We start from the raw sequence: 135548 nt of genomic DNA on the forward strand, positions 1-135548 counted from the left end.
CTAAACAGATGGAGAGAGAGGAACTCTGAACCAGGCACAATGAGCTCAGCGAGTCTGTTCAGGTGGAATAAATCACAGTGTCTGTGAACAGAAGCCACAGTTTGACTGTTCAGTGTCTCCGTAAAGTTTACAACCCTGCTGCTGCTGAGCCCAGCGGCACTCACTCCACATCCCTCCACATCCCTCCACATCCCTCGGTGGTTCTGTTGTTATGAGGAGGATTAGTTCAACCAGCAGGATAAAGTCTGTCCGTCTGCACTCCCTCACTGACACACACTCCTCATCTGCACCTGGAGATGAAAATAGACTCTAAATACTTTGAATGATTCCTGACAAGCAAAGGTAACATTAAATGGTATTTTCTGTAATGTGCATTAGATTGATTTCCTGCGAAAGAAGCGGCAATACTTCATCATTATTCTTTCTGTGAGGTGTTGTACCTGTCATCGCCGCTACGTGGCGTCTTGAGTCGTGAACCTAAAGTAATGCAAAGCACATACGGATCTACAGCTTGGATGAGAGAGAAACACGTATTACTAAAAACATGTTGTGAACATTTAAAGAATGAACTAGAAGAAATTGAACTTTCTGTTTCTTACAGCGATCATAAATAGTCTGTAATTTAGTTATTTAAATTCTATTTATGAGAAGAATTAAGATGTTGCTTTCCCAAAACAAGTGGAGACTGTTATTGTACCTTTACTGGTTTAACGCATTTTCCAGTGAGAGATAAAATATTTGTCAAAATGTGAAATCTTAAATCTCATTACCAATGTCTGATCTTCAGACAAGAATAAACTGGAATGAGGATCACTAAATAATACTTTACAACCGGACAATGAGTCTGAAAGTCGGATAGGATGAGAACATTACTTCTGAGGTAAAAAATAAATAAACAAAGATTTTCGTCACAGCATCTGGTTTTGCAGCACTTTTCTGACCTGATCTGGGATCTGTCTGCCGGGCCTGGGAATCTCAGATACCCCCCAAGGAGGAGGGACGTTGTTGTTGTAAGCGAAACGCCCGTCATTCAAAATCAAACGCCAATGAGACAGAGAGGAACCGTCAAGCTGTACACTGTAAAAAGTGTGCGCAGCGACAGAGCGCGCTGCAGCCAAACTGCAACATGAATGAACTTGAACCAGTGTTTTGTTGTCCATTTCCGGGCGGACTGAACTCTTTTGGGTGGACTTTGTGTTACATGTGAAAACGTGAGGCATCAGATTTAGGAGTAAAGCAATAGCCAACTGGCAAATGCACATTTCTTTATTTTATTTAAAACACAATGGCAAGGAGAATCAACCGCTTATATGCTTCAGTTGCAAAGTCGTACATTTTTTACAGCGTGCCCCGGCTGGCACAGTAGGAGGGAGAGAGAGAGAGAGAGAGAGCGAGGGGGGGTGGGGGGGGAGTGTGGGGATTGGAGGAGGGGGGTTGGTCCGGGAGAGCATGGCCGCAGGAGCCACAGCGCTGCTGACTTGGTTTGGTTCCTGAGCGGTGATAACAGAGCTCTTCGGGGGATATTTAACCCGGAGATTGTGTGCGTTCACGAGCGGAGGAGACGTTTGATTTACTGCGTGTGTTGTTCGGCGGGGGCAGAGGTGCTCGGGCAGAGCTGCGGGATCAACCCGGAGCTGAAGCTGCATGGTTTTGAGTCTTCTTTTCGGTGATTCACAGCCAACTGGACGAGAGACCCAGCGCCGCAGAAAGCGCCGGCACAAGGACTGCGTCTCCACTGGGCTTTACCATTTTGCATTGAGGAACAGTTACTCTCTTTTTCAACTGCGACGCAACGCTGCTTTCTATCTGGGAAATTCAGTCGAGTTGGAGAAACTGCTCGCCGCGCGAAGTTGAACCGAATGAAGAGAGTTTGTGACTCTGGTTGATTAAAATCTGGATTTTAATTGCTTATTTTACTTTGCCGAGAACTGGTGCTTTGAATTAAAGTGGGGAAGAGTTTGGTGCAAAGTCATTGACCTGACTGTCAGACTGATCCTAACCCTTTCTGTTTAGTGGAGAGCTCTCGTTTCCCCCCCGTTAAACCCAGTGTAGGGGGACTCCGTTTGTGCGGGACTAAAACGCGCAAAGCTGCAAGACTTCATCCCCCCAGACCCTCATCTTTAAGCCTGATACTGAGGAAGGACTGGAATCGGTTTGGCTTCATCGGAGTTCAGCAGCAAACATGCCGCAGGTGGAAATGATCCTCTTCCTCCTCCTCGTCGTTGGGATGTGTGTGTTCGGCCAGGACCCGGCTTCCAAGGTGGTGTCCGACCGCTACGCCGTCTACTGGAACCGGACCAACCCCAAGTAAGTAGCCCGACCCCGCTGGCTTGGCCGCCCCTGCGCTCTCCTGCAGGTAGCCTACACACCGGCATATACAAGAGCTCCTTCAGCCTTGACGTTGCCCGGGTGTAGCTGCACTCACACTGGGTCACAGTTGTTAAACTGCTCAGTGACTGCTTGTCTACACTCTGAGCTCATTATGAAGCAACTAATGTGCAGAAATACACTAAAAGAACCCCTCTCAAAATATGCATAGATTGAAAACTGACTTATTATTTGAGCAATGTGTCACTGTGTGAAACGCAATGCAACATTTGCTTTGAATACCTCCATGATATGCTCTTCTTCGGCACACTTCATTTTAGTGTCATCCAGGTTCCCCCTTCATAACAACCACATTTGTTGTCTCCGTTGATGGGTTGTTGTGGTGATTTCGGTTGAATAACTCTCCATCCTGTCTGAATCATCGTTTAATAACCTGTGCAGCATAAATCACTTCTGACAGACGAACAACACGCACATCTTTTCACACATCCCGATCGCTATTACGCACCATTACGCGCTATTACGCATTCATGTTCGGTGTTTGCTCCGCGTTCGGGTCGAAAATGAAATACAAGAGGAGAGCAAGTAGAGCCGGGAGAAATGCTGCTGCCTTTGAATAATGCTGAGTCGCTTCCAGTCTGCTGCTGTCGATGAGAAATGACAGGATTGATTTTGTGCCAAATGGTAACCCTCGCTTTGAGACTGTCGAGGTCACATTTCGCGTTTATGTGGAGCACTTTATTGTGTATTTAGTATCATGGAGATAAAGTGCAGATATTGTATTTTTTATTTTTTTAAGAATAGGTGAGTTAAAATTTCCAGTGAAAACGTTTTGAGCATATTAGTACATTTTCAGTACTCAAGTGACTTTCATTTCCTCACCCCCCTCCTGTTTGTGTCATTTCACCTCCTGTGCTGACTCAGTGCCTTACTCTGGCCACTGGAGCTCATGCTAGCGTGTGTCACATTGTTTGGGATGAACAGGAAAACTCTCCGGGCTAAAGTTTCAGCATGAGTGCAGTTAAAAAGTAAATTGGCATCAACGTGTTCTCTGAGACAAAAAAAAAAAAAAAAGGAACTGTTTTGTGAGGCATCAGAGGAGTGGAACTGACAGGATGTTAATGATACAAAATGCAAATGCTGTGGTGTTAAGATCAAAGGCTGATGGAGTTCCTGTCAGACAGATATCTGCGTCTGATAACAGCCGTCTGTCCTGCTCACAGGCTGCAGGTTGTGTGTGTGTTTTACTGTTGGCCTTCAAACTGTTCCCACTTCCCGGGTCTGTTTTCTTGGTTGTCATGCTCCCCAATCCCTCCACCCCACTCCACTTCTTCTGCCCCCCTCCCGGCCCACGCTGGGGCAGACAATGCAGGGGTACACAGGGGTATTTCAGCTGCAGCCAAGCCCCAGCGTGATGCCCGGTCTTGTGAGAGATACACACATGCTGAGGTCACACACTCGGTAGTAACCAGGCGAGTTTCGGGTTAAGCAGCGCGGAGGGGACCGTTGTCAGGGTCAAAACCGGGGCAGCACCGCCGGCCATGGGGCCCCGGTGACGGCCCCGGCACAGGCACCCCGCCTGGGCTTTGTCTCTGCAGAATGGAGGCTAAATAAATGAGTAACTCTAAATGACTGTCTCCTTTTCTCATTCATGACTTTAATCTAAACCTGACCCCGGCTGTAGAATGTAAGAGAGGGCCGTGTTAAAGCCCGGGGGCCCCATGACCCTCAGCAGAACCTAACAGTATTCCATACAATCTTTTCGGGCCCCGCATCCCTGCTGTTTAATGTAACCATACTCAGTATTGGAGCCCTGGGAACCTGCTGGGTACAGTCCCCACTTCCAGATGAGCCCCCCCCTCCCCCTCTGCATCCTCTGCTACATATTTGACCAAAGTGGGAGAAACGGCACCCGGAGCAGCAGTCCATACTCAGCCATTCATGAAATCCCCGACAGGAGCTGTGGAATTGAAAAGGGAAGTGAGTCGTGCAAAATGGAAATGCGATGATATTTTCATGTTTTCCCATTGTTTCAAACGGGACTGAAAAAGAACGAGAAGCTCCTTGTAATTTAGAGCAACATACGTCCATGTTTGCTTTGCTCTCGTCTCAGAGAAACATGGTCCTGCTCTGATGCTTCGTGCTGATGTGACTCACACGAGCAGGATCGTGAGCAGCGCTGGAGGAGGGATTCACAGCCCTCAGGACGCTTCAGTTCCGCCTGGAGTTTGAAAAGCCAGCTCAGTGACAGCGAGTAGCTTTACTCACTCGTATAAGCTACTTAATGAAATTAAATGAAACTCCAGAATCAGGGAGTCTTGTTAGAAAGAAACTGCTGAGATACATTTGATGTTACTCTAAAGGTTTTTTTTTTTTTGGGGTGCAAGATCCAAAATAGAAAGTAAAAAGGCTTCAGATAATTATGTCTGTAGAGGCTGGAGCAGAATCCTCTGCCTTGTTCTCCTCAGAGTCGGCCTGTGATTGTGGAGGTGTTCTCTGCAGGGGCTGCGGCAGGTTTGGAAAGTCTGGAAAAAGCTTCTCGTTTGAATAGAGAAATGAAAACCATGTTTCACAACCTGTGAAAATGATGATGCTGAACATTTTAGACGGTTTTCAGGTTCTGCTTTTTTTTTGTTTGATAAAGGAAAAGTTAAGAGTAATGTGACGTGTCTGTACTACTTTTACTTGATCATTCTAGCAAAAATAATAAATATACAGAAAGTATCTCAGAGATTGTAAGTGCTAAAGTCTTGGTTCCACTTTTATCACAAAACATACTTCTTAAACTCCGTATACGATGTTTCCAATACAGATAAAACAAATCAAATATTGTTTATTGATCCTTGTAGTTTATAAAAAAGCCCTGTGCCTTCAAGGTTTGCAATGACCAAGAATATAGAGGTGGGGCAGACCTGAGCTAATATCATTTATGCTCTTTGAGCACTATGAGCTATGAGGCTAACAGTGTTGATTCAAATATGATCATCAGGCACTTCAGACCTTCTCAGCTCGCACAGTCTCACTTTGACGTCGTTGTGATGGCGGTCGGTCAGGACGTCCAGACGTGATGGAGCAGCTCCTCCTTTGTGCCTGTTACTCTTCAGTTTCAAAGATTGATTTTGAAAACCTGCCAGTTGATGATGCTTCCTGTTTGTATGTGAAGCGAAAGCGCAAAGGTCAAATAACTTCTTTGAATCATTTTTATGCTTTTTAATTTAAATAAGAAATGCAATGCCAGGTTCACTGCGGCTTTGTGTAACCTGACACCGAATACCAACAATCATCATTATTATGATTTTTAAAACATGTGTATCGGTACATATGGATCAGAACTTTAAAAAGTGAATCAGCGGATTTCTAACGTGGACCCCTTCAGCTTCCACCTGGAGACAAACTTCACAACATGACGATGAAAACTATTTAATTAATTGAGTTTCAAATATAAACGTGGAAGAAACTCTTTATTATAAAAGAGCCCCGAACACAATCTCCCTCAAAGTGAAAGAAAGTGTGAAAAACAACACAACTGATATGAAGAGTGAAGTTTTCGATGTCATCATCAAAGATTAAAGCTGTGACTCTGTCGCTCCACTTACATTTAAAGGACACCATGTTGTAAGTATGTAATGTTACAACTTTACTTTGGGCTTAAATTCTACGACAGTAAAAAAAAAAGACTTCTGACCTGTTAGTATAAAATGTTATAAAATGTCAAATATTCAGCCCCCCAAACTTCCTAGTAGTTCCTTTAAGTTTCATTGTAACAAGTAAGAATAATGTCAGTCAGTTGGTCACTTCAATAAGTGGTTTATTCAGCATTACTAAACATCAGTTAAAGCTTGTTTACCCTTTATGAAGAGTGCCACATCATAATATTCTCACTGTCCAAAAGTTGCTCATAAATAGATTTTACTGCTGAAGTTTAATTGCTTATTGAACTTCTTTAACAACGTATGATTGAACCCCTCTATGCGGCCATTGGTTCCAACTTAACAACCTGTACACAAATGATGTCCTATTGGATGAAACGTATGCAGACATTTGTCCTTTTAGTGCGAGCAATAAGTTCCATTTCTGCGTGTATTGATGATTCACACAGCAGTCAGTTCCAGCGAATAAATCCAATCTTGCGTTGGTTTTATTGGAAAGTGGCACTCGGACAAAAACATCAGCTCATGAGCAGAAAGCAAAGCTCAGAACATAAAACCTGAAGCATTTGGTTTGTGGAAAAAGGCTCGTGTAAGAAAAATGAGCCACAGATGTTCCTTGTCAGCTTCGCCGTCTGTGTCGGTAACCAAATGATGGAATAAAGCGTACGAGTGGGGTACTTACTGCCGCTCTGACAAGGAGCTATTAGTGAATTCCCTGCTCACCAGCTCTTTAGCTGCTTCATTAAAACCCACCCGGGTCCATATGGTCTGCAGGCAGGCGCTGCCGTGGCCTAAGGTGTTTATTTGTTGCTGATAGGTGGGATCAACGGAGAATCAGGGCCGGGTTCCGTCACTAATCTCCCGAGCTGTTTGTGTCTCGGACGCCATGGAAACTGATACCCCTCGTCATCAAAGAAGCTCATTGGGTGGGACTAACGACCTGACAGCTGGGGAGAGAAGGATTCCAGCATTCAGGGAGAGCTCGGTCACCCCGGGGGTTTCCTTTAATCCCTGATAATGCCCCTCCGAAGCTTTCCCCCGGCAGATGCAACATATTTCTCCATAAGACAATCAAAGAATCTTTTCATTGGCCTGATTTCATGTTTGACAGAAGTGTGGTTGTTGACTTTGAAAGACCTCTTTGATGATCCAAAGGTTTCTTTTTTTCACTTCACTTTCTGCACATATGAGATTGTTTTTCTGTTGAAGTAAAACCCCCCGAAATCGGAGTAAGCTCCTCGACTTGACACTTACAGTGCACGCAGTTCTCCTCGCAGAAGAGTGACCTCCACTGTTTGCTTTTTTCTTCCACTGCTCTCTTTTTAATCTCCACTTAAAGAAACAATACTCTATTTTTCACTCGGTGGCGAGCTGATGTTGTGATAGTTTCCCAGCGGTATTGTGAGTTGCCCCGTTTGCATTGTTCCCAGTGTTTACCCTCGCTTTCCCCTCTCAGCCTTTTCCCGACTCCCCGCCGCTTGGTTCCGCTTGGATTCAAAAACGGACACAAAAAAGGCAACCACGTCCAAATATTGACTGGGTCTCAGGAGCGCAGCTCTTCTCCCAGCGCCGGCACAGAACGCCTGAAAGGCCGCTATTGTTTCTCTCGTACTCAGCGGCCCATAGCCGGGTCTTAGCTGTGTGGAGAGAAAGACTAAGAGGGGGGAGGAGGAGGACAAGGCAGAGGGAGACGATGTGGAGAGTATGCATGTGTTGTCTGAGGTGGGGCAGGGGGATTATAACAGGCGGGACAGCACAGTTGCAGGGGTGATAGAAACTTCCGCAGTAGAGGCCAGAGGCTACGACAGGAGGACAGTGTCCATGCAGAGGAGACCTGGGGTGGGGTCAGAACTGGTGTTTCCACCCCTGAGGAAGTGTCAATCTGAAAAGACATCAAAGAGAGCTGAGTGAATGTGATTTCCTGCAGGGAGGCTTCAGAAACTATCAATAAAGTGAGGATGAGAGGCTTCTTATCTGAGGTTTACCTTTCATTTTATTACAAAGTGCAGGAGCATTAAGCCTCCTTACAGCACTCCGGACTCTCCGAGCATGAAATGAAAGAGCAGCACTTCACAGATAGGATATCTGTCTTATTCAGTTTCTCATATCATGTTCAGTGTCTGCTTTAATCACCTGTACCTTCCAGAAGGTTCCTAATCAGACTGAACCTTCAGGTCGCTTCACTCTGACTTTCACATAATCAGATTTCTGTTGGAGTTGGGAAACAGTCGTCCCGCGGAGACGCCCGTCATTCCCCCGTGCTCTCTACGACCCTGCGTGCTGAGAGAGGCGGCCCCCGCCCTCCTTTACGCTCTCTGACTAATAAATCCAGGCCCTCAGGCTGATTTGTTCTGATTGACAGGAAGTAGTGACGAGGGGTTACTAATAAGTGAAGCAGGTTTATTGGTTTACGGCGAGATTCCTTGAATTCTGACACAGCAAAAGCACAGGTAGTACAAGTATTTTTTTTATCTTGTTCGTTTAAGGCCTTAAATTCTCCTTTTCTAAAATAAATACATAAAAAGTAAGCCAGTGATGCATGATTACCAAAGTCAGTAAAAATCAACTTCTTCAAGAGTATTCTGGAAGTAAAATGACTTTAAAGCGTTAAAGTTAAAATACCTGATACCTTCTCTAAATAAACTTATTTCAAGATATTTATAGACGTGATGCAGATTCACTGCGCTACAACAAATGTGTCCCATAGAAGTCCACTTCTAAAAAGATGTAAAACATGAAGAAGAAGAAGAAGAAGAAAGAGTTTGTCTTCAATCCTCAATTTCAAATACAAAAGAAAACTTAACTGACCTGATTTTTTTTTTAGTTTCATTGAAGATGATGGAACAAAAAAAATGGTTGAATTAGAAATAAGAATAAACTTTGACTTGAATCTAGAAAATCCTGCTCAGATGTGAAAACGCAGACGAGGACTCACGATCTCACCCAGTCACTTTTCTTCAATCTCCTGAAAAACTCCAGAGATTATCCGGAGGGGGCTGCACATATTGAACACAACAGCCACATTTTTAACTTGGATTTTACCCAGAGTTTCTCCGGCCACACCCCTCGAGGGGCTGATGTGTGAAGGCAGCAGCAAATACAGAGAATTCACCTCGAGCCGATCGGAGTGACGTTTTGAAATTGTGATTTCGACCACTTCGGTGTCCCTGCACGTAATGAAACGGTAGCATTAAGTTTATGTTTGTCAGTTTGTTGTTCTTCGCTCTTCTGTAAATGTTGTCATTCTGTTGGACGACACACAGCATTGATATAAAGGCAAATATGGGCATTATATCGTCGTGTAGCGGCCTCTGTTCGTCTGCTATACCGTTGTTTTTTACATCACGTCTTACCTGAGGAAATCCCTCGCCGCCCCTCCCGTCTAACAGGGATATCATCCAGCTGTGAGGTGCATGTGTGAAAACGGCTTTAAACTATTAACCGGTTTAAAGGAACACCTGATGCTGACTGTTTGATAGTATAAATACTAATAGTTTGACCCAGTTTTTTTTTCCATCTTCAGAAGTTGTTCATAATTGAGTGTTGGCATCTTTAAAGAAGACAGAATAAGGTCAAACAGTGCTAGAATGATAGTGTGATCTGGAAAATGTGTCTCCGATGTGATTCTTTCTGCCAGTTTTGAATTCAAATCAACTTTTCTCATTGTTCTGATCTCAATTTTCTGGACCTTTGTGCCCTTTTGATCCAGTCAAATAAAATAAGCGTAGGTTTAAAAGCTCTTTATCTTCAGCACAGTCTGAAAATGTAATCTAGATTCTTCAGTGGAATCACTTTTTTTCAAGAGTTTTCAAGAACTCTGTGTTTGTGTCTTAAATATCCCAGATTGTGGTCAACGGTTTGATGAGATTCCCGTCTTGATCTGGAGATGTTAAAGAACGTCCAACAGTCGTGGGATTATTTTTACGTTTAAGTTTAAAAAAGAAAAAGAAAAGGGAAAAAAAAGCCTTTTCAATAACTTTCTGGGACCCTGTGTTTTCCTAATGTATTACATTTTATATTATTAAAAATAAGTTTAAAACATATGTTTTCTTTTATTTTGATTTCAGCCAGTTTCCAATAACAGAATTTATCTGGACCTCGACTCCTGGTGAGCTGCATGTGTGAATGCAAATGGATGAATTTTGGCCAGGGCTTTACCCAGAGTTTCTCCTACCAGTCCTGTAGTAAACTTCCTGCAAATTGGGTTGAACAGATGTGAAAACACAGTAGGTGAAAGTTAAGAAAATTCACCGGGGGTAGGGTGACTTTCACATCAGTGACTCATGAGCTCGATCAGGATGCACGGAGTGAAGCAGCCCTGCTTGTCAGTATGTTCTTAACCAATTATTGCTGATACGGTTTATTCCAGCAGTGATTTAAAAAGAAAAAAAACATGAAAAAATGCACAACCTGTCATCACCAGACCTTTTCTGACTCTTTTTCTTCACCTGCCGTTTCTGCATCTTCCTGTGTATGTCATGTCCTGCCTCCGGAAGCCCCCCGTCCCTTCGGCTTGGCAGGGAACGTCTCAGGCTCTAGGGTGCAAGTGTGAAGAAGGCAAGTCAAGAAAAATTTCAGGAGGCAGGTTGTCCAAAAAAAAATGTCCAGAAAATTTCAGGCGTGCAATGTGTGGAAAAAGCTGCAGTGCCGTGGAAGACATCAGAGTAGGGTCAGCTGTTGACTTCTTGATCTAAGAAAAAACCCAGAGAAAATGAAAGTCTGAAAGTTGATGCAACAGAAGAAGAAAATGTCTTTTGAATCGAGAAAGTAAGTACACCAAACACACACAGACTTTTTTTTTATAGAAACAAGGGCGGATGTTTTTACACATTTAAGACTGGAAAAACATCTCTGTAAAATTCACGGAATCCAGATCAGATAGTGTGCTGCTTTGGCATCCTCCGTTTGATATGTGCGACAGTCAATGGATTAGCGGGGGGACTCTTCAGGCCTAATCTCGCAGTCTCACTCTGCTGCACAGAGGTTCACTTTTCTGCCGTTTTATTCTTAACTGGGCTTTTTTTTGTGTCCGTCTATGTGTGCTGTTTAAATGAGAGTGGTGAAATGGCATCCCCTGTGTCTTTGTAGGCACCGGTGAGGGTATTAGCAAAGAGGCTCTAAGGGGCTTAAGAGGTCAGCCCTCCCTTTGTGTGGAGACACAAAACACTTCCTGTGGGACCCTTCACCCCTCTCTGTTCTTCCCTCAGAAAGCCAGGGCCTGCCTGACCATTCACATTAATCAGCCTTAGCTGCTAATGACTGCAGTAAAGCTCCTAAAAAGTGCCACAAAAAGGACCTAAGGAGCGGCTAAGCTGCTAACAGAGCGGGAGAGGCTGCTGCTGTTTGTAGGGCATCAGAGTATCAAAGATAGTAAAGTGGATGAATGTTTGGCCCTCTGAAGTCGACTCATCTCCCCCCACAAAAAGGAATGAAACTTGAGTTCAAGTTTGTTGAGACTTTTACCAAGAGTCCAAGAAAGAGGAAAAAAGTAACTCTGAGAATTCGGCAACTTGAAACTGTGCTTGAAGTGCAGCATGTCCTGAAACGATCGCACTGTAAAAAAACAACCTGTCGTAGTCTTGAATCCAGGAGTCTTTTTTTCAACCCGTTTCCAATTCAAACCAACTGTTTTCCAAGAATTTTCAACAATAATCTGCCATTGTTCTTCAATTGGGTTTCACTAATGTTTATTTTTTTCATTTGATAAAATTCAGAATCTGCTTTGTTGCTCTGTTACGTGCACAAATACGATATTTGACTACATTACATTGCTCTCAGTATAAATACTTATACACAACTGAAACATCATAAATAGGAACTATGTCATGAAAAAAGTTGCAGTTTGAGTCTGAAAGACGTTGAAATGTTTTATGACTGTCATTGTTTGTACTATTTCTAGGACTCCTGGAATTTGTCTGGTGTAACTATCAGCCTGGTTCAGTGCTGTAAGCACAAAATTCAGACACATAACTGACTTGATCGTTCAAGTGTCACAAAAAACGAAATATGACTGCTTTTCTCTGCCCTCGGTTTACATCCACAGAAATAGATATGCAACAAACAACGAGGAAACAAGACAACGTTTTCCTCACTCTCTTTCCCTTCTCAGTTTGTGGAGAGTCGAGAGGAACAAAAAGAATGTGACACTGGTGTGTTTTTGCAAAGAAGTTAAACGTATAAAAATGAGTACTTCTGGACTCATCAAAATAAAGAGGACCACTCGACAGAAGGGAGAATAAATGCAGGGTCCAGGACGAGAGTGAGAGCAGAGTGAACACAATAAGCAGGATCTGCACCGTTTAATCTTCCTCGTCTGGATTTTGACAAAGTGAATAACTGTCTTTCTCTGATGTTCTTCAGCCTTATTGAGGATTTGAAGTTGTATTTCAGTGTGGTTTCTATAGCTGTGATGTCAGTAGCTTTGCTGTCTTCGCTGGTTTGAGACAATTGGAAGTAGTAACAACATTGGCGCACGAGTAGATAGATATCACATGTGATTAGAGCTGAAATGTAAATTGGCTTGAGAAATATTCTTGATAAAAAGCAAATCTGATCATTTTGACAGCGGGAGCCAAACAAAGTGAATGTTTGCGGAGGTGTATTTGGGTCAGTGCGGCTTTGGAGGGAGGCCTGAAACAAGACGTATGTGCACCTCCTCGTCAGGCCCGTGTTTCCTGATTCTTAATGGCTGCTGACTTTTCACTTTCTGTGTTTCTTGGAAGAAATTAGGCAAAAGTGACGTGTGGGCGGGATTTTTTTATTTTATTATTTTTTTTTCTGTTTCCAGTCCAGGTTTGTGAATCATGTGTGATTCACAGAGTGATGAGGCTCTGTGAGCAGCACGTACGCACGGGCCTCAGAGACCAACCAAAACATCTCTGATGAAGAAGAATCTGCCTTCGTGAGCAGATTTGAAACACTCTGCACTGCAATTGTTTTTGTTCCTCCGGTTCAAATGTCTCTTGTAATCACTCGGGTTTATCTGATGATTGTTTGAGGCTGTTATTTCTGTTACCACAATAAAGGAGAAGTTTTAGCCCGTGTCGCTGTCCGCAAACCCCCGTGGCGATGAAAATATCGAAGTCATTTACGTGTGTGTGAAGAACAGTTGTTGTTACATGAACTTGGTGTGACTCTGCGGGACCTTTGGTGTGGCTCTCCGGCCCGTTGAGAATCAGAAGTGTTTCCTCCTGTTGGATTTCAGCACACTCGGTGCTTTGGGACCCATGAAATATTAAAAAAGCCGTTTGTGATCTCACGATAGAGCTTGAACGGACCTTCACACGCAAGCAGGAGAAATCCAGGTCAGGACCGCCATGACTCTAATATAGGGGTCGACGTTGTGTCGTCTAATTTTTTTTCTTTTTCGCTGAATTCTTTCCTGGCCTGTGTTTTCTGTGCTGATGAACGAGCGAGATTAAATTGTTTTGCGGTATTTTATCATCTCGTTAACTTCACTTTCTCGGCCTTTGATTGAATTCTCAGACGTGTGTAGACTTTCCGCAGACGTGGCTGACTTCTTCCTCCTCCTCTTCGCCTGTTCTCTGTGCTGTGTGGCGGAGCGTGGAGCTCAGGCAGCCATTTTCCAAATTCGACTCCATTTTGAATGAAGGAATAAAAAGTAGGTTACGAATCCTGGGATGTCACTTGAGTGTCTTCTGATCTTTTCAGACCTGACACTCAAATCCTGTGAAAATGTCTCTGTCTTAAGACGACATTTATTCCGCTGTGGGAAGTCACTTCTCTCAGGTACTGAACTCTTGAGGTCCGATTTTCTTAAAACATAAAGAAAATATATAAATGGAGAAATACATATTCATATTCGTTTACTGTCTCGATTCTTGTGCCTTTAACTAATTAACTTTTCTCTAGATTACTTTACAAATATCAGTGTTTATTTAAATATTTGAAATTTGCGTCGATTATTTTTTTTTAAATTCTTACAGCGTCATTTTCATGTGCGTTAAGAAAATTTAGTCCTTTTTTTACCCCTTAAATTTCATGATTCTGCTTACATTAAGAGATAAATCTAATTCTGCAGTAAAGTTTACTTAATGTGATCAAAAAGAGTCATTTCTACAAGTTGTACTTTATGGAATACATCAATTCAAGTCAGACGTTAAAAAACAGACCCCTGATGTACTTAAAAGATTTCATGAAACTGTTAAAAATCAGAACACCCGAATCTGTAAATCACATTTTTTTAATTTTTATTTTTTATTTTTCAGATTCTTGAAATAACAGTGAAACCTCCACATTTAAGTTTCACATCAAAAGATGGTCTTTTTTTCCTTATAATATATATATATTTTTTTTTTTTTCTGCGTTTCTGTTATTTTTGTCTCCTTAAACTTATTGTTTGGTCTGACTGTTGACAAAAGTGAAGCAAAGCAGTTTTTACAGTGCAAGAAAAACACAACTCCCTCTGTAGATGAGTCTAAAATCAACTAACAGCCTTGGAAGTAGTTTAATAGTTTGATGGAAAGTTTGCGCGACACAATCATTTATTTTGGATAAGACAAAGTCAAAGTTGAGGCTGTTGAAAATAAAGATTGTGACGTGTGGCAGCCTGATTGACCTACTAACACAAAGATGGTGGCACAAGCTTTGTGGCTGCGCTCGTCGCCGTGTGCCATCTCTGCCGCCTGCCTGCCTGTGCGGGCAGCTACCTTGGCGCTCATGTCAGCGGTCGCAGCAGCAGCAGCAAGCGCGATGGGAACACGCAGGCAGACGCTGCGAGCGCTCGCGCTGATGATCCCCTTTTATGTCTTGGCTCCATCAGGGCCCGGAGTTATTCTAGTGCATAATTGATGGAGGAGTTAGAATAGCAGAAGTAATGCGATGAGAGGGTGCAGCCAAGCGGAGCGAGGGATCGCGTGCGTGGGGCTGCAAACATTGCAGGGGACGAGAGGAGGGCATCTGGCGTAACAGGTCCCAGCGCTGAGTCGACACAGAATATGCCTCCGCCGCAGCCAATCGCAGGGCTCCATTTCCCGCCCAATCCGATTGCTCCACTTTAGCAGAGTACTACGCTTTCATGAATTGAGACTCTTGGTTATCAGAGCTTCAAAGAGCTTCTCTCGCCTTCTTTTCCTTCTTATATCAGGTTTTAAAGTTCAAGTTGATTCTGGTGTAAAAAAGGAGATGATTACACTTCAGGAATGTTGTAAATCACGTCTTTGTCTCATTCTTTCTTTGTCCTTTCCTGTGGAGGATCCCGAGGCCGACTCAGAGGTATCAGCAGTGACAGGGAGGATATCACACCTAGGCGAGCACCTACAAAGAGAAACTAATGGCCCAACAAGCCTGTTATTGTCTGTTTCACAAAGGAGACAAGGTCACAGAGAACCTGTCCCGTCCTGCTTCAAAGACACTGACGAACTCTGAGAGACAAACAAAGCAGAGGAGAAGAGACGGGCGTCAGGCGCCTCACCTAGCCAAAAGTTTTCTCATGAATTAATGCTTTTTTATAAGGCAAAAAAACCCCGAGAAATCTCTAATGAATATGAAAAAAAGTCTCCATATGTGAAAGATTGTGATTGAGATTAAGACGATGAATAGAGGGAAATCGAAGATGAACAAAAGCAACATTAGCCTGTACATGATGTAAAGATTTAAAATAACATTTTCAGGAATACATTAAAAACACTGTAATGTAACTTTAAAACACTTGAATTAGTTGATTAACTTTGTTCTAAAACTTACAAACACTCCAGACACAGAAAGTCTTCCAGTTGTAGGAAGATCGAATGAATTATTTTTAGAAAAAGTTCCCTTCGTCCAAGGTTTTTTTTTTTTTTTTAATTGGTTTATTTACTTTATATAAGCAGTTCACCTTTTATCAAAGAAATTACGTCAAACATTTTAATTTGCAGGAAATTAAAATTGTATGTCTCCATGAGCTCATTATTTTCACTTTTCATTAGTAAAATCTATTGCTTAGAAATAACTGCTTTGGAAATAGTGATATGCTGTTGCACAGTTATCGCCCCACCTTCAACCCAAAGAGCCCAGACCAGACGACTCCAGCTCCGACTGTTTGTTGTGTATCAATTAGTTTAATTTCCAGGGCCTTTAATATGCAAAATGTGTATCAGAGCCTGCTAATGGAAATGTATTGTAATTTGTGGAAGTGTTCTTTTAATTACCCGGCAGCCGGCGTAATGCAGACAGCGAGTAGTGCAGTGGATTTGTGCGTGGCGGAGCAGACAGTAGCGGCTGCCTGAAACACAGACCTGTCCAGCAGAGCACTTAGAGGCCACCGGACCGGGACTGTGCCTATTAGCATCATAAAATCCAACTCATAAAGATGTTTTATTTGTTTCCTGAGTGTGCCGGCTGCTTAGGTTTCCATCACAAGTCTTTATGGCTCCCTGCTCATATTTCTGTCTCTGCATGGAGGTGACTATTAAGTTTTAGTGGACTTTAGTAAGTAGCGAAAACTCGGTCACCAAAAGTTCACTAATCACTTTTTTTTTTCTCTTCGTAAGTGTTCTTTAGTCTTTTAGCTTTTAGCTGAGACTTTGGAGGGATGTTTGAACATAAACATGTTTGGACATTAAAGGCAACAATAAGTCAATAAAAAATTTAAATATTTAATTATATACTTCTGAAACACACTTTGTTAGCGTCAACATCTTTATTTTAGCATTTTAGTATCATTGAGTAAACATAATTATTAAACATTTTAATTCAAAGTAATTTATAACATTGAATACTTAAAAATATTTTCTGGATGCAAAAACGTTCAGCTCATTTTATTTTGAGCATAATTAGATTTTACAAAGAACTTTTTCAGAACAAGTAAAAATGGTGGAACCTAAATCTTTGTTCTGTAAATATTCCTTCGTATTTTGACCATATCCTGTTAATGTGAGTTTATTTATTTAATTTTCTGATTTCTAAATGTATATTTTTATTTAAATGTTACCTCAATCTGTAGTATTTCTTTTGCTTCAGGCCCTGATAATGTCTTACAGGATGTCACACTTACTCTTAGTTCAACCATAAATGTTCATATTTTGAATATTGGATTAAATTGTAAAGATGACTATTTTTCATTTAAACAGTTTTTACATTTTACAGAAAAATCTTTCTGATTTAAGAGTATATGGTGAACCTTTTTGCCGTTGTTTCAATCTTTATTTAATTTAATCATTTTTTTAACTTGTACTTTTACTTTGTGTGATCAAAGTCATACTTATATTAATATTAATCTCAAATCAAGTCTTATGACTGGTTATTGTAACTTTCAAAACTGGGGGAAAAATGATTTCAAAGCCAGCTGACATTTTCAGGGTTTGAGCTCGTGAGCTTCGCTTTGATGCAGCCCGTGTGTCGCTGGCGCCGGGTTCCACCTCTGTCACTTCCCCTCAGTTTCACTTATCTGAGCGTGTGTGATTATAGGCTGGAATAAATGCCAAGAATTGATCTTGGATGAAGAAGAAGAAAAAACATGGGCCTTGAGTGTGGATGTTCGAGTCCTGTGACCGCTCCTCTGCGTCACATGGTCCCTTCCAGAAGTAGTGCTGGTGAGGTCTAGACACGCGATACACAGGGGGGTTAGAGAAACACGCCGGCTAAGACGTCACACACATTTACCATCCACCAAGCCACTCCTGTATGGAGGCAGGCCCGTTCTAAATTTTGCCCAGCAACCCAGCAGTGGAGTGGGAGATGTGTTGCTGAGGTGCTGCACCACTGTTTGACACACGTCTTCACATTTTTCTCATCAATAATCACTTTATTTCCTGATTATTTGAAGGCCCGGCAAAGACTCTGCAGGGTGCAAAATATCTGAAGCAGTGATTACATTTATTCAATAATTAATCCCTTGATGAAATAAGTTTCAAGTTCAACTCTGGAGGCTGACTCACAGACTCAAATGGTCTTTTTTAAATTTGGTGATATCACCTCTTTATCATTTGCAGCCAAAAATGTAAAAAAAAAAAAAAATGAGGTTACAAATCCTCCTCACTGCAGTCAAAATGTAAAATATGCTAATTAGTCCAAACCCCCCCCTTTCCAAAAAAAGAACCCCAAGAAAATGGGGGTGTGTCTTCTCAAAGAGCCACCAATCAGGCTTAACCCATTACCCCGCGGCAGCCAATGAGGCGTGGAGCAGCTGTGCTTCCATTGGCCCACCGAGTGCAGATCACCAAAACTGTGCCAGATACACCAAGGCAGAAATAACCCAGAAAATTGCTGTTGCCTGAAGGGAGCAAAGCTCTTAATGCAGCATGTTGAATCCAAGCTGCAGCAGCCGGCTGCTTTCTGGGGGATGTAAACTAAAACGCCAACAACTTTCTGAATAAATCACTGTGTATGGTGACTTTTCTTTATGTGTGCCACAGAATAAATGTTAGAGGTGAGTGCTCACTGCAGAGTGCGCTTCTCCCTTTCATGCTTCCTTGCCTCCTAATTATGTCTTCCAGTACTTCTCAGTCTCTTTTTTTTCCAGCGAAGCTAAAACTTCTTTGTCCCACCAAAAAACTGACATTTAAGGCTGTTACCATGGAGAAAAAATTACATGTAGCCAAACCTATTCATTAAAGTTTACGATGAATATCTAAATCCACTAAAAACAGATTTTTTTTATCCTTCTTAAATTGGCGACTGCACCATGATGTAAGAAACTTTTATATATTTTCAGCTTTGTGCATCCAGACAGCTTTAAAAGATTTTTATCTGCAATGTTCTGTGTGACTGTACTAGTTACATGTCACCAAATCAAGTGATGTTTTTTCTTCTTCTGTGAAACTTCTGTTACATGGTTCAGTGACTCCGAATGAATTACACGGGCTCACGACGTCGTCTTTTTGCTTTTTGTGTTTTTTTGTGTTTTTGCACTGCAGCAAATCAGCCAAATGTGCTGCATGCAGTTTGTGTGAATATTTATAAAACCTATGTTTTACCTTTCAGTGATTTTTTTCTTGACTGGATATTTTTTTAAATTATATTAAAATATCACCTATAGTTCTGTAAAACGAGCTTAAAAGGAAGCACTTGGAGGCACTATTATCCTAAAATCTGATATCAAGCTTCTTTTTAAACCGATTTTTTAAATTTATATTTTCATCTTATTTTTTACAGTGTGAGATTTTTTCAATTTTACTTTTGAAAGAAAAACATTTTTGTACTGCACAAGAATTCTCCTCCACACCCAAGCCGAATATTTTTAAATTATTGCTACTTAAATTAAGTTTTATATAAAAGCAATGAAACAAAAATTCTTCTATTCGTGTTTATACTTTTGAAATTAATGAACACAATTTTATTTTCCTGTAACCCAAAAAATCAGCTATTCATACAAGATTAAAGTTAATTTTGCAGATAATCCTCATAGGTTAATAAAGGATCCTTAAAATAAATTGTTGCGGTTCCAATTTACAAATGCGTGCAACGCTAATGTGCTTTAGCGCTATCAAGTCTTACGTATTATTATTTTCCAATATTAGATTTACAGTGCAGTGGACATCCAGATGTTTTTAATCCCGCTGCTCTCTCCAGCTGTTCCCATAAGAAACAGATGATTGAAAGATTTCAACACTTCCTTCTTCACTGTAAAAAAAAAAGAGTCTACTTTCAGTCGTCCTGACCACTCAGCTGGCTCCTTCACACCTCCACACGTCCATGGTACAGCCTCGGGGAATTAATTGAAGGTTTACATTGACATGAAGACTTTTTCATTTCCATATGAATGTGAGTGTTTGATCAGAGTTTGTTGAAGACGCTGGCCCTGTTCTGTGAGTGTGGACCAAATTCTTCTAAAATTCTCATGCTGGTGATCCAGCTCAGACGAAAGTCAGCACATTGGTGACTTTAATTTGGCGGTGTGCTCTGTGGGCGCAGACACACATTTAATCTACTGTGGAAAATAAGTCTGCAGACTTTAAGGAGACGTACACACTCGCACACATACACGCACACACACACAGGCCATGCATGCTTTCACACACACACACACAGATGCAGACACAGACTTGTGAGCCGGGTGTCATATGTTTATCCTGTAAGTCAGCTGTTTGATCATAATTTGTGATTAATCAACCATGAGAGCTTTGAATTAAGAGCAGCTTTTCATGTCAGAGTAACTGCAGCCTAATCCGTCTGGCCTCTCCCAAAAGCTTCATAGTTCAGCCGAGCAGATGACACAGAGCGGGCGGCCGGGTGCTGGTTTCAGAGTGTCTGAGAACTGGAAAAGTCGCAGGTTTTTAGTCCCAGTAGAGCAATAAATTCCTGCACCAGCGATGAAATATAGTTCTATGAGGATATTTTACGTTTTCACATTCTGTATGTCATCGAGACAATTTCTGCGTAGGCGAGGAATCTACACTTTCCCTTTTACTAAGAAAATGTCTCAGGCGTGTCAGTTCAAAGAATTACACCAGATAAAAGTCCAAAAAGGAAAACAAACACAAAAGGAAATGACTCCGTAAAGATGCTAAAACATGGTTTCACATACTGAAAGCGACAAGACAGCACAACAAAGACAAAGTGTGGAAAGATCTGTTTATATTTAGAGTCAATAACAGCAGAGATAGAAACGTTCCTCATTAAGAACAACCATTTTACTGTCTACATATATTATCAGTGGGAGTCACTCCCTGCTAAGTGCTAAGGCTAGCTCTTTAAGGTCTTCTCGGTAGAAGACCAAATACAGCAGCAACAAATTCAGTCAGTCTCACAGGTGACAAGAGTAGATCCTGAAGTGTAGATTTATTTGAAATCAAGACCATGAATCATTAATCCAGAATTGTTTTCAATCAGAAATAGATTCTCATTCGAACGCTGACCCCAAGAATCAACATTAAGTCAAATCGTCAGACAAGCAAAGATTCCCAGCCCTTATATTTAACGTTACTCAAGTCATGTTGGTGTCTCTTAGATGGAAAAGTAACGTCTATGTTTCTTACAAACGATGAAAAAAATCCCAAATGCATTGTCAACATATTGTTACCGAAACATTACTAATGTATTTGGTTATCTTAGACAGTAACCAGGTTTAAGATTATTTACAAGAAATTAACCAATCCTCGGTCCCTAGAACTTTTCTATTTTTTGTTTTGGGACAAAAATCATTAGCATTATATTTTTACTCGTTTTGTATTTAAGTTGGAGCTAATGTAGCTCTTTGGTTTCCATAGGCCTACTTATTGCTTCGCTTTGTTCACTCTCAGTATATCAAACTCTTAACATTCATTGTGTCGTCATTGACTTTTTGAAATATTTGTTTTACTGAAAGAATTTATTGCTAAATTCAAAACTACAGAATGAACCCGAACACTGCACTCATGCATCTTGAATCCTATTTAAAACAAGAGAACCCTGTTTTTTTTTGTTGGGTTAGATGAATCTTATTGAAGCAGAAGTCGAAATGTTTGACTGCGTGGACTCGTAACGGAAGGTCTGAGGTTAAATCCATTAGACATAATCCGGTCAAATTAAATTCCTGGATATGTTTGAATAAAATCCAGACAAAGCCACAAACGTTTAACTTTGCCTTTCGGCCTTGACGTTTCTTTTGGCCTCGTTTTCTTATTTTCTTAGTTGAATCATTTGGAGGCTGGACCGGCTCACATTAGAGACTCTGTCCATCCATTGATTAGAAAGCTCCCTCGTCTGGCAGGGCACAAAGTCACAGTTAGGAAACATAAATCTGCTCAAATGAGTTGCTGGTTTCATGGATTAAGCTTGAATAAAATACTGCAATTACAATGTAATTCCAGGATAAGTGTGAGCTAAAACAATACATCTGTTTGCACATCTGCCTGCTAGCCTTCATGGTTCATGTCTCTTTGCTAATCTCATGAGCATCGTTGCCAATAAAATACCTTAAAATGCTTCTGACTCACCGTGCATGCCATGCCCTGGGCACACTGTTCCCTCCCCACAAATGTTTCTCCTACTGCCCCCTTTGTTCCGCTCCAGAAAGGAGTTGACGCGTGTGAAACCGAACGTGATACCAGGGGCCCGAGGGTTCATTATTCGCCGCTGTTCTCACGGGGCGAGTGAAAAATCACTCCTTTGTGCCTCAGAAGAAAGAGCCTTCCTCTGACCTCATGGTTACGCAGTGTAATGTCAAAAGGCCCCGAGGTTTGTGCGGTGTAGCCACACCCACTCTGTTGTGGATCCGCCATGGAACCCGACCAGGGTTCCCCCGTCCTTGAGAGAGAGAGAGAGAAAGAGAGAGAGAGAGAGAGAGAAAGTAAGGAAAAAAACAGCTTCTTGTAAACAAATGTTTGGATTCCACATTGTGTATGGCACTAATTGGACCTTGGCTGCTCAGAGACATTTTTTCCCCCCTAAATCCACATAATGCATTTTCTGCATTCTCTGTATACTGTCTACATCAGACCACTCTCACTCTCCAATTAGGCTCCTTCTTTTAACGGACATGCTAAAGATGTCTTGGTCTCTCTAATGCAGCTTTGCGCTTTATCAGACGAGTTTGAATTACAGGTTTCTTAATGGCAGCTCAGTTTGGGGATCTCCTCTGCATGTTTCAGGGAGATGACCGACATCAAACACCTCTCTAAGTCATTTCTAAAGTGCTCATCCTTCCCTGTGGCAGATCTGAGGAGGCGTCCTTAAAGAGTCCCTCTGAACACGCACAGATGACATCATATATCCCAAAAGAGGTGTTAACTGAAGCTGTGTTGTGCACTTACATGCATATATTTGCCTTCTTTACCATCTTTAATCCCACACAGAAGGAAAAGATGATCTGAGGATTTTACATTACTGGAAATAATTGTAGAAGTTTGAATATTTTAACATGATTTGTTTTTACGCAGGAGTCTGTCTAAAAGTCTCCGGCTTTGAGAAGTTGATGTTCGACTTATTTTGTTTTGCATTATTTACTTGATTATTATGATGGAACAAATACATCGAGGTTCTGTGGGACTGAGCCGACGCAGGATATCACAAAGTTACACTTGGATCGCTCTTTATCAGACGATTTTTTTTTTTAAAAAGGCCAGGAGAGCAGTTACGGTTTTTATTCACTTTTTATGCAGTAGTTGTAAATCCCGTGAGACTAAATGTCCTAACTTTCTTAAACTGTATTCTTGAACGAGCGTGAACATTTTTTTTTAAAGTCCTTTAAACTACATTTAGACTTTTTAGAGCGATACTTTAAGACCTCAGTATTAGACACAGATCTGAAAAACTCTCTTTGTCATGACCTCCTCATCTTTAATCCTTTGTTTTCAGATGCTGATACTCTATCCTTACCAAACCACTCTTTCTTGTTTGTTAGAAAAAAAAAACTTGGTTTAATGTAAAGAAAGAGATTCTTTGCAGCAGCTGCTCAAACCCTCGGTACTTTTCTCTACTGCTGACAAATCCAGAACCTGACCTCAGGCAGTAATGGAGTTTTCATAGCAAATCCTGGTAACTGTGTGTCATATGATAGCCAGCTTTAATCACTCATTATTATGACACGACCCGACCAAAGCGCTGCTCTCATGAGGTTGATTTTGGATGCAGCTCTAATGTTCCATCCATCTCCTCCATCTTTCTGTCGTCCCCCGCCTCCCCGATAGCGCTGCCTTGTTAGCCAGGAATGTGGAAACGGCACATTTCAGCTAAACTGAAGCTTCATGGGAAAACGTTGCTTCTTCTGTGTCGGCGGAGGAAGAACTATTAATGGATTAAGTGGCTGCTGTTTCCCACCCGAGGACCAGGCCTCGCTCGTACCCCGGTTTATTCAAGCTCCCCCCCCCTCCATCTGCGTGCAGGGCTAATAGGCATGGCTAGCGTAGCTCAGCTTTAGACCCCGGTCCTCCGCCGTGAACTTGGCTTTCCTGCCCCTCTTCACCCCATTCATGTCAGCAGGTTCTGGCAGTCTTGTTGGGCTTTTTTGAGTGTGTTCACTTTGGACGGCGATGAAAGGAGTCGGAGGAACACGGGATCTTAAATCACTTAATGAGGGGAGACAGGCAACGCTTTTGTCCAGCTTGTTCTGGAGCTGCGTCCAGCCAAAGGCCTCTAACGGGCTCTGACACCTCGCTCTGCTGCAGACCTGAGGGTGTGTGTCCGAGAGTGTGTGTGTGTGTTGGTGCGTTGCCAGCATTGCCTCAGCCGCCCTTGGCTTCAGCGTTCCATCCATTTTTGTTCTACTTCTCAGCATTTATTCGCATTTCCTCACAAGCCCGGCATGTTTGTTTGGTCTTGGTGTATTTTGTGTGTTGGGCGGCAGGAAGCATATTTGTGTGTGTGGTGAGGGTTAAGTGGGCGGTGGAAAAGAAGCTGCGTGATGTGTTAGGCGGCGGTGCAGAGGACGGGGTCGCTCCCTGTGGGTGTTTGGCCTTGGCCTGCAGTTAGCATGTGCTGACTGAGCCGGAGCGCTGAGGGGAAACCCAGAAAGGAAATAAATAAACAAGTGGCAGCAGACTTTCACTCTTGTGTTTGGTTCTTTCACCGGCCTTGCCGCTTCAACAACACACTTACACTTCTGTAAAGCACATTGGATTTACATTTGTATGAAATGTGCTATAAAAGTAAAACTGAACAGAATTATGCTGATCAAATAAACTAAACACACAAATATGTTAAAGAGGGCTGGAAAACATCATTCAACCGTCTGTTTAGACCCAAACATGTTCTGAGGTTTATGCCACTGGAACCTGCTGGTTTTTCCGTCCTCCTCTTCAGCTTTCCTAACATAATGTAATGATAGCAAAATAATAACCATGCCTGCATTTACACTTCATGAGTTGACGCGCAGGAGCAGCGTTTAGAAGGAGCACGCAGGCTAAAATAGACGTTTTTAGGTCGTGAGGTATTTGATGTTGGGTTCTTACCAGTAGCCTCCGTTAGCCTCTCGTACATGTTCACCACGTCTTCACCACACAAGTGGTTGTGTTTGCGGACGCAAGTGTGAAAAGCAAGAATATATCCAGTTCTCTGTTTTTTTTTGGTAATTATTCGTCTGCGTTTTCAGTCCCAGTCATCATATTGGTTAGCTTTCTCCCGTTATGGCTGCAGCATCTGTCTCAAGGTACCCTGGCCTCTCGTGCTCGTTGTGTTTGTTCTTCCTGTGTAGCCCATTGTTAAAAGTATTTTTTTTTTTTCAAAGGGACATCAAACTCATGTCTTTTGGGTAAAAATCCTGACTCATTTCATTTAACTGTCAAATAGCCTTATAAGTGTCTCACATTGTATCGGTGCATCAAACTGACGTTCTTATAAGATTATAGTGTGAGCATGTATTCCTTTCAGCACCGGTTTCCATTCATAATAACCAAAAGATGGAGAATATTGTTATTCTTCTTTACATACTGGAGCTAGCAGGCACATAGCAGCTGAAGCCGAGCCGAGTGTAGCACCATGACAAGTATCAGGGAAGCCTGGGCACACAGGGGTCAGCTTTGTAGTGGAGGTCTCTCCACCCTGTGACATCACAACGCAGGAAGCACCCCCCCCCGGACACACACACACACACACACACACACACACACATCATCACTCTCTCTCTCTGTCTCTCGACTCGCTCTGCTCCCCTCTCCTGCAGCCAGGTTAGCTCTATGTACCTCGCTCAGTCCATTTTCACTCATGCGATGCCATTAACACTCCCACACAGTCTTCCTGAGTTCTCCCTCCTCCTGTTATTTCTCTGACATTTCTGCCCATGGTGTGTATTAGCGCAGGGATGCCTTTTTGCCTTTGACAGTATTTCTCCTTCTTTCGCTGCCTCTCTCTCTCTCATTTATTGTCTCTGGCTGTCTACCAACACCTCCCTCTCCTCTCTCTTTCACGCATGCTGCACACACACACACACACACATTTCACACATGCTCACACACACACCAAGTAGCTGGCAGGCCCTTGTTCAAATCCAGTCCTCGATGGATAAATGAGTTTTGTGAACTTGTCTTCATTAGAACCAGAGATTTTCGCAGGACAGTGTGTGCATCGCGGCACTAAACCCACACAATTGGAACCACTTGTGTATCGGCTTCAAACAGCTGCTGTACATGTGTGTATCTGTGTGTGTGATTGAGGGTTAAAGTTGCCCTCTTAAAAGCCAAGATTTATATGGCATTTTCAATGTAGCTTCACTGCAGCCGCTTCTTGGCTGTTAGACCTCACTGTTCTTTTCAGCTGGCTCAAGTCCGGTTTCCTTTCACAGTCCTCCAAAACAAGAAGAATGCCACGAAGTTCCCATGGTAAATCACAATCACATTTACATTTTAGGCCTCATCCACACTGCCACGAATACTGTGGGAGAGGCGGTGTTCAGGCCCACAATGGCACTGCATTAAAAAACCATCAAGGCCTGTAGTGGTGTAAAAACAAACCATGACAAACTATTTGATTCTATCGCATGCCAACACATTTTTACAGCTGTTTACACTCCTCTGAGGCCAGATTTTACAACTCTGGAAAGTTATGGAAACAGTCATTTTCTCATTCCCGTCTTTGTTTGGGAGATAAACAGTAGAACTATAGAGCCTTATCGCCATTGTCTGCAGCAGTGGATTTACACTTTCAAACTCAAGCCACTCAGGGAGACGTCAACAAATATGAGAAAAATCAAGTCAAATGGAAAAAGGTACAAGTAAATATTTAATGTCACAAGTTTAAATCAACAACCTAACCCTGTTTTTAAATGTTCTGTTCTATTTTTGATTGCTTAAAGAGTATTATTCAAATATGAAATGTTTTACACCAAGGATTACAGGTGTTAGGGTGCATAGAGTTTAAATTCACAAATCTATGATGTTCAGACATCAACTTTTAAAGATGATTTTTAATTACAACAATTGAGAGTGTAGGGCCAAAAATGTTAATGTTAAGTATGAGAGATGTTTTCTCCCACTTATTTCAAAGTAATTTAAAATAAGATTTAAATTTAGGCTAGTCTGCAGTTCAGAAAACACTCTAAAGCCTGTTTGTTTAACACAGCAGAACAGATTCTGTAGCTGAATGATGTCATAATGTTAAAGTCTAATGTTAGCAGCTAGCCTTCTGTCCGTGCACGTTACTGCTCTGCTCCTCTGGAGAACAAACTGAAACAGCCGACATCCAACTTTATGGGACAGTCTCCATCAAAATACTGCCAAACTGTGCTGCTCCTACAGGATGCTAAGCATTAGCTGCGCTTGTTTACATCTTTACAGAGAGATGGTAAAAAAAAAAAAAATCAGTTTGTAAATCTGTTACCAGAGTTTACTGATCCGTGTGCACAGTTTTGATTTCTCAGCTGCATAGATTGTTGTCTATTTGCACGATTTGCAAACTGCTTTTTATTTAGCACGTTGTATTTTTCACTCTTACCTGAGCCTTCAGGGGATCCAGGTGGTCGATCATTAGTCGCCGTTAACCGGAGATACAGGCAGTTACAGATTAGATAATGCATTTGACAGGCATTGTCTGAATCAAGCCTTGGAGACTGAATCAATAAACCTATAAACAAATAGTGTAAAGAACTAGTTATTTTGATGCTGACTTGAGAGCATGCACGCTTTTAATCATTTAGTCAGCTGATCACGCTGATCCAAACACTGTGGATAATACAAGGATGTTTAGTAATACACTCGTGTTAGTAAAATGCTCGCTCCTTTGCCAGATTTGACATTTTGATTTTCGCTCTTTCTCTTACGAAAACCTGGTTAGTCTTGATGGATAATGCTTTTCAACACACTCTTTTTTTTTTCCCTCTCAGGTCTATTATAACACATAAATACACCTGAAAAGACTACACAGGTGAATGAGTAACTTTGAAAGAAGAGCAGCGAGTGCAGGTGGAGCACAAGCGACACTGAGCTCAGTCTCTGGAGCTCTGCGGTGCCATTGTTCTTTTCAGGATGTTTACTCCACTAAATGGCAAGTTTGTGTAAAACGGAAAGTACATACCAACCACACCGCAGTCAACCCAAGTGGTGGCTGAGGAACAAATCCCATTTCCAGAGACTCTTTGTCATTGCCAAACAGCAGGCTGCCAGTTCTGTCACATCTGTCCCTACTCAAGGTTTTTGGGCTCGGTCCTTTTTTTTTTTTTTTTAAATACGGAGAGGAGCTCAGAGACAATACAACCAGGATTTTATGATTGTAATGTCCCAATACATTCAAGATGAGGTTTTTAAAAGCTTTTTATTTCAAGTCTTTCAATTAATTTGGCTGCTGTGTGTGGAAAAGACAGCTTTCACGTTTGACTTTTCAGACCCCTCGTGGTCTGCACTTTATAGCACTTTAGTTTGTGGCAGAAAAACAAAGGACGACGGCTTTTTTCCGCAATGTCAAGCAATGCCAGAAAAGTACTGAACGTAATTGTGCTCCGATAACTATGGATTCATGTCTGTGCGACCAGACTACAAACAGACACTGTGTACTATGCTTTGCAGCAGCTTAGCATGGTGTTTGAATGGGCGGCTCGCTAGGCCATGAGACCATGAGAAACCCAGGACATGAAAGCCGTCGTCTGCCCACCAAGGAAATTCTGCTGACACCTAATCACAAAAAGAGAGGAGTGAAAAAAAAAGTGCCGGAGCACTCGGCGATCTCTGCGGGTTATCTTGAGGGAGCGTAACCTTTGTGACATTGATAGGATTGTACACAAAAGAAGGCGCTTTGCATGTGCGCGCACCAAAGCACACATCATCACCAGCTCTTACATTAGCCTTCTTTAGGCTGTGTGTTGCTTGGCTCTAAAGCAGCAGAGGTGATGGATGTCAGCCTGCCCTCTGCTGTTGTCCTGCTAGACTCGCCTTAATGGACCTTTAAGAGACTCCAGTTAAATTAATGGGTAAACTAACCCCGAAATAATACCGGCCTCTTTTCTTCTCCGCTCCTTTTCTCGGGTTCGCAACCGCAGGGCGCCTTATCAGCACCCCATATTTTACACACAGTAAAACCTGTCATAAAGATCTGTTTCTCTTTACCTCACGTTGCTGGTCAGAGCTTACACTTAAGGAAGTTGAAGTCGAGCTGGAAGGCAACCAGTCACTACTCCACTCTCCCACTTATTTCGTCACGTCTTTCTTTCTCCCCATCTGACAGAGCTTTCTCATGTCAGGCCAAACATGTGATTCTCTTTTAACCGCAGCCCCGCAGCAGCTGATAGCTCAGGAGTCTTCAGCAGCAGAGACAGACAGAGACACAACTGTTTATTTTATTTACTATCTATAGAAGGCATCTATTTCAAGGCGAGGTGTAAGGCCAGCTTGATGAGGTGTTTAAATCGGGGGTGGATGAAGGCCAAGCTTTGTGCTCGGTGTTGGCTGCTCTTTACCCTTGATGGACAGGGTTTAACTTTTAGCCCTTTGGGGAGAGTGAAAGAATTAAAAGGGAGGTCAGAGTAAGTGCACGCAGTCACAGTTGTACTGTAGAGGAGAGGTTTGTGCATGTTCAAAGCAAATGCTCCAGACACAGGCAGAATGAAAGAATAATGGAGCACTGTGGTGGTGTATTCTTCTAGCAGGGCTTCAAACCAGAGATGATGAAAAACATGGACGTAGTGACATTACACGTTAACTTCGGATGCTGCTTTTTGAAGCCGGACAATGACAGTCACCATTTTGGAAAACAACAAGCAAAGGGTTTTAATAAAGGCAGATCTTATTATTGTTTGCTGAGCATCTTATAAAGGCTAAAATGTTCTCTAACCAACAGTTCAAACCTCGATTTGCATCAAGTTTATTACAATTTTTTTTTTCTTCAACTTGTTGTAAAGCACTTTGGTTCGCCGAAAGGATTGTTGTAAAGGGCTGTATAAATAAAGTACATTTACAATTCAATAAAATATATTTTAGAACAAGGAATCATCACATCTGACAAAACATGTTGAGCTTCTTTAAACACGTAGCCCATTATCTCTATTGACAATAACAAGCCTTGAGGTAAGAGATCAGAATCTCAAGATTGAACATGTGCCTGGAAGTGAAATCATTTCCCAGGTGACCCACATTTGGACCAAATAAGACTTTAGCCTCTCTTGAATCCCCCTGTTGTTTGATGTTTAAATTGCTGGAAAAGAACAATTTTTGCACCAAGTGTTGTCAAGCAATGTTAGAAGGCAAAAAGTGCTCATAGATGTTGGAGGAGCCTCACTCCAGGAAGGGGAGAAAAGTCGGCCGTCGTAGTGAGGGCTGAGACGTGATAATCATTCCAATATGGGGATAATGGCACACATTTTCAGACAGACTCTCCTGGAAGGCATTCATATTTTTACACTTGGTCGCACACACGAAATGACGTACTGCATGAAGAAATGGATCGTGTACGCGGCAGAGTGCGGGTGACGGTGGCTAAGAGGAGGGAGAGGGAGACAGGTAGAGCAGCACCTGGAGAGAGAGAGAAAGAGAGAGAGAGCAGAAAGCTCATTTCGCTCTAATCGTCACCGTCATCTCCGTGTGAATGTTTTGACTGAGATGCTGAGTCGCTCTCAGAGGAATCCGAGGTCCTGCCATGTGTAGCGAATCAGGACCTAATCTGTGTCCTTCCTTCACACACACTGCTCAGCCTGTGTGTGTGTGTGTGTGTGTGTGTGTGTGTGTGTGTGTGTGTGTGTGTGTGTGTGTGCTGGTGTGTAAGATCTCTCTGAAGTGTATTTGTCTACTTGAGTCATCACCAGTGGTGACGACCTGGAACACAACCAAACTGTCTTGATTGGAATAACCTGAATGTTTGTACTTGTGTAAGTGTGTGAATGTGTGTGTGTGTGTGTGTGTGTGTGTGTGTGTGTGTGTAATGACCCCTGTGAGTTTATCACAGTGATTACCCTCTGGTTCAGAGATAAGAGGACAAACAGCCCGCAGGAATTCAATCACCACACTCCACCAGAGACTGACTCCTGTGCACAGACTGGCCGCTGTGGTAAAGAGCTCCATGTTTTTCAAACAGGTGAAAAAAAACAAAAAAGTTTTCGTTTGTATTGCACCAATTCATAAGAAATGTTATCTCCAGACATGCTATAAGAAAGTGCAGGTCTAGACTGTTCTGTTTGTAAAAATGTTTACAAAGACACAACATTAATCCACCATGAGCCCCCAGTCGGCAACATTTTACAAAGTAACAGGAAGAAACCTGGAGCAGAATCAGACTCCTCCTGAACAGGCATCTATAACTATGATGGGCTCGGAAAGTGGGTGAGTTGTTCAGAGCTTTCAAAAAATTTGCAGTCCAACAGCTGTAATAAAGAATCATCTGTGGCAATGTTTCGTCATTGTTCAGTCCCCACATAAACTCTCAGAGTTTTAAATGAGACGTTTTCTCTTCGCGTTGGGTTGTGTGCTGAATCAGTTCTTGGCAAGGTGCTCATTCATTTCTGTCATTTACAGGAGAGTGAAAATCCGTCATGTACTGTGGGACTGCAGGGCATACTTCAAGGTAGACGGCGCAGACGTTTATATGACGCATTAGCTGAGGGGAGACAACAAGCATAAACATTCAGCCTCTTTCCTAACTCGGTGCTGAGAGCTGTTTTCACACCTCCTCGGATGAATATGTCCGATGTCCAACACCATAATGTGTGTTGCCTCTATATCAGTGATTATAAATGTATTCACAGCATAGCATAGAACGTACAATGAAAAGAGTATGAGGCTGCTTTAATACTCGCACGACTATCCTGACGATATAAATTCTGTTACTCTCGCCAACTCGAATTTCCTGAATATTTCCTTCTGCAATCACACATTTGCTCACCCTTAACTTGAGGTGGGATTTTTAAGAGGGGGTGACAAGGAAAAAAAGTCTGGATACATTTGGGGTAAAACAATGTCGCCCTTTGGTTTCACCCCTAAAACCTTTGGATGGAACAGGAAGAGGAAACAAATGAAAACTTCTCTGTCTGTGGCTTTCAGGCTTCCCTTTCCATGGTGAGTTCTTTGTTTTGGGTAAGCTTCTTTTTCTGTTCCCTTAAAGGGATACTTCACCCATTTGCATGAAGCTTTGTATCATCAAACCTCATTTTGCCCTGAGACGAGAAAAATGTGTTTTCCTTTGCCTGGAAGTTTTCTTCATGTGATGTAATATGACGCTTTTTGCATCACATGAAGAAAACTTTCAAGCAAAGAAAAACACATTTTTCTCGTCTCAGGGCAAAATGAGGGCTGGATTCACGACCATTCAACACTACTACCATGTTTCTAATGATACACAGCTTCATGCAAATGGGTGAAGTATCCCTTTAATGAATCCCTCTGCCCTCCCATTTGTAGCTTAATCCGCTCACAGCAGAGAAAGAACAAAGTGTAACGTGACAGTAAACGTGGTTACATTTAGCAGCAGTGAATCTTTAGGGCCACAGCAGGAGATGCAGCTGATTGACTGTCAACAATGTTAACGTTCAATCCAAAGTCTTCAGGCTGAAACCCAACGTTGACGCTTTATTTCTTCCACCCTCCCCTCGTCATATTGAGCCTTGTTGTCAGCAAAGGTCACGCGGTCTTGACCTTGTGACCTCTTCTGTTCTTCAGCCGTCCACAAAGCTTCAGACGTGGCTCATATGATCGCCGCCGACCCCCTCCCCATCCTCTCCCTGCCCTCCCTCAGCCACCCTCCTCCCACCCGTCCTGAAGCCTTTGTCTAAATGTCATCTGGCAAACAAAACGCCTGTTCATACAGAGCCGGAACAAAACACAGCATCCTTCATTCACACAGCGACTGTCAAACTCTCCAAGAACCGCTGCCACCTTCTCAAAAACCTGGCTGTCTCGTTTCTCTTTTTATTAGCAGGGGCAGAGAACTTCTCACCCCAGATCAAAGAGAGTATCATAGCAAACATGGCAGGGATCCCGACCCTGATACTGTGTGTGTGTGTGTGTGTGTGTGTGTGTGTGTGAGAGGGAGAGAATGTGTGTGTGAGATTTGTGCATGCGGGCTATGAAAAAGCCCATTGTGGTTGTGCGAGTGTGCCTAATTAGTGTGTACACAACTATGTCAGCCGTCCTGTGATCTCCTCTTGTTCGACTGTTTGTGGGGCTCTATTGTGAGCCGAGTGTGAACGCTGAGGGAAACGCACAGATCTGCGCGTGTGTTATCAAAGACACACATCAGCATTCCTGTCTGTCTCGTTGTGGTCTCGTCTTCGTTTTCACCCGCGAGCTCAGCGTCTCGGATGCCTCTTGATTTACGGCGTCGAGGCCTGGCGGCTCCAGGATCGGGTGGCGCTGCTGCCCAGTGTGCCAGCCAGGGCTCAGAGGGGTCGAGCTCAGTGCTGTTTACTTTATGCCCTTTAAAGACTTAAGTTTACGTCCTTATCGACTAGTCCAGGACCAGTGTTTTTCACCAGGGAAGGATTTTCCAAATGCTCCCGAGGGATCTCTTAACTTTTAGAAAAGAGAGAGGATGAGCATCTTAAAAGAGGGATCACTCATCATCACCCTCAGGTGAAAGTTAATTATTATAATTCCAGCAGGATAAAAAAAAAAACATCTTAAGAAAAAAATCGTGTGGGTTGCCGGTAGCTAAGCATCAGAAGATTGGCAAATAAAATGGCTTACGCTAATGTTAACAGTGGATCTGTTTCTTTTGTGTAGCATTAATTCAATGCTATCAAACTTGTGTGTAACTGCTGAGTCAGAGAAGACATGTTTTTATTGGGAAGTCGTCTGCTGGACGTTGTCAAATATGTATGAATATGTTGAAGCAGTCTTGCGTTGTCTCTTGGAAAGATCAGCGACGTGTCGATTGTAAGACAATCGAAGAGGAGGGAACAGTTTAAATACACCACAGATCAATGTTTATTTAAACAACAGAGACCAAGAATTATGAAGAGGTAAGAAAAGAAAGATCAGAATTAGCTTTCAGCTAAACTGTTATTTTACATTGGTATCAGTATCGCCCCTGTGTGCATAAACGACTGTGCATCGTTGCTGTTCATCTATCCATCAACTATTGATAAGAAGCTCATAAAAACCTTATCTTGTTCCAATGAATGCATTTCTCATGTAAGCCCCTGAGTGTAAGATGCATCTGATGGTAAGGAGAGAGCCGACATAAAGAGAAGACAACAAGATGCATTAAACAACTCCAAGAGACCCCAGACAACAAGCAGAAAAAGTGTGACTCTCAGGAACAATACTCTGACAGGTCCCATTGTCACACAGCTCAGTGAGTTCAAACTGTTGGAAGATTAACTTTGACTTGATCAAATGTTTTCTGTCCCCCCCCCCTGCCCTGTTTGCGCAGATGAAAGAGTTCAATGAATGGGCTTTGTACTGGATGAGGGATAAGACTTTTGTCTGCATCGAGCTTTTGTCAAAAATGCTCGAGCATTTATTAGTTTACCTTTTCTGTGTTTTTGTTGCTGGGTTTCCACCATGGAGACAAACAGTCTGAATTAGTTTTCTTTCATCTCTGATTACTTTACAGGATTCATTATGAGAGCAAGCTTTCGAACAAAAATGGATTAAAAAGAAAAGCAATAATTATTTTACATACAAAACTTCACCCTGTACTAAACGAGGCGTTGCTATCAGGGTCAAGTCATTTATCTTAGAGTTTCTATATTTTTCACAATCACAGGTAAGTTTAAGGATGAAATGCCTCAAAAGGAGCATAACACATCAAATTCTGGGAATACGTCTGAAACGAGATAGAAAGAAAAACAACTAAATTATCTTGATTTCCTCGTTTTGATATCAGTAATCTGTTGGATTCCACTTGTATCAGTCAATCACAATCTTGTTTTGGAGCAAAATTTCTTATCACAGCAATGTTTTTGATCTCCAGAAAACAGTTTGAGATGGATTCACTGTGTTGATGCTACATGCTGCCCTGATCTGGTAAAAAATAAATGAAGGAGTATGGTGTTCAAGTCAGAGACAAAGCCACAGGAAGATAATGCAGAGGTGTGTTATCAGGCTTTGATGCTTTGCTATGGCAGTCTAAGTGTGTGTGTGTGTGTGTGTGTGTGTGTGTGTGTGTGTGTTTGTGTGTGTGTGTGTCTGTCTGAGTGTGTGTCCTGCTTTATCAGCACACTGAGATGTAAGAGGGGCCTGACCTTATCACAGTGTCTCTACCTCCTCCTGGATCCTATCCTCCCCCTGTGCTCTTCACTAATACAAACACACACACACACACACACACACACACACATACTCTCTCACACACACACAAACCCAAACAAAACAGATCAGAGGAAATGCTCCCAAACAGTTCAATACATCCATCAGTGACGCTCTTTGAAAGGACAGGATTCCTGCCAGTGTGTGCTGGCCTGTCCAGACAGCTGATATCGATAAAACACTGGACGTCAATACGGTGGAGGGGAGTGGGATGGTCCCGTCATTGACTTGTGGTCACACAATGGTGGTTTGTTGTCCTGTTGTCAGAGTGATGGGAGCATTACCCGATAGTTTCAATGATAACAGAACTTGGCTAAAAGTTTGAATTTAAAGCTACAATGGTATCAGATGATATAATATCCATCCATTATCGATACCCCTCGCTGTTCGGGGTCACGAGGGACTGGAGCCGATCCCAGCAGGCATTGGGCGAGCGGTGGGGAACACCCTGCACTATTTACCAGTCAATCACAGGACTGACGTATAGAAAGCGGCAACACAGTCACAGTCACACCTACGACCAATTTAGAGTCACAAATGAACCAAACGTCATCCAGTGCTCCAGTTGATCTATTTATTCATTTTACAGTTTGCCATCTTTTTGTTGTGAAAGAAATTCACATAGTTGATTACAAGGTTTAAGTTTATGCGAGATGTTTTATATCAAAATACTGTTTGGTTTAATGATTACAGTCAATTAAAGTTTTCTTCTCACTGAGCAAATTAAAAAGGCATGTGCTCTGAAGTGCACCGCTAACATCTGCAGATTTCCATCTGATTATATTAAATAGATCACATGCACAGAAGCAGAAATGCCTTTCCCCGTCTGAAACGCTTGTAAATCTACACATCTGTTAAGAAACTGATCAGATTGGCTTCTCTCATCACTCTGTATGATACGTTTTCCAGTTTATGTCTGTTCTATGAATCTCTGGGCTGTAACTTAAGGATTTTGGAGGTCTGGGTAAAGTCTGCGGGAGACTTTGATTTAAGAGCGTAATATTCGACCGACACTTCTCCTACAGCAAAGGCAGGAGGCATTCATTTACGTTCTGTTTTCTGCTCTGCGACTGTGGTCACAGCTCTCATCTGTTTCAGAGCATGGAGGGGAAGTCGCTCTGTAACCCTCACGCACGTGTGACTCGTTAGCTAACATGGCTATTAGCCACAGATAATTTCTATCTGTCTCTTCGCTGAAGGCCCACTGAGAGCCACATAAATATCCTGAGTGGAAAACTAAAAGCGTGGACACGTGACTCCAGTCGCTTCCTGCCCACCAGCTGCCCAGCTAAGCACTTTTTGGTCATGACAAAGTCCTTGACACACCTCTCGACCGCTGACACTATGCTGCAGCGGAGAAAAGGGACGTTCCCGAGTGTCACTTGTTCTTGATGAGCCTGAGATTTACGCTGACCCGACCCGGGGAAGGCCATCACTGGGGTGTCTGGAATTATCCCAGGTTGACTCCACCAGGGAATGACTGCTCGAGGTCAGGGTGAGAGATGCAGATTTATATAGCCAGAACTACATGCTGCACATGCTCTTTCTCCATTTAGCTAATGGGTCTGCTGTCATAATAACTATCCTTTCAGGGAGGATGAGTTATGGCCCCCATTGTCTCCCTGTTGAAGTGGTTTGTGAGCTCCCTTCTTGGAAAGCTGTAAACGGGCAGCAGGTTTGGTGCTTATGTAAGCAGAGGCCTGTGGCTTCAATGTCGTATCTTAGTGTTTGATTTCTAGCACATAGTGAAAGTGTCCTGGACCAATACACTTAAGACAATTGATCTGCTAACTTGGTTTAAATTATTATAACATCCCATTCTTAAAGGAATTGGTAATATATTCCAAAGTAGACTTGGACTGATTTCATTTTTCACGTTGCGTTTGCTACTACGTTCAGTTGGAAGAATGTATCTTGCCCCTCAACCTTACAGCTGCTTCTTGTCAGTCAGTTTGACTGCATGACCACAAACAAAACCCTTTTACAAGTCAAATGCAGTACGTCAGTGCTTTAACCTTCAGTCTTCATTTATTCAACTCCTTGAGCGTTCGCTTGAGGCAGGCTCCAAATCCAAGACAGCATTTCCAATTTGGCGACCACCATAGTTGGGCTTTATAACGCCTTACTACCAATGTGTGACATCCCTTACACTACTTCAATGTTTTATGTCGATATTTGCAAATGTTAAAGCAGGTGGTAAATGAATGCCTTACTTAACTTTCCTCAATTTATTCTTAGTGTTCTCATGAGATTTAAACGGAGGTCCTGTTTCATCCTACGTACTACGTACTAAGTTTTTGCGAGTTATTTTAAATAGCTTAATTTCTTTACTTTATCACAAAAGGCCATTGACCTGGTTGACTTGAACTCTTTGGTAAAAACATATTTTTGACTGATAAGCAATGAAACCCCTGATGAGTCACAACAGCTTCATTTATCCTACAATGGAGAACTGTTTTCTGAAAATGCTTTTCTTTCACCAGTCTTTTGGCTCAAGCATTACCTGTAGTGTTATTTTCATGTTCAAATGCAAATGCTATTTACTGCATATTTGCTAGAGATATGCACAACACAACCTGTTCTGTTCACCAGGAAAATAACTACTATTTCCTCAGCGTTCAACAGGTCCCATAAAGCTTCCAAAACATGCCTCTAGCTGAAGGGCAATACACACCAGCTGTGTCACCTTTAGTCATGTCACTCGACGCCCGTAGCGCACACCAGATGTGCCATTCACAGTACATGGTATTTCAGCAGCATGCCCTGTGATTTAACTGAAGCTTTTCCAGATCATCAACTTCTGTCTGGAGTGACAACCTGAAATGACAACCAAGAATAATTGGGCCTAAAAAAGGCTTTTGGTGTTCTGACTCATGTCATACAGTGAAGTGGTTGTGTGTAGCCTTTAATTCAAGGGACGATGCAGATAAAGCTTCAAAAACACATAACAGGTCAAACATATCCAACGCTTTAAATTTTATAAACCCCTGGGCAGAGAGAATATACTTGTTAGTTGACTGAAAGTGAAGCCCCCATTTAGTTTATAGGACTTATTTTGTCAGGAAAAGACATGAAGTGTATATAAAGTGGACAAAGCCAAAGTCATTTTAGTGGACTACAGTTATGAAGCGCTTGCCTTTTGCTATCATGGTTTGTTGAAGCATAGAGTGAACCTAATATATTATACCTTTTTTATAACGTATCGTACTAAAGAATACTTAAACAACATAATTTTACAGTAAATCTGATGCAACAACTATCAAGGAAAACAGCATAACAAGAGCACAAGAGTGATCAGTTCTCATTACTCTTCCACACAGTGACACTGGTTTGTACAATGACAGTCCATGTATTAGCTAAGAGCACATGTAGTCCAACATCCAGGTCCACACAGGGAACATCTGTGCCACATTCCTCTCCCATTCACACAAGTGTAAAGGCAGCAGCCCAGTAGCCTCCAGCTAACCCTGAAACACTACTGATTAGCAATGCCACGCTGGCTAACAGCACAATACAGAGTGTTGAGAGGAGCTAACAGGCCGTGCAGTGTTCAATGAGGGGCAGGTGTGCCGGAAAAACATGAAACACACACATGCATGCACACGCTCACGCATGAATTTATACATTACTTATGTGCTCCTAAAGATTCATCATAGGCTCATAAGATACACACACACACACACACACACACACACACACACACACACACACCCATACATACACAACTAGGCCAGATGGATGGTTATAGATCAACACGGGCCATGTGCCAGCAAACAGCATGGTCATTAGAGGGAAGCGGGCGAGTAGGAAAGACGAGAGAGGAAGAAGGAAGTAAAAGTGCAAGAGGAAACCTTAACCTCCTGGGAGCCCTTCGTCTCTCAGGCTCCTTGTATCACATTATGAGGAACATAAAACTTTTTATTGTCTTAGATTAGATTTTAACTTGGTTTTAGACCGGGTCTCGCCCCAGAATTAATGTTGGCCTCTGGACAAGCATTGAGCTGATGCACCGTTCAAATCCACTGAGACTGATGCTAATTAAATTCTTTAACGCAGTGTGACATCTCAGGTGCAGGAACACTGAGGGATGCTGAAGTGAATGCAGTTTTAGTGCCAGGAGCTTTTTCAGCTGGAAGAATAATGGAAAGTATTGAGCTACGGGTTTTTTTGGCACAGATAAATGTGTCTGTGACAGAGATTATCAAAGAGATTATCCCTTTTGTACAAAAAACTGCCGTCAAATATCTCGTCAGATTTGTAATCTGTGTGACTGTTTGGCTGTAGGATTGGAGTTTATCAAGGTTTTTAGCATTTATCGCCACCAGTATCACTTTACACCTATTGAAACCAAATCCTCTTATGAAATCAAATTGGATTTAGCTGTTTGCAGGGGATTCAAAATAACTTATATTTGACAGTTATCGGCTTTTGTGAGGAAGCAGTGACACTGTTTGAGTGTTTTTTCTCATTTATATTCACAACCTGTAACTTTAACCTGGATTGAGAAGAAATGGTGCTGACGTAGCTTTTTTGAAATGTTTGCATGAAAAATGGAGTCTCTTTGATTTCATAGGCACCTTCAAAGTCAACTTTCTGTTGGTCCTAAAGGACTAATAAACACCTTTAATTACTAGCTAACGCAGATAGTGTTTACCATAGCATCAATTAACATGCATTTCCTACTTAAAGCTAATGACATCAGTTGCCAGTGATATTTATCTTTTAACAGGCAAAGGAGGAAGGGTGTATTAAGTGCAAGCCAATGTTAATGGTACTGAAACCATCTAAACATTAAAGATTGAAGGATGCATCACCTGATGTCATGCTAGCTAACAAAGATAGCACTCCTGCTGCATTTTTGCCATACAGCTTGTTAGTTACTGCTGCTACAACCTGTTGCTATTATTTTGTGTTTGACAGACATACACAATAGCAGTGTTTAATGACAATCTTGCTGACATAAATGAATGTTAACAAAATAGACCAAGGGGGAAAAATGCTTGAAGAACATAACTTTAATAATTCTCGAGAAGGTAAAAACCAGAAAGCATGTAGCCATGACAAATTCAGAATGAATTAGTTTTTATCTTAAAAGTGCTTCTATTAATTTTAGCGTTATAGCTTATATTAGTTTGTTAAATTAGAAAGTCACACTGCCATCTACTGGTCTGGCATATATGCTACATATGTTTATCGAGTTTTGCGCATCCACATGCACCGAGGTTGTCAAAGTGTTTGTCTGGAACCTGGAACTTTATTAAAAACGAAAAACAATTCTGTTGAATCGTTGTCATGTAATCATGGCTTTGATTATTTTTATTTTTTTCAACCTGACTCTGAAAATGATGAGGTTTTTGTTTGCACTTATCCAGCCAATCTAGTTATCAAGACAACATTGACAACGCCAGACATTTACCGTCAATAAAAAAGGGAAAGGAAAGTTATTTTCTGGTAAATAAGTTCATAATGTGCCTCAAGGTAACAAGAAAAGTATCATCTCCCCGTGGGTAGTAGTTTTCAGGTATTGTAGAAGCACAAAATCTGAAAATGTCCAATACCCAGGCCTAGTAAAGTATGACAGCGTAAATTTATTGCTTCAATTTGTTTTTTATGCCTCTGTGTTTCTGTGTGTATGTGTGTGCAGTGTTTATTTAGGTTGTAAATCCCCAGCAGCAGGCAATGGCTGTGTGTCAGGACTTACTCATCGCTGTTTGGGGAAGGGATTATGAGGGATGAGAGACCTACATCCACACACAACAGGATGAAGGGAAGAACACTGAGGGAAAGAGTTCATTTACAAACTGCAGGCGTGCTCTCCTGTCTCTCCTTCCCTTTTGTTCTCCTGCGCCATTAAGCGAGTGCTTTTATCCAAAGGGCCCCACTGTATCATGTATGCATACATTTTCAGCAATGGTAGTTCCACTGGGAAGGCAACATCGGTACAGCTCTCACCACCGCCACCCTGGCTGAGGCGGTGCCATGCTCTGCCAGCTGAGCTATGCAGGACCACACACTTCTTTCCTTCTCATTAGCCCTTCTCCCCTGCAGTCACTTCTGTGAGGCATTAGGAAAAAAGTCCTGGTGTTCTTGACAGTTTCCTCGGTCACGGTTGCACCACATGTCTTTGTGTGTCTGGACTGCACACAATGTGCTGGGCTGCTGCTTGTGAAGTGTAATACCTTGATGTGTCCTTTCAGTTTTACTGAGTTAGAATTAGAATTAAAGCATGTTGAGTTAACTGGGGAAAAAATGTTTGTTTTGCAGTGGAAGACAGAACATCACCACCATCTGCTCAACAAAAATCTAAGTGCACCTTTTGGCAAATTTTTACTGTCTACTGTCTACTGACTACTGTCTTAGTTCCCATTTCTTTTTTTTTCTTTTTTTCTTTTGGAAAGGTCTCGTGTAGCCTACTGTGTATACATTAAATAGAAGAACTAGAATATAGAACAGCAACAGTCCTGATTTTAACAACAATGCTACAACTTCATTGTTGTATTATTGTTGACAGGCTTAAAAAAGATTTAACAATCACAAAATAGTTTCAGATCAACCTATGTTTATTTTCATTTTCTGGAGTGTCTCACTAAAGTCACTGTATGACAAGGGAGGATTAGTTTGTGAAAGTGATGACGGTTGGGGTGGGCAAAGGAATTTCCCTGGTGCTTTTTCACTGCATCTCAGAAAGTCCGCTGTGTCTGATATTGGGTGTGATAGATGTATGATGAGCCATGCCAAACAAGGTGTTGGAAATGAAAGACACGATCTCCTCTTCTCCTCCTTTATCTCCTTCATCTTGCTTCCTTGCCTCCATCTTCTCCTCCATCACTCTGTCACAGGACCTCCACAGCTCACCCCGAGCTGTCAGGCCTAAATCAGGGGAACAGATGGGAAACAAATGGGTTTTGTCTGGCACACATGAGGGAGGGAGATACGCTTATCAGGGCTGCAGTGGTGGGTCTTACCCAACGCACCTCCGCTGCCCCGAGCCACAGCTTCCCCTTCAACCTTTTCCCCTGACTCCTCTTCCTCTCTACCTGCCATTTTATCAGAGGAATGTGGGAATGTAGCACAGCCAAGGCATGGAGGGGGAAGACAAAGAGGGATAAGGGGGAGAGGAAGGAGTCCCTGTGTGCTGACAGGCCCGCTCTCCACACTGACACCTTCTCCTGAGCTCAGACGGATTAGAGCCTCAGTGAAGAATCCAGCCATCATCCCTCACCAGTCCTCCCGCCTCTTCTGACTTAAACCAGCCACCGTTCTTTACTCCTAGGGGGTACAGTAGGACGTATCCCAGCTGTCATACTAATAAAAAACCTTCTGCCAGGCATTCTGGCGATTATCAGCTGGCTGGAAACGGAAGCTGGCTCCTCATGGCTTAAATTAGAGATGGTTCAGCAAGTTTCCTGCTCCTGGGGTTGGCCAAAAATGCCCAAAGTAGACCGTCTTAAAAATGTGCCCTTGACTGTCATTTTGACATTGACCATACTGCAGTATATGGTGTATTTATGGTGGTTTATGGATGTGGTGATTGCTCTGTCCTATTTATCCCTTTTGTGACATCATAATGACACGGGTCGATTTAAATGATGAAAAGTTGTAGTTCCTTTACATCAACCAAATGTGTCTCCTTCTGTTATTAACTTCCCTGTTAGTTGTTTTGTGAACATTTTTACATCTGTAAATCCTTATTGATATCAGAATTCACTGAACCATTAGTTAATAATGCCTTTAATTCACTCCTCTTGCACACTTGTTTTCCTCTATCCACCATTTGAGAGCAACCTTGGGACAAACGCTGACTCTCTATGCTGCAGAAACCCACTCGGGGCCGTTTAAAAACTCATCGACTGTAATATCATCCTATTGTGCAGCAGTCAATGTCAACACCATCCACTTAACGTAGCCACAGATGCGAGTACGGGTCGTTGTTGGCACCAAATGTGTTGCTTGTCATTTGTGGGACGGTCCCGCTGACCGCCGGGCCACCCTGATGCTCTCATCCATTTACGGCGAGGCATTGAGTGCTTCAGTCATGACAAGGGGCTCAGGAGCAGAGCTGGCAGAGCCCGCGAGTGTTTGTGAGAGTAGCTTAGTGAGTGATTGAGCGCAGCCCTCTGTAATGTGTGTCAGAAGCAGAGAATTGTGTCACATAGCGTGTGATGTGCATGCTGTCTGTCTGAGACGGCTGAAAGAAGCCTCATTTTGCAGGCTTTTGGTGTGTGTGTGCATGCAAATGTCTCAGGATGTGTCCGTGCATGTGTGTGTGTGTGTGTGTGTGTGTGTGTGTGTGTGTGTGTGTGTGTGTGTGTGTGTGTGTGTGTGTGTGTGTGTGTGTGTGTGTGTGTGTGTGTGTGTGTGTGTGTGTGTGTGTGTGTGTGTGTGTGTGTGTGTGTGTGTGTGTGTGTGTGTGTGTGTGTGTGTGTGTGTGTGTGTGTGTGTGTGTGTGTGTGTGTGTGTGTGTGTGTGTGTGTGTGTCTTTTGTATGCATACATCTGTGAACTTTACTGCAGTGTTAATGAGAAGCAGAACAGCCTGGAGGTGTGTGTGTGTGTGAGAGTATGAGCTTTCATCTCCGGTGTCAGATCATCGCCGCACACAGAGGAAGCGAAGAGGTGAATATTTATTCTAAACAGGGGAAATTCCTCTTTATGAAGACAAATACAGGCTGAGACGGAGCCCGAAAGAATTCCTTGAATTAAAGACCGTCTCCAAGTTTCATTAGCAGTTATTAAGACGTACAGGTTTTCCAGATTTAATCATCTGTGCAATGATATTCCATCTTGTTAGATCCTCGTTACATTTGAGTACGATAAAATATATACAAAGTGCCTGCCTCGCCAGCGTTTAATGATTAAAGAATCGCTTCATCACAAGGAAACATTAAATGGGCAGGAATTTATCCTAATGACTCTGCCACAGGGACTTTCTGACAACAATTTATACTGCGACATATGGTGAAATCTAAACAGGACCCTGCATACAATATACAAAGGCATGACAAGACATACAGTGCCATGCAGTGTAGACTATACATACACTGCTACGTATAAATATTCAATATGCTGCACCACTGTAAATTTTGAGCCTTTAACATATTATTTATACATTAAAGTTAACAAGTGTTTTAACCATCAAGAAGTCAATTCTCTCTTCTCCTCCGTCTATTATCTCACCCGTAACATTTCTCCTCCCTCCCTCCTTCGCTCCGTTCTCCTCCTGTGTGATGAAGCCAGGCGAGCGCAGCTGCTTTGTGACCCTTCAGAGGAGGGGTCTCCGTCTCCTCCTGGATTCAGTTTGTACCTCGGCTCAGCTGGGGATCCAATCTGAAAGCCAGTGTAGTGCTTGGACACGAAAGTAGGCTCTCGAGTGCAGGTGCCAGAATGTGGACTTTGGTTTCAAGCAGACGTTTAAGCTCTTTAATATGTGATATGACTTTGATACCTTAGACACCAGCTCTTTCTCCATCGCTCGCTCCGGAGATACAGCCGTTTGGTCAGTGGCCCAACGTCTTGAAATATGACGACACAGGTACTCCTCAAGTTCTTATTAATGCAAGCTATCAACGTGAGTTGGTGTAACACAATAGCCCCACTTAACGGTGCTTACCAGCTGAAAGTGAACAGCAAAGTTGAAAATTCATCCCCATTCATGTATCTGTTCGATTTGCTGCTCAGAGCATTCTGGGACACCTCACGTCTCAACCGCCCCGCATTGAAGTCAAAATCCACCAGACAAAGAAAGTGCTGATTCACTGCGAGCTGTCTGCTGTTTTGAAAAGACGCCTACATTGAACACGTGACCAGCAAAGGTGGGCAACTCCGGACTAACTGGTCACTTAGCACGCGTCATACGGGATGGCATTAGAGATGTTGGGATAGGTAAAAGGGATTTATTCCAGTTGACTGTGATGTGCTACTTGTGTGATGAATAGTAAATGTCGACTTTTTTGATGAACTTTTGTAAATAAAGTTAGATATAAAACTTACATTTCATGGGAACAGTAGGCTGGCCTGCTGAGGTTCTGCAGCATCCCCTCAAATCAGACCCCAGCTTATAAAAACATTTGAACGTGAAGTTTTTACTTCTATTTTTTTCCTGGGATACAGTAGTTGTAGGAAAACTGTGTTGATGTGAACCAGAATCATCTCTTTGATGTTTCTATTTTTATTCAATCACTTGACCTCTTAATTTGAAAAGTCTAACAGAACATTGTTTTGTTAATTGAAAATGCTTTATTCTCACACGAGAAGGTATCAATACTGACGCTGACTTAGCTGTCGTATGAATATTAAGTGAGCACATTAAGCATTTCACAGACCAGGCTTTGTTTTATTGGTGGTACAATACCTGGCTTGAGGTTCTGGTGCTTTTTGCGTGAAAAGGGTGGAGAGATCCCAGACTGATAGGTAAAAAGGTCAGAGGGGTCATTTACATTCCCCTCATGGGCTGTCTGCCTCAAACCTGCTGAAAAGAGCAATGTTGTTCCTTCCAATTAAGACTGCCCAACACACACACACACACACACACACACACGTACCACCATCAGCACCGCTGACGCCACCATCACTGCTCCCACTGACTGCTGTACGTCCCTCTGTCTGCCTTTGGCTTTGTCCACAGGTGTCACTGTTTGTCTGTCTGCACAGACACTAAACGGTGTAAACAGTTAATTCTGCCAAGAGAAAAATGAGAACGTTTCGGATCCTCTTCGAACTGTCTTCTTTTATGGGTGAAAAAAATGAAACAATCGGCAAAGCATTGTTTTGTTTTTTTAATTTTAAATTCAAATCTTGAATATTTATGCGAGTTTTAAAGTATGGCCGCAGAACAAAAGTTGATGCTCTAAATGTTACCTAATAGAGAAAAAAGGTGACTTTAGGCTATCTTTGTCTAATTTAAAACAATAAGAAACCAGACCCTGATCCAACATGTCATAGTTTAAGCTTTACTGACTCAAGATGTTGGCTTAGACTTTTGGAAATAAACCCTTTGAGTCCTGAGGCAGCAGCAGCCAGCAGCCTCCATCTGTGTCCTGCAGCTCGGGCTCTTGTCACCTGACACCATCTGCATGCTAACAGGCCTGTGAGAGGCTCTTCAGGCCGGCCGGCACACACTGCAGAGCGCTGCTGCGCTGCCCGGTGACAAGTGTGGAGGGACGAGAGCCAGGAGGCACACAGGAACGCAGCAGACGAGCAGCGTGTGTGTGCGCATCAACGTGTGTGTGTGTGTCATTTTCATTCCCTGAACAGGTTTAGAATGGAAGCGTTGCACTCAGTAGGTTGTTGAAGGCTATTCTTGTTGTTTTCTTAGCTTGTTTGCCTCTGGCTAACCTGTGTCTCTTTGAGGATCTCATCCAGGCTGTTGGAAAAAAAAGACCCTTCACTTCCTTTTTATATCACACCAGCTGCCCTGTGGCTCTCTCCTCCTGAGGTGTCCAAATAATTATTTATCATGCAAGGATTTTACAAGTGACTAATGCATTAGTGCCACCTTGGTCCAAGTGCAAAACACAACATCACTTAAAGAAGGAATGTAATTAAAATGTGTGACTGCTTGCAAGATATCCAGTAATTCCTTTTAATCTTATTAAAGACAATGCACAAAACATCTCCTGTTCCTTATAAAGCTTCTTTTAAGCACATCTTCATAAAAGAAAAAGGCGGCTGTGTTCAATCATTACTGTACAGATGAATAACAACATTTATTGATTCTACCTACAAGTATTGGCTGTTCTACCACCGCTTGACACATCTTATCAACACTTCTTCTGTGTCATAGAGCTCCATTGTTCATATTTATTAATAACCATCGTGCTGTGCACAACTCCTTTGCACATCCTGGTGCATCGTCTTTCCCATTGTGATTCTATAACAGCGCTGTAGCAGGGTTCCACCATCTTTACACCTTTGTTCTGTACATTGCTTCCCCTCTGGTGTCATGTATGTGTCCCGTGTGTGATTTCACCTCGCGCTACAGCGTTGAGAAAACTCTGTCCCACATCGTCAGTTATCACTCGAGAACCAAATTTGTATTCATCCGCACTTTAAAGAAGTAGTAAAGTAAGTATAAAGTAAGCTTTTGTATGGAAGAGGTCTTCAGTAGGAAGACATTGGTTGGAGAGGTAGTTAAACGTTTTGTCCTGGACTAACACTGTGTTTAATTATTTTGTCAGCTTAACCTTTAGTTAGTTACAGGAAGAGACTTTTGAGCATGATGCATCTGACGTGCTTTTCACACACGTAAACCTGAATCACACTAACAGGACCTGTGGACATGCATTAGTGGGGAGATGTTAGAGTGGGGCTGCTACACACTGCTACACAGGGAGCGCAGCAGAGCGGTAGGGGGTTCAGTGTCCTGCCTGCGAAGTACTCGAGAAGTGCCCTGGCACCTCTCCAGCTACTAACCCAAGTCCCTACAGACTGAGCTGCTGCCGCACCACATGACCACACAAGGCTACCGATGCCCCCTCAAAACCTTTTTTTCAAACAGGTTTGAAAGTATCCTGACAGTATTTTTAAACCAAGACTTGAATGGCAGCCAATCAGAAAATCCAACTATTAAACACCAATCTTTTCTCCCCTTCACTTGTGATATGAATAAGCTGTAAGCCATCTGTAGTTCTGTGTGTGTGTGTGTGTGTGTGTGTGTGTGTGTGAGTGTGTGCGCCGTCACTCCTGACCTGAGCGTAATCATTTGAGGGATTATGGGGATTTGAGTCTTTACCTGCCGTGAGAAAAGGCGACCTAATCAGTGTGTCTGCCTGTGACGGCTGCAGACTCTGATTCCCTGTCTGACCGCCTCATGTCGTATGAAACCTGAACAGGTCCAGACATGTGGCACACTTTCATGCAGTCTGGCACTGTTTATCAAAAGTGTTTCCTGAGACTTCATCCCACCTCCAAACACAAATACACACCTAGTCAAACACAGCGAGCGGTCAGTGAAGCCACCTGTGTGTATAGTGGCCAGTCCGGGGCAGTTTGCTTTACCTGACTGATGATGGCTCAGCCTGTCAGAGCCGCAGAGATCCTTTGTGGAGGTGGATTAGTCGCCTGCGGGGCCGGGCTCGGGTTACTGTGGGGTTAGACTCAGCTAGCGCCTCCTGACAGAGGGAAGGGGCACCCTGTGACCTGTAGGTGTTAAACTGAGACCTAAACTCTACTGAGATGACCTGGCTCAGCCATCGGACAGGTTGAATGTGCGAGATGACATCTTAACTCTCAGCTCATAATCTAACAACAACTGTGGTCCGTGAGAGTGAAGTGACGGAAAGACCCAGATCACTTACTTTGTCTTGACCACGTCCCTTTTTTTTCTTTTTTTTAAAAATTAAAATACGTTTTATTCCACCTGTCTTATAAGTTAAGTGTAATATTTGTCTTTACTGTGCTCTAAAGAAGAAGTTGACTTGAATATGCTCCGTCAATACGAACACACAGCATCAATTTACACCACTAACATGCCACACTGCACACATCACAAAAAGAGGAACGGAGGGTCCGGGGCCCAAGCAGCTTAATCTGACCATTCTTCCATTCTTGTCTGGGATTGATTGCCATCAAAGTTCCTCACTCATCGTGTGAAAAGTCACACGTATTACTCACTGAGGTTAGCACGTTTGTCAGTCAAAGGTTAGTCCAATTATAAGAATGCTAAAATGATCCATTCAAGTTTTAAATGAATCCATCAAACCTCATTATTAGCGTTAGCATCAGATGAACGTAGCATGCTGATGCTGGCCTTAGCTCAACTCACTGCTGTACTTTCTTCCAGCCTCACAGATACACAGATACATCCACTCTGTTCTCGTTTTCTCTGCGGGCGAGTGTTGATCTTAAAATCCCAAAACGATGGAAGATCCATTATGATTGAATTTTACAGACTCGGCGTACACACAAGTGGTCAGTATTTCTTTTGTAATGACATTAATTCCAGAAGAGAATCATGCATCATGAGAAGCGGACACCCGGCCTGCACCCTGTTGTGATTCTGCTGAAACGTGATCGCAGCATATTGAGTTACTGCCACGCCCTGCTCAAATAACCTGGGCCTGGGTATCGCTCTAAAACACAGCTCTCTTAATTGTTGCAGAGATCGAACCTGCGGTTGTTTTGATAACTGAGCGGTCTCTGCCACCGCCCTCCCTCTGCGCCTTCAAACCCTGAAGGACAGGAAGGATGTGCATTAAGGGCCAAAGTACTCAAAGTCGTAAAAAGTAATGACAGCGTCTGCTGATGCTGGTGAGCGGCTACAGTCCAACAGTGTGCCTACGCTCCATTATATGAAGACGCTGGGAGAGTGGTCGTATCTTTTTACAACGTTCCTAATGGTTATGGATGAAAATGATGGCACACATGATGACGCCGCTCTTTCCACAAGGCGATAATGGCGGTCACATGCCATTTAGGGCGGCAGGGAGAGGTTAGTAATGGCGGTGGGAGGACAGGGAGAGCGAGAGAGACAGAAGGTTAGAGGTTGTATTAAAGCGATTACAGATGAAGGGTTAGGGTGGCAGTCCCGAGTGTGAGGGGAAGAAGATCTGGCGGAGAGATGAATAGACGAGTAACAGTGTAAAATGAGCAGAGAGGAAGGGTTAAGATGGCAGGTTCAGCCCTGCTCGCTCCCTCGGCCTCCCCAGGGGGGAGATGAGAGATGAGGATGCCTGTCATTCAGTGAAGGGGAGTATATTTATCCAACCCTCCCACCCCGCCATGTCTCCACTGACTGCCACTGAATATGTTTCTGTAACTGTTTGAGCTCTTTCCCTTCCTCTCTTTCCTCCTTTTAAGTTTTTCATTTGAAATGCTCTCGTTCCCTTCTCTGATTCTCCCTTATTTCTCCTTTCCTCCCTTTGTCTTTGAACTCCCCGAAGCACTCACATGCTCATATGTGGAGTAAAATGAAACCAGTTTTAATATGGGTCATTTTCAGACAGTCATACGTGTCACAGCATGGCGTGTGTGAAGGTGTGACTGTGTTCCTTTATGTGAATGTTTCCTGTTTTATTTTGTCATTTCTTATCTTTGTCTTTCTTGGCTTCCTGTGACACTTCCGAGTTAAGTTTTTAGTGTTTTCTGTTTTATCTTGTATTTCTTCCCCCCATGTATCACATCTGTTTCCCCCTGCCTCTGTGGGTCTTTTTCAAACCATGACACCCTCTCCCTACTCCCTAAACTACCGCTCCTTCTGCACGTGCACGCGGAGGGTCCGCCATTTTAAGTCCGTCCCAAACCAATTAGCGGTGAGTGGTAGTGGGTTATATTAAATGCATTTTATGTTTTTCCTCCTTTTTTATGTGCTCAACAGAAAATTAAGTTACAACAAATAAAGAAACATTTTGCTGCTCTGACATTCAACAGTATCATCCTTGTCTTTGCATTAATTTAGGACAAGCTGTTCTATTCAATTTCAATTAAATCACAATAAATCAACGTAACATTAAATTATTAATCACAATAATGAATTTCGTCTCCATCTTATAGTTGTGTTATTAGTCTATACTGTAATATTTACAGTCTATGGTCGAGGCTGATATCATTTACCCTTTGTGTTTCCTTCCACTTTTGATTGTCCTCACCTGTGTCTTTTTAGTCTCACCTGTGTTTGATTACCTGGTCTGTTTAGTCTCTGTGTCAGTTCATTACCTACCCGTCTCTTTGGGCCTCTCTGTTTGCTATATGACCTTATCAAATATTAAGTATCAAGTATTGAGAGCTGATATGTTGTAAGCTCATCGAAGGTAAATATAATAATTCATACTCTGTAATTTTTTGGCTGTTTCAACATTTGAAGTATGAGCAAATCCCAAATCAACAATGCTGATTGTTTAAGCCTTTAAAAAAAATCCCCTCTTTATCTGTGTGTTTGGCTGTCTTCCACACATTTCATAGGCTGTTAAGAGTTCTGTCGCCTCTGCCAAATCTTGATTTTATTTATTTTTTTGGTCTCGTGACCCTCAAACAACGGCAGGCGGTGACACTGTCGCCAGCAACTGTCAGGGTGACACGGCGGTGAGAGAAGTGTTGTTGCGTGTTGAAGTCTTGGAACAGCAGGCCAGTATCTCCACTCCAATAACAATTACATCAAGTGGTGTGTTAAATGAGGTGGCCCACGGTTCAGCGGCTGGGGCTAATCACTGCAGTCTGCTCCCTAAACCACGTCGATAATGACGGCGAGAGGGGAGGCTTCGCTTGCAGCGAAAACGCTTAATTTAACCCAGGTGAAACCTGTGAAAAAGACACACACGCTGTTGCAGACGGTGAATGGAAATCAAAAAGACGTTTCTGATTATGAGATAGCCAGAAAATAGATACACATCTGTCTCATGTCTCCTTTCCCTCGGCGAGGTGTGGAGGCGAAGAAGCCGCCCGCCGTGTCCTCAAAGAGATGGAAACCGGCCGGCGGTGAGGTGATCTATCAACAGCGGCTCTATCCCGCCTTTATGGCTCTCTCCATCATCACATCCAGGCAGTAAATCCTTCCTCAAACTGACACGCAGCTGCTGACATGTGGTTCCTATCTGGTGATTTCACTACTGGCCCACATTCAGCCGGGGTGACGCTCTACGTGGCGAGGATCGTGCTGATAGCTGATCTGGGGTCGGTCTTGAAGTTCAGAGAGGAGACGGGATATGTGTCAGGTGTTGATAAAACATTATGGATATAATGCGGATGTGACTTTATTCAAACACTTTGCAGGCATGTTTCTCCATGTGAGTGGGCTCAGTGTGCGTTAATGCTGATCAGCTGTTGGATAGCAGCTGGTGATATTTGTCTTGGCTCCGTCCACTCTGTCCGAGCGGCCTGCTTTGTCCCAGAACAGATTTCTGTCCCTCTCTGTGGCCTTTTGGTCAGAATAATGCGGGCCGTGTCTGCAAAGTCCATGTGCATGTGGGTGGATGAGTTTGTATGTGTGCTTTTTTTCTGAACTTTTATTTATCCTGGGAGGGTTTTTTTTACGCCCTCTCTGAGCCACGTTACCACCTCCCGCACCCAGAGTAAAGTTCAAAGAGGTGGGACCTTGTTCCAAATAGATGCAGCTCTTCTTTAGTTCGTTCTTCTTCTTTAGGATAAACATGGAGACGGATGGAATTTCTTTCGTTGTGATAAAAACATTTTAACAGAAATCATAAAAGCCAGAAATAACACATAACACACAGACTCTAATGTCAACTAATCACATTATGAGCAGAAATGACCAGAGCCAGTTAGAGAAAATTGGATCTATTTCTTAAGTCCAAATCCAAAAAGGGTTTTTTTTCTACCGTGTTTTTGACTGAAAATGACGAGGGGATCCTTTTTTGAATATCTTCATAAGTCCCTTAGTTTTTTATTCACCTCTGAAACGGGTGAGAAAAAAATAATGTTCATTTTCTTATGGCTAAAATCATTTAGACATTTTCTCTGTTAATTTTTGACTTTGACTTCCCTAAATAGTTTTTTTTTTTTTTTTTTTTTTCCCCACAAGGGGGAATTAAAAAACCTGGAAACATTAGCCTTCCAAACTTTTTTACATCTGCTGTAGAAAATTGGACAAAAAATCCAAGAAAATAGATCACATCTCCAGAATTTATTTTGCACAATTTAAATAAAATAAATACTCCGTATAATTAACACTCAAAGATAAGTATGTTGAATAAAATCTTTTTTTTTCACTCAGCAAGAAAACTGTTGTTATAAATTTATTAATCATTGTATATCTGCATAAATGTACTGGAATTCACTTTGTGTAACTTTGAGTTATATGAAAACAAATTCTTTTCTTTTTTTTAAAAATATTTTAAATGTTATACCCATCATTGGAAAAAAAACGTTATCAGATGATTCTGATGTTAATAACTTCCTTAAATACTGGATCCACATACACTAAAAAATATCAAATATCCATTTGAATTAAATAATGATTCATGTGTGCTCTTCTATCCTTGTCCCTTACAGAAGGGTTTTAAACTACCAACCTCAAGTCCACCCCCCTCAACTTTTACCTCCAGCTGCGTCTGTGTTTGCGTGGGTGTGTCTGCAGCTATATTTATTCACATTTGCTTGTAATTTCGGAGCGTCTCTCAGGTGCACTCGTGCTCTGCAGCAGTGGGAAACCGTTTTATATGCATTGAAATTTGCCCACTGGGAGTCTAAAAAGTCGAGCCATCATCTTGGACAGTGAACGCCTCGCACTGCGCTGAATAACTGAATGAGCAACATGGCCTCTGCCGGCGCTGACACTGGAATGCACCAGTGGGTGTGAATATGAAATACAGCCTCTTTGGTTGGAGCGCGTGAATGTGAGCCCCGGTCTTCCGAAGGCAGCGTGCTTTGAATCCGAGCCGGGCCTCTCTCAAGGCACTATGTGAGATAGTCTTGATAGTTTGCAAGCTGATGGACGAGACTTTGACAGACATTCTATGTCAGGGGGAGGGGTCAGAGGGGTGTGAGGGGGCCCTGTGGGGGCAGATTGAGCGAACCAGGTGGTACGGCTCGGCGTTGGCATGCAGGGCATTCGGAGGGCGCTGCTATGTTTAGCCCTTACATGATGTTACATGTGCTGTTTTTTCTGGGCCTGCTGCGGGATGTAAGGGGAACAGAGCTGTGCTTCCACTGCTGTAGCCTTCTATACTGGACACTTTAGACCTTCTTTCTTTTTTGCCTTTATAACATACTCGAAGTGTCACAAGCTGCACATCATTTACCTTTATTTGTCTACACACGTTTTAGTTGTTTATTTCAGCGAACACAGTCTTCTGACCTGAAATGATGAGTTCAACGCTCCACTCGGAGTCCAATGAAAACATCACTTTTTACAGCTCTCTAACAGACGTCTGAGCATGCTCTGCGATGCAATATGCTGAGTCTTTAATACGCGATGCGCTTAGTCTCGCTTATTTCCTCTGACGGTGATAAAAACAATTTGAAACACATTAAAGGTTAGAATGCACTTAAGACCCTTCCCCATAAAAACGTGTAATTAAACAAAGTTACAGAGCGGCCTGCAGCCTCATGCTCTGCCACCAGGTCTGTCGTAAAGCGGCTCCGACAGCAGAACGGGCGGCCATCATTTTTTATGTTTGAGATTAAAAATGGACTGATGAAGCGGATACTGTAGATGCAAAGCAAACACAGGGAAAGAGGTTTTATTTCACCCTCGTATCTCCTGTTTGTTTTTTGTTTTTTTTCCACGTGCTTCCGAGAGATCAGTGGACTCATGAATGAAGCCTGTTTTTCTCTGATCTCTTCTCACTGGGGCTCCAAACTACTCACACTACACAAGTTCCTGTTCAGTCAAGAGTCACCATGACATGTTGCAGTCACTGTGACTTCTGTAGTCATGGAGAAATGACAGAGGTCAAAGTAGAGAGAAGGCAACATGTTCGACCAGCCTTTCTTGTATCCTGATGTTTCTACTTATTACATTTCTATATATCGAAGTGTGCCTTCAGCTGCTTTGATTACATGACCCTCGCCCTGCATGGCATGGACGACACGTGTTCCGTCGCCCCACGGTACGAAGTCAGAGCTCTGAGTGAAAGTTACATGTGGCATTTTGTCCTTTGAAACGCAAACGAGCGTTTCTCACATCTGGAACATTTCTTCCTTCATGTCTGCGTTGTTCATACTAAGCTGGGAGCCGTTAATGTTATGAGACCTATTGAGACTAAGAATGTGATATTGTGCCATACAAATAAACTGTCTCGTAAGCGAGCACACCCACGCACACAAACAATCACACACACACATACAGACCTCCTTGCTCGTATACGGGGCCTTTGGGAGTTTTAAATCAGGGATGTGCTCGTTCCCACTCCCTTCCTCCACATCCCTCAAATTTTCTCACATCATCTTGACTTCTTCTTTCACTTTTCTTCCACTAGTCAATCCGTCTCCCTGCCCCTTCTTACCCTCCTCTCCTCCGATTTCAAACCTTGAATGTGATCCTCCCTCGCCCCTCTCTTCTCAGAACACAACAAGTTTTTTACAAACCTTGAGTTTTTAGCATTTTACCATCTCCCCACTGAACGCCTATTACTCCACCACGTCAGCTCCACCGCACTTTGATGTGTGTGAGACCTCACTGGTGGATAAGTGCTGGTGTTGGTGTGTGTGCGTTCATACGTGTGTGTGTGTGATAGCTTCGCAGGCTTGTCATGGGCGGGTGATTGAGACCAGACGTTGCGGGTGCTGTCCCCTCCCCCCCTCCTCCTCTCGAAGTGCAGAGTGTGTTGGGGTTTTAGGGGCGGGCGGGGTGTGCGCTCCCCAGGGTGCAGTAAAGTGATAGGGCAGTGCAGGGGGCTCGGGGATTGACCCTGGGGAGGGGGGGGGGGGGGGTCAGAGGTCCCAGTGTCTGCACTGTGGAGAGAGGATCAGGGCCATGTTAGTGGAGCAGTCTCAGGTGGGGCCTTCCTGCAGAACTCACTGCAGCTAAGGTCAGCTCGCGTCATTGTGTGTGCGTGCTGTTTTTAAACGTGCATTCGTGCCAGACGCTGCCATGATAATGAGCAGATAAGAGCTCAAAGCTGCTGTATTACGTTTGCAAAGATCGACCAGCTGGACGTCATCACCCACACACGCTCGGCCGATGGGAATGTTCCTCCCTTTTACCTTCCGCCTTCATGAATCCGCTCTACCTGACTTCATGCTGACGTTTTATAGGGAGCTCAGAGGACAGGATGTTCACACATGCAGCTCACCTGGAAAGAGAGTTTCACTGTTTGAGTGAACACAGCAGTCTGGCCTGTGCTCACGCATGACTTCAAAATAGATTCACATTATTTGAAAAGTTTCTACCTTTTTTTTTTTCTTCATTATAATATTCCCATTTTTTTCTCCCTGAAAATGTTCCAGGCCAGCATTGAGTGTGTAAGTAAATCAATAAATAATATGTGCACAGCATCCAGTTAGTGAAAAACCAACACTTTTTGATAAATTCATATCAGAATGTTAAATGAAATAACATTCACATTGTAGGCTGAGAAAAAAAAAAGTCTGAAGAAGTGCATTTCAATTTGTACAGTGGGAGCATAACAATAATTTGAACAGTGAGTGAAGGCATGATTGAGATGGAGCCGGAAGACTTCACAGAAATAGAATCAGGGTGAGTAGATGTGCAAAACAAGCGAACAGTGAAGGCTTATTTATGACATTTATTATGGTGGGGTTTTTTTGATCAATGAATTGATGATAACTGTATAAACAAGCGCAAGAAAGATAAGGAGCTGCCCACTGAGCAGGAAGACATAGAGAGAGAGAGAGAAAAGGATTCAGGTTTGCAAGAAGAAAATCAGGAAGTGAATGACGCATGACACATTTCGTGGGGAATTTAGTTTTTCAAAGACACTTTTTAAACTTCTCCTTCCGTCCCTCAGCTGCTCCTAAGACAGACGGCAGCGAGGTCACTCTGTCACCTGGGCTCAGACGACGACCAAACACTGGCTCTGGGGCTGAATAATGGGCTGTCACTAACCCCTGACCTCAGCTCAGAGTCTAAGGTGTCAGATCGATATCAGCCGAGCACGGTGAGCTGCTCGTCTGATGGGAGGCATCCTGGGATACATTCAGCTTCTCTCTCTCTCTCTCTCTCTCTCTCTCTCTCTCGCTCTGCCGAAGAGTCAACATAGAAGCCTCAAAAAGTTTGGGTTAAAAAAAGTAAAAATGCATTCATGATATATTTGTGAGTCGTGTTCTGCTTTAGGACAAATAATATAAAAACTAATACTAAACATGTACCTGCACAGCTATTAGCACCAATGTTTATGAAATAAGACACTTTTGTGCAGTGAGTGAATTTTGCATCGAGAGATTTTGCACCTGAACTGTAAATACTTTAAATACATGCAAAACATGGCAGGTCACAGAGACGCTGTTGGCTCTGCAGAACACATAAATGTGCACTGATTTTGGGTTGTTGTAGAGTTGATGAAGTTTAATGAATTAGACGATAAAAGCTGTGCAGTCCTTTTGTAAATCAGGCCCAGGTCGTAGCCTTGTGACTTTCGTGAAATGTGTTCACTGGATATATCACATATTTTTGCACTCATCTATCAAACCCGATGTCAGGACTGTGTACAGACACTCAAACATCGACATTTAGTATTTGAATTGATATCTTTTATTTGTTAGATGTTTCCTGTCAAATAATAGAGCAATATATTGAACTATCATCACTTGTTGTGTGCCTGAAAAGAAGAATACTCCTCTTTGTCCGTTAGTGCATGTCTCCTGCAGGTGCTGATTGGACAGATTTCAGTGTGGTTATTTTAGCAGCACGTGTTATTTGGCATTAGAGTTCCCGGTAGAGCACTAGCGTGTGTGTGTGTCTGCACGTATACACCCCAAGGTATGAACGTTTGTCGGAAGTGTCGATTCAGTGGTCACAGAACATTTTGTTGCTGTAAACTGTCGGCATGGCAACCTGAACAACCATGTTTGACACTTTGGGGGTTTACGACCGTGTGTGTTGGCCCCTTGGGGTTTTTACACTGACTGAGTGACAGAGCCCTGCTGTGTGTGTGTGTGTGTGTGTGTGTGTGTGTGTGTGTGTGTGTGTGTGTGTGTGTGTGTGTGTGTGTGTGTGTGTGTGTGTGTGTGTGTGTGTGTGTGTGTGTGTGTGTGTGTGTGTGTGTGTGTGTGTGTGTGTGTGTGTGTGTGTGTGTGTGTGTGTGTGTGTGTGTGTGTGTGTGTGTGTGTGTGTGTGTGTGTGTGTGTGTGTGTGTGTGTGTGTGTGTGTGTGTGTGTGTGTGTGTGTGTGTGTGTGTGTGTGTGTGTGTGTGTGTGTGTGTGTGTGTGTGTGTGTGTGTGTGTGTGTGTGTGTGTGTGTGTGTGTGTGTGTGTGTGTGTGTGTGTGTGTGTGTGTGTGTGTGTGTGTGTGTGTGTGTGTGTGTGTGTGTGTGTGTGTGTGTGTGTGTGTGTGTGTGTGTGTGTGTGTGTGTGTGTGTGTGTGTGTGTGTGTGTGTGTGTGTGTGTGTGTGTGTGTGTGTGTGTGTGTGTGTGTGTGTGTGTGTGTGTGTGTGTGTGTGTGTGTGTGTGTGTGTGTGTGTGTGTGTGTGTGTGTGTGTGTGTGTGTGTGTGTGTGTGTGTGTGTGTGTGTGTGTGTGTGTGTGTGTGTGTGTGTGTGTGTGTGTGTGTGTGTGTGTGTGTGTGTGTGTGTGTGTGTGTGTGTGTGTGTGTGTGTGTGTGTGTGTGTGTGTGTGTGTGTGTGTGTGTGTGTGTGTGTGTGTGTGTGTGTGTGTGTGTGTGTGTGTGTGTGTGTGTGTGTGTGTGTGTGTGTGTGTGTGTGTGTGTGTTGACTGACACTAACCCCATGCTGCTGTTGCTGCTTTGACCTCTCTGACACCAGAATAGCATTGTCAGTAATTAACCTGCTCCATTCATGTAAGACAGGCAGGAAGACAATCAAAAATATTCATCTTAAAGGGACAGGTCACCTAAATCCTGTCTCATCGGCTTACATGTCCATTTTTGAAGCTATAAAGAATCAACTGAAGACATTAGTATGCTTTCAATCTGTCAACATTTTAAGATTGTTTTCCTCTTTCACTCCAAGTTAAAATTGTTGTTCCTCGAAGCTCTGGTCTAATTCATAGATATAAGATAAGGAGAACAAAGTTTATTAAAGTAAAGAGCAGGTCTCATGTTAAACATTGTAACAGGTTGTTTATATGGTACACAGTAAAGAAAAAGGCCTGATTTAAAACCCTGAATTTCAAAATAAGCAGGAGGTTTGATGAGAAACAGACTTCTCTCTAAAACTCCCCCAAAAAATCCAAATTGAAAGAAGGAATAAAATCACCAAACAAATATGCATGGTTGCCATTATGAGGCATCATTATTATACTGTACATATAGTGAGAACACAGGACAAGTTTTAGACAACAACAAACAGAACCCTTCATAAACCCATAATTTAAAAAAAAAACCCTCAAGAGGATGAAACTTCACCTTAAAGAACTGATAAATATAATAAAATGATTTATTTATAAATCAGTGAGCATTATTTTTTAATCACATTTTGAATCAGATACCTTCATTGATAGATTTTCTCAGCCTGTCTGAAATGATAAAGCTGATGATGTCAGAGTGATGTCATCAAGGTGCAGGCTTTCGAGAAAAGAAGTCATTACGGTTCAAAGAAGTGCGATTTGACCAGACGAAAGAGATCTAATGAAAGACATCGGTTGCATCATGGGAAATGTAGGATCCAGTGTTTCTGGAGCTTGACCCCATGCTGGGGAGTAGAAGTCAGGTCATGTCTCAGCCTGTGCTGCTTTAGCTTTGAACATCCTTTTATTAACGACTCTCTCGTGAGTGTGTCTCTTCTTTATATGCAAACTGAATCACTGGAGTAGCTCTTTATATATGGCTGGCTTTTCAAATAGTCACATTCAATTACACAGATCTTTCCAAGAAAGACTATGAGGAGAATAAAGACCCCAAATCATAATTTATAAAGAGCGCTTGAAGAAAATACATGAGGGTATATAGGTGATTTTATGAAGGTGTTCCAGAAAGGAAAAAATGGGACTGTTTTGGTTTCATGGTACACGAGTAATTAAGACACAAGGGGCCTTCTTTGCAAAGTGACATTAGAGTATACATGAAGCTTTGCAGAACCGTCCCTCTGTGTGCGTGGACTCTTTTAACCCGGCACACGGCGAGGCTACAGCTGCCGTCAAGTATGAGTTAGCGATTGGCACAGTGAAGACCACCACCAGGATCCATAAACAGACCGTCCGCTCTCGTTCTTCGTGCCTCTGCTTCATGTATCTCTCTCTCTCTCTTTTCAGCCTCTGCTCTTATTTTTAACTATCCGAGGTGCCGTCCTACTAGCAGCAATCTGTTTTCAATCTGAGGCCAATTATTCACCTTGTCTGTTTTTTTTTGTTTTTTTTGTTCCCAGCAAGAAAAAAACAAAGAAACACAAAACTGTCTTTACTTTACAGGCTCCATTTTTCCCCATCTCTCTGCTGTCAACGCCCAGAGCCCCCTGGCAAACACATTACGAGTTAAATACATTGTGTGTGTGTGTGTGTGTGTGTGTGTGTTTGGGAGTCCACAGACAGATGTGTGTATATAATTAGCCAAAAAAGTAATAATGGCTTTAACTTCCCAGAGGCGAAAAGCTCTGACTGATTGGACAGGTGGAGGGAGGGGGATCGAGACCTCCCAACCCCGAGGGCAGCAGCACGGACAGACCCCATCTGGTGACATCACATCACACAACCAGAGTCTTATCAGACCCTTAAAAGAGTTCCCCCTAGAGGCTGTAAGCAGGAACTGCAGGGGTTTTTTTTTTTGTGGCGTTCTGTTTGAAAGGACTGTTGGTTTGTGGACGAGTAAATTGAGGGACTTGATATAGAAGCAGCCCGTCGGTGGTTTGTGTGTTGTTTTGTGCGTGTGTGTGTGTGTGTGTGTGTGTGTGTGTGTGTGTGTTAAGATAAGAGTTTCATGTGTTTCTGCGGCCTGAAAGCATCTCTTCTTTACGTTCTTTGTGGGTAACCCTGGGAAGCTGCCCCTCGTCTGACCCAACTATGTTCAGGAGGGAAACAACAGGAGGGCTTTATCCTCCTCTCCTCCTCCTCCTCCTCCTCTTACTCCCTCCACATTCTTCTCCTTCCATCATTTTTTTCCCTCTTCTTCTGCTTCTCTCCCTCTCATATTCTTTTCCCTCAACTCCGTCCCCTCATTTCTCTGATCTTTTTCTCTCTCCACCTTTTCACTGTCCTTCTCCATCTTGTCACCTTCTTTCTTCCTCCCTCCCCTCTTCGCTCTTCCTCCTTTCCTTCTAAACATCCTCATTTTAAATCTTTGTACACTCCTACCTACCACTCTCTTTTCTTGCTTTGTCACCACCCTGTTCCTCTTCATTTTGTGTTCTTCCATCCGATTTTTCCAAACTTCTACTCCTCAAAAATAACATCTCCTCTTTCCTCCTCATGCGCCCCTCTCTTCTTCTGATTTGCTCGTCCTCTCTTGCTCCCTCGTCTCCTCCTCACACCACCATCCCTCTCCTCTTGTTGGCTCCTTAAAGCGTCTTAATTTGTTTTCATTATGGCTAATTTTCTGTAGAGAGCACAGCATTAAATACGTTTAACATTTCTTCAGTTTGACTTCTCCCTTCCATTCTCAGCCGGGGCGAGCGCTGAGGAAACGGAGGTCATGGGAATTTGGGGGGTTTTGGAAAACTTGTGGGGATTTATAATTTGTGATAAATTTGCTGGTTCCAGTGCTGTTAGACACGAAACCTCTTAGTCTGAGCGCTTCAGTGCCAAAGAATAATTGAAAACATTCACAGAGATGAAGCGATGTACATTGACGAAGGTCAGTCAGACAAATGTTGGACATGCATATTTCTGCCAACAAAAGAGAGAAGTTAAATGAAAATAATTCAGTTTATTTAACTTTTGAACTTATTGATGGATTTTGAAAAGGTGACGAGAACTTTAAAACAATTTTAATAAGATCAAACTGTCACGAAAGAACCAACAGCTGTTTCATACATTTCAGACAGTCTGGCCCTGAGTCACTGTGTGAAGCCGTCCGACAGCAGAAAAGAAGATGAAGCAGCTTCACTGACCTGCACAAAGACGGCGCAGGATTTTGTGATATAGACCCGCTGCACGTTCCATCCTGCTGCGTTCACACATCTGCTCAACCCGACTTTTACTTCGGGGTTAGCAGGAAGAAATCTGGGTTAAGCTGCGGTGACAATTTTGTCCGTAAGCGTTCACACATGCAGCTCACTCTGACACATTTCCAGAAACTTTTACATGTATAGTGGAAGAAAACACTGTTTGACTCAGAACATCTTCATTTGAGTATTTCAGTGCCCAAACACTAACGACATGCTGAAAGGATAAAATCAAGTTCATGAAGTTCAAACACACAAATGATCTCATTGGACACTCTCATTTTCTTTTCTTTGAATTCTTCTTTTCCTCTCACTTCCAAACGCATCTCTTCACTCCTCCTTTCTCCAACGTTTCGGTTCTTTGACTGTGTTTCTATATAAACTGCGGCGTGGCTCACCTGTGCCAGGCCACAGAGTGACACTAACACAACAGAAGGGGATAACAGAAAAAGCAAACAGTGGGGGTGCACACTGAAAAGAGGGATTATCCAGAGATGTGTGCTTTGTTAAGAGCTCCGGTTACTGATTCATTGATGAGCCCTCTCCAACTGGTCGTGAGTAATTCAACCAATCAGAGATCATCAATCCCCAAGACAAATGGATTTAGGATTAAGCCTCTGTGATTTTGTTAAAGGCTCATTATGACACATTTATAACTGACGCTGAACCGCTGAACCGTGTGAGACTTCTTTTTGCCCCCTGCTCTCAAACCTACGACCCCTCGATTAGACTCGAACACATCCTGCTGTTCAGAACAAGACAGGAAAAACACATTGTTAAAAACGCTCAAATCAGCCCCGCCAAAAAGCTTAATGACTCACTAAATAGCCTCTAACGACAAAGCCATTTAGAAAAACAGATGAATAAATCTTGTTTGTAATGAACACACAGCAACCCCGGTGTTCAGATTGAGAAATGTGCCGAAGGTTTGGAGCTCATTGAATGAAAGGAAGGATTCTCAGGGTGGAGAGAGAAAACGATTATAACGATCCGTGGTCAAAAAGAAGAGTTAAAATGTCATATTTTCAGCTTCATCCTGAGAGAGTTTTATTGTTTATAGTTTCTTGTCTTATCAATATTTCATTCCCGCCAGTCAAAAAGCTCCTCACGGCCTCCATCTGGCAAACATCTGGATCATCATTTGGCCCTCTTGCTGCTCTCACTGAGCATTTTATCGTCTTTTATATTGACGGCCCATATTTTAGAGCTGAGCTTTTTGTCTTTGCTGCTGCATGGGTTCGGCCACATTGGCCCGAATTCAGTCATTGGATCCATCTGATCAGAAAACGGGAAGAAAAAAAAGGCAATATACTTCCTTTCGAGGCAGGGATGAGAAACAGAAGAACTTAACGATGTGTAGTGACAGGGATGCACGCTGTGTAAAACCCGGGTTGGGTTCTGCATCTTTTAAAACCTGAAAGTCCACAAAGCTTATCGATACTGCGTTTAACATTATATATATATATATATATATATATATATGTGTGTGTGTATATATATATATATATATATATGTGTATACATATATATATATACTGTATATATATATATATATCTCCAGTCGAGTCATGTCATCCCTGGAGAACAAACTCATACATCAGTTGTCATCTGAACCTTTTGAGTCAAACTAAATTTCACGCCAACAGAAAATAAATTACAAACCATAGAACTCAGGGGGGGTCTGTTTTTTCATGAGGATGGCTAACGGTGCTAAGAGGTGTTAAGTTTAGCTACATTTGACCTGATTTTTATCTAACAATAGTGCAAAAACAAAATGATCATTTAGATTAATACACTTTTAATATTCTTCTTTTTTAATCCCAGCGAATGCAAAAACAAAGAACGCCTCTTCAATCTGATGTCCATCTGCCCCCTCTGTCACAGTGACTTTAACCCTTGTGTGGTGTTCGGGTCTGTGGGACCCGTTTTCATTTTTTATTAAAAGAAAAATGATACAATTAATAAATTTTTGAAACTGAGACTCACTGACTTTGGCTCATTTTCTGTGAAGAACATATATCAGTATACATATTTAATGACCACACACCATACGCCCCCCCTACACATTTCTATTACATATAAGATGTCCGGGTCCACTGGACCCGGGGCTAATAGAAGTGTGGGTACACAGAACATCAGAGGGTCAAATGTGCGAGAAAATGAGAGCAGACAGTGTTGACAAACAATGTTGCAACTTTGTGTGGGAACCGCAGGTGCAGAAACACAAAAGAAGCAGAAGTGTGGTATAAAGAGCCGGGCTGCCTGTGATGAGGAGCCCCCGAGAAAAACCAAGGAATGAGAGTTGTCCTCGACATGTCTCAGGGACTCAGTGGACAGATGCGACAATTTTTTTTACCTCGCATTAAAAGCCACAAAATGCAACGGGTCCATCAGACCCACAAACACTGGCTGAGTAACAACAATATGAACATTACACAAGGGTTAAGTCAGCGCAGCCACTAAAACACTTCTTTTTTTGTGTGCAGTATCCAAGATATTAATCTTTGGGATTTCTCCCCCCCCCCCCCTCCATTCCTGCATTATCCAACAAAAAAAGAATTGATTGATAAATTCAATTTAAATTCTACAGCAACAAGACTCCATTCAGAAAAGAAAAGACAGCCACGTTTTTCTGAGAATTTCCCAGATCTCCCTGCCAACAGTTTTTATATCAGTTTCTTTGGCAGGAGAGTGCATTCAACAACATGCAGAACAGTCCGACTTCATTTAATATGTCGAGCTAACGTCGTTGCTAGATGCCAAAATGGCCGCTGACATACTGTTTTAATTGTTCTGCACTGACGCGTTGAGCTGTGATGAATGTGTCGATTTGTTAGAAGTGAAATAAAACAGAAGTGGAACAAATGTTTAGTGGTTGATAGTTGAAGGAATGTTTTACAGCGAACAAACAAACCTTTTGACAATCTATCTGGTACCTTAATGTATTTAATTATTGTCCTATATTCTGTTTGTAATTTGATAAAAATGGAGTAAATAATTTATTTTTAAAGTATTTCTGATTTTCTTTTTTTAAATAATGCCTATAGGCTTTGTTGGTTGAATTTCTATCAATTTGAACCATTATAACATATTTAGTAATCACTGTGATTCTGTCAAAGCTCTCAGCAAATAATTAATTCGGGAGCCCCCCCAACCAACATTTATCACCAAACTGTTTGCCAGTTTCCCGCTACGTACTCGTGTTCTCTTTCTTGTTTCACACCCAAACAGATTTTTCATTTTCCTTCAGTGGCGAGCTTTGTTTTTCACAGCATAAAATGCATGCCACTCAGGGCAATGAGAGGGAGCTCTGTCCGATGTGGCCCCCTCAGGGAGGTTTCCCTCTGTCATTGCAAAATTTGGACATTTTGGGCCACTGCTGCAGTTTGTCAGCCTATGAGAGCCCCCTACTGGCCTGGAGCTCTAAGCAGTTGCCTGACAGTAATTGCTCTCATGGGATCAATTGAGAATTTCTTAGTCAAAAACCCTGTCTCCTCTACACACACAACCATGATGTATGTAAGTACTAATATCCAGGTCTTGGTCACTTTCACAAACTTTTCTACCTCTCTCTCAAAAAGTCATCAGTTAAAACAATCCTGACTAATCTGAGCTGTTCCTCCTGGGCTGGCTTTGATTGACAGCTGCTGACACTTAATGGCTTTGTAAAGACACGAGAGGACAAAGCAGGCTGTCCCACAGTGCTTCTGGGCTGAGGACATGATACTGTGGAGCCAGTTGACCCCTGGTAGTCATAATATCAGCCAGCAGCTCTGCAGCTGAGGCTAAAGGAGGCCATGCTGTGCCTGCCTGGAGCCAAAACGCTCAGTTGGGACTGAAGCGGGAAAACAATTTTAAAAAAAAACTTGAAGAGAAAACAAGAGCTTTGGTTTCAGTTTATTTAGAGAGAGAAAAAGGTTAGAAAATGGCTGCTGATGCCACAAGACACCCCCACAATACGCCTGCCCCCTAACATTTGACAAACATTAGTGAAAAAAAAGCCTTCGTCAAACGTTTTTTTTATTGGCTGTTCAGTCTCGAAGGTTTGTTTTGTTTAGTGAGTTTCTCCTGTCCTTCCATAAAAAACCCCACGATTAGTTCAGGTTCAAGTAGAGCAGTTTTGAAAAGCTCAAAGCACCTGATTTATGTAACATTAACAGGATGACTGAAGGCCACTTTTCACCAGTCGATGAGTTCGCTACTTAACCGCCATGGGCAAGGCTAAAGCTAAATCAACTTGTCTAAATGAATCAGCAGTCTACAAACTTCGGTTCATAGGACAAAGCAGAGGAAGAAAGCAGCACGTTCATGTCACCCCCCTCTCTATCTCTCTCAATGTTTTTGTGTTTCAATTACTGTTCAGACTCTCTGGCCTTGGAAACGTTGTATTAAAAAGGCTACATGTTCTTCTTGAATGTTTCTTGTTTTATTCTTTCTTAGCCTTGACCTTCTTAACGTCTACTGGTGCCCCAAAGTGTGTATCATTTGAGTGGGGCTTGGCTTGCTCAGAGCAGGCGCTCCATGTTCAGAAGTTACAGCTCTTGTCGTACGGCGAGGTCAACGGCAGTCTTAACACACACGCGCACACACGCTCATATCTGCTCATTTGTGGCGCCGCAAACCCAGTAGGACTGCCACTAATCCTGCAGCACATTTACAATCTGTGTAACGACAACCTGATATCCCCAACAGGCCGCAGTGAGCACACACCTCCCTTTATGCTAAACATGCCTCCCGAAGCCCCAACACGTAACAGCAGCAGCTGTGACACAGCCTCCCTCCCTCTCCTGCCTCACCTGGCCTCAGATCAGCTGACTTGTTCTCCCTCATTGAGGATCAGAATCTAGCGTAATACTTGATCCAGTGAAAGGAAGCCACAGTAGAAACCTCCCCTGCAGGGCTCCAGTGACTTCACCAATATCAGATCGTCTCCTGCTGCATGCTTCAACACGGTCCTTGTCCTGTCTCCCCCTGACAGCCCTCACAGTGTCGGTGAACAGAGGTGGAGTATTGAAGACATCCGCAGTATGTCAGTGATACTGAACCGCAGGCCATTAGCAGCTACTGAGACACAAGCAGCCGGCTGTCCAGGCCTAATCTGTCTCTGCTAAAAGCCTCACAGATGCACCCTTATGGAGCGCCTATGGGAATATGTGTTTTCAATCACGCTCTTTTGGAATGAATACCTGGCATGTATCGCCGCTGCACTCTTTACCACCATCTTACTCCTGTCCACTTAGTTTACTGTAAACACAAGGGGGGAAAAATCTGGGGGCTGCTTCAAGGCGAGGCTTGAGAAGAGGCCTCATTTTCCCAGACTGGGAGATTCCACGAGGGGCTCCTACATCAGGCTGTCATATTAAACTAATGAAAATCTTATTCTGCACAGGGATCCTCTTGAAGCAGCTAAAGGCACATGCTAACCAGAGGATTAGCCGCGTATCGCTGAGGGACTTTAATTTCAGCACCAGCATAAGTCATCACTGCTGAGCGCTAACATTGATATATGGCTTAGGACTGATCAGTGTGTGTTGAGAGAGGTCTCTGCCGAGGCCGGTGAGTTGCTGAGGGATTTTGTTAAGTCTCACAAGAGGCTGGGATGATTGAGGCTGACATGATGAGATCCTGTAAACAAAACCAGAGCGGCGTAGCTCGGATGTGTCTCTTTGTGTCCAGCAGGCCTCACTAAGGTAATCAGAGCATCATATCTTGTCATCAGGTGTTGAAGTACTCATAACTCTTTGGAGAATGCTTCATCAAGTAGCATGGTGCCGAAAGAGTCCCCAAACAAATCAATGAGTAACTATCTTCCCACTTAAACAGCTGCTGCTGATGTACCCTTGAGCAAAGCAGTGCTTCAGGGGATCGGGATGTAAAAAGTGTAGAGGACAAAAAGCAGAAGTAAATATAGGTCAAGATCAGCGATACTATTGGATGTTCTTGGGGGGAATTATCTTGAGCTGTACCAGATTCAGATGTTGTTATTGTTTTGTTTTTTTTACATTTTGTCCATCATATCAGATTTTGTAAGTAGAACTAGAACAATGTAGAAAGGAGCAGCAGCACTACCTGGACTCTAAAAAGTTTAGGATGAGGGAGCTACAAGCAGTTTCTTTTAAAATTTCCAAATGCCTTTATTTTCACAGCTTTTAGCGTAGAGCTCGATGTGTTTTGGATATCTGGGGTCGCAGAGTTTTGTAAAGTCACAGTGGGATCACAAGCCAAAAAAGGTTGAGAACTACTGGCCTATGGGAATGTCTTACCATCAAGAGATTTCCAGAAGGACTCTGTTTGCCAGATTGAAAACAATTCAGGCTGACTACATGAAGGTGTTTCTAGTCCCTTAACTTTAACCACTGTTAACCTCTCCCTTTCTTCTGTCCCTCTCTCCTCCAGGTTTTACCGCGGTGATTACCACATCGACGTCTGCATCAACGACTACCTTGATGTCTACTGTCCGCACTACATCGGTCCGGTGTCTGACGAGCGGGCCGAGCGCTACATCCTCTACATGGTGAACTACGACGGCTACAGCTCCTGCGACCACACGGCTAAAGGCTTCAAACGCTGGGAGTGCAACAGGCCTCTGTCGCCAAACGGACCGCTGAAGTTCTCCGAGAAGTTCCAGCTCTTTACTCCCTTCTCCCTGGGCTTTGAGTTTCGCCCTGGCAGAGAGTACTACTATATCTGTGAGTATACACACTAACCCTTATTACAAGGATTGATGCTGTTCAAATTGTCTCATGTGGTTGATCATACTTGGAGGGATTTTAGATTTTTTCGTGATCAGGTTATTGGGTCTGGATTTGCACATTTTAAACATCAGCCATATTCTTTTCATGATGAAAACTTTAACTTTAAATTAAAAAATGAAGGGGGGTGAGCAGAACGTATTGTCTTATATTCTATTATATCACTACTTCAAAAGATTTGCAATCATGTGGAGCTTTAACTGGTAGTTGTGTTTGAAGATCAATATCAACTTCAACATGGAATCTTGCAAAAGACAGCAGCAATGTGTGGCTTTTGTTTTTGAAGTCCTTGGAATGAGGGCCAAACCAAAATACGAGCCAGAGGGAGCAAAACATCTCTGCTTTTGAGGTCTCGTCTGGAGTTTCTTTTGTTGCTGCCTGGCTGAGATCAGCTTTCTCTTCCTCGTGAGAAGACGCTGGAAAACAAACAGCTGGGAAGTCGTGTTTTCATAAGCAGAGCCCGAGCCCTGCAGGGGCAGAAGTGAAGGACTACATGAGACTCATTGCACTGCGTGGTAGATATTTGTTATTAAGCTAGTGGTCAAAGACAGGAACCAGTGCTCGGAAAAGTGCAGAGTCGGTTAAAGGGAAGAACAACCTTGGACAAAAAGTACAAAATAAAGATTTCAAATCCAAGGAGAATAGTGAATGGGAAGCGAAGTCTATACTTATACAGCTTCTCTGCCTCGAGAGCCAAAACAGGTGATTTATAAAAGCATTCAATAAACTTGTTTGTGTACTGCAACCAGCACATATTCTCGACTGTTTGCTAATCTCCACACACGTACCAAACAGCGTCTTCATGTGTTCTGCTCACCTGGTCGTTGAACTGCACATACATTCATTTAAAGGCAGAAATGTTCGTTCCAGCATCATTATCTGTTGCTTTATCTGGCTCAGATTTCAGGGAAAGTCTGTCTGAAATTGTGTAAACATCTTCAGGAGTGTGTATGTGAAAAGGGCTTATGATTGATGCTGGTTTACAAGCGGCCATGCTAACAACCTTCAACTCCAAAAATAGTCGCTCTTTCACCACCAAGGAGGCAAAGGCTAAAATGTCAGCTGCTACATCCACTTCTAATATGCTCTAATAAGTCTTTGGATCTAACCCTTGACAAATTTTATGTCTCTCAACACTTTGCAACCTCCAGTAGAAGTTCAACTGCAGTGGAGATCGTGGAGATGGAAACGTTTAAATCAGCGCGTTTTGGTTGATGATTAATTATCAGTCACTGGAGGATTCATTGTCGAGGATGTTTGATGGTGTTGGAAGCGAGCATCTGTGATCCCAGCATCAACATTGTCCTCTTGCGACTTCAACGCATTTTTCCATAGGGTTTTTATTGTGATGAATTACCCTTCACCCGATGTTTCTGTTGGATTTCATTGACAATTGGCTAGTCTACTCGACTGTGCTGCTTAAATGTGATTGTGTTTAGTTCAGGGACACTGTGGTCTATTGTCAGCCATGCCAGAGAACTGCCGATGTTTTTGCACTTCCTTGGATGTCGATAAGATATATCGTAGGTTGTGCCTCATAGTGCCTCGTTGCTCCAGTTGGCTCGAGTTGATGTGAGTCTGAGTGAAGATGATGATGTTCATGTGGACTTGTGATTGATCATCCAGAGAGAGGGAGAGAGAGAGAGAGAGAGGCAGAGAGACAGCCCACATGGCCTTTAGCAGTTTCAGGCCATATGGACTATCTCTCTCTGACTCAGGTTCATGACTCATCTATGAGACCCTTGTTCACTAAAAGCCCTTTCTTATCCCTCTGAGAACATCAGATTCAAGCAGGAGATACACTGACAAAAGACAAAGACACCTCCAGAAACATACCAAGGCCTCATAGTCAGAACGGTTCACATAATACAGATGTGTGTGATGGGAATCGACAAGCTGAGGTTTAACAGTGAACTAGCTTGAATGGTACTGTAATCTGTTTCCTTTAAAACTTGTGCTACATCAACCAATGTGTTGTGTAACTGTAGAGGCAAAATCTGAACGCTTTACCACTTCATTTGGACCTTTTATCTTTAGTCATGTTAAAAGTAAGCTCTCTTTTAGCTTTGTTTTTTAGCTCCTGAAAGTGATACCTGTCCTTTTAGCTGTTAAATGCTATTCCTTACTTGCTAATGCTAAATTTGTTTCTGCTGTCAGGAGCGTTGCACATAAAGACCAAAAAGAGTCCAGTTAAGGGCTATAACCAACCGTTAGCTGCCCAACCAGAAGTTTGGCAACATGTGTTAGATTTTCCCCTTCTCTGTAGTTTCTGCTGGCTCAGTGTGTGGCGGGAAAGTTGTGAGGATCCTACAAAGAATGATTATTAATATAGCCTCATTAATTAGTGATGCATTGAGTCGCTGAATGTTAAAAGTTTCTCAACAGTGTTGTGTTCTTAGTTTTAGCTCGCTGTTTGTTGTGCACAAACAGCGATTTCATTTTCTGTACCGTTTTATTCATTCTGTCATTCATTCAACCATTATTGAGATCTCTTAAATCATTGAGGGCATGTCCTTAATTTTTTTGTGATGTTCAGCAAAACAGAATGTGTGCTTAAAAAAACAATAAGTACAAGGAATGGCAGCAACTCATTTAAAGTGTGAAGATGAAGATGTTTGCTTTATGTGAATGCAGCAGAGAAGCTAAAAGCAGTTTTACCAAATGAGGTGTTGGAGCTGTGGAGCTTTGGGGAGCATGCTAACGTGCTAACAGTTGATAATTAGTCACTAAAATACCTTAAACCTTCACCTTCATTAACATCAGAAATACAAAAGGTGTCAAAGTCATTCATAGAAAGTCATCTTTTCACCAACCGTTAGCTGGATCCTTGAATTTTACCAGCAGCTTGATCCACATACTGATATGCTGACGACGTATGAGTATACATCACAAGAAAACATGCATGTTGGTTGTTTCTTGTTTCAACAGTACAGATCAATAGCTAGTAGTTTTGAGCCGTTTCTAATATGGTTTGAAAGTCTGTTTAATTTCCGGGACATTGACACGTTGAAGGGGTCCATGTCTGCCTGTCTCAGTGAGCACAGACGCTCCTTTGTCCTCCTTGCTGTTGTGATCGTCATCCGCCTCGGGCAGGGTGCAAGAGGGGGCGGGGTCACGTCAAATAGATGACACCTGCAGCTTGCTGTAGGCCTTGCCGTCTGGCAGACAGAGAAACGCCCGGAGGAAAGCCACCCTGGTGTGGGATCAGTTCTGCTGCTGGTCCTAGAAGGTCAAAGGTCAAAGAATGACGAGGCGGTCTGTGCTGCGAGTTTCTCGTGGCCTCAGAGGGGCGGCATGTTTTTCTAATAGAGCCCCAGTAGAGCGGGGAGAGCCTGATCCTAATCTCAGAGGATAGAAATCCAATTTTCAGAGGAGACACTGGAGAGACTGGCTCTCCCTGTGTGAGAGAGATGACTGTCTCCCTGTAAAGCCTTCTCGCTTCAAACGCCGCGTACCGCCCCGTACACCCACTGCAGATCTACATCGATAATGACATGAACCCCACCAGCACAGTACCCTGACATTTTCCCTTTAGCTTCTTGCGACTGAAGCAGAGACAAAGAGCTTTTTTCCCCCCCCCCCGAGATAAACAGATAATCACCAAAAAAAACCATCTGATCCTGCAGCATTTATATCAGGATCTGTCTAATTCACCTCTCAGTCACATCAAAGCTCGGCCAAACACGGCGTCCCCGCCTGTCTGGAGATCTGTGATATGTGTTGCTGGTGCTGAATGCAGTCCATGACTGAACGTGTAAAATGTGCCCGAGCGTGTGAGCGGGAGGTTTTTCACCGTCGTCACATTGTCAGCAGGCGGATGACCCGGCGAACGCTGAGTGTAGAGTTGCAGGCAGAGCTGGAGTTACAGTCACGGTGAAGCACGGCTGTGTTGCTCGAGGATAGGAAACCCAGACTCTGACCTCAGTGGCAGACATGAGGGAGAGACAGTTGGGTAATTATGTGTGTGAGTTGGAGTCTGAGAGGAGAGAGGGAGAGACAAAGAAAGACAGCGTGACACATTATCAGAGGAAGACAAAGATCAAGTGACAAAGAAACAAAACAGGAAGAGATGCGTTCACAGGTGCAACTTTGACACTTTATTAAGCGACAGCAGGACGAAAGATATTCCTCAAACCTCAATATCAAGAAGTAGCTTGACGAATAGAAGTGGTGAAGAAACAAATAGCTGGTCAAAAGTACTAAAACCGCATTAAAGAACTTGTGCTATTCCCAGTATCCACAGTAAACCTTCAAAAATCCCACATCAGAGCAGTAAAAAGTTCTCCACAACACAAAAGAGATGATGCATGCCGAGATGTCCCGATATATGACACCTCAGGGTGCCTTATTCTGCTTATACCCCGCTCACTCGAAGGGAAACAACAGCGGCTGTGTTTTATTTCCCTCGAGGCCGAGCTTATTTTTAACAACCGTTTTATACTTTTAATTTGGTCTTTTACGATCTAAGAAACAACTGCAGCTACTGTTGCCGCTGATGCTGATGCATTATGTTTCTTTTTGCACGATAAAGTCATTAAACGGCTCTTTCTTCGTTTTTTTTTAAGACGGCTTTGGTGGTCCTACGAAGCTGGATCAGAGTAAAGTTGTAAAAGAAAAACTCTGTTTAGAGAAGCAGACTAAGGAGATGCAGTGTATTGGTTAGTAATGAAGGATCTTAATCCAAAAGAACAAAGTTATTCCCGTGCAATTTTCTTGGACTAAACCAAATCTAATAGACAATTCACTTTAACCATGTGTGAGAAAGAAAGTAAATCCTAAAGGGTTCTTTGAAACATTCACACATTTCAAAGTGTAAAATGTCAGAACAAACTTAAAACCTTCAAACAGATGCTTTGGGTACTTTGAAACATACTTGAAGCAGATGCTACCATGTAGAGCCAGGGTTGGCAAACCTTGGACAAACTTTGGAAGTCCAAAAGATGATGGAAACTGAGTTCTCATTTATTTAAAAAAAGAAAATTTAGTTAAATTAAGATGTGACAATTTCAGCTACTTTCTGACATTTCAAAGACCAAACTGACGAGCTTGATTTCTGATATGATCAAGAAAATGTTTGACAACCAAAACATTTTTAAACGGCACATCAAATCTAACGACTTTTGTCGGATCCTTGACGGGTACTTCACATGTTTTTATTTTTTTAATCCTTCAGTTTGTCCTCCAAAATGTTCATGCAAGAAAGACGCTGTCATTATTTCACAGGAATCAAACAAAGATGAGAGAGATTACAACAGGCCAAGTAGACAGAGAGAGAGAGAGTGAGAAAAGAAAATGAATTTTAGGGTTTTGGACTGGTTGAGTTCAGAGACAGAAACGCAGACGGTCGAGTTCTCCCGTCTGTTCGAGCCACTGGCGGGGTGTGAGGTAAGTTACTCGATACCCGCTGACACAGACCGAAGCGGCGTGATTGACACCGTTTCTCTCTCGTTTATTTCCTCCCCCTGAGCTTCACTTCCAATATTCCTCTCATGGCGGAGTTTTAAAGAGGATTTTATCTGCTCTCACAGCCGCGTGGTATCTGATAAAGTGCCGTTTGAAATAAGAGCCCCAGTCATCTGCGACAGTGGAAACATTGACACGGTTTGCTTTTATCAGGAATCAACCGCTGGGCCAGAACCCGTCACATCAAGTGTCTGGGTGGAAGGATTGAAGAGTGTCTGTGGACAAACTTTGGACAGCTTTTGCATAGATCCACTAAAAACCACAGACCATACAAAGTGTAAATAAATACACTTGCTCTTAGTTATTTTGGATGTTTCATTTTGGGTTGTAGGCTGCGGGGTCGTTCAGTGGTTAGCTCTATTGCTTTACAGCGACAAGGTCCCTGGTTCAAATCCTTGTCAGACAGGGTTCTCTGGCTTTCACCGTGAGAGTGGATTGTTGTCTGTCTCTAGATGTCAGCCCTGTGATTGACTGGCAAACAGTAGAGGGTGTACCCTGCCTCTCGCCCAATGACAGCTGGGACCGGCTTCAGCGCCGCGTGATCCCAAAGGGGAAAAGCAGTGTAGATAATGAATGGATGGATTTAGTTGTTCATTTAAAATGTATTTTGGAATATATGTTTATGGAATATAATACTGTAAAATAATACATGTAAAAACCGATATGTAATACGATCTATAATACTATAAAAACTATGAAATGTCCAAAAATGTTATTTCCTAAAAGATCAGTTTTACTTCCAAACATGGATAAATCATCATAATCCTATTGAGCATGATATCACCACTGCCAAAACCAAAACTTAACAATGCTAGATTAGATCAAGGACGGTATTTGGAAATGGAAAAGTTTTTAATATGTTTTGTTCTGAACTCTGTGTGATGTTCCCACAGCCTCCATCACCGACGACAAGGGAAGAAGGAGCTGCCTTCGACTCAAAGTCTTCGTCAGGCCTCAGAGTGAGTCTCATGTTCTTGTTGTTGTGTCTCCGTTTCCCACTTTCCCATTCTGTTGCGCATCAGTTCAGACATCAGGCTGAGCACAAGTGACGTTTAAGGTCTCTAAACTCCACATGTCCTCTTTGTTTCCCCAGACAATTGTGTGAAAAACTCCGGGAGCGCGCAGGAAGGGGTCGATTTTGACGAAAACAGCCACAACTCTCTAGAACCCAGAGGTTGGTGGAATTATAAACGTGCTCTGTGTGTGTGTGTGTGTGTGTGTGTGTGTGTGTGTGTGCGCGCCGATTTTTTCTTCTCATAGCTGCCACGTCTGACAATAATATTCATCCCTTTTCATGTCCGTTAATTTTATTTCATTTTAAAACATCATGATTTAATAAACAAAGATTTGTTTTCCATGACTTCACTTGTTGCCTGAGCTAAAATGTCACGAGCTGTCTCAGTTTCCTACTGTGAGCTAAATCCAAACAGGTTTTGAAAACATGAGAAAAAAAAATAGAAGGAAAAATACAGTCTGAATCAGGTTTACTTTCATTGTGCTGATAAAAAAAATCGTAAGAATTACCAGTTCTTGCAACAAGTTCCTGTAACTCGTTTCGACTTAGCCTCAAACTGAAGGTTAAAAAAATAAAAGGTATTGATGATTCGAGGACTAAACCCCGAATGCAGATTTGATTTTTGGAATCTGCTTAACTCTGAGTGCTTTCACACTCACATAAATCTTTTTCTTGCCAGACCCTTTTTACATTCTTGATATTGAATCAGTGTAAATCATGTGGGAACGCAGCAGGTAATATTCAGAAAAATTCTCCACATGAGCGGAAGGGGTAAATGACTTTTATATTCTACGACCGACATGCGACCGCTGTCATCTCCCTGCATGTGAAGAAACTGCTTCACTATGTTCTCTGCGGTCCCCAGTATGTTCTTCTTACGCTCTTTCGTTGATATGCTGAAGATGTCTAACTACATCTCACACTGATACAAAGGCAACATTTGTCATCAATGCATCAGTTTCTGTTGCTTTGTCCACCATTTCCATTTCTGCATCATTCTTTTTACATGACGTCCTGCTCCCTGGAAACTCTCCCGTCCGAGGTACAGTACACGTGAACAAGCAAGTCAGGAAGATTTCAGGGGCGGTGTGTCTGTTATTTTCTGGCAAACTCAATTCAGGAGTGTACATGTGAAATCCTCCTGATCTGGTTGTTCTCTGCAGCCCAGATGTTGGACATTTTGATTTCTTTATGTCTCCACTCTCTTGTGTATACTGAGTGTTTCACTCAGCTTCAACAGACCATCTTGAGAGGTTCAGCCTTATTAAACATGAGAGTTATGAATGTTGCGTCACTCTTCTTACATCGATTACCAGGGAAGAAAAGAACTTCATTTTGTGAAATGTTTAACCCTTCTGTTCATCTTCATTTCTGTAGGTATGATAGGTGTGTGGTTTGGATGTGCAGTCATAGCCATGAATCTCTGAAGGCTAATCATAAGTGACCAGCCATTTTCATTGTTGACTGTCTGCCTTTATGCATGCCTCAGAGTGTGACTAAAAGTCTTGCTTACAGAGTGTATGGCTTGTTTGATAATTTTATGAAATCCTCCAATGAACCTTCTTCATATATTTAAGCTGTTCGCTCACTGACAATCATCATTTCTTCTTTTTCAGATGGAATCGGTCACGAGTCACCAGAGCCGGCCCGGCGGGATGTGAACTCTGCTGGTCTGCGCCAGACTTCAGTTCTCCTCCTAAGCTCCTCCCTGATCCTCCTGGCTGCCATCTTGTCTTTATAGCGCACAAGTCAGAGGAATCCGCTGGGAAAGGACTGTCCTGATTGGACTACAGGCCTCCCATACCCTGAAACCCCCTCCCCTCAAGGAGCACTTTTTAAAATCGAACACTGACAATCTCTCGAGCTGAAATAAACAGAGAGAGGGATGGACTTCAACGCTGAAGCCTTTGTTGTTTTTTGACTTGCCAACTCGCGTGACTCTTGACTTTCTGTCGGGTGCTGACGACCAAGGCGCCCTGAGGTGAAAAAGGCGGAGTCTCTTACCTGTTTGCCTCACTACCGTTCACAGTATGCAGATATTCTACATTTAAAACATACATGTTTTGAATACACTCACACAAACTACACAATCAGTCGCCTTTTTAGCTGTCGATTAAAAAAAAAAAAAAAAAAAAAAAAAGCACAGCAGGATCCCTTAAAAGTTTACAGACTTTTTATTATTTCGTGTGTGTGTGTGTGTTAGGGGAAACATCACAGATCCCACACATGAACCAACATTAAATCTCATCTCAAAGAAGTTTTCAAAGAAGATCCGGGAGCGACACTTCACCCATGTTCCAACAACAGAAAGAAAAAAAGGAAAAGGATGTTGTTTCTAGGAGACTGTTGCCAAGGGCGCTGGGGTTACGGGGGCAGGCCTTTGATGACTTAACCTTCCTCTCAGGTTAAAAAGGAGTCGGATGCATCCTCTCAGACAGCGGAGGAGCATTGTTGAGAGTAAAAAAAAGAAGAAGAAAACGTGTTTGAATAGAGGAGGTTTAATGATCGATTAATGTGTTTGTTTTTTTAATAAATCACGTAATTCAATTGTAGCAGCCAACACGGGTGTACAGTAAAATATTTGAAAGGAGTGTAGAAGTGGACATTTGCCAGGCAAAATGTATTTTTTCCTATTTATTGTGAAGTCCTTGTGCTTTTTTTTCTGTTCTGTTTAGTCTGCAAGTACAGTAGAACGGCAATAAAAAAAAACAACTGACCCATTAAGTTAGCTTATTTTACACCCAGTTTATTTGATACAATCATACACAAACACACAAGTACAGCTTATGTATCTGCTTGAAATGATCGCTGATGATGTTTTTTAAAAAGTTTTTAACAAAGTCCAGAAAGGAAAAAAAAAGTCTGATGTGCTATCAGGGTGTAGAAATCGTAGAATGCTTGTGTTTCAAATCTGTCATTAAAATGTCACCAATGTAGTTTTACTATAACACTATTGCTTTTGTGAATCACTGTTAAAACACGACTGTTGTATATAAAGACGGAGGCAAATTTCCTACGGAGTTCAGGGATGTGTCCATAACTAACATGAGGTAAAGAAAAAAGAGATTTTTTTTTTTTTTTTTAAAGCAGCACAAGTTTTCTGTGGCTGAAGATGTTTCAGAGAGGCGGTGACGGACTTCTAGAGCAGTATGTGTAGATGGGCAGCGGTGTGTGTGTGCCCTGTGTGATGTCATGTAGAGTGGTGTCGTTTTTCAACCACCAGGAGAGCTGGAGTAAACGGAGCGAGGTGTCCTGAGAGCATAACGAGAAGGAGACGTTGAGCCGTTTGGTGCTCCCGCTCTGATCAAGAGTCATGGTTTAAAGCAGGAACGGGTCGTAAACACCTCCTCTCCACTAAGCTAGAGTGAACGGGCACAAATCAAAATCTACTGTTAACAATCAGAGACTCAAAAGTGATGCATATTTCACCTGTTTATATTAATGAAGTAAATTATCATCACTCTTTTCTCTAATGTGCAGTTTAAGTAGATGTGTCTGATGGCGTGGCATGCCTATACGTGATTAGGATCGTTTAATTGTTTTCCCTTATCCATCCGTCCATCGTTGCGAGTGTGATGTTCAATTGAGAAAATTTAGCCTCCCTAATCTCCTTCTTCCTGCTCCTAAACTAACGTCAGTAGAATCTGTCCATTGCCTTGAATGATGTGCGAGCCCTTTTCTTCACTCGGCTATCGATACATGCCAGGTCTTTTTTTTTACCTGGACTCTCATGTCACTGAAGTGTAAACGTCACTCTTGAATGTATATAAGTCTTTTGAATAAGCGGCAGTTGACTTATAGTTTTTGCTTAATTCTGCATTTTGTTACTGACTTTGTCTCAACTCAGAGGAGTCCGTGCTCCATCGCTATACTGACGATATGAAAAGTCTGATAATAATCAACTGATTATGTTTTCCACCCACTCTCAGCAGAATTGAATCGGCCTGCTGTCACACCTGTAGCTCACCTGCATATGCACTTGAGAGAAACGGTGGCCAAACCAAGAGAGCCTGATGCTTTGACAACTTTTGCCTTTACATCAATTCCACATGTAGTTTGACGTATTCATCTTATCATTAGAAAACATAATGAAGCAGTGATGCACCAGCAGCAGGATATTAACGTCATCATCCACTCAGTCATACAGGGCTAAATAATCCAGAAGATTTTCCGCTGCATTCTCACATCAGCTCGGTCCAACATCACACAGATTTTTCAGTAGTTTTGTCTGACTGTGAAAGCACGATGAGAAGTCGCTGACAATTTTCAGATCCCTTCTGTCGCCTCACTCGTGTACATACAGTATGTCAGCACAAAATCTGAAATAAAAACGTCATTATATTCTAGCTGAGAGTGCCGGAGAGAGAAGATCAAAATATTTCACATAGCAAGTTGATTAGTTTCAGGAAATGTTTAATTTGAGAGCAAAAATGATGATCAAAAAATGCTTCCTCCTCACACCTATACCAGCCTTGACGCTTTTTATTCTACCACAATCAACAGTCCACTGTTACGGCAGCCATCGCCTCCCAACACATTGAGAAATACCAATCAGTTAGTTTTGTGGATACCGTGTATCCAACAATTAGCATAGTGTAACATACAGTGTTAGATACTCTCTCTTTTTTTTCACACCTCTTTTGAAGGGCAATTTAACTGACACATTAATATTCTTAGCAAGAAAAAAAGCTCACTGTTTGATATGAAAGAAAAACTGCTTTGTTTCATTTTCTATGTCTTTTATATGGAACAAGAAAAAAATACAGGATCATCGTTGCACCATCTGTCTGTAAATGTCTGTGTGTGCAAACATGAGGTCAGGATACAATCATCAAACAAAGAGTCTGAAGAAACAGTAGATGGGAGAATATCAGTTCCCCCCCCCCGAGACACTGTTGTTGCATCTAAATTGTTATTCAGATGTCAGATGTAGAAACGAGGTGTGTTCAAGGCCACCATTATGGCAGCGATCACAATATGTAACCATGCTAACATGGCAGACATTTTCTTCAGACGTTATGCTCAGTAGAGGAAGCTCAGATGCTGATAATTGAACTCTCACAGGTTTGCAACAATATTGAGATTTGAACAATATTTTTATTATTTAACTGCTTCGAGTTTTAGAATAATTTGGCAACTACCAATAAAATGGGTCACCAGTCGATTCCAGTTGAGACAACTGTTAGAAAGCAGGGTTAGGCTAACGTAAGCATGTACATATCTTCCGAGTTTGTCTTAGCGTTAGCTTGCAAATAAAATGTTATGCTACTTAGCATTGCTGCGTTGTGTGCCAAAGTCACTGTTAGCTAGGAAGTAAATATTTAATAATTCATGACGTGGGCTAAGCCACTGTTGGAAAACAGCTAGCATATGAGATTGAAAAAAAAATGTTGTCATATAGCCAACATCGATTGTCGGAAACAGCATTTGAGCTCCTTCCCTTCACGTGACGTCAGAAGAAATGAGCTGCCATGCTTTAGCATTGAATTGAGCTGTTCTACAAAGATGGCAGGTGTTATTAACTATCGACTTGTTCAGCATATGATTTTGGTACCATGTAGCCTGAAGCTAACACCACTTTGTCTCTGGTTTGCAGCGTCTCTTCATCCTCCTCTGTGTGTTGGAAAAGATGTGTGTTTTTGTCCGTGCATCTGGCATTGGAAAAGGTCTTTGCAATGAAAGTCACAACTGTGTTTGCTTTACCAAAACTCAACACGGATGTGCAACAAAACTGCACATTTCTTTAATTTTGTAGTAACTGTACCTTGTGCCTATGAGCCCCATCCTCTCATGTACTCATCTAATCTACTCTTAATGTCTGTTTCCTGCTCAATCCCTCACTAGAATTTTCTACCAAATGGCCATTTCTTTGTAAATACACGTGTTGGAGCAGCTATGACTAACTAAAACAAACAACAAAAAAAGATTTAATAAATATTTCTGTCGTTGTAAACTTCTGTGTCTGATTTGTTTTATTAATCATTATGTAAATGAGTGGCAGTTTGTGAAATGGGAAGAACATCAAAAAGGCGTGAAGGCTTCGCCGGAGCAGTGCCAGTGAGCGCTGGATGTTTGTCTTACTTGTCGCTAGACACATAATCACACAGGCTGAGTCTTGGGGAAGTGGGTGAACAGCTGTTTCTCTATAAACTGGAGGTAATTCACAGACTGAAGAAACAAAAAGAGAAACAGCTTCAATTAATCTTGTAGGAATGTGCTTGGCGAAACTCTGCCAAGAAATCTCGGTCTCACACAATCTTTTGCTTCCTCACGTTGCTCTGCCTCTCTGCTTGACTAAATTCATTCTCAGTCTCTTTCCCTCCCTTTGTTTCTCTCCCTCAACTTTTACCGTATGCCTTTTACCAACCAGCGGCGACAACTTTAAGGCTTCCTGTTGGAGCATTTAGACCACACTGTAACAAATACCCCCTTTTTAAAGTAAAGGTCAAGAACACACTGTTCTTTAAGTCACAGGAAACCACCTGTTTTATCAGCAGCAATGAAGGTTCATATTGTCTGTACAAGTCTGCTGCTGCTGGAAATCTGACATGCTGTTGGTTTGAAGCTGCGGCTTTTAAGAGGTGAAAAATAACCTGACCACTCTGAGACAAAGTTATCATTCCATTCATTTAAAGAAGTCCCAGAAATAATCAAATCGGATGAAAATGCATGTGTAGTGCATAATTGTAACCCTCCCAACCACTGAACCACAACATTTCCCATAAAGTAACAGTATAATCATATCTTTACTTGGTGTCCCCTGACTGGGAAAATGTCTTATTTCATGACACCAGTTTGCAACCCAGACCTCTGTCATGACTTTGTTATCTCCAAATCAAAGCTGATTTTACTCTGCTGCCATTGATGTTGGTGCTTTCACACTTGAACAAAAAAAGTCTTCTGGGTGAGCTGCATGTGTGAATGCAAGCGGCTGAAATTTTCACTCTTTACACAGTTTCTCCTGTCAGCCCCACGGTCGATTTTCTGCTTCAAGTCAGGATGAGCTGATGGGAAAACATGGCAGATACTATTTAGGAAAATTCACAGCCATTAGGAGGGGGAGAGGATGTTTATATCCTGGGACTGGCACATTGTCATAGACTGTGTGCATGCAATCAGTATGATCTCTGTGCAAGAAATGAAACTACATTGATGGACTGTAAAGGTAACACTTCTTATGTAGTCATCTAGCGGACTCTGTTGCTTCGTCTGCATGTCCTTTGTAGATCATGCCCATAAAGTGAACTCGCCTGATCAACATTTCACATTGACAGAGTAGTAAAAATAAAATGAGAAAGAGATGACTGGAACCTCCATATATGGAGTGCATAGGGCTTGTGGGACTCCCAAAGCAGCCCATAGCCAAGAAATGTCTGTGGCTTGATTTTGTATTTTTCTCATCCATGAGTCCTGTCATCTTTATTGACGACATAAAAAAACGAGTGTTTAAGAGAAAACAAGTGGAAAAAAAGAATCTTAAAAAAAAAAAAAAACTTGAATCATGTGATCAAACCTGGCCAATGGCGCAGCACGAATTAATCTTTGACCCCTGTGCACCTGTTACTCAGAGCGGAACTTTTGAAATGTTCGATTGGCTTGGCAGCATCAGTCCCAAATGCGTTTTGCAATGGTCGTTTTGTACCCCTTCAACGTTCATGTGCAGAGAGTTAATGAAAAACTACGATCAGCGTGACTGTGAACCCACGAAGGCGCAGGTGTCTGTTTAGTGGGCTAACAAAGATTGGAAAACGCTAGTCACCAAATAAAAAGCCGGTTGACGGGGACAATGAAGATGTGCCTGCATTTATTGCTGAGGATTCTGACAATGCCGATCATATCAATGCTATTCATAGTCAGTTCATATCCACCATAAGGGTAAACAAAACTTTGAGGAACAGCAGCGGAGACCGAACCTGTAACTTGGCACTGTTGGAGATCCACACCAAAAGAGGGGCCTTGGACCGCCATAAGAAAATCCTTGATGCCTTCAAACCACAAACGCAACCACAGACGGATCGCGCATGAAGACATCAAATGGTAGGCTCAGTGCGTGTTATTTTTTTGTTTAATTTAATGCATTTGGTATGTGATGATCACATTCTGTATCCGTGTAGGCTACTAATTTCTATTCGTTGATGATTAATGCAATCAATATGACATGAGGTTGTTAATATAAACTGACATGTTGGTTTCTGGAAGCTGTGTTTGTCTGAGGGGGATCTGCGCTGCGCAGACATACAAATATACACGTGATGCTTCTTGTGTGACGGCCCTGTCACTGACTCAGTTGTGTGTCATTTTAAGTTCAGAAGTGTTCTTGGATGTTTACCTTTAGCTTAGTATTCCCCCATGTATAACAGAAGAAGCTTTCAAATGCCGCGGGACAGGTGTTTATGCACGCGTGTGCGTCAGTGCGCAGGTACAGGTGTGTCCGCGCGTCAGTGTTGTTTGCAGCACCAACTAATTGCACAATCCTGCGGGCTATTTTAAAGCACCGTCACTCAGAACACGAGCACCTGCAATAAAACGTTTACCAGAAGTAAAGCTGCTATGCACAGGGAATGAACGGGAACACTTCATTCAAAGGGACTTTACAAACTCAGCATGTGTTTGGTTGCCAATTAGTAGTTTATCCCCCCCATGCATGCATGTGCTGAAAGTCCCATCAGTCTACCTTCCCTTCACACAGTAACATAAGTTTTTTAAATTTAAATTTTCTAGATGCACAAAGATTACTAAAACGCTAAAACACTGAGGAAAACAAAAACACAAGTTGAGCCTTGTTTTGCTTTTTCACATTTTATATTTTATAAACACAGCCGCATGTCACACTCTCCTTGACACTGAAAGTGTAATGTTTTTAGCTGATCCACCTGCAGGTTAAAGACTCTGATGTTTCGACCTTTCGACCTTCAGCTTTAAAAACGAAGGAGATTCAGATCTAAATGCCTGATATTGTCTGCTGCTCTGCAGAATGATGCTGCCGGAGAGTTTTCAAACCTCCTTCGAGTCAGTGTTCTTTCACTCTCGGCTGTTCTCCAGTATTATGCAGCCTCTTGTATTCTTTTCATGTTGACAGATGTTGGATTGTGGGAATGTCTCAAAGTGAACTTCTCACTGATAGCAGCTCCTCTGTTATCTGTGTTTTGAGTCTGAGGGAGATTCAACTGCCAGACACTTCCACTTCCTGTCCCTCTTTATGGCCTTAAGATGTTTTCCACCTCTCAGAGGATGTAATCAGTGTTTAAGACTGAAGAATTACATGTATGCTTAAACTCGTACTCTGAGATTAGAGAAGATAACTCCAGGAACCTGACAGACTCATGTTGTGCAATATAGCAACAGATGCACTTAAGACTCCAAAAACTGCAGATTATCAAGAGGTATTTATGATGTACTTCTTCCACCTTTCCAAGTGCCTCTTTAAATTTATCATGTGTATCTGAATTAAGGAAGCAGCTCCGTTTTAATTCACTTTTAGGAGTTTGTTTAACCGATGGACATTTTGAAAAACGTATCATTTTGTGTTGACGTGAGAGCATGTGGGTGTTGCGTATGACTTAAGCGGATTGTCTCTACATAATCTAGTATTTGACCACAATCTAGGTTTGCATCATAGTATAAATGGTGAAAACGGAAGCACGTTATCTCCTCATGCAGCACAAGATAGTGTAGCAGGCAGGAGGCCTGTTGCTTTCATGAAATGTCAGCTGCAGAAAGTGGACAAGCAGAGTATCTTTGAATGTCCTGAATCCTTTCAGAAAGAGACTGCCATTTGTTTAGAGACAAACTAAGTGGGGTCAGTAGACCAGGCTGGGGGGCGGGCGGCAGGGAAGGATGTGGCTGCAGGTGCAGAGGATTGACATATTTCCCAGCTATTCAGTGCTTACATACCTGCAATTGGTTGATCTGATATTTTATAACATGCATAGCTGTTTGCCACCCTTACCACATTTCCACTCTAAGATATGCATACTAGTTCGCCTTTGGCATGCCGGCACACGATAGACCTGCATGTTCTTGTTTAGCAGCACTTTGGTTGCTGTTTGTCTTTTCAAGGCTGATGAAGTTTGTACTTTCTGTCTTCAAACAGACGTTGTTTTGGTCACAGGGGAGGCGACATGTAAAGCATTGACGAGAAGACAACCGTGCAGATTTTTTAAGTGGTGGAACGAATGTTTCATGGCAACAGCAAAGAGGAAGGATTTCTATAACCTTTATCAATTTCCCTTGTTTTCCTGTTGAGAGCCTTCTAAATTCATCACATCTGCATGTGCAACGTCACCTGGGGCCCACACACACACACACACACACACACACACACACACACACACACACACACACACACACACACACACACACACACACACTCTCACCCTCTTTGTACTGACATGGAGGTAAAAAACAGAATCCAGCCTAAAAGCTGAGCGATGATGAAAGAGTCTAGCTCCACTTTCACAGTAAAACCTTAACGGGGTAACTTTGTTGTTTAAAGTAGGTTCTATGAGGTACTTATCCACAGTCAGTGTGCGATGAAGAGAAGCCGGCTGTCGGCACAAACGATTAATCAGCCAGCCGATTAATATCGGAGAATGTTGGTGCATCAGTGTCTATCTGTATGGACTATAATTATTGCAGATATGAGCCGATATTATTGGACTTATTCACCAGTCAAATAGATAACATAGATACTTTATTGATCCCGAGGGACATTAAACATTTCATTTAAGTTTAATTGAATTACTCCAGCAGTTCTCGTTCACCAGCAGAGGGCGCTGTATTGATTACAACAAGCATTATGTCAAGTTGTGATGAACTGACATGCGTGATACTTTCCAGTTGAGTGACCGCCTTGTTCTTATTGTACTATACATTTTGTGTTTTATAACTGCACTTTTAAGGATTAATTTATACAGATCAAACAATTTATATACCGACAAGTGACTTCCTGCATATTCTGGATTTTAAGAAAACATTTTAATTCGAGGATATCTTTTTGAGTATCAACACTTTAAGACATCCAGTACTCTTCTTTGTTCAAAGTGCAAGTTCTCTAATATCATTGTAGGTGAGCTAGGATTGGCCCAAAGCCAACAGGTGATCTTCAATGCTTTTTAGCCAGTTCACAGCAAGCATGTCTGACAAAGTGATTAAAATTACGAAGTGTCTGATATCAATGTTGGAGGGAAGCTAGGTGAAAAAGAGTAATGGAAAGTTGAAAGATGTGGATTTTCAGGATGTAGAAAAAAAAAAGAAAGATCCAAACCTCTGAGGTTAAAATGAGCTGCAAGAGTGAGCTGAGATCTCTGAACGAGCCACATACTTAACAGACTATTACCATTCTGACACTTTCTAATTCATAATCCTTCATTTAACTGATTAATTTTCCCGTCGTCTTGCTCTTAAAGACGTCTCATGTGGCTCGTGTTAATTTGATCTCTCGGGGACAGCCCCCTGTAATATCTCCTCTTTAATTCTCAACGCCTTCTCCTCAAACTTTTCACGTCTGTCTTCTTCAATTTAGCTGAAGGCTCGAGCAGATGGAATTGGCGAGCGGGGCTGCAGTAAATGAATCTTCTTTTTTTGGGGAGAGAGCCGTTACGTCGGCGGCCAAACAATCGGGCCACACTCGTCAGAAGCGTTGACCTTCCACCTCATGGCACGCAGCCTCAAAACCCTGAGGACAAACCCATTTCAGAAATCATCATGGAAAATCATGTCTACCGTGTGCGCGGACAGCAAAGGACAGGCTGTATTACCAAACACCCCCATATTCCCATAATAGAGACCACACAATGGCACGCCAGCCAATTCCCTGCCCCGCTGTTAAAATGAAGCCCTATTCAGTTTTATGTAGGCCATCTGTAAGTCTACTCAAACCTAAAAATAAAGAATGAGTGGAACTGAACATATTCCTCGCTCTCGCGGTGGATAGCTCCGAGCTGAATGGGATCTCTGAAAGAGAGAGAGCTGAGCCAGAGAAAACACAGAGCACGGCACCGTGATTGACTCGAGGCCGCTGGAATTGGCTAGATCTATTATTCAGACACATACAGGACTGTGGGGTAAAGCCCATACCCTGCAAAATAATCAATATGGATTCTTTTACTGCTGCATACAGTATAGAACATCGTGACTCCTCCATTACAGAGCCACAAGTATTGTTCTGTTGTTGTGAAACGAGAGGTAAACACTCAAGAAGTGCAGATATATTGTCAAATAATAATGTTACTGATTCAATCTCATTGATAAATGGAAATGTATGAAAGTGACCAAAAGGAAGGCCGTATTACCAGCTGTAGTCAATGTCATTGGAAATTACTTTTAGCTATTGTAGCATTAAATAAAGTTCAAGAAATACTAAAAATAATGAGCAGCAGCTTTGCTCCATCCGGGAATGTGAGACTGCTCAGAATAATCTCTGAAAAGAGAAAAGAGGTGTGCATGTGCGATATTGACAAAAGATAATAACTCGATATTTTGGGGGATTTCACCGATGACTCGTAGCGCTGTTTGTCATGGCAGGCGACTGCTTGAGGGCCCCAGTTCAGTAAGGGCCCCTCTTTTAGGAAGGTATCTGTCATTGCAAAATCTGAGCCCCCCCCTCTCTCCTTTGAAAACCAACATTTGTCAGTGGAAGTCACTGAAGGAAAATGAAAAGGAATGACCTGTCTGAGAGGCATGAAAAAGAAGCGTAAGCGTTGGGGAAACTTGCTGACATGATGGTGAAGAACGCTGGTTGGAGGCACCCCAGCAGACTTTTGAATTGCCACTGCCAAAAACAATTTGTGGCAATACTTGCATACTTGTTCATGATTTATAATAACAAAAAACATTATTTAAGAAGAACAGATTTCCTTATTAATGTCAATCTGAGTCCTTCAGGAGAACACAATGAAACACTTGAAATCTCCAGAGCAGGTTGGGATCATACAGTGCTGCTATGAGTAAACCATTGCAAAGGCTTACATGATTTAATTAGTGAAAAACCGTATAACACAAAGACCAACAAAAAGCATTTCAAACTAAGCCACGTGGTGTTTCGTGGCTCCAGAGTTGGCAAAAGTTGTTAAAAACCAGATTTCTCTCGACTGCTTGATTTGTGACCATGTCTCTACACAACGTAATTGCTGACAACGCTTTTTATTTCCTGCATCTGTTGCCCTTCTTGTCATCAAACACTCTTTTGCTGAATGACTCTGCGAGTGTGTTTTTTTTTGTTTTGTCGGTACCTTCAAACCATGTGAAAAAGGATGAGTCAGCAGTTACATCTAACAGCATCGATTGTGAGGCTGTTGGTGTTTTGTCTCCTGATGTCGTTTGATGTAATTAAGTCCTGTTAACTTCAGCCTTGCAGACAGCTGCTAGGTTCGCTTGTTGTGGTGCTTGTTTTCAACGTGCACATTCATCAGTCCGATGGCTTCATCATATCGAGCATTTCATCCAACGTTGCACCCTCTATCACCCTCACCATCCCCTGGTCAGTATCCATGTTCTAAATGATCAAAGCATCACAGAACAGATCAGAACATTGAAGTAAAGTAAGAGTATTTGTACTTAGTAACTTTCTTGAATGATACCTGTTTGGTAAAGAGAAAATAGCTCCACTAGTTCTGTAGAAAAGGAGCTGGCAGGACTTCTTCCTGCGCTGGCAGCTGTGTTTAGTAGCTGCAGTTGATGTTGGCTTCAGCCTGCACGAGGCTGAGACGGGTTTTTTGGGGCCTCGAAGAGCCACACTGTCAGTGGAAACTATTTCTTGAGCTTTTTTTGTTCTTAAAAATGGAAAAGAGTTCAGGAGAAAGGTTACAGGCTGGTCAGTCCGCCTGTAAAAGATAAAAAGAGAAGTTAACATTGTGCATCCTCCCCAAAAAGATTTCTACGTCCAAAAAAAAAATACTCATCCACAGACTTCATGAGAACCAGATGCTGCCAAAGTTACTTTGTCCTGTTCAGACTACACAGCAATGTATCTTCAGTTATCTCGTCTTGTCTTATATGACCGTCTCTATTTGGGTTCTGTCCTATCAAACTAATATCTGAACCAGTGCTGAGATTGTAGCAGTTGGGATAAATCCCATAATACTTTCTCATCAAGTGGAAAGTCAAGTTTCAAAGTTAGTCAGTCCATTGGCAATAAATTGATATCAAATGTCCAATATAGTTTGCAGTACATTTTGAAATACCACAGTTGATGATTGGTGTTAATCAACTAATGAATGCATAAATGATTTTATTACATGATTTGAAAGTGTGATGTAAAACTGGCTTCAAGTCTGTCACTGAAATTAAGTAGCTCTAAGTGATTAGCCTTCTGCTAAGAAGGCTAATCACTTAGAGCAGGATTTTGTTAAACTTTGCTTTTATCACATTTTTTCTTGTCTTATTTATGAGGGATATACTAAATGACCAAGATGATTGCTTGTAAAAGACTAGCAGGATAAGAGTTTTGAACCAGGAGATTTAAGCTGAGCCATTAGCACATACTCTAACTGTTAGCTTTGAAAACAAACCTTTAAATATTTACTCATCTGACGCTGCATTCACATACACCCTGCATGATCCCACTTTCTGAGTTGGGAAGTTGTTCTTGCGACTTCTTGTGTGTCCACGTGATTTCAGTTTCGAAAGTCTGAATGAGGAAGAGCAAAAAAAAAACAGCATTGATGCAAAGAAGATGTCTGTGTTATAGGTTAAATTAGCGGCATGTTGCGCATATTCCTTCCAAAGTTTCAGAGTTGTTGTTCCGACTTGAGTATGTGCATTATACTACTCGAAAACTCGTTTTTCCAATGTTTCCGACACCACATGAATGCACCACCAATGCACTAAGACCCCACACAGTATAGTACATTGTCTCTGCATTTAAAATCCCTTACAGTTGACCATGAACAAACACAGTTCAGGCAACAATGCTTCTACTGTCTGGGCTGTGCTACAAGTTTGAAACCGTTTGTCACTTTTTATTCTCCGGAGCTCATCCTCGAGTGTGACGACGGTACAGCTTCCAATGTTTTTCTGTAGCAGCGAGGCTGGATGTAGTACACAGTGTTTACAAGTTCTGAGCCATCCATGCAGCTGTGTGTTACCGTAACTGTTACACAACAACAACATGAAGCTGAAACACATGGGACAATTCGGAGCTGCAGGCAGTGCAGAGGCAGGTGTTCCCTCAGCCCGGGGCCTCAGGTGGCCACCTGGCACACAGGTACACACACTCACACACACACAGTTAATGTGTGCACACACAGATTTTCCAACAATGTAACTGCATGAGATCCCAGGAGCCAGCTCACAGACAGGGCAGCTCTACAACACACACTTAAACACACACACACACACACACACACACACACACACACACACACACACACACACACACACACACACACACACACACACACACACACACACACACACACACACACAGTCACCACGGAGATGACCTCTCTCTGTGGTTCTGAATTAGTACAAAGAGGTACAAAATAAGTGGAACAGTCACTGCAGTTCAGGGAAATCTAATCTGGGGCAGCTGGTTGTCAAACTTATCAGTGTATCAGCAATTTGCAAAGATGAGTATTTCCTGTTTTTTTGCTGATCATATTATTACTTCAATGAGAAATCAAGACATGTGATTGGTTGGCTTTAAACGGTTAAGAAACAATGATTGTACCGGGAGGTCTCACAGCCTCAGTTTGGAGGCACTTCTTAGTGTTTACTGTTGCTGGGTTAGGATAGTTGACTTCTGCTTATGTTGGTGTTATGACTTCTGTTTTCAGTAGCTCATTGTTTTTCATGTCTTCCCTTATTCAGGGACATATCCCCAAGAAAACAGAAACTATGTAGGGCTGGAAGCATTAATGAGTAACTTCTGATGTAATAAAGGTCAGAGGTTAAAGCATCATTTTTGAACTCCTGTTGGATCCTGTGCTGTTTTATCCCTTTAGTTGCACCATGGCTAAGCCACCGCTTCCTGTGGTCACAGTGATGGGAAAGAATGACACCATTAAGCCTTTGAGTTTCTCATTTCACTTTAAAAAAACATACACAAAATAAAACACCATTTAAATAATTTTAAATGGTGATTTAATTGCAACTAATCAAAACAACTTTTGAAATTCATCCTATTAACGATCCCGGATGTGCTCTAAAAGTTACTATTTTCAACTGACAGCGCCAAACGGTGATTTTGTGCTGACGATGTTGCACGCTGAATGAATGAATGACATTTTTGAATTTTAAACAGAGTTTGCAGAGACGTCAATATTAATTTAGTCTGTTTCATATCAATGTTAATATAAATAAATATATTTTTGATTTGTGCTTTTATTTATCAAACTTTTAGCATAAATGTCAACAATAATGAATGTTGACCTGATTTTTAATCTAGGTGTGCATTTATTTTTATTTAGTTTTCAAACTTGGAAAGTAAACTGAAGTGTCTGCAGAGTGTTGTTCCTGTTTTAGATGGTGGCTGTGAGAGAACCAGGCTGTGATCTTCTGCTCTCAGCTTTTCAAGTGTACAGCTGGTGTAGTTTGAGACATACTTAAGAAGGCTACTTACACACTAAATACTCAATAAGCTGACCTGCTCAAAGGACTGTTTGTGCTTTTTTAATTGCTCTGTTGGCTCATTGTAATGCTTCTTTAAAACTGGACATTACATCATTGTAAGCTGAGATTTGTTGTGTTTTTTTTCTATCTCTGAAAGTTTGACGCTCATTAAGACTGTTTGTTTGGACTTTTAGATAATTTATTTTCACTTTTAAAAAAAGAAACACAAGCAAGACAGGAGCTGAAATGACTCAAAGAGAGACCAAGAGGGTGGAGAACATACTGGAAAAAATCAACGGGGGGGAAAAAAATCTGATAGTGTTTGCCATGTTTGTCTGGTTAAACTTTTTTCCTCCCTCCAATAAATCATTTATTTAATGTGCACTGTTAATGTCCCAGAGTTTAACATTTGGGAAGAAAATTATATTGTATATTTGGCTCAAGTCTCTCCGTCCGTTTTTATACTGAATATATCTAATGCTGCCTTCAGGTGCTCCTCAAAAAACACTGTATTTCTCAGTTGTGCAGTCATAAACATCATGCAAACATCACAACTAGGCAACTCGTGTCGCAATCGAAATTTCCCACTTGTAATCACGACTTTAGAGAGCCGATCATGTGCTCATAACTCGTCAATACGATATTTCCGAGGAGCACATGAAGGCATAATACCCGACACGTATGTGTATTTGAGAGAGAAGTCCTAAAAACACACAAACACAGGCTTAAAGAGCAGGAAACACACGGGTCATTAAAATAAGACCACACCTGAAGGCAAACAAGTGCGACCCTGACAACAGATCTCTACAGGTGTGTTTGGAGAGTTGAACTGTTCTCAGTTCAACCTGAACAAATAAAAAAACGTGTTTGTGCAAACAGTAAGTCTCCTTGTCTGATTTGTTATCAGTAGAAAATGTTAAGTTTGACATACAAAGAGCATAGACAGTAAACTGTCCTTTACAGAAGTCAGGATTTAACAGTACTTTTAAGTTGCTACAGCTTATTATTGTGAAGAATAAAAGTGAAGTCAGTTGATTTGATTATTTTTATTTGGTTATTTTTCAAATATGCTGCTTTTTAAAAAAAAATACACGCTTGTGATCAGTTAAATCAGGGAACGCTTCATTAAAGCGGAGTTTAAAGTGTTATTAAACTAGGCCGATATGAACTAAAAATGTTATCACAATAAAAAAATGAGTCAATATCGATAATTATCACAATTAATGCCAAATCATCTCTTATTTCAAATTCAAATCTGACGTTTGCTCCTGAAGAAACCCGATGGTTAATTGTGGTGTTTAACCTTCTTTATTGTCAGAACATGAAGAACTCCTCTTGGATAGAGGAACATCTCACCATCATGAGCTCTGGGCACGGAGGAAGTCGACCAGTACTCGCTGACGCTCCACTTACCCTCATTTTGGGACATTTGGTCATTTCTGTGTTGTGTTTCAATTCCACTCTAAATGTCTGTAAGCCTGCCCAGCCATATCCCTGTGACATGATTGGCTGTTTGTCGTCATTTTCCTCTTCTCTTTTATGTTGGGTGGCCACATAAGTGCCTCAGTTGGGAACTGAGGAACCTTTGGGATTAGTCGTTCATGAGGTCACAAAAAACGGGGCAAACATTACAAGAAAATCAGGAACTATGGGCCTGATGTCCTCCTTACAACAACCAGAGAAAAGTCCAGATCGTTTGATGGTTCTTCAGATCATCTTGCCAGACCTTCCTGTGGTGAGAGCTGTGTGAAAAGGGATCCAATTAGAACCGCAGGCTGTCCTCAATTTAGTAAACATGTTTAATATTCACAATTCGTACTTCTGATTTGTGGAGGAACCTGGAGGGCCGCTAAGCACGCACTCTGTGAAGAGTCGAGTGGAATGTAAAAATAGTCAAGCAAACTGACAGAAGAAGAAAACGACGGCTTCGACGGCAGCAAAACAGCTTTCACTCACCTCCAGTCCGCTCTGTAACATGTGCAGCCCTTGTTCACGCCGCCTCCACGTCTTCTTCAAGAGTTTAATATTTTTCTTGGTGAACTTTCAGTTAAAAGTAGTTAAAAAAAAAAAAGAAAAAAAAGAAGAAGAAGCGACGTCTTCTTGCCTGGCGTCTGTCATACGCGTTTACTCGGATACCAGTTTGACTTTGAGCGATTTAGTGTGATGTCTCGTGGTTGGAGTCAGGACTCTGGGTGCACGTAGATGAAATCTGAGTATGTGTTGATTCGGTCACGTTGTTAGCGTCGGCCATTCTTTAAGTAGGGATGATTGTGTGATTAATTATACCACTTTGATGGTCGGCCATCCTGACTTGGCTTCCCCCGAGCTTAATCGTTTTCACCTGCATGTGTGGGTGTGTCCTTTACAACATCCTGTTTGTGTCCTTTACTGGAACACATCGAGAGCATGTTGATGCTCGGGCCGTTCTCGGCTCTATAAAAAGTGACATGTGCAGCGCACTGACGTAGTGAAATCCAGAAGTTCTTCCTGCTCTCACTTTATTTTATAGTCAACTTTTACTGCTCTGAAAGTGTTGCAGATGGTCGATCTGTTTTGAATTTGTTGCCACGGCTCGAAGAAAAAAACATACGGCCACAAAAAACGGCTTTGAATTCTGTGTTTGATTTTACACACACAAAAAAAATCAATGTTATTTATACAGTAAACTATTCCAGCTAGATTAGCCTTACATGTTTTAGACCTACATAACCTAAGGGGAATAAGAATATGATATAATGCCAAACAAATGACAGACACATTGAAAGCAGACCATAAAGTGTTCCACTTGTGAAACATCGTTGATGAAGGGTTACAAATGTGGAGCTCAATTTTTGCTTTTAAAAATGTTTAAAAAATAAAGTGATAAATCAGTTTAAAGATTTTTTAAAAATCTGTTTTCATAAAGATTCACATTCTTGTTTTTTTTTTCTCTTGTGCTTCTTGTATATTGACGTGATCATAAAAGTTCAGATTAGTTTTTCTGTGAGAAGTTTGAAGTTTAGTGTGTAAAGTCACTGATTCAGGTGTTGCAAATGAAAAGCCATACAGGCTTTATCATTCATTGATTGTAGTATTTGTTATTCATTCATTTAATCCCTCACTGTTCTTATTTCCTAACAACTCCAGAGATTTTCTTTCAAGGGGGACAAATCAATCAAACTTTATTCGTATAATACCTTCGTGACAAATATAACTGAGGTTCAAAGTGCTTTACAAGCCAGCAGGAAGACATTGACAAATGATCACTTTTTCAGAGGTTGTTTAACAAAACAGGCCCCAGAGGTGGAAGACATATCTCCAATCAGTGTGACCTTTGACTTAAACACCTTTTAAAACACACACACACACACACACACGCACAAATAAGAAACTTGCAGAACCCTGCAGACACACAGGAGCATGCTCAGCACACCCTCAGCTGGTGTTTGGTCTCTTACATTCCTTCCTTTTGTGAGCCGCAGTTTGAGTTTCCCCCTCCTCCTCTGTTTGACATTCCTCCTTTTTATAAGCCTTTTCTTTGTTAATTAGCCTGTGTTTTTTTATTGCCTGGCTAATTAGCATAGCTTTACAGTGAGGCGACACATGGATCCGTTTCCCATGCTATAGTACAGTGCTGTTACCCGGCGCTGTATGTAGCTGTGTGGTGGCCTGCAGACGTCTGCTCTCACGGTTTGATGGATGAGTAACTGAGGTCCATTAGTCAGGCAGTGTGCCACTAAAAGGCACCACTCCCAGGGCTGAACAGGTCAGGTACAGACGGCCAATTATCACCCGTGAAAAATGAAACGGCACTTAGATTTCATGTAAACTTTAGTTGGACTTTTTGGCAGGGCCTTGTTCTCTAAATCTTGAACTCATAAATCTTAACTCATTTTATTATAGTTCATGTCGACGATTGGGAATGCACTATTGTTGTATTGTTTGATGGAAAAAGCTACTCAACCACATTAAAAACAAGGGATTTTGTTGCTAGAAACCAGCACCTTATGTGGAATTTTTCATTTGAAAGTGCTAAAACAAGTAAAGTTGTGTAAATATATTCAGATAAGCAGGCAAAGACGGAAGGAAAAAAGGTTAGCAGCTATTCAGTTTAGGCTAAGGCTAGCACTAGCATAGGCAGTAAAGAAACTTCTTGGCATGCCAATTTTGGGAAGACAGAAAGGAACTTTAAACTCAATATTCTCCTCAATATTTTAATTTCAACCTCAGCAGTAAACTTTGGGTTTGAAAAATAAAGCCTTTGTGAAAGTGCAACAAAACTGCAGTTCTGCAAGTGTCCTCTTGACGGTAGCCAAGAAAAATGAGCAAAGAAATCCCACGGGGCCCATATTAAGCAGCAGCCGTATTTACAGTCTGGTACAAAAAAACCTTCTGTTTTCTTTAACTCGTTTATTTTTCTATCAAAAATCCATGGGGTTGAATATTTTTATTTTAACTCATCTCTTTAGATAATATGAAGAGGATTGTTCATGTATTTGCACATTTGGGGTTGTGTCAGCAGGCTAAAGGCCCACCTCTTTGCCTGTGATTTAAGCTTTTATCGGGCTATAGACTGGTACAAAACTCATGAAACATCTGCATGTGTTTGTGCAAACACCCAGACCTTTTCCAGAGTTTCTCTCACCAACTGTCAAGTATTTATTTTTTTTGCAGAAAGAAGAAAGTCTCAGTGAGCTGATTTAAAAATGCAGGATAATCAGCAGAATTCCCCTCGAGCGAGTGGGAGGGGATGGTGAAGTTTATTCCCTGCACCGCATGACAGTATGATCTGTGCACTTAATTTAACCGCTGAAGTTATATCCGGTAATATCGGCTCACATCTGAATAAAATTAGATAAATTGTCCGTCTCTTCTCAGTACACTTCACTTAGCAGGGTATGTTGCTTTCTCCACCACTTCCACGTTAAGTTTACATCAAGTTTCGGGAGACACACAGATGACCAGAATAGTTTCCTGCTGTCAGTCGCATGTGGGAACGAAAACATCGGGAGGATTTCATGGGCAGTCCATAAATCCTGTAGAAATTTTCAGCAGTATTATGTAAAAAAAAAAAAGCTGAAGTTTATTAAGCCTTTTCAATATGGTGACAGCCACCGTTGGGCTTCAAAAGGCCTCGTCAGAAACTCCTGGGTGTTGTCCCTATAACTACTAACATAAAGTCCAGTAAAATGCTTGTAAATGAAATAAATGTTAACTGCAGAACGTTTTATTAGCAGCTACATGAGTGCTCACAAAGTAGAACTAAGTATCCTCGGTCTGGTAGTGAGAGTTGTGAGGGAGCTGCCGTGGTGTACAGATGTAAGTTCTCATTGATTCTCGCTCCTGGAATTTTCAGTAAATGTTTAGATTCAGTGATTGCTCTGAATCATGCTGGACTCACTCATGTCTCTCATGTCTAATGTAATTAAAAAAAAAAAAGAAATGAGCCTTTTATTCAAAAGAGTCTGGCGGTTCACCAAAGTGGTCAAATGTTCCAGTCTGTGCCGTCAAACCTCTACTCCGCGATCCAAACGCTCTCAGAGTGAAAGCGAATATTTGTGTTGGCTTTGAATGTGTCGGGGAGAAAATTAGCCACGCGTTTAGAATAACAGCCTGTGTAAGAATCCTGCAGTGATGCACACACGTGCTCCTCGGATGGAGAATCAAGGAAACGCGTCGTGCGCTGTCAAAGGTCAAACATTTCCTCAAATGAATACTTCCTGCATGAACAGAGACCCTCCACTATAACTACAACATTCTCAGGTTTACAGAGGAAAAAGGAGGCCTCCTCTGACACTTCCAATAAAAAGTCTGAGTTGAAATATTGTAATACATTAAAAATGACTGTGTGAGTGTGTTTTAATTGTTGTTCTCACACATACAGTACAGCACATACCTGCTACATGTATTGCAAAAACAATATTAAGTTCCATGTGTAATAAGGAGTCTTTGCAGAGGGAGGAAAGGCAAGAACATGAGTGAGGTAGGTATTGAAGATAGGGACCATGCTATTTTTCTCTGTGGGAGACATCAAAAATCCGATTGCATCTTATATACTGGTGGGACTTATAACCAGAAGTTTTCGATGAGCACTCCAATACTGTACCGACTCTGTGTTTTCAAACATGAAAATACAGTCCTGAAAATGTCCAGAAATTCCTCCCGACTTTACAGAGACAGTGCTGCCATCTTCCTTATAAAATGCCCTCATGAAGTCGGGGTGAGCCGTTTTTAACACAACAGGAAATGGTCATGAAGCAAGAGGCAGTGATTTTTTATTTGTTTATTTTTTTGTCCCCAAGACAAGTGTGATCTTCATTTATGCAATGAGACAGTGGATATGTTCAATAACACAAACACTGACTTAAATCTAAAAATAATCAACTTTTTGATTAAACCCCTCCTGTCCGACAGTAAACCTTCATGCTGTGAGGGACTTTTGTGAATAAATTACTTTCAGGAGAAGATTTCAGGGACAGGCTGTCCTGAAATGTTGCAGAGTGTGTGTAAAAAAACGGCTTTGGACAGTTTTAAGCTCATTGTGAACTTTATGAAATTTGTTACTGTGACATTTATGTATTTATCAATAATAAAATCAAAATGTGCACTTTTTAAAACTCGGCTGTTCAGCATTGTGAGTACTTTTACACAATCATACACCCGCAATCACCACATCACAAGCTTGGTCTGTTTTGCTTTCATTACAAAAAAATGCACAAAAGTAAATAGATCTTAACCTAATAGGTCGAGGTGGAAAGTGCACTAAAGTGAAAACAGAAGTGCTGCTGAAAGTGACTTTTAGTAACAATGGCAGAACCGAACACCCGAAACGATGAAAGCTTATTCTCAAATTTTGAAATTTTGTTTTTCAGCAGCTAATGTCAGAAAGTTAAACATGAATATAGTTGTTGATAACGTTCCTGGTCATTTGACCTCTGGTTTCAGGTCTGGCTCAAAAGACTCTTTTACAGGTTGTTTCAGACATGGATGTTTTCAGTGAAGAGGCAGGACTGCCAGCCACGAGCATCACAGACTCACTGCCTGGTTCGGTGTCAGGCTCGGGTTTCTTTTATCCGGCTACACAGGGCAGAGGCAGTGTATGAAAGCCGCTCTCCCGGCTGTGTCAAAGATGCTGCTGGCTCTTTGTCAAGTCAAACGCGTAATGAGATCTTTGCTGTTCTGAGTCCGACCCCATGAGAGTTCCTCTCGCCAAACGTCCAGGGCCAGCCGCAGGTCAGGACTCGCCTCATGATTTATGTTCTTCTTTATCAGACATAATGAGTGTTCTCACAATTAGCTGGAGACACGCTATCAGAGTGGAGCTCCTTGTCAGCGCTGACCCTCGCACATGCAGCTGCTTCTTAACGATGGTCGAGTAGAACCTGGGGTTTCTGTTTTTAATGGGCGGAAATCGCGGCTTCGCCCGCTGTAGCGGCGGCTCATTACGCCGCCTCCTGAGAACAGCTCTCACCTCGTCACGGCAGAGCGTCGATCCCTCCGCACGCATCCTGCTGTGACCTTTTGAGATTTTTAGTGTGCTCGTAAATCTGCTTTTCGCCTTACCTGATCACTGCTCGTAGGTGCCAATGATTGTAATTTCAAGAAAGTGAGAGACACAGGTATCCCATTTCAGTGCAGGTTATAGTATCAGACTACAGACTGGGGAATATGCACAAAAAATAAATGAATGCAAAATGTTTTTTTGTATTTTTTTCTGAAAGCATTTAGGCGAACAAGTGGCACAAAAACAGTTGTGTATTAATTAAATCAATGCAGAGGCAAATATAATACTTGTAATAAAACTAAATGTTTGCAAAAGTAGTGCAAGTAACTCACATTAGAAAAACCTAACAGCTCTTTGTTCACAGAATTAACTGCTTTGATAATTACACAACCTGCTGAAGTTTCTTTAATGGTCACACGTTTTTCTTTTCCTGTAAAACTTTTCTAAACTGACAGAGTGCACGATGATAAAAGCAGAGCAGAAGATTTCCTTTATGAATCCAACAAGGGGACATTACTTTTACCCTCTGTTAAGATATGGTAACACACAGGTTGAAATGCACACACATCCACAAACAGGATCCTGGATGGACGTTCACTAATGAGGGGGCTGCACAGGAAAGAACGCCGTGTGGGGGTCCTGTGCCTTGCTCAAGGCACCCAGCAGTGCTCGGGAAGTGAACTGGTACTTAGTGAACAACACATTTTAAAAAATTCATCATCACATTTCTTACCCTTTTGGCAGATACACAACCCTGCTCTGTATTTGTCCTTCCTTTATTTTTGAATAAACCCGTTCCCCAACATTCAGTCAAACAGCCTCTGAACACTTTTGAAAATGTTTCTTTGCATATTTTCTGTGCTGTTATAAATGTAATTAGTCGTACCATTTGAGATCATGTCAAAGTAAAAGTGTGATGTTATTGCAAGGCTACAAGTACAAAACTGAAAGAAAACCAGTTCATAAGTCAGTGGGTGACATTACGGCGTCTGCGTTCACTTGTTGCCTGTTTTTGAAATATGTCAAAGCTAAATTAAATTTAACTCAAGTAGCAAAATAAGCGTGATCAAATCTTTGACTCAGTCAGATTTTGAGGAATGTCTTTCAGATATAATCATCATATGATTTGAGGTTTCCAAACTTACAGTTTTAAAATGCACAATATGTAAAGTCCGCCACCAGGGGGCTCGCAATCAAAATGATGAGTTTGAGGCTGGCGAGGAATCATGGGAGTGATTGTATTTAAATTGTAGGTAAACATTGTCATAAACTCCTAAATATTATACTTTTAATCACAAGATTCACTTTTTTTTACTAAATATATTACTCAATACTTTAAAGATTGTTGCTTAATATAGGTTTTTTTTTTACGCTAAATGACTTCTTTCTTTAAGATTGAGCTCTAGACAACAGTCTCTCTTTTACCCCCAACAAAATATTTTAATTACTTTTATTAATAATAAATGAATAACCATGTTTTTTGCAGTTACAAATGATTTGTGTCATCCTCTCTTGTTTCCTATCTTTGGTAAACTCTGATGTATTAATACTCAATCTCATTCACAAATAATTCAGCATCATTATGTCCTCATTTCAAACCCTGTCCCTGACAGCAGACATGAAATATTAATGTTACAAAATCAAGATGAGGAAAGTCAGTCTGAACACGACAGCAGATGAAAACATGATGATGTGTTCGAAATCCACTGTGCACAGAATTTCAATTAATGTTTACTGCCTGATGGGGAAAACGTGATGCGGGGCGGCACTATCCACTCCTGTGATGTGATGGATAATCATTTAGAAACCTGTAATAAAGATTTGTACTCTGAGCCTTACCTGGACTCTTTTGGTATATGTTTAGTGTGTTGCAAATAAATAAATGTTCAGGGATCATCTGCTGCTTTGTCTTCCATCATATGTAATTTGAGCTTTTCATACCTCAATATTAATCGGCAGGTTGGGAGTCTCGCCACAATGGAGGAACATTTGCATAGCTAAATACAAGTTGAATGTATGGTTTGCACATCACATTGTGTTGGGTTCAAATGAGAATGACCCTGTTTGAAAGTATTTGTGATCTGCACTCTTTTTAGCCACACTGCTATTGTTTCCTCTGAGCTCATTAATATTTCCACGCCTAGGGCTCCCAGCATGCATCACTGCATGTTGCCCACGGAGCCAGATTTCCTGGCAAATTGGCACAATGCAGGGATACCCATACTTCCACAAGTACACAAAGAAAAGTGCACACAATGGCTAAAGGCAGATGTTTCCCTGGGAGTTCTGTGGATGACAAAAACACTGAGGAAAGTTTTTAATGTTTCACATCTATGTCAGACGTTTTGAGGGAATAAGCTTCAGAGATCTCTCATCAAAGAACCAGTTTCTCATGGATGGCATGTAATTATCGGAACACATTCCTGCTCTCCAGAGGATGATGCAAAATGTATTTATCTGGTTACCTTTACCAAACACCATCACGAAGAAGAATCAAAATCTTTGCCACCCTCGGTGTTAAATAACCTTTAACAGTTTCACCAGTAAAAAGTGTAATCTCCGAAATACATTTTGTACACGCGCCAAATTATTCTCAAGTTAACTACAGAAATGCATAGCTCCCAGAGGATGACTCATCTGTGGACATAATGGCCCTCATTGAAGCATGGCAATTCATCAGAAATGTATAAAGCATCCAAAAAAAGTAAGGAGCCCATGAGACTCCCAGATATTCTGAACAAAACCATGCTCCCCAGGAGATAAGCAACAGTGTTTGAGATATTATAACCTTTTCTTTTACTCTTGGCGAATATCCAAACCTAACCGGGCCATTTTCAATGAGCGTTCCCTTTTTGTATTACCCCTCATTTGGGAAAAAGTACAAACTTTCTGGAATTGAAGGGCACTTTTATAAAGCTAACGATCTGCCTTTAAATGGGCTCATTTGTAAGGTTCTCTTCAACATTGCAACCATCCTTTATCATCCCCCAAACATTAGACGTAAGAAGAATAAGAAGCCCATGAAGGTCCCATGTTGTATTTTGACCTTATTTATGCAGTGTTTTCAATGGACTCGACCTTTCCTCCAGCGCCACCATTGGATGTAGGAGGGAAACTTTGTGCCTTCCTGCTCCCCATTGGACGCTACGTTTACTTAAACAAAATATTGAGCATTCCTCCATAACTGATTCATAAACTCAACCCTTAAATCCTAGTTTTGTCGTCATTTTATGGAACTATGACTGGATCTGATTACATTTCTTCTGAACAACAAACGTTTAATGTACGTCCAAATCCTTCGAATCCAAATTTTTCTGCAATGTTTCCACATTTTCAGCCTTTTCCACTGATCATACAGTGTAAGATGCTAACTGTGAATGACAGTATGTGAACAGTCTGACTAAATATTATAATTGTAAAGATTTCAGTCTTGGCTGAAGTGTTTTGTTAACACCTGTGGTTTCTGGTGAGAGTCCCAGATCACTTTGTACGGGTTAGAGCAGAGGGGAAACTATTGTATCTGTTTACACCACAGCCAAATAAACTCACATTGTTTCAATAAAGAAGTCGGTCAGTAATTCTCATTTTTCCATCATGACATGAGAAACCTTGATCTAATTGTATAATGCACACAGTGCGAGTACTTTTCCACACAACAGAAACAGGTCACAGTGAAGATAGTTACCTTGAAGAGAAGTTTTTAAGAAATACTGCAGAGACATGAAAAAGGACCATGATCAGTTATCACCAACACAAGCGCAGTACCTGTGTTTTACCAACTAAAGCAAAGAAATGTTGGATTGCTTTCTCACATGTATCCTGAGGATTCCTAAGAGAAACAGCCTCAAGTAGAGAAAAATCAGAGAAGAAGGTATTCAGAGAAGTTGATATTAAATTAGATATTTTGTATAAAAATGGGCTTAACACCATAATTAATAGCTCTTTAGAAAAACATGGCTCCTGATGTTCTGTGTGCCCCAGTTTAGTAAAATAGAGGAAGAACGGTACAAGAACCATTAACATAAGAGTCATTGAACGTCTATACATTTGTGTGTCAGCTTGCAGGGATCTGTTCTGCTGTGGATTGTACCACCTGAGGGATCTTTGTGTGTTTATGTTGAATACTACAGCTTGTACAGAAGATTCCTACTGCACAGACTGTCTCCAAAATTGTCCATGCTCATTTTGTTGTTTTGGCTTCATCTTTGTACAACTGGAGGAAGGTTGAGGCATGTTGCCCATATGTATATACAGTCTATGCTCTCGACTAATAATGCTGTCCTTCAGAAGATGATCTGTCTTCTATCATTTTAAGAGCTTTACTTTCATGAAGGAGAATTGTGTTTTATGTAAAGTATAAAAACGATTGCTGCTTCAATTATTCATAGTATTAAAAATTGTGTTTGATATTATGTTAAGAGTGAGTTGCTAGGACATAAAGCTGTAGAAAAGGAGGGGTTCAGAGGGTTTATATTGTTTTAATAAATGTTGAATAGTGCACAATAATAAAAATGAAACCATAAAAAGGACCTGGGGAGAGTTTTTTTTTTTCTTATTAATCTCCTGAAAAGTAATACTTGCTATGTTCAGGGTCGACATGAGCAACATTACATTACATGGATCAATGTAATGTCTGTTCTGGCTTTCATGTGGGGACTTTCTGCGTCCTCCTGTGACTCACTGCCTCCTCTATCTCATATTTCCTGCGTTTCCAGGCCTGCATTACCCACAGTGCTGAAACTGCTCTTTATGGATCAGCCCAAGCTTAACCAGAGCCATCAATTACAGGTCAGTCAGACCCGGCCAATATTTGGTCATAACTCAGCGGCGCAGCCACGCAGGCAAGCACACTCCTCCTGCAGCATTTAGCCGGCTAATAATGATTTAATGGATGGGCTTTGACAAAGATAAACAGTAGCCTCATTCTTGACAAGGGAAGCTACTAATTACATCACAGAGTGCAGGCTAAGAGGCAGCCTGTCTGTACATGAGCAAATAACTGAGTGCATATGTCTTCCATATGGACAACTGAGCCCACGGGCTGCAGCTCTGCCCCTTGAAACACCAAGACGGAAAACCACAAAAACTTCCCAGGGAGGCGAGTTTGAGTCGACTTTGATCGTTATGAGAAGGAGACAAAAAAAAAAAGAGGGCTGACTGGTGATCTCAACGAATTTATCATAATGAGCTCTGATTTCATTTACGATCATCAAAGCAGCTCATCACAGCACGCCCATTGTGCACTTGACAATAAAATCCATGTCTCCGCACAGAGTGGCAGACAAAACATGCCATGTTTTATTATTGTGCGTCGCTACTTCTTCTCTTTTTTTTTTTGTGACGCATCACAAGTTCATAGCAGGGGCAAATGCTTTGGCTGTAAATATTGAAAATAATTTTACACTTTAAATGCAATGATTATGCTTCTGGAATGATGACTGTATTATGCAGTTGACATCTGTGGAAAAGTAATCTATTCCATCTCCAGATGCCTGGGGAGAAATAACTTTAATTTGCACAGGCGATGATGATGATGATGCAGTTTGTAAAGTGCAGTTTAAATGTTGATCAGACGGATCATCATTCTTTGCTTCTCTCATTGTTTTCTCTCAAGTTTCTCTCCTGACATTGTTTTAACCCCAATTACTCATCACTGATCACCAAAAGTTTCTGTGGGTTTTTTTTTTCTACAAACAAAATCTGATTATTGCTATAAATAACTTTGATGGGAATCAATATTTACCTTTGTTTAAAACTGTTTGATTCTGAGTATGCAAATAACCGTGATGCTTTCTACAGCATGAGAGACTGAATAATAGAGAAGAGCCTTCAGCTTATACGTGAAGTAAAATGTCGCTACGCTAAGAGGACCTTGACCCTGATTGTACAGAGAGTATAAGAAATGGATGGAGCACCCATTGACTGTACCTATTAATTTGTGGAACACCCTTTTGAAGTAAAAGACTGTTATTCAGTTATTGTACCTGCGACTTGAAGGAGCAAGTGTCGGTGACAAAATCCATTTGATTCCACTGTTTGAGAACAGCCTGCAGTGAGGAAGCCATGCAATGCTGCGCACTGTTTTTACAATCTCGCCCTGATTGTTCCTTTCCTTGTCGCTTGCGTAGAATGACGGAGCTTGACATGACATTCGGATTGTCCTACGGCCAAGATGTACTTTATTTTCTTTCCTCACTAAACAGCGCTTGGTATTTTGTTTTGCAAAGATGACGTGGCGGTGAATTAATGATATCCATATCTGTGACTGAAATGTTGCACCGACTTGTGTTAACACGGAGGTAAAACCTTAATCGGCTTACCACCGTTAGAGGCTCTTCAATTCAAATTGCCAAATTTCTGTTTCTTCACCAAAATAAATGCTCTACATGTCATTCTGTTTGCATGAGGAAGCTAAAATACACACAGCAGACAAGTAAATACAAATGTGGGCAGCGGGCGTCTGTGTCCTACAATGCTATATCTGACATTCGTGGGCTTGTAGGACGCAAGGATTTTACATAAAAGTAAAAAAAAACACTCGGCTAAATCCTGCGACACATTAGTCAGCATGTGGGATAACTTGCGAATTTAAAGGTTAAACAAAATAATGAACCATCTTTGATTATGAGGCACCAATCAATGTGTCTTTATTTTAAAACTACAGCTCATGTCTTTGGGAAATGAATTGTGGATGTAGTTTTGAACTTTGGGGCCACGAGATGTATCCTGTAAAAAGTCAAACGGACAGAATGTCACAGAAAGTTCTCCACTCAGTGTCATTCCTTTTGGTCAGAGATCAACTCTGCAGGCCGGCGGCTCGGGGTGATGACATAAACCTCGGCGCTGTGGTTTGGAGCTGCAGCGGGTCATTTTCTCTTTATATCCTCTGCTCTGTAATGTTTTTGACATCCATAACACCCATACTTAAGCATGCTTCGAGAAGGAACATACTCCAGCTTGTGGTACATTTCGCATTATTGTGTCTGATTATTTTATTGTGTTTTATCTTGGTTGCATTTTGTTGGAACTGATTTCACAAGATTTTCTGCTCGCTGTTTTTCAAAGGTTTGTTTATTTTTCTTTGTTTTCCAATCTACATTTTTCATCTTTAATTTGTGCACGTAAAGGCCACCACCATATTCCAAAACGCAGACGTAACCTCATCATTCACTGGTTAAATTAACAACAGATAAGTCAGTGACACACAAAGTTTTACAGAAAATGCTTAACTGTGTCCAAAAAGCTCGACAGGGACTCACTCAAAGCAAGTGACGCATGTATTCACCGATGTGTGGTCACCAAATTCCCTCTTAGTCATTATCCCAAGAAAAAAAATCTGTTGAGTGGAGCAAGGTTTCTGCTGGCTGCTGCAGCTCCGCTCGCATTCCTGCTCAACCCTGTCATGTTGCACTGTTTTCCTAACTAACATGATTTAGCCTGTGTGCTGTGAGCCTGAGCCCTCACGCCGCTTGCAGGAGCCTGAGTGGCATGAAGTTCTAAACAGACCAACACATGGAATTTTACATTTTATATTTTTGCCCTTGTGCTTCCCTGGAAGTCATCCCAGACAGTTGTGTCTTTCAGTTGGATTACGGAGGACTAAAAACATAGAAAGAGGAGAGGAGGGAGCCTGAGCGGGCAAATCAGACTCGCTCTTTTAGAAAGCATGCAAAGGGTATTTATTACAGCTCTAAGCAGACAGCAGTGGAGAAAAAGAAGAGGCAGGGATGTAGGGGATAACACTTTTTGAAATATTACTCTAACTGGAATTAATTCCTGCCTGCTGAGCGCCTGGGCATCCCAGGTGTTACTGTGAAAATACCATCTGGCTCATTAATTGGAAGTTATTCCAGACGATTACTGATACCCCCGAGGACCGCCGTCCACTCTCTCTGCACGCATATTGAGTTTCATAAATAAGACACCGCCACTTCTCACCCCGGGGAGCGGCTCTACCCGGTTTTTATGGGTGAACATTGATTAGCAACAGTTCAAGGTACTTTATGCTCATGGAGCTTAACGCCCAGGTTGAGGCGGAAACAAAACCTCTGAGTGAAAATTATTAACAGAAGCAAATTGAAGCTTTTTGAAAATCCAGACAGTGTTAACTATGAATTAAATTATTTGTACATTCACAAAGGTTTCTCCTCTCGCACTGGGAATTTGTTCTCCTGCGTTGTTCAACTGGTTGAGTGTTTTCAGGACATGAAATAATAGTGGAGCGCCAAAGATAATTGAAAAGTTGACACCTAAAATTAGATTTATTAGGAGCATATAAACAGCCCACTGTCCTGCTCTGTCCATTTTTTAAACAGGCAAAAAAACATTCAATCTGAAGGGTTTTAAACCTGCAATGTATCTATTGGCCAGCAGGGGGCACGTACACTGGCAGGGGCTGGTGGGTTTTTGGCTTAGTGGTTTAATTGTCTGATTTTTTGGGGGATTTTTTTTTTTAATTAAGCACGGTTAAGCGCAAGCGGTGGACAATTTGTCTGTTGCTTGAGCTGCAATCACCCGTGTCCTGTATTGTTGTGTTAGCAGGCTAATGTTAGCATTCTTTGGTTAGCTCATAGCTTCATATATTAGAGATCTAAAAACCCTTACGTTTAGCTTAGTTAATTAGAAAAAGGGGCATTATACATAAAGAAACATTAGTCTCAGAAGACAAGATGTAGCAAGTATGTTGTTCTTCTTTTCTGTCGTCCTTGACTGAAACAGCTTTATACTCAAGGTCGTCCCGTCCACGTAAACATGATGTAAACATAGCGTGACAGCAACACAGCGAGCAGGACTCAAGCTTCTCACTCATTGTAAACAGTCTTGACTCAGAGATATTTACACAGGATATACTTGATATCTGCTGTATCTATGAGTAAATTCTTCCTTTACCCCCTAATAATTTAACCCAAAGAAAAACTACACAAAAGCAGTTTCAATTTCAATTAGTGATCTTTTCTTAAGCTTTTTGATTTGATCAACAGAACCCAGATTTATTGTTTTATTTGATGTATTAATTTTTTCAGTTGTCAACATAATTCAATGCAGCCAATCAGATTAGAGAAGGGAGCAGCTACTTAATGTCCAGACATAAACTCTTAAGAAGAGTGAAATGTCGTCCACATGAAGAAAGCAAAACGTTTCATTAAAGTCACCTTGGTCTTAATCATAGTGGATGTAATGTGTTATGGTCTAAATGCTGCTCCTTATTCTTTGACAGCTTGTGCCCATTGATTAGAGAGAGTCCTGCCCTCGCCCTCTGACACCCGGCATCGGCCCTCTGCACCTCTAACCCCGACGCTTAACAGTGACCCCCCCAAAGAACCGAGAAACAGACCCACACTGTTGTGTTTCTGCTTAGTTCACTAAATGGATCCATGTCTTCATCACTTCTGAAGATTGAGAGAAGAATTTTAGCTTTTCTTTCTGCCATTTATTTTTAAAGATCAGGTTTAAAGTGTCAACATTTGGGCTAATACTCAAAATGCTGTCGTTCAAAAGCTAACGGTCTGAAAACACAATATTTTTTGAAGTTCATAAACTTTCCAATAGCCGAGTTTCCTCCATTTTCTCCCCAATTTATAAAGTCAATACTGTCCTGTGTTTCTTGTAACTTGTAACCCCGTCGGGAGCGGTGACAGAACTTTACTGTTTCCTCCATGACACACGCCACTTTCCTCACTGCGTTTTTTTTGAGCTCCTTAAACTCGGGGTGTGAGGGAGTTGAGTGGAAGAGACACACGGTTAATGAAATTGCATTAACCAAATGAGATCTCCTTGCTTACTCCCGTATACTGAGAAGAGAGCAATAAGTTCTAATTAAGCAACATGAAAACAACCCACACCTGATAAGCGCACCACTGACTCTAATTATACGGCCACTCGGACATCAGTGAGTCACAGAATTGGACTTGCACTACTGTCACTATGAAACAAATGGGGGGAACTGATGCATCTGGGACTTTGTGTTGTTTATCCTGTTGAACAGAACTCGGACCGAACCATTACCCCAAAACCAACGTACAAACCGTTACACCCAACAACAATGTATTGTTGTTGATGGGGCCGTTTGATCAGAACGTCTTCAGTGTCTTTTCAAAGCTCCTATGAGGAACTTTTGGTTTCGTCGATCTGGATGCCTTCTTTTAACAAAGTGAAACCTTTTACATCTTTGCAGACCATCTTAGAAATGTCTTGACCCCTAAAAGTCCCAGTGACTGGAAAGGATTTAAATCAACATTTGCAAATTCCATCAATCGTGTTAGCGCTAGCTTCCAGGCTAACATTAGCTCCCTCTGGGCCCACCTATGTCGGTAACGTTACAAAAAAAGTTCATTTCATTTCTAAGAAGAGCGGAGTTTACATTTCTAAACAGCTGACATTTTGATGTAGCAACAATAAAAACATATTTTTACTGCTTTTCTGCAGTTGGTGTAAAATAAAATGTGGTCATTGTTCTTTTAATTAGAATGGATGATGTTTTTACCCTCCTCATGTGACTGGACCCCAGAAAGATTTGCCCTATATCCCCCACTTGTGTGCGGCCTTGATTGCTGGTCTAATCCTGAACATTTTTAATAGTCAAACACACGAGACCCTGTGAAGCACGTGTGTAAATCTAACCTTATCTACTCTGTTCACATTAGTACATGTAATTAGTAAATCTTGCTGTACCACTGATGGGCTCGTTTGCCTCTGAAGGTCAGTCAGTCTGCTTTATAGCCAGCTGAAAACTATTCACATGAGCTTTGAATGTCATCATGCTGCAATAAACTTTACATCTGTAGGTTTTACCTGTCACATTTTTAGTTCTTCTGCTCTGCAAATATCCACGGATCCTTGGAAGCAGAGAAACAAGGTCGCCAAGATTTTGGGGAATTGATATTTAAATGTCATCACTTCTTAAACTTGAAAACATGTGTGTTTTAACATCTGAAAAATGCCAGCATCTGTTTTCTCATTGGACTGACCATGTGGTTTCCAGAGACAAATAGTCTCAGTTTACTTTCAGCATCCCTCAGAGGAAACGGTCAATAGAGGACGGTCTGAGATAAACTCTCATCCCCCAAAACAATTTAAGTTGAGCTTTTTGGAGTCTCGTTTGAGAGTGAGAGATAAAAACTGTCAGTCAGACTGTTTCACGGATAATCGATGCGATCACCCCTCAAACGACCAATTAGTTGTCCACATCCCTGCATCGTCTGCTCCATGCGGCTCAGTGAGTGATGGTGACACCTGTAATTGGATTCACTCTGTGAAACAAGAGAACTGAAAAACGATCCGGAAAAAATGAGACAATTATACACATCGGTAATGCACTGTGCAGTGAATTTAGACAAACTCATATTTATTCTGTGAGGCAAAGTGAAGCAGAAGACGCGGCAGGCTCTCTTCAGAGGTGTTTTATTGAATTTGTCAGGTTGTTTCCTTTTCCTCAGCCCGATCCTTTCCTCTATCTGCTCGATCCATCAAACACACACACACACACACACACACATCCACGAAGCAACACACAAACAAACTCGACCCCTGCACCAGATTAAATCTGACACTCCTGACCGACTCTGACAGGGAGGGAAATACTGCGGGTGAGGGGAGGAAGATGGGGGAGGTTAAAGGGGGTGAGGCGGGTGAGTATGGTTTAATGGTAAGTTAAGAGTGACAGACTAATGAGGGTTTTCCTGTGTGAAGCTTTATTTTCATATTTACTCCAGAGAATCACGAGGCCAAACAGCTCTCTGACCGGACCAGATAGTGTTACATACAAACACAATAGTATGCACAGATGGGCACACACAAGTGTCCACATGCACACACACACACACACACACACACAAACACTGAAAACTTGACCCTGGTTGTTGCACAGAACTGACAAAGGAGAGATAAGATTGACACTTGTGAGAAAAAACTTGATCTCACCCAACTGGCAAAGAACGGCTCCCTCTGGTGGTAAAGAGAAAATCTGTCCCATCCTCTCTTTCAGGTGTTAATGGTGAGGTAAAGCCACCCGGAGAACTAGAGGAAAATGTAGCCTTGAAGTAGAGTTACTTACTGACTGGTGTATCACAAACTGCTTCTTTATGTAGATAAAATAATCTGTCTATGAAATTTAAGGTGTTGAATTCAATTCAAAAATGTTTTTTAATGATTAAGAACACGTCACCCTGATCTGCTTGACATTTTTTTCTGTGCAAGCTCATGCTGCGGCCTTTGGCATATCATTCAACATTTAAAATTTCAATTATATCTCTGGCTTTGATAACTGTTGTTAATATTTGAGGTGATGTCGGTGCAACAAAAAAAACATAACATGCGGTTTGTCAAAAAAAAAAAATTACATATTTTATTTTTAAGTATACAGCAACCAAATTCTACATATTATAACTTTAATTAGCAGAAACATTTTTTTCTGCACTTGACATTTAAGTACTTTTAACTAATTTATTTTAACTGTTTTTGCACCAAAACACCGAGACAAATTCCTTGGATATATGTAAATGTCCTTGGCAATAAAAAGCAATTCTAACTCTGATAAACACAACGGCCAAATAAGAAAGATTAAAAAAGCAAAAACTAAAAAGAATTGGGTTTGATCAGAGAGTGGCAAACATCAGAAAAGCTTTTCTGTCCGGGAAAACCTTGAGGTGGACACGGGGGGCCTGAGAGAACATTTCAGGTTACTAAAGCTTGTGAACTCTACCGAACAAAGGCATAGTCGTCATTTAGGGCACAAATCCCACGCTGCAGACTGAGTTCAAGGATAATTTGTTCACAATTCTGTAGCTCCATGTAATATTTGATAAAAAGCTCATGTCGCAGCGTCGTGAGGTACAGCTGTAAAAGCACAAAGAAATTAAAGGCCCTTATAAGCAACCGACTCTGTTCTCCCCCGCCAGGTTTTTATTTCCACATTCCTCCTGAGCGTGCACGCTAAAACAAACTGACAATATATTAGCGTGCATGCTGAAGTGCACGGAGCAAAGGAATCTCACAGGGTGCAAAAGAACAACATGAAACAGGCCAGACAATATATCACTCTCTAAACACTGTTTTCTTATAACATTATATATGCATGTACGTCATGCAGTGAGGCTGCAGCTGCAGAGTGGTGAGTGACCAACAGTGTGTGGCTCAGTGTCTCCTGAGATGAGGTCATTTAAATAGTACATCACATTGAAAGAAACAGAAAACATCCCCCGAGAAAGGCCACAGAGGGGCACAGGCTCGTGGAGGTGCCATCGGTGAGGAAGATTGAATGAACAACATCGTACTTTACCATGACTCGCGATCCATCCATTTCCTGTGTTGCAGTTTGTGACTGATCTCTCCCTGAGGATAATTACAGCCTCTACAGTTCAGCTTTTCTCCTGTGATTTCCTGCCCCATGAAATTAGGCCTCGCTCAGTTCATTTATCATCCCATTAACATTAGAGTCCTGCTCTCTAAATATAGATCCAGGTCTGGAAGAAGTGGAGAGGAGAGCCAAAGGGTGCCAACAACAACAACAACAACAGCCACCGCAGCAATCACACAATCGCTCAGCGCCTCTTGATTACAGCACTTATGGTAACCCGCTTGTTTGAACACAAGCTACTTCAACCTTTGCCTTCTCCGTAGTTTGACTGATTGTGCCAAGTTATAAACTGTGCAAACAAAAAACACACAAGACCATTTCATCAAGTACTCATAGCCAGCTCCATCACTCATGAATAATCACAAACCAATGATTCATAGACGCCGTGCATTTAAAACGAATGTCCCTTTTCATGTGGTGTGAGTGAACACATCTGATGAGCTTTGTTTTTGTGCCACCGTCACAAAAAGCATTTACAATGACAGGCGAAGGTGTATAAGGAGCAGGCCAGTCTTCTTGGGTGGCAGATGGGGGCAAATGATGGGTCAAACAAACGCATCACTTGCGCCCAGGGGAGCGGAGTTTGAGCCCTGCACGGAAAGTTAAAAATGAGGAGAAAAATGTTACAATATGTAAAGGAACGTCTTTTATACTTTCTTATATTTGACTGAACCCCTTTAAACATTTGTAATACACAGCCAAGTTCTGGTTCCTTGACATTACAAAACTGTGATTTCAGGTGCACATGTGAGCAATCAAATCAGGAGGATTCCCTTTTCAGGAAGTTTTGAACACGACAGTGATATGAGCAAAATGCAAACTGTAGCATGCTAGACTCTCGTATTGCTAAAGGGAGACGTAGACTTCCACCAAGCGATCCGGTTCAGTTCGGTGCTGTACGGTACACATGTACTGGCTTTACCGATGCCAAAAGTTGGGAAGGGTACCGAAAAAACTGATCCATACCTTTCCACCTTGTTGGTACTCTTCTGTTGGGGTCGATATGACCCTAAAGGGTAGAGCGAGACACAATGCAGTCCATCGATTGGTTGAAATAATTTTAGCTTCCCATGCATTCAGTGGTAATAAAGTCAAATACAAAAGGCTGCATGTTTAAATATCCTGTGGACTGGGAGAGAGTCATCTCAAGGCTGTTTTTGTTTTTTGCGACTGTAGGCGTGTAGCGCCATCACGGAAATGCAGACCCTCCGAGGAATCATTGATCTTTGTTAACGGCGTCACGTTATTCTTCTTTGTTGGATTTATAGGCTGTCTACACTGTGTCACACCACTGTGATTTAATGATGTGTAAGGGTTTAACATACCAAACTGTGTTAAACCAAATCTGACCTGTTGGTGGAAACAAGGCTTTAGTTGACCCTTATAGCCATGATAAAAGCACATGTCTGATAATACCAACACGGTCTGTACTTAAATTTATCTATTCCTTCATGACAATAATGTTATGAATAATGCAAAAAGGACCAATAAATATTGTCCTCCTTAGAGCTGGTTGGATGAACCCTCGAGGCAGCACATTACTCACAGCTGATGTTCGTCTTAAAAGGATATCAGGGGAGACATTCGGTGCATCTCTGGAGCTTTTCTCCCTCTTTGCTTCATGGTTAAAGATGATATTTCTCAGATGTTAAATTATACACCGCTTCATTAAAACAAGGGCTCTTATTCAGGGTGTGTTTTTTTTCCCAGGAAATATGTTTCATGAGCACTCATTAAAATTCAGTTAAACATGTACGACTCACTCTCCAGAGAGGCTCTGACTAGTAGCATAAAATATGGCCGCAGCATGTTTGACTTTGTGGGGAAATGAGGGAACAAGCGCTAACACTTAGCCTGATGTTTATTTGACAAGGTTGTCACTCTAAGGGAAACCTCTGGAGTGACCTATAAACAGCCTTCACCTGCAGTGTAAACAGCCTAAACTCTAACACTTCGTTTGAATGTGAGAACAAGCTTTTCTTTTTATTCCTTTCACCGTCGGGATGAACACAGCAGGAGAGAGTTTATTTTAAAAGAGGACGAGAAGGAAAACGTCTGAAGGGACTTTGACCTATGCCTCTCTGTTGGGTTTAGATTAAAGAAGGTGTCAGTGGTTGTATCAAAAAAGGCTGGGGGGCCATCAGGAGAGGGTTATTATGTCGGTGGGAAAATGAGGAGCGGGAAGTGAGAAGTGATGAGGGTCACAGCCGGGTCGTGACATGAGGAGCGGGGGCCGACTTGAGTAAAAGGGCCCCTGCGGGTTCCGCTCATGTATGAACCTCCTCGACAAACAAAATATTTCATCCGAGCACCTCGAGACTTCTGTTCCAAAACACATACATATATCCAATATGTGGACAACTAAAGAGGTTAAATCACTCTGCACGCTGGAAGCGCTGAACGCGAGTCAGTGAGAGGGGTATTCGTCTTAAAACCAAACACCTGCAAGTCTCCTGAAAAGCCAAGAAGTACACGTTTTAACTCTAAATAATTCATGGAATGAGACAGTGTTTTAGAAAAAATATTGGAAGAGCCAGAGCCATAGAGTTCAAATAAACATGGAGGTATCTCGCCTACGTCACCCTTTTGTTTATGAAACTTTCAAAGCCCATTTTTAAAACGCTCTTTCTCGCTATAACTTTCAGTCAACCGAGTAACAGGAAAAGGGCTAAGGGAAGGTCTTATCGTCCATCAGTCATTCCAGCCTTACCCCTCATCATGAATAGCGTTTGCCTTTCAAGACAGATGAGTTATAGCGGGGGGAAAATGCCCCGCCGTACACTGTGTGCCGATCAAGAACAAGAAAGAGAGAACCTGTAACTGAGACAAATCCCTGTTGGCTTCTCAATCAGCCTGTGTCTTTACACTTACTTACAAGACAGGATTACTAAAGAGATGAGAGGCAAGCGTCATCCACAGGGGGGCGCTAAAATGGACCCAAGCCTAATGTGAATAATGATAATAATAATAATAATAATAATAATAATAATAATATGAAGAAACTACAAAAATCAATGAATAAAAAAAACAAGGCGGACAAAAAAAAACATAAGAAGGTGAATTATATGAATTAACAATGATTGACAAAAAAGTGAGCTTAAATGACGACACATACGATGGAGGGGTTTAAATTAATGTTGTAGGATATTTTGAATCCTGAATGGATTTTGTCAATGAATCAGAAACGTATGGTAAATGTATGTGAATATTTCTTAGGATCTGAACATGTAACGGTTTCTACATCTACAACCTTGTCTACTTGATAACTGTCTGAATGGAGACTCATGTGCAATGATGACCATCGCATGAAACATAATTTTCTCCGTTTGTGCATGGAGCTTTGGACTGTGAATATCTGTAAGTCCTCAGTCTTACTCCCAACCAATAAGGACTTTCTGCTCAGTTATCCATTCTAACTGATCTCTGTCCTCTCAGTTTGACACCACGAGATACAGACCCTCCCTTTTGTCTTCATGTGAGTGAGAGCTCGACCAAACCCGCTACAATGTTCTCTTCCCCCTGTAAATGTTATTTCTGCTCTCATCAGATTTCCCCGGCAGTATCTGTGTCGCCTCTTCCTGCCGTGAACTAACTCAAAACATGTTTGCCTGTGATCTGGCATACCGAGCCCGACCGTTATTTATTCATTAAACAGGGGGGTCTTTAATGCTGGGAAGAAGATCTCGGAGGTTCCTCTACGGGATCAGATATCGGTCATCCCCGGGAGAACGAAGTAGACTCTGAGGGGGAAAGATTCCAGGGAGGAAAATAACCTGTCCATGTGAATGCCAGTCAAGTGTGTCAGCTGATGAGAAAGCATGTTTTCAGTTAAGTCTAGACATAATAAACAATGATTAAAGGCCAATAAACAGTCGATGGCAGACTGTGTGGGTAGAAAAGGAATGAGAAAAATATTACCCACGGGGAAATGTGCTGTTAAAGTTCTAATGAAAAGCTGTAATAATACAGTCTGTGGAGAACTGTGTTGCCGATAACAATGGAATTAATGGCTACTGCAGGAGCGGACTAGAAGGTCACTAAATTCAGACAAATGTAGTTTGTACTTGTCACCAATGGTCTTTTTAGTGGACGCCCATAATACAAGATATTGTTCCTTTTATACCTCCTCAACAGTTTAATATCAACAGGTTAAATATAATTCAGTCAGTCATGACATTAAATTCAATCATTTTTAAGGAGAAACATAGGACATGAAATGACTGATTACTAACAATCATAAGGTTTGGAAAAAATGTATTTGTTAGGTATTATAATTTGATTTTGTTCCATCTGTTGACATGGAGGAGGCGGGGTTTATGACCTATGCTGCAGCCAATCAGTAAGGAGCTCTAAATCCTTTGTCTTCATTTCCAGGGTGCTGTTGATCTTTTTAAACGACATATGGGTTTTTATGCTTAATGGACCCGAGCTTGTATAGCGCTTTTCTGGTCTTCTGACAACTCAAAGCACTTTTACTCTGCAGGTCACACCAACACATTCACACACTGACGGCTTACATGATGAAGTGCCCATCAGAATGAACCCCATTAATATACACTGCTCAAAAAAATAAAGGGAACACTTAAACAACACAATGTAATTCCAAGTCAATCACACTTAGGAAGCACAACTCTTTGACAATCAAATTCACATGCTGTTGTGCAAATGGAATAGACTACAGGTGGAAATTATAGGCAATGAGCAAGACACCCCCAATAAAGGAGTGGTTCTGCAGGTGGTGACCCCAGACCCCTTCTCAGGTCCGATGCTTTCTGGCTGATGTTTTGGTCTCTTTTGAGTGTGGAGTCTACAGCAAACACAAGTGGCTCAGGTAGTGCAGCTCATCCAGGATGGCACATCAATGCGAGCTGTGGCAGGAAGGTTTGCTGTGTCTGTCAGCGTAGTGTCCAGAGCATGGAGGCACTACCAGGAGACAGGCCAGTACATCAGGAGATGTGGAGGAGGGAAACAACCCAGCAGCAGGACCGCTACCTCCGCCTTTATGCAAGGAGGAACAGAAGGAGCACTGCCAGAGCCCTGCAATATGACCTCCAGCAGGCCACAAATGTGTCTGCTCAAACGGTCAGAAACAGACTCCATGAGGGTGGTATGAGGGCCCGACGTCCACAGGTGGGGGTTGTACTCACAGCCCAACACCATGCAAGACGTTTGGCATTTGCCAGAGAACACCAAGATTGGCAAATTCTCTACTTGGCACCCTGTGCTCTTCACAGATGAAAGCAGGTTCACACTGAGCACATGTGACAAGTCTGGAGACGCCGTGGAGAACGTTCAGCTGCCCGCAACATCCTCCAGAAGGACTGGTTTGGCAGTGGGTTGGAAGTGGTGTGGGGGGGCTGCACAGCCCTCCATGTGCTCGCTCGAGGTAGCCTGACTGTCATTAGGTACTGAGATGAGATCCTTCGACCCCTTGTGAGTCCATATGCTGGTGTGGTTGGCCCTGGATTCCTCCTAATGCAAGACAATGCTAGACCTCATGTGGCTGGAGTGTGTCAGCAGTTCCTGCAAGATGAAGGCATTGACGCTATGGACTGGCCGGTCCGTTCCCCAGACCTGAATCCAATTGAGCACATCTGGGACATCACGTCTCGCTCCATCCACCAACGCCACAGTGCACCACAGACTGTCCAGGAGTTGGCAGATGTTTTAGTTCAGGTCTGGGAGGAGATCTCTCAGGAGACCATCTGAACACCACCTGATCAGGAGCATCACACAGGCACGTGGAGGCCACACACGCTACTGAGCCTCATTTTGACTTGTTTTAAGGACATTACATCAAAGTGGGATCTGCCTGTAGTGTGTTTTTACACTTTAATTTTGAGCGTTAATCCATTGGTTAATACATTTGATTGCCATTGATCATTTTTGTTTGATTTTGTTGTCAGCACATTCAACTATGTAAAGAGCAAAGTATTTAATAAGAATTCTTCACTCGTTCAGATCTAGGATGTGTTATTTTAGTGTTCCCTTTATTTTTTTGAGCAGTTAGTATAATATATTAATTAATCCCATTCATACGCATCCAAGCACAGCCAATGAAGCAGTGGGAGCAATTCAGGGGTAAAAATTGATTCATGCTTCTTGCAGTCGGCATGGTGCGTACGGCGCGCACGATCCGAGTCAGAGCGGCCAGAATAGATCTCTTCAGTAGATCGTCTCATTACTTCGATCCCCTCCATTTTTGAAGCACCGAAAACTACTTTTGCATTCTGTAGTCAATAATCGCAATACAGTCCGCGTGAAGATGTCCACATTGTTACAAAATCTTGAATCTCACCCTGAGCAATATCGCCGCGCTGACCACACTGTCTGCAAGAAGCATGATTCAAGTTTTATGAGTCTTGCCCAAGGACACATCTGGCATGTTGCTGCAGGAGCTGGGGGATCGAACCCTCTACCTTCCTATTCAGAGACGACGAAGACTCTACTGACACACAGCCACTCCTGCAAATGATAAAGATTGATCTTTTAGATATGAACAGCGATCACTCATAAGTAATTGCCTGAAGTGTAAAATAGATGCACAGCAAGTGAATGAGACAATCTGGAAGGAAATTCCACATTTCAGCTGACACAACTGCCCACCATCACATCGCCATTCTTTGAAAGCTAATTACAGCTAAATTACATATGCTAACTATCCTTTAATAAGAAAGTTTCCTTTTAATAAGCTGTGATCATGAGGAGACTTCGTTCATCAAATTAACACAAACAAGGTGCAAAACCAACCTGGTCTTTTGGCATGATTTTCTGATGAAATGCTAAAGAACAATGTTTGATTTAAAAGTAAATGCTGAATGCCAGACATTTAAGCAGCAGAGGCAGAAACAGAGAGAAAAAGCACATCAATAAGTCTTATTGGCCTGTCCAAAGCAGAGTTCAATTTCCACCACAGATCAAGCCAGATTGCTCTCGATTGCTCTGAAATAGTAACCTAATGATTAGCCTGTCATCACTCAGCAGTCACTGAAAATTCATTCTCTGCCACACACATAATTGTCAGACTCTAAAGCATGGTTTGCTAAGCTTTTGTCAGTCAGTGATTATACTTTCCTGACAGAGAAGAGAGGAGATGAGTTAAAGGAGCACATAGTGCCCTGAAGATAAGTGGATGGCAAACCAGGTAACAGCAAAGAAACTTAATTGTTGCCTCAGATTTTATTATTGTATAATGGTTGGGAGCTGGCTTGCAAGGTAGTTAAAAGAGCTTTTTTTCTTTTTGTGTTATGAAGAGTTTTCTGATGTAAAATAAGAGTTTTGCAGGAAAGCTTTGGCAGGTTTGGTGTTGCAGAAATTGTCTTCTTATAGTTCTTGTGTGACTGAAAGAAAGTATTTTATAAATGTTTTGGACCGGGACGGAAAATCCTGAGGCATGTCCTTACAGCCCTCCCTAACAGCATGCAGCGCAGCATGCATGATTCTATCGTTTATAATTGAAGTGTCCTAACCGCCCTTGAACCCCTCGTTTCTTTTTTCCTCTGTCATTCGCATCAAAGGATGAAGAAGGATGAAGAAGGGGGCTTTATACGACTCTGGCTTTCGCTTTTCTCCCCCGACTGAGCATGTTAAGCTTGTTTTATAAAGTGGAGATACATTTTCATTGATGATATCCACATCCATGATTGAAATGTTGAGCTTTGACTCAACACTGGAGAAAAGCACACTGCAAGCGGTCGATTGATGACTTTGACAAGCCTCTGAGTGTTGAGAAACATCTCATCAATACAAAACACCACACAGCCGTTTGTCCAAAAAAAGCACTACATGTTGTACTGTTTGCCTGGGGAGAAATTCACAGCGCAGATAATCAAGTATTTAATGAATGCAGCTATGTTGAGATCATGAGTGATGCTACGTCATATCTAACGCTTGCGTGCAGTTTTCACAGGGTTGTGAGGCTGGCTTTTGGGGAAAGGACAATTGTTTCTTAAAACTAAAACTTATTTTGCTCGGCCACGAAAACAAAATGAGAACTACAGAAGATGAAATCCAATTTAAAGCTCTTACTCATTGCCAAAGAAATGGATTTCTAATTCAGTTGCAGCTTCCATAAATCCATTTACAGACTTCAGCCAAAGACCTGCCTGTGGAGTTGTTTATTCAGCTCCCAATGAGACACTGAGACTTGCACACTGGCCAAGGTCCCTCCTGCAATGGAAACTTGATGTTTTGTTTGGTATGTTTAGTCTGTCCTGTCGGCTGTCAGAGTTTCTGTGATTTCTTCGTTCACTGTTAAGTCATATGAGGAAATGTTATCTCCGAAAAATACTTCACATACCATAAAATCAGGTCTCTGTGACCTCCGCTTCCTACTCATGTTGCTGCTCCCTCCATTAAAAATAAACGTTGTGCCAGACACTTCCTGGTAAATACTGCAGAAGTGCTTCTTTATCTCTCCAGGATTTGACTCCTTAATGTTTGTTTTCTGCAGCTGCAGCTTTCTGTTGGTTCAATGTAATGACCCGCACATGAAGCAGCCACTCAAATCTGTCTAATAATTGTTTGTATTGGATATCAATATAATCAATAATATTCTTTCTCTGTTTGCCAGAAGGTTAGGTCAAACATTCATATTACTGCTCATTTATCACAATAAAACATTATTATATTTTCTCACTGACATTGATTGTACTCGTAGTGCCTGGAGAAGATTTGCTTTTTGTCATGATAGCAACAAGATGTCTCTGAAGGGTGTTCCCATACAAGCCCAACAATGACTGTGTTCGTGATGATCAGCTTTAACACGCTTTTTGGCTGTAAACCACTCACAGAATAAAAAGAAGGACAATGCTCCTCCACCCTCTAATATCAAACATGGAGTTTCAATCTTTTATTGAGACACGTTTGGAACCACCCATCCATTATCTTTTTATTGCTTTTCCCGTTCGGGGAAATCACAGAGCTGACATAGAGACACACAACCAGCCACACTAACATTTCCACCTTCAGGCAATTTAAAGTCACCAGTTAACTTAGCAAACATGTCTATGGACTGTGGAGGACGCTGCAGTAACCAGAAGAACGTGAAAACTCCACACAGAGAGGCCGGGGAAGGAACGAGGAACCGTCTTACTGTGAGGAAACGGCACGAGCCACATGTGCAAATACAAAATCAAAACGATGGCGGTTTTGTAAAAGTCTACATATGGTGTCACGAGCTTCTTTACTGTAGCTTCTTCAAATATCAAAGGACTTGTACAAGTCATTTCAAGTATGAGAAACACCAGCAGCAACAGGCACTGCGGACTTGTTTAAAAACCGACTTGCAGTTCACCCTCAAGCTCTGCTTCCCCATTGCTAAGCAAGTGGCGGCGCCTTGGGGCCCGGCTCTCCTGGTCCTGATTGATTCTCTAATAAGGAATGAACAGCAGCGCCTGGTACTTTGGGTAATTGTCATATTTGTCACTCTGTGAAGCGAGCTGAGTGTGAGCAGCTTCTGTGATCTAATTGGACAGAGTTATCAGACGGTGAACAGCAGCAGCAGAGCAGCGGTGATCCATATCCTGCTCCAAATGAGAACGAGGAGTCGTTAAGAGAACAGAGAGACATTAGGAGCATCAAACGCATGCATCATTCACACACATCCTTGTTAATACATCCACACACGCACATTCAGTGTATCATGTTGATTTCCGTACCAATATGTCAGCGAGGATTTATTGTCGAGAGTGGTTCACAAATATGCACATCGAAAATGATCTTCTTATGAAATTCACACCAGAGGCAACCTTTCACTGCTCTACAACATCACCATTAGTCGCAGGCACAGAAGGGTACGAAGCTTTTGAATTGTAAATGCAACCGCTTTGTTTATTTCACATTTATTGATCCTGGAGTGATTGATTTTGAAGTCAAGAGGCGTTAAAATATATGCATTTTTAGGACTGATCTCATCTTGTTCTCCTTCACACCTTCAATGGACTCATTCACCATGTTTCCCTTAATTAAACAGATGTGTGATGATGATCATCAACAGAAGATAGTATGCATATTAAATCCTTCTCACCAGCGGTGTGAAAGCTTGTTTAAAGGGATACTTCACCCATGTACATGAAGCTGTGTATCATTAGAAACATGGTAGTAGTGTTGAATGGTCGTGAGTCCAGCCCTCATTTTGCCCTGAGACGAGAAAAATGTATTTTTCTTTGCTTGAAAGTTTTCTTCATGTGATGCGAAAAGCGTCATATTGCATCACATGAAGAAAACTTCCAGGCAAAGAAAAACATATTTCTCTCGTCTCAGGGCAAAATGAGGGCTGGACTCACGACCATTCAACACTACTACCATGTTTCTAATGATCCCTTTAAGAATTCAATTTGTTGTGACGTTGGAAGTTTTAGAAGGTCAGAGCACTCCAAGCCTGATTGATACTCCTGCATTGAATCTCAGCCATCATGAGCACTACATACTTGTGTGTTGGTGTGTCAGCTCTGCAGTTCTGTACTCTGCGTACCTCTAGTGAGCAGTGCCATGTCTTTGTTAGTTACATCACCAGTTTGTGGTTCTGCCACATTCTCCGTGTGCTGGATAACAGAAAACCGTTGGCACGCAGCGTATTATGTTGGCGTTCAGATGATAAATATTGAGCAGGAGTTGAACACTGCAATTATTGAAACGTACACCTTCTGGGTAAGTTGAGGCAGAGGACGAGAGCACTTCTTTGGCCACTGGAGGCAAAAAGATTTGTCTAATTGTTTCATCGTCTGCAGCCATTTATCTCGCACAAATGGACTCGAGCTTGTATAGTGCTTTTCTAGTCTTCTGACTACTCAAAGTGCTTTGACACCGCATGTCTTATACCTACCCATTCACACTTAAACACACACTGATGGCATTGGTTGCCATCAGTGTGTGAGTACTCACAATATGCCTGTAGCCATGCAACGCTGCAGGGAGCGATCACAGGGCATCGTTTCAACACAGCTGCGTCTTAGGTCCTCAGTTCACTTTATTAAGATGCATGATCAACATTTAGAAATGAGATTACAACACAGGGATGCACATGTACAAAGAGCCATTCACCAACAAGAACCAATGACAGGGTCTAAAACAAAGCATCAATTAGATGGTATTTTGCGGACGAATACAAAACATATTTTAAGTAGTTTTTTGGGGTATTTTGACTTTAATGAATTGGACAGCTGAAGAGAGACAAGAAATCCCTTTATTTTAACAGCATGTGGACTGTGCTGTAAAAATAGTTTTCAATTGTTAAAACTAGTGCTTCTCAACTGCTGGGTTGGGACCTATACATAGTTCGCTGAGCTGTTTTCAGTGCGTTGCGAACATGTGACTGGAAATCTTTTTTTGTCAAAAAGTCTATGAAGCGCTCTGTGTGGAACCAAAACATGTTGGTTAGGTTCCTTGATGTTGTTTAGAACCATCTGAGGTCCAAACTGCACTATTTTTCATTCAATAAATCTGATTGGTTTGAAAAATGAAAAAGAGTTGGAGGTGTGTCCTTAGGCTAGACCAGTTGAGAACCACGGGTTTAAAAGATATCACCGTAGAGAGTCATAGTGTTTCAATGTTTTTGTATCCCAATCCAAGTAACACATAAAAACTTACACTTTTCAGTCCAGCACCTTTTCATTATTACCTGAAGCATTATTTCCTGCCTTTTACTTTCTGGAAAATAGATAAATAAAATAAGATACTGTATATTGGAAAGCATAGACTAATACTGACAGGTATTGATTTTAAATATGATAATCCAAGGTCTCCAGACAAGTACAAAGTAGGTATTGATTTCCCTTTTATTCTGAAATCCTCACAAGCTGTCAATTTGCACTGAGTGTGAATAAGTGAAACGGAGCAGCAGCCCTGTATTAAGCAACAGTTACTCTTCTGAGGGACCGAGGACGCTTACCTCGTTTCAGACCTTGTTGTGAAAGAGTTGAACTAATGTGCGTGTCTTCTGCAATAATTTACGACCCCCTGCAGCTGTGCAAATACCGGAGTTGATGGCCTGAGTTACAGTATTATAATGACGGATCTGCGCTGGATAATTCATCCGAGGGCCCTAAAATATGCAATTACTCTGTGCTTGCTCCGGATCCATCGATCACTACGCTCAGTGATTCCCTGAGAAACAGCGACACTTTTTCAGCACAACATTAGTGATTTAAAGTAATGAACCTTTGAGTGTTTAGTTGTTGTTTGTTATCTCTGAGTAAGATGGTATCTGATAACACCGGAGGAAATCAACATTTAGGGAGGAACCTAAAAAGTTAAAGCCAAGTCTGATCTTTGGCCCCAACAATGAGGAGTCGGGGAGTGAATGAACATTTTCCAAAACACAATTAATCCACCCTGAAAACAAGAAAAATCATTTCCCCCAAAGAAACCCGATGTCCAGGCCTCTTAATGTCTCATTATTCTGTCAACACAAACTCCTGGCTCCTGCTCTCCTGAAAAACTAGCATGATTTGATTTCATTCTTTACCGCCGTCTGTCATGGCTCCAATGGTGCTTTTCAAAAGCCAGAATTCCAACGTTTTGAAAAGGGGCGGACATGTTGAAAAAAGATCCTCTTGATGATTCTTTCTGTAATAAGCGGAGGAATCCATCAGCGTGTTTTCCAGGAGAACAGTTTCTTTGTCTCCTCTTTTAGTCTGCAGTCTGTGATTAAGATGTTTTGGTGTCTCAGAGAGACCTGTAACATGAATACAGCTTTATGATGAAGCTCTTGTTAATGTGGGCGACGGGGTTGTTCCTGGCCAGTGGTTTTCACACTTTGTGCAGAGCATCCTTTTCTAATAAAATGAGTGGTAAAGCCTCAGTGCTGCTGTGTTGTGGAGCGCGAGCTTCAATGAAGTACGGTGGTTGGCGAGTTCAAACCAAAATTTGCTAAGCTTAAGACGACTTTAAATTTTGGTGAAAACTTTTACATTTAATAACGTAAAATTACCCAAGCAAAACAATTTAACCAAAAACAGAGTAAATTTACATTTTAGAAAACAAATTTAAAAGTTGTGACACCCTTTCACAAACAGTGAGACAAATGTATTTAGATTTTATTTGATAACGGCGCTCCCAAAGGTACAAAAGAGGACACAATTTATGTGTTAATGGCATTCGGATTAACAAATAAATGCTGACGGTATATTCTAATCATGTTTATTTCACACCCAGAATGATTAAAGTTACACAAGGTTGAGATTTCTGTTATTTAAAACTTTAAATTATCTATAGGAACTACAGATGTGTTTCAGTAAATCTTCTGGGATTAGAAAAACATCTCTAGCTAGTCAATCTAAAGGACAAACCTTTAAAAACAGAGCTAACGCTAACAAATAAGCAACGTGCCAGGAGAGCCTGAGGTAAACGCACGCCTCATATGTCAACGATAATAAACGGTGTGTTTGAATAAAAAACATAATTTAATCTGAAGCTGGAAAAAAAAGGGTTGGCTGAAGATCGAATTTAATTGGCATCCAGGAATAGACACCATGATGTCTTCAAACAGGACTCAAAGCTGAAATCAAATCTTGAAACAACTGATGTGTTTCCATCCATCAGTGTGTTTGTTGTTCTGACCTCTGTGGAGTCTCCGCAGAGCTGTAGGACAAAAACAGCTCATCAGCAAACACATCAGAGTTTATTTACTCCTGCTGTAACCCACTCATCGCCGTCTTTATACGGCAGATGAAGCCTGCTCCTTTGATATCCATTACCGTATTATTCGCCGGTAATATCTCTGCCAGCATTATGACTGTAATTATGACTGCCATTCAAGCCAGGCTTTTAACATAATTGAGTCATAAGAAATTAGCATAAAGGCTAATTTGTTTGATTATGCGTGAATTTGGGGAATTATGGGGCTAAACGACGACGGCTGTGTGGCAGGTTCAAAATGAGCTGAGGGGAAATTGTTTAAGGAGCTTGACAGAAGTGGAAGGATCCGGCTGCTGTTCATAATGTGTCCGTCAAGCCTTCAGATCACTGCTGAAACCTCACAAATACAAGCTTTGACTTTCATGGTTTAACATCAGCTGAATGATCACACGCTCCTCTCTATAAGCAGCTGCTCATGTGAATGCTGTCCAAGGTCATCAGCTGACATTTTGTTGACAAGCATTGTGTATGTTTGCTTTATCTAAATGGCAAAATTCTCCCAAACACAAAGTCCAAATCAGAGTTAGCCCTTTATTTGAATGGGGAGAGGGGTGAGGGGGTCTGCTGGCTGATAACTTCCACTTGGAAATGTTTATGTGGCTGTAGAAATATGAAAAACCAGCAGATGGCAGCGTTGCATCCTGTTTGTGTTTGACTCCTGATGCGGTGCTGAAACACTTCAGTGTGCTTGAAGGTTGAGCAACAACGTTCAGTAGACTAAACCTGTTACTTACACAGGAGTAAATGTAGTTTTTGTTGCTGCAGCTCATTTATTACCAAACCATCGCTCAGAGTCGTGGAGAACAGCCGTCTGCCTCGACTGTGTCTGAAAGCCCAAACTGATCATCCTACAAAGTCAATGAGACGTCACATGGAGTATGTAGTATGATCACTTTGAGGGTTCAGACACAGACTGTGCTTGTTGATTTGATGACTTCTATAGTTAGCAGGATGTCATTTAGAATAAAACGCAGTCAGTCAGGGTGACATATTTCAGCACAATGTTCTATTTAAACTCATTTAAATTTCATCTATGGCGCCTGATTTTAAAGCATTTCTTTTCTAACAAGGATCACAGTAAAGATTTTTCCCACAACACTGAATGGACACGATTTATTTCATATAACATGACGCATAAGAATAACAATCGTTTTTTTAATCAGCAGCTGACTGGACAAGAGGGTGTTGCTGGTAACAGCTTATCCATGACAGGCTCATCCTAAATCACACCTGCTTTATCATCTATTATACTCTGAAGAGGATCATAGTTTAAACATCACTGACAACACATGAAACCAGAGACTGACTCAAAAATAATTATAGGAAAATGTTAACTGAAGAAATAAATCATAGGTTATTTAGTCATAGACTTCCATGCATGTTTGCTTGTATCACTTAGTGTCACCGCCCCCTGTTGGCCATTAGAAAGAGTGCAGGTTTAGAGCCCCCTACACATTAAATCTCCATTTACAGAATCTGCGAAAAAAAAAAAAAAAAAAAAATGAATCTGTCAGCCAGATGGGATGTTGTTGTCTGAGGAGTTTTGGTTTGCAACATGAGTAGTATCGTACATCGGAGTTTCAACGAGCTGAGCTCAGAAATACAGAGGGAGAGGAGAACGAAAGGGGAAGAACATAATCCACATCACATCGAGCCATCGAGAACTATTTCAGTCAGGAGTCAAGGAAGGATGCAGGATGGATGTGAAGTACTCAGTCTGGACTCTGATGAGAGGGATTGGAGGGACCAGGGTCTAGGAGGCATGCAGATTAAGGCAGCAGGAGGATGATTGACTGATGATACAGGCAGTAGGAAAATGTGCCGTGATTCCCCAAATCAGCTGATCTCAAAGCGGAAAGACATGGAGAGAAAAAGATCAATAGAAAACACAGGCAAAATAAATGACTGATAACTTCAAACTTAATTAATTGGAAACTTTCCTCTGGATTGAACTCAAGCTGAGCTTCATCATCTGCATACAAATAAAGTAAACACTGCGTCTTTTTCACTCCTCATCATCAGAATGCTTTTCACTTCTGAAACCAAGACGCTCTATATGCTACGTTTACCCAGGCTCTATAAGGCTGTTATTATGAACCTAATCTTAAAATAGATTTTTGCTCCAAACGAAGGGGGTCTGTTTGACTCCACTAGCAGCTTGCAGTGTGTACAATATGATATTAGAGGCAGCTCAATATGTGCAGCATTGAAGTCCAAGACAAACTCCTAAAGGAGGTAATAGAGTGTCAGATTGTATTGTGCTGTGACGTATCATACAGTATATGCAGTGAAATGCCACCTCTGTACTTTTGACTGATTTCAATGTTTTGAGCTCTTTGGCTCAAATGTAAAAAAATAAACAAATAAATAAATAAAAAGAAATCTGGATTCAAAGGATCAATGCTGCTTAAAAGGAAAAAAAGATCCTTGATCAGAAACACACGTCTTCTGTTTGGTAACGCGAGAGTGCATTTGTGTTGGAGCTCCACTATCTCTCCTCTGGAGTCCGTGTTTCTGACTTGCTGCAGAAGGTTTTGTGTCACTGCAACACACTGATACTCGGAGTCAGTGAAGCGCACAAATCCAATTTGCTGTGTCGGAGCATTAGATGATCAGACTCTGTGTTCATTTCTTCCTGAAATGACTTCCAGTGTGTTTTGTGTTCGCCCAGGGGAGAGAGACAGAGGAGGGAGAGAGACAGAAGAAGAAGGCTGAGTCAGAAAAGTAAAAACAGAAGGAATAAAATCAATTATATACTGACAATAAATATGAAACTCTTCTCAGTCTATCATGAGAAGAATATGGCAGGATGGTGTTTGGAGTGGAGGGTCCTTTTTGGTTTCATAAGTGGGGAATGAAGTTATAGTATTTGGTGTCTGCAGGATGCAAAGACGAGCTCCACCAATCAGATGGCAGTAAAATCTGTGCGTTTGCTGCTAAATGTCTTTTTTATTATTTTTTTTTTTATTTTTTTACATTTTTGTATTTGTATTTTGCTTTCTTTGTGTTAATTATTAAATGAACTTGAGCTTTTATATTTCTATAATCTTCTGACTTCTCAAAGTGCTTTACACCACTGGTCACACCTACACATGCACACACTGATGACAGAGGCTGCTCTGTAAAGAGACTATCAGAAGTATTTGCATTCGCATTCATCGACTCCTCCAACCTTTCGGATGAGAGACGAATTACTCAATCAGCTGAGACACAGCCGCCCTTAAACAGGAAGATGTTTCATTCACAAAAGAATGATGTACACACTTTTTGTGTATGTTTATTTCTCTTTTCCTTGAAGTTGGAATTCTTTTGAACGCAAAACAGTTTAGTGAAAAGTCATCAAGAGGAAGTAAATGTTTTTTTGAATGGTGCAACTCTAATTCTTTTCCCTTTCCTTGTAATTCCCCTGTTGCACCACCAGATGGAAAACTAAACAGACAAAATCTATTCATTGCAACGCGAGTGAGGGTTCACTTCACCAGCATTGACTGCACGTGCATGAATAACACCAAAAAAAAATGAAGGACATATTGGAAATGATTTTTAAAAACTGAAATTATGAAGTTTGAAAAAAAAAAGCTTGAGAAAGCCATTAAAATAACCAACCACCAATTACATTTTAAAATCCGTCTAAAGCACAATATTATCCATCCTGTCTCAACTTGTATTACATGTGAACACTTTACATCAATTTGGCTAACGATACAAAAATAAATCTTTCAGGATTTTAAAGCACATTTGGATTTATCCATCAATCTTTTGTTTCGTTTCTGACCTCTATAGACTTTAACAGCGTGTGGGTTTAAATGATTTTGTCACTAGGGGGTGCTGTTACAGTGCCACTAGTAGAAGATCTGTTCTTTGCTTCACTGAGCAGAAACTGTGTTAGTGTCACTGACAATAATAAAAAAGTGAAAAACAATAAATCAGCATCTCATGAAGTAGGGCAAATGTTATCGAGGAGGTCCATAAGATAAAAGCGGATGATCTCAAAATACCTACAAGTACGATGGTGCTCACTGCTGGAAGGCCCGCCTTAAAGTTTTCCATCTGACTGGTCTTTGTCTGCACACTCAAAATGAAAACATTATGCAATGACACACACACACACACACACACACACACACACACACACACACACACACACACACACACACACACACACACACACACACACACACACACACACACACACACACACACACACACTCATTTGTACAAACCTGAATTTAGGTTTTCATTTAAATACAGATGTTGAGGTGTAGTTTGATGGTTTGTTATCACTGATTGTGTAAAATGTAACGTGTCATGTACATTTTTTTTATTATATAGTTTGTTAAAGTGTGCTGCTTTGTTTCTATATTTTTTATTTAAACAATGGAGGTAACAGGATTACATGCAAAAACAATTCTATATCATGGTTAGTTATTGTATTGATGTGTCAATCATGTAGTTCCAGCAGTACTTCACAATAAAAGCACCTGGTGCAGAGAGGTGTTTTTTGTCCAGTTATTCATTAAGCTCTCTAAAGTTCAGCAGGTGCTGCACTGTCACACAGGTTTCACTCGATCCATCTCATCACGTAGGAGCAGTGTTTGAATGTTAATGAAAACCAAGTTAAAGGTTTCAGTCATTGTTCTCACATTAACGTTCACGTAAAGAAATAATAATAATCAGGGCCAATAATAAATGATTAATGGATTAATTGGCTCGTTCGTGTTGATGGCCTATCATACTCAACCCATGAAGCTTTACATTTCAAGTCAAAGAACTTATAAACCTCTGAGTTTGATGTGAATCTTGCCTCATGCATTAACTTTGTGTGATTGAGATAATCCCCTCTGACATGAAATTATTCTTTAAAAATGTGTTTTCTTGAATACTGCTTTGAAAAAAAGGAGGAAATATGTTCTTGAACACCTCGCCTTAAAAATTCACCAACACTAATCAATCCGACACACAGATCATCCTGAAGCACTAAAATAAAACTACAAAGTGCCCTCCTTCCTATCTGACTAATTGAGACACTCTGTCAATGACAACACTGCAGCCAATCAGAAAGCAGAGGTGTGTTATCGCTGGGTAGAGCAGGGTGAAGTGCTCTTGCTGCTATTGGCTCAGACTGGATTTCTTTTTGTGATTGCTGAACAGATGATGAGCCTGCGTCCATATGGTAGACCTCGGGGACTCCTTTGTGCTGCACTGATGTGACTCATGTCAACTTTAAAGGCTTCCTCCTCCGCTCTTAGACCCTCCCCCAGATCCCCCTCTCCGGCTGATCTGCAGGATGAATGGAGAGCCAGCCTCACGTTGATCTGGCAAAGTGTGCCTTTCGTTTTGTATACAACCTCCCCCCTCCTCCTCGCCCCTGCAGCCCTGCAGCCTGCACACTCACAGCCCCAGACTTTGTTTTTGGTGAAAGGGACCGTCTCAAATGTCCCGTGCAGCCAGCAGCAGCTGCTCCTGGACCTCGCCATTCTTCTGCACAAAAGAGGAGAGAGGGCCGGGGTCTCGATGCACCTTTGTGCAGGACCCCTCCTGTCGTTTTCTGCTCTTTGTGCCCATTGATGAGGGTGTAGAAGTGCTGGCTGTGGCCTTTGTCGCAGTTCTGTTTTGGTGAGGGTGTGCGAAGGGTGGGGGCGCAGTACAAGCACATTTAGCCATCTGATCTGGTCCTACAATGCAAAGACGAGGGTTGTCTTGAATTAGTCTCAAGTCTAGTCTCCAGTCTGCATTAAAGTGACTCTGCTCTCATTATCATCTTGCATGCTTCACTTTCTAAAGAGCGTTCAAAGCCAAAGATGCACTTGCAAACTGTAAGCAGCAAGTGTTTAGCATGTTTACTTTCACATTTTTCATTATTATATTTGATAAACTGCTCTGTCCCAGAATCAGCTTTAATGCTAAACATTCAAACTTTGTGACAATGGTTAGCTCAAATGTGCACACACACACACACACACACACACACACACACTCTCTGTGGTGCTGCTGTGTCCAAGCGAGGCCCTTGAGGGCCCCATCGCTGAAAGGAGGAGCAGAGCAGTGTTTAGGCAACAGCTGGCAGTCTGTGGTGTGTGTGCCTGCATGTGTGCATGTTAGTGTGTGTGTGTTTGTGTGTGTTTCTGAAGCCACTCTGTATTTACAATCTGCCTCCATGTAAACAGATAAAACAAACTTATTTACATTCCTGTTACCTTTAAAGATAAAAATCAAACGCTAACACGAGTACCTTCACTTCTATCTAACATCTGATCACTCTGCATGCAGCTCGTAGTTTACAATAAACAAAACTTTAGTGAAGTATTAGACTATGATGTTCAAGTTCTCACTTTGATTCCAAGCATTGTGTTGTCTTCTTTATTACTACATGAATGTAAAATATGTGAAAACAAAGTCATTTGTCTGAAAACTCTGTTTCTTAAATAAAGAGGCGAGCTGCAGCCTGAGGGGCTTCAGGTCTGTTCATGGAATCAGTGATTAGACTGATCACGAGCTGACAGAGGCCCACTGATGGATATCACAATCAGGAATTAGCATAAACAGCTGATAACTTTGGGAAGGGTGTGTGTGCATAAACGCAAATCAGACTGAACGTACACACGCAGTAACACGTGTGTGTGTGTGTGTGTGTGTGTGTGTGTGTGTGTGTGTGACCCTGAGCCTGCAGTGACCTGCAGCAGCAGCAGGCGTATGGTGATGATAGAGGAGGCGACATTAGCATATAGCTCTAAAGTATATTAGCATAGGTGTCAGACAGAGCGAGTCAGCAGACCTCACCCTATGCATCTATCCTCACACAGGTCTAACAAACAGTTATCCAAAAACATTTACAGTTCATGAATCAAAATGAAGAATCCATGAATGTAACATTTTTATTCATTGTATGTGTTTATTTAACAGGGACAGATATGATGAACTCTGCTCTAAGAGACGAAGTAGCTGCCCTGCACACAGCTTTCTAACCAGGGCTAATTGTTATTAACTCCTGCTGAACAAGCTTAAATCAGAAAATTAGACTTCAAGAAATACAGAAATAGGGAAACGGGTAAATGCAGATTATGGACTATTCTTATTTCACTAAACGTCAGGGAGTCAAAGGAGTTTTACTTTTCTAAAGTAAGCACGCAGGTCGATGTTTAATATTTATTTGACTTAGTTTTTCTGATATACTTCACTATCGTTTTAAAAAAACAGTCTTTTATTTTGACTTGTGAAAGTTACATGATTTTCAGAAAAAAATATTTTCTATTCCATCTTTATTTAATAAACGTGTGTGTAATTAACAATAAAAAGATGCTGACTTGACACAAAATAATATTAATAGAGAAAAATAGATTCTTCAGGTTCATGTTGGCGATGCCTGTTTCCTAGGACCTAGGCAACCTCCTCAACCAAAACATCAACAAACTAAGAACACCAAAGCACACACACACACAGAGTCAGATCTGAACCATCTGCTGCAGCTCTCCAGCTCACAGAAAAGCTTTGGGATGGAGGAGGAGGTTTTTATGTGGACACTTGAGAAGCAGCATGTGGCTGCAGCAGCAGAGCTCTTTGTGAGCGGGGTTGAGGCAGAGGGCAGTCCAGGTTACTCAGGGTGATAGAGTTCAGAGCAGCTGAATGAAACTCCAAAGTGTTTTTAGATGGATGCACATCCATCAAGAAATGTTGAGGAGTGTATTTCTAAGTGCCAGCTTTGCTATACCTTTTATTTCAACCTTTTTTTTTTTTTTTTACTAAGATAACTATCCTGAGTCCAGCTGCAGAACTGATATCGCTTCAACTCTTTGCACATTTCTAATGTTTCATTTCAGTTTGCATCTTATGAATCCTATCAGTAAAGTAGTGTTTTTGTAATACTAGCTCCATCCTGCAGTGTTGTGGTTTCTCTTTCCTGTTGTTTCTGCTGACTGTCGGGTTGTTCATTCAGGATTTGGTCCTGAGTGGATGAATGGCAGCGGGCTTGTGCCAGGCACATGGCCTCCTCCTCCTCCTCCTCCTCCTCTCTTTCCTTTTTCTCCTCATCATTAAATTGGACAGCAGATGGAGTGAGTGCTGGGTTGGTTGCCGTGGAGATTTAAAGTGCTGATTACGTGTCAGCTGGTCCTTTTTTTCCCTTTCTTTTTGTTGACACAGAGGGTGTGTGCGTTTTTGCGAATATGTGCACGTTAGTGTGCAGAATGCCGACCGGCGATGCTGCTGCAAGTTTGTTTTAACTGTAGAGGCTCAAAAAATCAGCTGCTCTTCTTCTCTTGTGCTCTTCTCTCTTTTTGGATTTAGATGAAACAATGAAACACTTCAATGGGGAGAGGGAGAACAGAGAAGTCAACGCCCTGTGTGTGTTTGCTGTGTGTGTGTCACAGTAGGTCGTGGGGGCTGCAGCAGCTGTTGACTCCACAATAGTTTCTGGTGACATGCAACATGCAGGTCAGAGTGACTTTAGAGTTTGAGTCCAGAGGCACAAAAGTCTGCCAAAGGTTCTGAATCACAAATGAGAGAGAGAAACTCGGCGTGTGCCAGGAGCCAAAGATCACCTTCATTAAGCTGCAGCGTCACTCTGATGGATTTCTCTGAAGCAGCATCAACGTCTGTTTATTCATTCGTCCTCAGTGACTTTGGTTTATTTCACACATTGAATAACTTCGATAAATACAATCAGTTAAAATCCCCCCAGCTCTGATGCATCGTGTTTCTGACTGCACCTCCACCTCGGCCTCAAAGAAGCAAGAAATCAGGTGCACGGATGTTGCTGCACGTTCATTCACATCAAGCACCATTCATAACTACAACAACTTACATCACTGTACACAGTTAAAAACAGCACGTTTACAGATTTGAAAGACAGAAGAGAAAAAAGAGAAATTTAAATAGACAAAATACACAAACAGGTCAGTTAAAAGCTAAATGATCATCGATTAAATCAGAAGTGTTCAGTGAGAGAAGTTCAGAAGTGGTTGAAGTTATGGGGAGGCAGCAGTTAATCCTCTTTATTACCTTTTTAAATAAACAAAGGTTTATGTTCCAGAGGTGAGGAGAGTATAAAGTACACTCTGCCTCATATTGCTGCATTTGTTTTGTTTTTTTCTGGAACAGTGAGCTACTCTAGAATAGTTTGTATTTGACGGTTAACAGCAGAAGACGTATAATGCTACAGGACAGGAGACATCCTGAGTCTTTATCGTTGTCCTGCCTCTCCCTCTGGTCCACTTTCCAAACCCAACACAGTTTCAGCCGATGCTGTTCCTCCGGAAGTCTGGTTCTGCTCCGACGTTTCTGCCTCTTAAATGATGCTTAGTGCTCATGATGGAGTCATCTTTGGAGATAATATAACATACAGTAAGCTCTTTCACCTGCTCTTCTGTAAAGTGTTTAAGGGGTAACATTTGTTCTGGATTGGAGCTACACAATCTAAGATTTCAATGCTGTCACAATGCTATGAACTCTGGGTAATGCGCACTTACAGACAGGGTGCATAAAAGGCTCGTAAAGTCAGCGAGGGATCCCTCACACGCTTGAAGGAGCCCTCACAGATTTCGAGGGAACGTGCATCAAAGTCAGTGAGTGTGTGAAGGTGAACATGATGACATCATGACAAGACTTACTACTGTCACGGAACCTATGAAAGCATGAAAGAAATAGCTTTTTAAAAAACAACCCCAGTCTGGGGAAAAGTC

The 135548-nt window shown here is 41.8% G+C and overlaps 2 protein-coding genes across 2 annotated transcripts in view; both read left to right on the forward strand.

Annotated features, from left to right (window-relative positions):
• The first annotated feature begins 1410 nt into the window (after positions 1 to 1410).
• Positions 1411 to 80798, forward strand: LOC306836691 (ephrin-A5b-like). Its single transcript, XM_079363905.1, has 5 exons — positions 1411 to 2307; positions 68012 to 68304; positions 74724 to 74789; positions 74924 to 75004; positions 76462 to 80798. The coding sequence occupies exons 1-5, from the start codon at positions 2183 to 2185 to the stop codon at positions 76584 to 76586; spliced, it is 690 nt and encodes a 229-aa protein (XP_079220031.1). The 5' UTR covers positions 1411 to 2182; the 3' UTR covers positions 76587 to 80798.
• Positions 80799 to 82292: 1494 nt separating this feature from the next.
• LOC306837362 (growth arrest and DNA damage-inducible protein GADD45 gamma-like) overlaps positions 82293 to 135548 on the forward strand; it is a 60099-nt gene continuing 6843 nt past the window's right edge. The window contains exon 1 of the mRNA XM_079365011.1: positions 82293 to 82882. The gene's annotated coding sequence lies outside the window, so the exon portion shown is untranslated. The remainder of the gene's footprint in view (positions 82883 to 135548) is intronic.

Source organism: Symphodus melops (assembly GCF_947650265.1).
Source record: "Symphodus melops genome assembly, chromosome: 16".
Taxonomy (NCBI): Eukaryota; Metazoa; Chordata; class Actinopteri; order Labriformes; family Labridae; genus Symphodus; species Symphodus melops.

Bases quoted from the DNA above. Each gene is read 5' to 3' on its own strand.
- LOC306836691 (XM_079363905.1), top strand. From the start codon at position 2,183: ATGCCGCAGGTGGAAATGATCCTCTTCCTCCTCCTCGTCGTTGGGATG. The intron at 74,790-74,923 runs GTGAGTCTCATG...TTGTTTCCCCAG, and splicing joins AGTCTTCGTCAGGCCTCAGA to ACAATTGTGTGAAAAACTCC. The intron at 75,005-76,461 runs GTTGGTGGAATT...CTTCTTTTTCAG, and splicing joins CAACTCTCTAGAACCCAGAG to ATGGAATCGGTCACGAGTCA.